Here is a 112,582-nt window from a genome sequence, read left to right on the forward strand (position 1 = left end):
TATTTATATTTTTTATATATATTTTTATATATTTTATTTTTTTACATAGGTATATTTTATATATGTTATATAGTTTTATATTTTTTACTGTTATATTTTTATATATCTTACATATATTTAAATTTTTTTACATATTTATATTTTTATATATTTATTATATATTTTATTTTTTACACATTTATATTTTTTATATATTTATACATTTTAAATATTTTATATATAGTTTTTTTTAGTTATATTTTTATATATTTATATATTTTTATACATATTTTATTTTTTATATATTTTATTTTTTATATATATATATATATTTTATATTTATACAGTTATCATTTTTATATAGTTTTATATATTTTTATATTTTTTTACATAGTTTTATTTTTATACATATATATTTATATTATATTTTTTTACAAATTTTATTTTTATACAGAGAATATATTTTTTTACAAAAAATGTCTGCAGTGTATTTTTTTTTTAAACAAAATAATGCAAAACATGCTTCCTAGAAAAATACATGCACTATAGGCTATGTTCACACATTTATAATCACAGACCAAGAAATAGCCAAACTCGGCTTCAATACCCAAATAAGTCAATTGTTCACAGTATGGTATAGCAATAAAATATATACATCTTTTTACAGAAGGCCATAGGGTAACAATAACCAGACTTTCCTTACTATTGCACAAATCCCAGTGTAAACTGACAGATCAGCAATCTTAAAGTGACAATGTCGCCCTCTTTTTGCATTATGACTCCTCTACAGAGGTGTAAAGGGTAAATTTTGCAGTTTTCACTCCTTATTTTATATCATACGTCATGGTGCTTGTTTCAGTAAAAAGTGATTTTTTTTTTTTATCGCCGGTGGATTGTGCCACCTGGGCAGGGCTTCTCAGCTGAAGAGCCACTTAGTCCCGTCCAGAATGATGCCATAGACCCCGCCCCTAGGCCCTGCCCTCATTGTTGTCTAGGCCCTGTCCCCTCGAAGGCCATTGTAACAGGCCGGCCTAAAGGCCTAGGCTTCACCCCCTCTAGGCTGACCCATACCAATGGCCGGCAAGGGGGCAGGGCCTATGCTCAAATGATGATGTCACAGAGGGGTGGGGCCTCAGGGCTATGTGGGCGGGGCTACGTGACACTTCGGCTGTGAAGCCCCACCCAGGTAGCACAATCCGCCGATGATAAAAGATCACTTTTTACTGGAACAAGCACCATGACATATGATATAAAATAGTCATAAGAAGTCATAATGCAAAAAGGGGGGGACAGTGTCACTTTAACACCTCAGATGGCTTCAGGTGTGTAGATGTCTCATATAGTACCACAGGTCGACTAGAGTAGGTAGATCAAGCGTGCAATGGACAGGGAGCCAAAACCCTATTATTCCTTAGGGTAAGTGCACCAATCTACCACCACTCGCTCAGTTAACCACTGTGGTGAACGCCCTCAAAAGGGCGGACCCTGCCCCATACTATCCCTATTCCAGGACCCTAAACTAACCCTTAGATAGGCTTCCTACGCATTTCATCCGCTTGGAATCATCAGATGAGATAAAGTAACAAGGTGTACATTGCATACAAAGGAAGTGGTGCAGCGTATGGTGCCCATAGAGCGCGCAAGAGCAGTGTCCGAGAGCCACAATAGCCCTAGAGCTGGCAGCGTGTGGCTGTTCACATATATAGAAATACAAATAGACAGCGCTCCCTGGTGCAGAATCACTGGCCTCCCGTGAGTGCAATGACGGCTGTTGGTACATTATTCTAGTTCAGGTGGACTGATTGCCCTTTAGGGGTGTCTTTAATCTTAAAGTCCATTGACTTTAACAGAAAAACGGTGAAAGGACGGTAAAAAATAAAAAAAACTATGTGTGAACAACAATAAAATAACGTCTGCTGTGTGCAATAGATGTCTGAAAATAATTGACATGATCATTATTTTGACGTCCGCAAAGACAACGTCTGTTATTTTATACATGGTGTGCATTGGCCGTCCGTCATCCCATTGACTTTAATGCATTGCAATGAAGTCAATTAAATTGCAGCAATAATGGATGTCTTTTTGAATAGAAAAGGCGGACACCTTTTTTTTACCTTTTTTTGATGTTGTGTGAACATAGCCTTAAACTGCTAGAATCTCTGCTATGCTTCTGGGTGTAATGGCGGGATAGACTGTGTTTCATAAACAGGTTTTTAATGTTGGCCCTATGTTTATTCATACAGCAGCGTAGTGCCTGTACCGATTAGCCGTCATACTGTAGTCCGCAAGGGCGGCTCAGAAGATAAACTACAAAGTTAGATGAACGATTGCAAACATCGCAAATTTTCAAACGCTCACCCGTAACATGAGATTGAAATTCTGCGATGGGGGTAGCGGAGATCCAGAAACAGCATAAACATCTTGGTAGCTGGCACCATTAAGTGTGACCTACAGAGTTGGCCTGACTAATAACGTCATCTTCAGATCGCAGGCGGCTAAAAAGCTATGTAGACTTCTTGTCTTACGGTCAGGGCCGGCTCCAGGTTTTTGTGGGCCTTCGGGCGACAGAGCCTCGGCGGGCCCCTTTGAGGAGCAAATCATGGCGATACAGGCGAGGAAAGATTTGCAGCAAAAGAAACATGCGGCTGCTGCATATCTTTCTCCTCCTGTATCTACTGATCTCTGCAGTAGTCAGGACTCTGGAGAAGTCAGACACAGTGAAAGGATCATATATATTTATATATATATATATATATATATATATATATACACAGAGCAGGAGCTGTATACAGAACTAGCAGCTCCAGCATTTTATATATATATATATATATATATATATAAAACATGCTGGAGCTGCTAGTTCTGTATACAGCTCCTGCTCTGTGTGTATATATATATATATATATATATATATAAGGGATGGGTCCGTACGAACCCGAACTCTCGCCATCGATGTCTTCCACCTTCGTGGAGAGGGTGGATACAGTGGGAGGACCGCCTGGAAAACTGGGATACAACCATAGCCATAGGCTGTATCCCAGTTTTCCGGGCGGTACTCCCGGTACTCCGGTGCTGTATCCACCCGCTGCACAGAGTGGGCACACAGCGGGAATCATTTATTTATTTATATACAGAGCAGTAGCTGTATACAGAACTAGCAGCACCAGAATGTAAGATATATATATATATATATATATATATCTTACATGCTGCTGCTAGTTCTGTATACAGCTCCTGCTCTCTGTATGTATGTATATATGTGTATATATATATATATATATATATATATATATATATCATGCTGCATGATATATATATATACACAGAGAGCAGGAGCTGTATACAGAACCAGCAGCACCACTCCTGTATACAGCTCCTGCTCTGTGGATGGATAGATAGATAGAAAGTAGATAGATAGATAGATAGATAGATAGATAGATAGATAGGTAGAAGATAATCCACAGCACTCAGCAGATACGGTGAAAAAATGTGGGTTTATTCCATGTACAAAAGGTGATCCACGTCAATCAATTTCAAAAGCAAAGTGCAGCATACAAAAAAGACCGGAGCAACGTTTCAGCGAACCAACATCGCCATTTTCAAGCACGGTGAGTGAACAAATAAGCAATCTATATATACAGGTGTGATACAAAATACATTGTTTCCATTGGTTAATCAAAGTGTCAATCAAGTGTCCATGTGACTATGGGTATTAACTCCATCGTGACCCATTCAGTGTCCTGTACGGAGTAGATACTTAATGATCTCTACTCTTAAAACCTCTAGTGCATATAGTGAATAATAGGAGGCTTGTAAATGATGAAGTCCGTTCATTTCTAAAGAAGTCCATGCACAATAACACCTGTGACAAGTTCCACGGTTTAGGAAGGTCCTCGCTGAATGCAAGACATGACTGCAAACTCCATGTTCCAATAGGTGAACAGGAAGCAGTGTAATGGAATTCTCCGTGCTTGACCTCGGTCCGGGCAACCGCATCATGTGAATCGATCTTGATCTGTGGCTTTACAGCTGTACCTCATCGGGCATCAAGGGAAAGGCTCCATCGCTAAAGTCGATCCCCTGATGGGGATTGCGCTAGCTCAAACCGCAGGGGAAAACCACCTGCAGTGTGCACAGCGTCAACCCTCAACCCCCAGTAATATAGCCCCTCCGGGCGTAATCGCAGCTTACCTTGCCACTAATCTGAAAGCCGGTCAAAGCACAAAATAGGATAATAAAGAAATTGTAAATGCATGTCCGTCTTGCACCACGAGAATCCTCCCTTCGTGGTCCGGTTCATTACTATAATTAAAAGATATACAAAATAATTATTAGACATAATTACAGTCATTTATGATAGGCAGTATTTTAAAGAAAAAAATTTTTTTAAAAAAGAAAAATTTTTTTACAAAATAACTAAAAATTGTTCACTCAGTTTCACTATCCTACTGATACACGGTTATGGGCAAACCGTGGGCAAACCACCATTTCATTTACTAAACATGTCAGCATGCACTTTATATTCAATATTTAGTCCAGCAGGACCCAATGCTCCCAGCTCATATATCCAATATAGCTCCCTTTTTTTTAGAATCAGTTGTCTATTACCCCCTCTTTTAGGTTGGTTAATGTGGTCTATGACCATGCATTTTAAGTCATTCTCACTGTGTCCGGCTTGGACAAAGTGACACGACACTGGAAGGTCCAAGCGTTTTTTCCGTATTGAGTACCTATGTTGATTCATACGTGTCTTGAACTCTAGTGTGGTTTCACCCACATAGAGTTTCATACACGGACAAAGTAAAACATAGATAACCCAGTCTGAGATACAAGATAAGTATTGTTTAATTGGATATTTTTTAAGTGTTACAGGATGGACAAAACAATCTGTCTTAATCATATATCTGCATGTAATGCAATTTAAACAAGGAAAGCACCCCGTTTTTTTTACACCCAGATATCTTTGTGTGTCGGTTTTCCTCGTCGACACATCAGTCCTTACCAGGCGATCCTTAAGATTATTACTCCTTCTATAGGATGGTAATGGAGGATCTTGGAATGCCTCAATGTTAGTGTAACTGTCTCTAACCACATGCCAGTGTTTTTTAATGATACGATAAATCATGGGGGAGAAATGGTTGTAAGTACTAACGAAGGGTATTCTATTAAGTGGTTTTCTCTCCTTTTTCTTCAGTAAGTCAGTTCTACATAGCGATTTAACCTTGTTTGTGCATTTCACCAGTACAGTGTTAGGGTACCCCCTATCCTGAAACTCAGATGTCATCCTCCCCAGGGCATTCTCAAGCTGCACTTCATCCTCGATGATCCTCCTGGCTCTAATCATCTGTGAAAAAGGTAAGGATTCTATCATTCTTGTGGGATGGCAACTCTGATAATGCAGCATATTATTACAGTCAGTTGGTTTCCTGTACAGTCCTGCCCTTAACCTGTTACCCTCCTTGTGTACCTCCACATCAAGATAATTCATTTTACATTGGTCAGAGGATACTGTAAACTTAATTGTCTCATCCATAGAATTCAAGTCCATCACAAAGTCATTTAGGGTTTGGGGGTCACCCCCCCAAACCAGAAAAATGTCATCTATGTAACGCCACCAGGCAAGCACATGGCTAAACCTGGGGGTCACATAGATGCATTCTTCCTCCAATCTCGCCATCACCAAATTTGCATAAGTCGGTGCGACATTAGCACCCATCGCAACTCCGCGTAACTGTAAATACATTTGATCATTAAAGGCAAAGTAATTATTAGTAAGAACTAGTTCCAAAAGTCTCAGCAGAAAATCATTCACCAATGCTGTGTACCCCAATTCACACATCGACATCCCTATTGCTCTCATGCCCCTTTCATGTTCTATGGAAGTATATAAGCTCGTAACATCAAGAGTTACCAGTAGGGCGTTATCAGGTACAGTAAGTTCTTGTATTTTATTCAAAAAATCAGTAGAGTCATGTAGGTAAGATTTAGCCTTTACTACCAGAGGTCTCAGTATGTGATCCAAAAATATAGAAATACGACTAAGTATGGAGTCTCTACCCGACACTATCGGTCTTCCGGGCGGGTTATCCAGACTCTTGTGGATTTTGGGTAAAAAATATATCAATGGAAGTCTAGGATGTGCTACCGTCAAGTATTCAGTCAAATCCTCATCAATAATGTTATGAGTCATGCCCTCCTGTAGTAGATGTTTGATTTTCTTAGCAATAGTGAATTTGGGATCCTGTGTCAGTGATCTGTAAACGGCTATGTCAGATAGTTGTCTTTCAGCTTCTGCCATATACGCTCCCCTGTCCATGACCACAATGGCCCCTCCCTTGTCAGCAGGTTTAATGACAAGATTGAGGTCATGGACAAGGGAATCAAGAGCCTGGATGTCATTGTGTGTTAAATTAGGATATCTAACGTCACCTTCCTTTATACTCTGTCTGAGTTGCGTTAAGTCATGTCTTACAAGATGTTGAAATGTCTCTATGGCAGGTGTGAGTGGTGGTGTAAATCCGCTTTCTGGTCTAAGACCCAATTTTCTAGAAGAAAAAATTACATTAGTATCTAAAACATTAGTCTTTAGAATCGGATTAAACTTAAACCACACTTTTAGACTTAATTTTCTAACAAATGACACCAAATCTAAGTCAGTCTCAAACCAGTTAATTTTGGGGCTAGGACAGTAGTTAAGACCCTTATTCAACAAACATATTTGCATCTCACTGAGATTATGTGAGGAGATATTTACCACTATATGTTTGTTGTTGTCGTGCCCTTCTTCTTGGTTTGGCCCCTCTGTGATACAGTCCGATTGGAGCCTGTACGTTTGTTTCTTCCTGAGGCGGTGTCTCTTTCTCCCTCCTCTCCTTGTCTGTCTTGTCCTGTCGTAGGTTCGTCTAAAAAAACTTCAGTGTCGTCAGAGCCAGCTGTTGTGGATTGTTGTGTTGACTCTCTCTTTTTGTTCTTTTTAAAGGTACCAGCAGATTCTCCTCTCGTAGTCCAAAGGTACGTACGTCCTGTGAGATAGTCCTGTGTGTCCCGATGCCACTTCTTCTTTTTCTCCTCCTGTATATCCTTACGAAATTTATCCAAAAATTTGTTCTGTTTAAGCATAAATTTATTATAATCATCATCCGATAGTGTCTCTTTTAGTGTGTCATCCGCAGCCTGTAATTGTACAGCTACTGTGTCAAGCTGTTTCTGCATACAGTCTATATGTAATAGAATTAAATCCAGTGCATATTTATTAGAAAGAAGTTCAAATGTCCGTTTAAATTCAGGGTCTTCTAGCAACATATTGGGTTTCAATCTCGATCGCATGCCTCGCGGTATGCGATGGGCTTGATGGTATCGGCCCAATGTTGAAATATGTAGTTGTAGGGAAACATTCTTCTTAGATAGATACTCAAAGTCTCTCTGTATATTAACAATAGATGGAGAATCCAGAAATGTGGTATCTCCCGCAATTCTGCCCAAAATCCGATCAGTATCAGATGTGGAATATGAAAACATATATGCTGCAGATGATTCCATAATATTATATTACAAAAAAATAGTCCAATTCCAACTTTAGAAGAATCCTCTTCAGGAATAGAAATAATTCAATCTCCAAACGGAGAGGGTGCCAGCTTACCAGGTCCGTAATTATGTAGAGTATAATTCAGCAGCACTCCAGGTCACAATGGTGCCAGCGGATCTTGCCTTGACCAAAGGCTAAACTGTGTAGGTAGAAGATAATCCACAGCACTCAGCAGATACGGTGAAAAAATGTGGGTTTATTCCATGTACAAAAGGTGATCCACGTCAATCAATTTCAAAAGCAAAGTGCAGCATACAAAAAAGACCGGAGCAACGTTTCAGCGAACCAACATCGCCATTTTCAAGCACGGTGAGTGAACAAATAAGCAATTGACACTTTGATTAACCAATGGAAACAATGTATTTTGTATCACACCTGTATATATAGATTGCTTATTTGTTCACTCACCGTGCTTGAAAATGGCGATGTTGGTTCGCTGAAACGTTGCTCCGGTCTTTTTTGTATGCTGCACTTTGCTTTTGAAATTGATTGACGTGGATCACCTTTTGTACATGGAATAAACCCACATTTTTTCACCGTATCTGCTGAGTGCTGTGGATTATCTTCTACCTACACAGTTTAGCCTTTGGTCAAGGCAAGATCCGCTGGCACCATTGTGACCTGGAGTGCTGCTGAATTATACTCTACATAGATAGATAGATAGATAGAAAGTAGATAGATAGATAGATAGATAGATAGATAGATAGATAGAAAGTAGATAGGAGGTCCTGCTGTATACATATATATTACAGCAGGACCTGTATACACAAAACAAAACAACTAGAAACGCCAGCACATACAGTTGACTATTAGTTTACAGAGCCTACCTTCTGCCCTCTATCAGGTCAGGTGTCCGATCACATGACCCATGACATCACCACAGGTCCTTCATACTCAAAGGTCCTTTTCCTACCTACTCAGCTGTAGGGAAGACTTGCAGGAAGACGTGTGCCCGGGGACCCCAGTATGTATCGGCGGGCCCCTAACTGTCACATGCGGCCTCTAGGGGCCCAGTCCCCTCTGTTACTACACTTTTTTTTTTTTTTTTTTACTAACAAAAAAAAAAAATGTAGTAACAGACGGGAGTGGGCCCCTAGAGGAGCTGTGGGCCCCGGCACTTGCCCTAGTCATCCGGGTGCTGACGCCGGCCCTGCTTACGGTAATATTTAGCTTTTTTAGTACTGCTGTTTTTAAAATGGGATCATTAAGAATAATGGACCAGTGTCTGTCCAGTATAGTTTGTATATCTCTGACACCACAGTTGTACTCGGTAATAAAATTAAAACCTTATTGTACCTGTATACTCTCAGAAGTTTCTATACCGTTTTGTTTATTATGCATACTGGTGAGAATTTCAGCTTGCGTTTTATTTTTTGTTCTGTTAAAAGCCTGGTTAGGGTGTGTTCACACCTACAGGATCTGCAGCAGATTTGATGCTGTGATCAGTTATTTAAATGAAATCTGCTGCAAAAAATCAGCTGCAGATCCTGTAGGTGTAAACGCACCATTAAGCAATTTTTCAGGATATCCCTTACTACGAAAACTTTTATGTAAAATCCCGGCTTGTGTATTAACCCTTTCCCGCACGAGGACGTAACTGTACGTCCTCGTGCGGGTGCGGGCATTCAGAGCGGGGCCGCGCGGCGACCCCGCTCTGAACAGCCGTGATCCCGGGTGCCTCATTTAGCCCGGGATCGCGGCTATTAGCGGGGACGGTGCCCACTAATTAGATAATCGGAGGCAGCTGTCAAAGATGACAGCTGCCTCCGATTACAGGATTCAGCCGTTCCCTGGTGTCTAGTGGGGGAGATCGCTCCTCCGGGACGTTGTCCCGGAGGAGCGATCTCCGTTACTGAAGCCGGCCGGGGACCACTCCAAAATCCCCGCGGTCCCCGGCTCGGCAGCCGTTTGTTTTCGGCTGCAGCAGCCGAAAGCAAACGAGTGCCGATCTCATTGATCTTTGCTGTATAACTATACAGCAAAGATCTCAATGAGAGATTAAAGTGTATATACTAAAAGTCCCCCAGGGGGAATAACCCTAACCCCAGGGGGAATAACCCTAACCCCAGGGGGGGGCTTCTAGTATATGTGTAAAAAAATAAAATAAAGTGTTGTTGTCAATAAAAAGCCCCCTCCCCTAATAAAAGTCTGAATCACCCCCCTTTTCCCAGGTTATAAATAAAAGTAAATAAATAAACATGTTTGCTATCGCCACGTGCGTAATCGCCCGAACTATTAATTTATCACATTCCTGATCTCGCACGGTAAACGGCGTAAGCGCAAAAAAATCCCAAAGTGCAAAATTGCGCATTTTTGGTCGCATCAAATCCAGAAAAAATTTAATAAAAAGCGATCAAAAAGTCGCATATGCGCAATCAAGGTACCAATAGAAAGAACACATCATAGCGCAAAAAATGACACCTCACACAGACCCATAGACCAAAGGATAAAAGCGTTATAAGCCTGGGAATGGAGCGATTTTAAGGAACATATATTTGTTAACAATGGTTTGAATTTTTTTACAGGCCATCAGATACAATAAAAGTTATACATGTTACATATCGTTTTAATCGTAATGACTTGAGGAACATATAAAACATGTCAGTTTTCTCATAGGACACACGGCGTAAAAACATAATCCCCCAAAGAAAAAGAATTGTGGTTTTTTTTCAATTTCACTGCGCATATAATTTTTTTCTGGTTTCGCAGCATATTTTATGCAAAAGTTCAGCCTGTTGCAAAGTACAATTAGTGACGCAAATAATAAGGGCTCATGTGGGTCTGTAGGTGTAAAAATGCAAGTGCTATGGCCTTTTAAACACAAGGAGGAAAAAACTAAAACGCAAAAACGAAAATTAGCCTGGTCCCGAAGGGGTTAAAATCATTTAGTAAAGTGCAATTTTTTCTTTCTTATTCTGGGGTACTGTCCAAAAAGAACATTTTTAAGCCATTTTGGCAGGTGACAATGCCATGTTAAAAAAAAAACTATTCTTGGAAGGAGTAGGATTTAATTCTAAGTCAAGAAACTCCATGACAGTGTCGTTATAGTTTATAACGAAAACTAGGCCCCATTTGTTCTGATTAAGAAACTGAACAAAATTAAAAGCTTCCTCCTGGGTCCCAAACCATAGCAAAAAAAGACAAATCATCTATATAGCGGTGATATAGGAGCAGGTGCTCAGAGTACATCAGGGACTGTGCGATATATTGGGTCTGGAATCTGCCCATAAACAAGTTAGCGAAACTTGGGGTGAAACGACAACCCCTCACGCAGCCCCTGATCTGTCTGGGCACGTGCTCCTCAGAAGAAAAAAACTGTGTTCCAGGATAAACTGCATCCCATCCATAAGAAACTCATCCTGATCACCCTGTAATAATGGATAACTTTCTAAATAATATTGCCCAGATTTTAGACCCAGTTCTATATAAACTTTTGAATAAAGTGCATTGACATCTAACTTTAGACCTTTAAATGAGACCAGTGACAGCATTAAAGGCAATCTGTCAGCTCCCAGACCCTACATTAGGTGCTGACACTGTGCTGTAGCTGGCAGTCCCCTGGTGACCATGGTGCTTTTTGGTAATTTATCCGTGCAGCGGACTATGCACAATCTTATGTCTCCTACTGTACTGAAGTGTCAAAGAGGAGCTGTTTGTACTGCACTCTGGCACACCTCTCCACTCCTTCCTCTTCATGAATAATCAATGGTGCCTGTCCTCCTGCTCGCTCAGCTGTCAGCCAGTGTCTCTGATTGCAGGTCAGTCCTCTGTAGGCAGTTTATGTCTGAAAGAAAAACTTAGATATAGTTGAATCTCTGAGCTTAAGTGTGTTGGAGCTGTGGTCTAGGGGTAAGACATTTGGGCTAGGAGATTCAACTATATCTGAGTGTTTCTTTCAGACTTATACTGCCTACAGAGGACTGTTCTGCAATCAGAGGCACTGGCTGACAGCTGAGCGAGCAGGAGGCCCGGCAGCATTGATTATTCATGAAGGAGTGGGAGGAGGAAGTAGTGGTGAGGTGTTTCAGTGTGGCACAAACAACTCCTCTTTGACTCTTCATTACAGTAGGAGACCTGAGATTGTGCATAATCCACTGCACGGAAAATTGCCAAAAGGCAGACACCATGCTTACTAGGGAACTGACAGCTACAGCACACTGTCAGCACCTTAGGTAGGGCCCGGTAGTTGACAAATTGCCTTTAAATAACTTTACTGTTTTTGTAAGATGCCTTTTCTGCTACTTACTTGTGCTGCTAATATTGTTTGCTTGTTATTCATTTTCTGGTGCTGTCTCTTTAAATTGTTTCAAAATTTGATGCTATTTGTGTTGTCTAATGTGTTTTATGGTACTGTCTCTTTAAATTGTCCGCCATTTTATGCTATGTGTGCTATTTAGCTTGTTTCATGGTACTGTCTCTATTGTCTGCAATTTTTGTTTTGTTTGTTTCTTCTGTGATTTCTGCTTAGTAAGAGTATATAAGGTCGATATACCTATTCCTGTTTGTTCTTATGCACCTGAGGAAGAGGCCGGTTTGGCTTTGAAACCCGTAGTGCTTTATGTGTTTTAAAATAAATTTTATTAGTTTCATGCTATACTGTGCTCCTGTGTGTAACCTTCGCCTGATTTACCTGTGCTTCTTGGAGTGGAGGATTACGTTATAGTCACAAATATTATTGTTGCAGATACATTTAGTCTTTTCCTCCTTGTGTTAAAAAGGCCATAGCACTTGCATTTTTTCACCTAGAAACCCACATGAGCCCTTATTTTTTGCGCCACTAATTGTACTTTGCAATGACAGGCTGAATTTTTGCATGTGTGGTGAATTTGAGAAAAAAAAAACATTTTTTTTTTTTAATTTGGGGAGGTTTTGTGATTACGTCGTTCGCCCTGGGGTACAACTGACTTGTTACATATGTTTCTCAAGATGTTACGATTACAACGATATGTAACATGTATAACTTTTATTTTTTTTTTATGGCTTTTAAAAAATTTAAATTAAATAAATGTTTCTTAAAGTTGCTGTATTCCTATGCTTATAACGCTTTTATCCTTTGGTCTATAGGGCGCCATGATCTGTACTTTTTATCGGTACCTTGATTGCGCATATGCGACTTTTTGATCACTTTTTATTACATTTTTTCTGGATTTGATGCAATTTTGCACTTTGGAATTTTTTTGCACTTCCTGCATTTCCTGTGAGAGATCAGGAATGAAATAAATATTTTGGACGATTACGCACGCGGCGATATCAAACATGTTTATTTATTTTTATTTATAAAATGAGGAAAGGGGGGTGATACAAACTTTTATTAGGGGAGGGGATTATTTTTATTAATAAAAAAACTTTTTTTTTTTCTACACACATACTAGAAGTCCCCCTGGGGTTAGGGTTATTCCCCCTGGGGGACTTCTAGTATCACTGCTCTGATCTCTCATTGAGATCTATGCAGTATAGATATACTGCATAGATCAATGAGATCAGTGTTCTATTGCTCTCGGCTGCTGCAGCCGAGAGCAATAAAATGTAGAGCCGGGATCATTGCCTTTACGGCGCAGACCCCAGCCCGGTAAAGATGCGGGGATCGATGATCCAATCAGAGCTAACAGTAGGGATCCACCCTCAATTGTTCTTTCAATCCTACATTTGTAATAAAAGTAACAGAGGAAATGCTTTTCCCCAAAATTCACACCCCTTAAAAGTGTACTCCAGTGATTTCAAATCAACTGCTTTCAAAAAGTTATACAGATTTGTAACTTACTTTTATTTAAAAATCTCAATTCTTTCACTACTTATCAGCTGCTGTATGTCCTGTAGGAAGTAGTGTATTCTTTCCAGTCTGACACAGCGCTCTCTGCTGCCACCTCTGTCACTGTTAGGAACTGTCCGAAGAAAACATCTGCTCTGGACAGTTCCTGACAAGGACAGAGGTGGCGTCAGAGAGCACTGTGTCAGACTGGAAAGAATATGCCACTTCCTGTAGGACATACAGCAGCTGATAAGTACTGGAAGACTTGAGATTTTTTAAATAGAAGTAATTTACAAATCTGTATAACTTTTTGACACCAGTTTATTTGGAATAAAATATATATGCTTGAGTTCCCCTTTAATTAAGTTATCAAGTCTTGCTTGGGGTTCTCTTTGCATTTGGACATTGCTGTCTGCTAAGGATGAGCCAGAGCTGCTAACAATACAATCAAACAGGACTCTTGGCAACTACAGAGGCTGGATATAACCTTGTTATACACTAGTCACTATGTATGGAGCTCAGGTACTGCAGCCTTGGCACTGGTGCCCATATGACAGATCAGAGTACACCTCCACCAGCTCAGATTAGGAAGTGAATGCTACACCACGGCATAACAGAACACTGGCATTGTTGTTAGATGAATGATCTGTACGGGTTGATAGGGAAAAAATGATTACCATAATGTATGCTAAGTTTGTCCTCTTTCAAAATAATACAGTGAAAAGATTCCCGGAGACCAACGCTCATTCTGTTTAACGGCTATAGCCACAAAAAAATGGCTCCTGCACTGGAGACACACAGGAAGCTTTTGTATCCGCTCTCTACATTTTTGAATACCGTTCTTCTGTCATCTCACGAGGGTGACGTCATTGCAGCTGCGCGGTTGGTGTTTTGGCCTGCCTCGGTCTCCGTAGAGCATCAGTCATTCGCAGTGTATGTGGCCGGCTTCGGGCGGGGTGCTCAGGGAGACAGGGCGGTGACACCTTTGGAACCACTTGGGGAGAAGTGTGGTTGGCGACTTGGTGGGTATGGCTTGTGGTGTGGGTAAGGGGCAGACATGAGGGCTTCTGGCTGGGGCCTAGTGATTGTTATTGTTGCATGTTTTGCACAGCCAATGGGCGGGGAGCCGGGGGTATGAGCAGTGGATGGGGCATCAGTGCTGTATTGTGGGGTATTCTGTGTATACTGTGGGCCTGGGACTACAAGTACCAGCATGGACTGATAGCTGTTGTCTATGCAGATGTGCTACATTGTCTAAGCTGTGTTTTCTAGCCTGTAATTCTCCACCTGCTGCAAAACTACAACTCCCAGCATGCCTGGACAGCCATTGGCTGTCCAGGCATGCTGGGAGTTGTAGTTTCTTTAACAGCTTGAAAACCCCTGCCCCAAGCAGTATTCTGCAATCTATGGCTCCCTGACTGTTCCACAACTACAACCCCCACCATTTCCAGAAGCCTCAAGCTCTCAGCATGATGGGGGTTGTGGTTTTGTCACAACTCTGAAACCATCACATGCGCCTAAGCCTTTCTCTCCTCTCCATGCTGCCATGTTATAGCTGCACCTGCTTCTAGGAAAGCTGGGTGACAACCGATATGCCTGAGGTCATTGCCCCCATAGAGGTTGTCACCCAGCTTTCCCCATTACAATGTAGCTGTATGTTTTCATAGGTGTAATATACAGGATTATGGGAAAGCTGTGTCATATCCAATATGGCAGCTATTACACATCTCATAGAGATCATTTACTAGTTGTATGGTGATGTGTCTCATAGCAGGGTCAAGTCAAGTTGGATTTTTGGGAATATGGGAAAGCTGGGTACCAAGAGCTATAGGACATCTATAGTAATTGGCTGTATTTTTTGTTTTCCTTTCTCCCCAGAAACCAATATAACTAAGAAACAATTGTGAATCCTTATTAATCTGGAGGCAGATGACACTATAAGGGCCCTTGCACACTACAGAAATCACGTGGATAACTTGCCATGGATTTCGTCTCTCACAATTCCCCTACGTGCTCTCCTGCTTGAAGTCCCGCCGGCCCCATAGGCTCTCTTCTGTGGACACGCGGATTCCGCCATCCGCCTATAGAATTGACATGTCAATTCTCCGGGCAGATGGCGGAATCTGCCTGAGCTGAGAATGAAGCCTATGGGGCAGCCAGATGTTCAAGTGGAAGCACGCACAGAATCCGCTGGAGGTTATCCGCATGATTTCTGTAGTGTGCAAGGGCCCTAAGGCAGTGTTTCCCAGCCTCTGGTTCTCCAGCCGTTGCTTAAAGGGGTTGTCCAGCGCTACAAAAACATGGCCACTTTTCCCCCTACTGTTGTCTCCAGTTCAGGTGCGGTTTGCAATTAAGCTCCATTTACTTCAATGGAATTGAGTTTCAAAACCTGCACTGGAGACAAGAGTGGTGCAAAAGTGGCCATGTTTTTGTAGCACTGAATAACCCCTTTAAAAAAAAATCTCATTCTCAGCATGCTGTCTGGGCTTACAGAAGTTGTAGTTCTGCAATAGCTGGACAGCCACGGGTTGGGGAGCCCTACTGTAAGGCTGGGGTTACTCTAGTTCCTGGTCATGTTACCAGGAACCATGGTGCCGCACTGCTTGGTTGCTTCATTCCATCACTCATACAAGTCAAAGGGGTCATGTTGGATGGATTATTGGCGACTGTAGCGTTGTAGTCATGGCCACTTATAGGTTGTAACACATGCATGTGATGAGTGATGTCGCCCAACATGGTGGTTAGTGGTCACAGGGAAGTGTGTCCCTAAGGGTAATGGAACTGCTGTGAATTGACTATGCAGACTTTAGCTGTTACACTTGTGCTTTTCTATGTGTGCACTCACCATTAGGGCCGTTTTACATTCTTTAAAGCCATTGTTTTACGGACAGTATACAAAAGAATTCCGTCCATATACTGACGTGCCTTTCAGGCTGGACCTGGTAGCACCCAGCATCATGATTAATTATAATGTCGGGAGCTTCTTAGCAGATTAAAAGTTTGTGCTAGTGTACTGACACAGCCGTGCAGCTTTGTCAGTACTATTGCAAACTTTTAAACTGTGTAGGAGCTCCCGACATCCTAATTAATTATGATGCTGGGAGCTCCCAGGTCCAGTCTGCAAGGCACATCCATGCCTTAGGATTTACTCAGACATGGTTGAGTAGTGTTGCAGAAGTTTCTGCTGCTGAGGTACATGCATATTTGTGAATGGGTCTTAGAAAATAAAAAAATAAAAATCTAATGCATTTCCTTCTGAAATGTGAAATTCAGATGTGCGGGTTTCTCCTGCAAGTAAGGTTTTTTCATATGCATATACCCTATAGGGCCATTCTCAGCTCGCATTATTTTGTAGACCAGACCTCAGAGCTCTGGGCATCATGGTTCATTATGATGACAGGAGCCCTGAAATTTTTTGTGCTACTGTACTGAAACAGTGCACATAGTTAAACAGTCTCTCAGCTCTTGGCATCATAATGAATGCTTATGCCGGGAGCTCCAAGGTCCAGTCCACAGAATAATATCCATAGACAGTATTTTGCAGGCATGTGAATGGCCTCTTAGGTTGCATTACTTGCAATATAAAAGGGGCAGGTGTAATGGCCTGAGCTGAGGGCATGTTGGGGTGCCTTTACACAGATTTATGTGACAAATGTTTGAAGCCAAAGCCAGGAATGGATTTGAAAAGAGGAGAGATCTCAGTCATTCCTTTATGATCTATTCTCTGCTTATAGTCTGTTCCCGGCTTTGGTTTCAAGAATCTGTCTGTGTAAATGCACCCTTTAATTGCTGGTATAAATTACTGTGATGCTGTCAGTTTGTGGCAGTAGACCTGCTGTTAAGGCAGGACCGGTGTCAATAATGTAGATGCCTAAATGAATCCGTACCTGTGAGTATGACCTAAGGTTGATGTCACACTTAGGCTGCATTCACACGGCCTGTGGTTTTCCTGATCCGCATAATGGTCCACTGTTTTTACTCTGTGATCCGTGCAATTTATTCCATAATTCCATGCTGGTGCATCCGTATAGAATCTTGAACTTGGGAAAAAAATTGACTAGTTTGCTTTGACTGTGAAAAACAGGGATCCCATGTCCAATTTTTTTCCCCGGCATGGATTGTCTGAATAGACTCCTAGGAATCAGTGGCCCTTAAATTGTCCGTGATCGCTGATCCACAATTGCGGACAATTTCACAGAAAATGTGAATGTAGTCTTAGGCTATGTTCAGACCTCGCAAAAGACCGGCCGTTCCGTGACCCAGCCGGGTCATGGAACGGCCGGTCTCATTAAAGATTATCCCGGCCGGTACTGCAGTACTGGCCGGATGATCTTTAGGGCCGCAGAGTTCTGATGCTGGCGCATCCGTATCACCCGCATCAAAACCCTCCACTGCACACTATGGAGCGAGCGGCCGGAGCCATAGTGTGCACTGACAGGGTTTTCTGCAGCCGCTCTTCACTGAACAGCGGCCACAGAAAACTGACATGTCAGTTGTTTGCGGCGCCGCTAGGGATCCCGGCTGGAGCGTGTACCATGTGTATACACTCCAGCCAGGATTCCATAGACTGCAAGGTAACGTATATTTTTTCGTAATAATTACGGCCGTTGTTGCAATCGGCAACTATGGCCGTACTTTTACAAAAATATACGTTGTGTGAACATGGCCTTAGTGGGTGATATGCAGTTATACTTGTGGCTTAAAATGCAGTGTTTTTGACTGTGGGGGTTTTACTGATAAAAACTTTTAAAAAAATCCAGTTAAATTTGTGCTGCTAAACCGTTAGACCAATGTTGGCTGGGTTACATGATATGAAGATTGCAGTAGTGCACTGTGACTTTGTACTCAATGATCGTCATTGCCATCTTCATGTCATCTAAATATGTGTGTGGCCCCCGCCTGTGACTATGTATTACATTACCGTACCCAACACATGAGCTGCAGTAAGGGTTGTCCCATTCCTGCACATCCTTCCTAAAAGGAGGACCGACTGGCAATCAGATTACACGGCATGTGCCGCAAGATTTCTTTTGCAGTGACCTCTGCAGGAGAAAAGTGGTATTACATGGCGCCCAATAAAATGGGTCCATGCAGTTCTGTGCTCTGGTTAGTAGGATTGGTTTCGGTGTAAAAGGCTCATGGACAGAGACTGTGATCACACATGGCATTTTAGTTGCGTTTTTTGCTGTGTGAACAAGCTCATTGTGAATTTCAGTAGTAATACATTAAATTAGGTGTTACAGACAGGGTGTGGTCCACATGTCGCCGCCGTCTCCTGCTAAATATAAAGTGATGTGCTGTTAGCCATTGTAGCTTCTTTGTTCTTTGACAGTATATGGTTTAGGTTTTGTTGGTGTATACTGGTGCACACTTGGGCAGATTTTTCACCACTCGCACATGGTACAGGTAATAATTTCTTTCCGTGTAGAACCCAGCACTATTTACTGACAATTTTGTAAGTGAAAACCCAGTCAAACATGTGACTATTGCCCACCCATAAAATGCATAGGAAATCATTGATAACCATGTATTACGCTCAGGTGGTACAGCATGGCACAGATGCCCATATCGTAGGTCATAGTACACCTCCATTAGTTCCGGTTAGGAGATGACGGCTGTGCTCTCCTTATAGAACATCAGTGATATTGCTGACCACGGTCATGAGTGATGTGTGCAGGTTAGTAAACATTCCAGTGCCTGCCAGGGGGAGATGTTGGGCACTGTAGCCATCTGTATACTCTGGGTACTGTCTATACATGTCATCTGCAGTGACGGTATGAGGACATGAAGACTGTAGTGTACACAGAGGGTGTGTAAGCCAGCTGTATACTTTCATACCCTTACCATTATTATTGAGGATCCTGTGGATAGGTGATAAGTTAAAGTGTCACTGATGTTATAACTTTCAAAGTCTAAATCAATAGTGATGTGATATAAAGCAAGTTTGCAATATACATCCATTATTTTTTGTTGTTATCCTGCTGTAAAACAAAGCTGTACTTACCAGAAATCCAGGTCCAGTCTCCTGAAGGCAGATTTTCTGACTTGTGCTGGTTGAAAAAAAAACAAAAAAAAAAACAGACTAATCAAAGGAATTCCGGCCAGTACAGAGAGTCACAGCTCAACGTGTCCGTCAGTCACATGACTACCTTCTCTCTGAGTGCTCAGATGGCCTGGGATACACAGAACTTCCTGTTTTTTTGAGGGGAAAAAAACTGTCAGGAAACAGGAAGTGCTGTGTTTTCCATGATAATTTAAAAAAATAATGAATGTAAATTGCAAACTTGCTTTATATCACATCTACAGTTGCTTTAGATTTTGATAGTTATAATGACAGTGACACAAAAAAACAAACAACTGGTCCTTGAAAACCCCTTGAAGTTTTCCATGCACAGCTCCGAGCTGCAATTTGCCCTATTTACATGGATGGAGTTGTGTTGTGGGGAAGACAGCACTAAATCGTGGCTGTGGTCCTGCTTAGAATCATACCTCTTTAAGTGCACTTGTAATACATCCATATTGTGTCTAATCACATACAACGTTTATATATGTATACTATATACTTTAGGCGCATTATGACTTTGTTTTATCTTCTCAGGCAGGTTAAAGCTTGAAGTCCTTCATTTGCTTACTGGAGGATTGCAAGGTGAGTGTTTATGTGTGATTGTATAAGGGAGTCCATGCTTTCTTGCTTTTGGCATAAAATGGTGATTTTACAGTTTTATGTAAGATCCCAGTTTGTAGTTGGTTCACCGGGATCCACCAGTCACCATTCACCAGTCGTCAGAAGTTATTGATCACTGCTCAGGCCCGCTCTGATCAGGAGATATAGACGAGGAGAGGGGGCAGCAGTGCCATCCACTCCACGGCCGCATCTCTGTAATGGCTTATCCTGACCATGTCTATGAGACTCCGTGGCTAGAATTAGTGGCTTGGGTTAGAAAAACATCTTTGTATATGTGAGCACCACTCTTGTCCTCAGGTTGAATGTGGCATCACAACTGAGCTGAAATCCCACACACAAACTGAGGACAGGGGTGGCGCTGACTTTTATTTTCTAATCCTGAAATATGCTTGTGTTTTTCTTTTGTCCGTCCAGATCTGTTGAAGCAGTAAGGATTGTCCTGACTGGTGCATTGGTTGAGCTAACTGTATAGTTGACACTGCTGTCACCATTTACCAGACATTTGTGATATAGCAGTTTTAAAGCGACTCTGTACCCACAATCTGACCCTCCCAAACCACTTGTACCTTTGGATAGCTGCTTTTAATCCAAGATCTGTCCTGTGGTCTGTTCAGCAGGTGATGCAGTTATTGTCCTAAAAAACAACTTTTAAACTTAACAGGAGTATCTGTGCACTAACTTTGCACCGTCCCTCCTCCCCACCCTCTTCATCATTAGGAATTCCACTGGAACATTTTCTCCATGCTGAAAATTTTCTCCATGCTGAACATGTGCTTAACGATCCAGCCCATGTGCCGGGCTGACACAGCTGATGAATAGGAGACAATCTGCCTGGGGCATTCCTAATGATAAGGAGGGTGGGGAGGAGGGACAGAGAGGTTGTGCCAGCCTAATGCATACGCAATGTAAGCCCCGACCGTTGAGCGAAGGGCTGCCAGTTTAAAAGTTGTTTTTTAGGACAATAACTGCATCACCTGCTGAACGGACCCCAGGACAGATCTTGTATTAAAAGCAGCTATCCGAAGGTACAAGTGGTTTGGGGAGGTCAGATTGTGGGTACAGAGTAGGGATGCACGATGCACCGAAATATCGATACTACTATCGATATTTCGGGCAAAAAAACGGTTCGATACCAGGATTTCCTGGTATCGAAACTTTAAGTTAAGCAGAGAACACGGTGGGCGGCTAGCTGAGCGCCGGCCGTGTTCTCTATGTGCCTCCCCCTGCCCCCTGCAGTCTCCTCCTCTGCTCTCCCTCCCTCCGCTCCCATTGGCGCCAATTTCAAATAGCCGGCACTTAGCTATTGCTAGTGCCGGCTATTTAAGTATATAGATGCCGCTGTCACACTGACAGCGGCATCTGACCCCTCCTGAGCCCGCTCCATATACAGCGGGGGTCGGCTACTGTGTGTAACAGACCCCCGCTGCTGGTGTCTCTCTGATAACAGAGTCCGGCTCCGCCAGACTCTGTTATCAGAGAGATGATTTATGCCGAGGAGTCGGAGCTGCACGGAGAGCGGCTGGAGAGGGAGAGCGGGAGAGGAGGACGGAGGAGAAGGCTGGAGGGAGAGCGGGAGGTCCGGGAGAGAGGACGGAGGAGAGGGAGAGCGGGAGGTCCGGGAGAGGAGCCGGAGCTGCACAGAAGAGAGCGGCTGGAGAGGGAGAGCGGGAGGTCACGGAGAGAGGAGGACGGAGAAGGCTGGAGGTGGGGAGGATGAAGAGGGAGAGCGGGAGGTCACGGAGAGAGGAGGACGGAGAAGGCTGGAGGTGGGGAGGATGAAGAGGGAGAGCGGGGGTCTGTGAGACACGGGAGAGGAGGCCGGGGGATGTGCAGCACATGTGAGGATCCAGCCGGCTGGCAGGTGGGGGAGGTGGCCGGGGCTGAGAGGAGCAGATAAGATCGGCTGTAGTGTGTGGGATCCTGTGTAACCTCCTCTTCTCTTCCTCCGCAATCTTGGTAACTGGTGCAGCAGAGCTGTCTTAGTGGGGGGTGGTGCAGGAGAGCTGTCTTAGTGATAGCTGATGTAGCAGAGTTGTCTTAGTGATAGCTGATGTAGCAGAGCTGTCTTAGTGATAGCTGATGTAGCAGAGCTGTCTTAGTGATAGCTGATGTAGCAGAGCTGTCTTCGTGGTGGGTGGTGCAGGAGAGCTCTTAGTGATGGGTGGTGCAGCAGAGCTGTCTTAGTGATGGGTGGTGCAGCAGAGCTGTCTTAGTGATAGCTGATGTAGCAGAGCTGTCTTAGTGATAGCTGATGTAGCAGAGCTGTCTTAGTGTTATCTGATGTAGCAGAGCTGTCTTAGTGATATCTGATGTAGCAGAGCTGTCTTAGTGATATCTGATGTAGCAGAGCTGTCTTAGTGTTATCTGATGCAGCAGAGCTGTCTTAGTGATATCTGATGTAGCAGAGCTGTCTTAGTGTTATCTGATGCAGCAGAGCTGTCTTAGTGTTATCTGATGCAGCAGAGCTGTCTTAGTGATATCTGATGTAGCAGAGCTGTCTTAGTGTTATCTGATGCAGCAGAGCTGTCTTAGTGTTATCTGATGCAGCAGAGCTGTCTTAGTGTTATCTGATGCAGCAGAGCTGTCTTAGTGTTATCTGATGCAGCAGAGCTGTCTTAGTGTTATCTGATGCAGCAGAGCTGTCTTAGTGTTATCTGATGCAGCAGAGCTGTCTTAGTGTTATCTGATGTAGCAGAGCTGTCTTAGTGATAGCTGATGTAGCAGAGCTGTCTTAGTGATAGCTGATGTAGCAGAGCTGTCTTAGTGATAGCTGATGTAGCAGAGCTGTCTTAGTGATAGCTGATGTAGCAGAGCTGTCTTAGTGATATCGGATGTAGCAGAGCTGTCTTAGTGATAGCTGATGTAGCAGAGCTGTCTTAGTGATAGCTGATGTAGCAGAGCTGTCTTAGTGATAGCTGATGTAGCAGAGCTGTCTTAGTGATAGCTGATGTAGCAGAGCTGTCTTAGTGATAGCTGATGTAGCAGAGCTGTCTTAGTGATAGCTGATGTAGCAGAGCTGTCTTAGTGATAGCTGATGTAGCAGAGCTGTCTTAGTGATAGCTGATGCAGCAGAGCTGTCTTAGTGATAGCTGATGCAGCAGAGCTGTCTTAGTGATAGCTGATGCAGCAGAGCTGTCTTAGTGATAGCTGATGTAGCAGAGCTGTCTTAGTGATAGCTGATGCAGCAGAGCTGTCTTAGTGATATCGGATGTAGCAGAGTTGTCTTAGTGATATCGGATGTAGCAGAGCTGTCTTAGTGATAGCTGATGCAGCAGAGCTGTCTTCGTGATATCTGATGCAGCAGAGCTGTCTTAGTGATAGCTGATGCAGCAGAGCTGTCTTAGTGATAGCTGATGCAGCAGAGCTGTCTTCGTGATAGCTGATGCAGCAGAGCTGTCTTCGTGATAGCTGATGCAGCAGAGCTGTCTTCGTGATAGCTGATGCAGCAGAGCTGTCTTAGTGATAGCTGATGCAGCAGAGCTGTCTTAGTGATATCGGATGTAGCAGAGCTGTCTTAGTGACGCTGATGCAGCAGAGCTGTCTTCGTGATAGCTGATGCAGCAGAGCTGTCTTAGTGATAGCTGATGTAGCAGAGCTGTCTTAGTGATAGCTGATGTAGCAGAGCTGTCTTAGTGATAGCTGATGCAGCAGAGCTGTCTTAGTGATAGCTGATGCAGCAGAGCTGTCTTAGACAGATATCACTAACTTTATTTTTAACACAATAAAATAAAAATAGTCCAAAAATTGGTATCACTGTAATAGTGCAGGGGTATTATATTTCTACCACTGTATTTTTTTTTTTTTTTTATACTTTACTAAGTATCGAACTGGTATTGAGTATCGAAATAAAAAAGTTAGTATCGGTATCGAACTCAAAATTCTGGTATCGTGACATCACTAGTACAGAGTCACTTTGAGGGTATAAACCCACACACCGTATACGCAGCAAATACGCAGCAGGTGTCATGGTGAGGATTTGATTCTGTGTTCAGTTATTTAGATCTAATCTGCTGCGTATTTGCTGCGTATCGCAGTAGTAAATACGCTGCATATACGGTGTGTGGGTTTATACCCTAAAGGAGTTATTCGGAATTTGAAAAACACATCTGCTTTCTTCCAGAAACAGCGCCACCGTTTTCCTGTGTTTGTGTGTGGTATTACATCTTAATTCCAGTGAAGTGAATAGAGCTAAGTTGTAATATCCCTCTTAACCTGAGGACAGGTGTGGTGCTGCTTTTGAAACATCAGTTTTTTTTTTTTCTTTAAATCCAGGATAACCCCTTTAACACACTCGGGGCTAGTACCATCATTGAGGTTAACCGTTGTGCCTTGTATCAGGAAGGATAAGGTCAGGCCTGGATATAGGGTTTCTTAGTACATACGCTGTTATGCTTTTCTCCTGTCCTCATCATCTCCTTGTTTTTCGCTGTAATTATTGTCCAGCTATGGGAATTGTTTCCTTTTGAAGCTTCACCTTCCGTCCTGTCTTCAGGATGATGTGTCCCTGCCACGTAGTAATGGTTTCCCAGTATACTGTTCTTTGATGTCTGTAGAGTAAATCTGTTCTGCGTCCGCAGGCTATTCTTTACCAGAACAGTTCTTCATCATGCAGTTTTAATGCATGTTACCAGAGATTTCAGCAAACTCTGATCAGTGTCTGTGTCTACACTTGTGAGGACCCCTGCGCGTGCTGCTCATAGACCGTTATGGGACTGTATCATCCTTATAAATAGATATGGAGCCACGCGGATGTACTGACTCACTACTTCATATAACTATAAAAAGTGACATGTTCCATCACATATAGTCTATGGAGAGGAGGATATGATGCTCATTGTTTCACCTTGTGGCTTTATTGATTTCCAGTGACAAGAGAATCTAGTTCTTCGCTCCCTTCCTCCCGTCACCAGTAAACTGCATTTCCCAGCATTGCTTTTTATTAGTATACATGGTATGACTTTATAGTGAAAGCATTGGTCTTATATATTTCATCTTTAAAGAGGTACTCCGGCAAAACATTTTTGTCTTTCAAATCAGCTGGTTTCAGAAGGGTATATAGAATTGGAATTTTCTTGTATTTAAAAATCTGAAGTCTTTCAGTACTTATCAGATGCTGTATGTCCTGCAGGAAGTGATTTATTCTTTCCAGTCTGACACAGTGCTCTCTGCTGCCACCTCTGTCTGTGACAGGAACTGTCCGGAATAGTAGTAAATCCCCATAGAAAACCTCTCCTGCTCTGGACAGTTCCTGTCACAGACAGAGGTGGCAGCAGAGAGCACTGTGTTAGACTGCAAAAAATACATCACTTCCTGCAGGACATACAGCAGCTGATAAGTTCTTGAAAACTTGAGATTTTTTAATACAAGTAAATTACAAATCTATATAACTTTCGGAAACCAGTTAATTTTTTCGCCAAAGTACCCCTTTGGGTGCCTTCACACAGGACGACTCGCAGCGGAAATCTTGCTTCGACTTTTGCAGCGAGATTCGGTACGAGGTAAGGTCCTGGCAGGTCCGTGTGACTACATACTCGCAGTAGTCTGAAAGATGTAATTCAGCCGGCCACTTAACCCCTTAATTGGCTCCCTCTGTGTGTATACATTACCTGAATCCTTACTGCACGGGGTCCCGGCTTCTTGCTCTGCCGCCCATCCAATCAGTGTCTTGCCCAGGCGCAGCCACTGATTGGCTGGGCGGGAGAGCAGGAAGCTGGGACCCCGTGCAGTAAGGAGACAGGTAATGTATACAGACAGCAGGAGCTGATTAAGGGGTTAAGGGGGCGGGTGAATTACATACTCTCTACGGTCTTGCACTAATAACAGTGATGCAGGTACGAGCGCTGATTGGTAGTAAAGTCCACAGTCAGACCCTCGCAGATCTAATACACATGGCCTATATGGAGAATAGGTTGTCTGTTTTATACAGCTGGATCGCGCCTTTAAGTTTTATACGGAAGGAAGGGTTCTTTCAGTGTGATAGAGAGCCAGCGGGATCTGAAAGAGAGGGAAAGGGGAAGACCATCTTCATCAAATGACAGAAAACACGAACACCAAGACGTCTATGGTCCCATTCACATCAGACTTTTAGGGTGTTTCAGGATCCTACCAATAATGTATGGGGTCTTCTACTACAGTGTACCCATAGGACAGTGATTGACTTCATTTCACCAAATGTAGTGTGCTAGTGACTGTTACATCAGGTGTATAACACGTTGGCCCAGGCTTATGTGCGGCCAGGTTCACGCTTCATAGATATAGAAATCTTTTTATCATCATCGTGAGAGTTGATGAGAAGTTTTCCTGGGTCGCCAACTGTGCTGTCTGCTTCTCCCCCCTATGAAGTCAGGTCTTGTGTATCTTTTAGCTCGTCATGGGTTATCATACGATTTTATGACAAGTCTACCATAGAGCAAAAAGACGGCTTTGTTAGGCTCTCAATGGCCTCCTTTGTGTTTGGGGTATACAGCTGTAAGTGTGCACAGGGGCCACGAGAGTACATTCGGGATATGAAATCAGTAAGTTCTTATAATGGACAGATTAAGTGACGCTTTTCTTCCTACATCTTGTGGACAGCACAGATTGTGTTTATGTAGTGGTCCTACACAGACCTCACATCATGTGCTGCACCTTTTACTATGGTCCTGCCAGATCATGCAGTGCCCTGTCATATCCTTCCTATGGAGATCATAGCCGGTCACCCAGGGATTCAGCTGCCAGACCCTCAGTGATCAACTCTCTGCTCTTCATCATTGGAAAAAAAAAAGGTCTGTCCTGCTTGTCTCCCTTTAAGGGGTTATCCAGTGTAGAAAACCAATTATTTATAGATTATTGATCTCTTGATCAATAAGGTAAGTAAGAAGATCTCAGAAAATGACCTGTTATTTAAATGAAGTTTTTATGCTACCCATGGTTTTTTTTTTTTTTTAAGAATTTTTTTGGTAGTTCCCCCCCCTAATTTTGTTTTATTATTTATATTATAAATGAATCCTTATGTTTTGCAGTTTTAATTCTAAGCACTGTTTTTTATTAAATGGGTATGCCAGTGATTTTTTTTAAATCAACTAGTGCCAGGGATTTGTAATTTACTTCTATTTTAAAATCTCTAGTCTTTCAGTACTTGTCGACTGCTGTATGTCGTGCAGGAAGTGTTGTTTTCTTTCTAGTCTGACACAGTGCTCTCTGCTGCCACCTCTGTCCGTGTCAGGAACTGTCCAGAGCAGGAGAGGTTTTCTATGGGGATTTGCTACTGATCTTGACAGTTCCTGACAGATATAGGTGGCTCTATTCTCAGGGGAAAACTTGTCCATACAATTACCTTAAAGGGGTTATCCAGTGCTACAGAAACATGGCCACTTTCTTTCAGAGACAGCCCCACTCTTGTCTCCAGTTCAGGTGCGGTTTGTAATTAAGCTCCATTCACTTCAATGGAACTGAGCAGCAAAACCCCTCCCAAGCTGGAGACAAGAGTGGGGCTGTCTCTGGTAGTAAGTGGCCATGTTTTTTAAGGACCTGTCTTGATCTGCATTACCCAAATCACCCATTGATTTGAATGGGAAGGGTGCGTGCGCGCGTCTCCGCCCGTGTCATAGACTCCATTCTATGCACAGGCAGATTCCGTCGTCCGTCCAAAGAATGAACAACTGTTACATAATGACTACTGTGCATTTGCTCCAATATCTATGGCAGAAAACCTGTTGGGAGAGATCCAAATGGTAACACCCATGTATATATGTGTTGCGTCATTGTTTTCCCAGTGATGGCGCTGTGGGTACTTTCTACAAGATTACCCTAAAAAATAGTTGACTTCTGGGGGTCCTCATTTTGTGATTAGCTTATTGTCTATGGGTCTTTATAACAAGTATTGATGGACCAAAACAGAAGACCACTTTAGAGCATGCTGGAGTCGGATCGTTCTGCATTTTATTACCGATGGCTGAAGAAGTTGGACAAGGATACAGTCACAGGCCATAGGCTGCATCCATGTTTTCTCGGACTCCCTAGGGCTGCATCCAACGTCTTTAACCTCCGGTATTCAACTGCTGCACGATCGGAGTCACGCATGTTTGCGTTGTGCTCATCTGTACACGTTTTCCTGTGTAAGTGCTGCTTTCGCCAGGACGTGTATTTTATTGCACTTTATTGCGTTCTTGTACTGGGGACAGAACTATGGAGGAGATTTCTCACACATCGTGTAAAGTGAAACTGGCTTAGTTGCCCCGAGCAACCAATCAGATTCCACCTTTCATTTTCCAAAGAGTCTGTGAGGAATGAAAAGTGGAATCTGATTGGTTGCTAGGGGCAACTGAGCCAGTTTCACTTTACACCATGCTGGATAAATCTCCCCCTGTAACCCTGGCTTCTTCGGCAGCATTAGCTGTTCTCCCCTGTCTATCACATGGTCTACATGGTGTCTGCATAGAGTAGCTGATGAGTCCTGACACGTTGCTGTAGACGACTCTTGGTACTTTATAGGCTTGTGTGACCTCCATAGCCGGATAACCTGGCAGCCGGTTTCCAGGTCGCGTGTAGGGACATTTTCAACCTCATACACAAGTGTCCATTCCTCTAGAGCTAAGATGGTTCTCATCAGTAGAGGTGACCTATGCTCATCTCATTTGGGCCCCCTTGTTAACTATAATGGGTAGCAGAAAGCCCAAATTTAGAGGGGTACTCCAGAAGAAAAAATGGTTTTTAAATCAATGCTATACAGAGTTGTAAATTACTTTAAAAATCTTTAGGTTTAGGTTTTCTATGGGGATTTGCTACTGCTCTGGAAGTCCCCACTGTCATCAGGTGTGGAGAGACACTGTGGCACACTGAGCTGTACAGCTGCCATAGCCATGTACTACAAGGCCGTATTCCAGGCGGTAACTTTAATGGCTCTGGCCAATACTTAACATCCTCACTCCTTCACTGCCCAGTCTTCCCTTCCCGGTATCACAGTCCTCATTCAGTCAGTGGCCGTGGTGGGATGGTATACTCTATTTAAGTGGTATGCCTACAACCTCATTTTTTACTAATTTTTTCTATAGCAGTTTTTCAATTCTAAATGTCTATATTAACCATACGTCTTGGCCATTGCCGCTTGCTGTTGCACTTTTTAGTGGCTGTGGTGGGACACTGCTGCAGCCACCAATTCTACAGAATTAGACATCTGTGTGCACAAGGGCTTGCTTTGGGTTTTGTCTGACACCTGCATGTTCTAATTCATGTTGCCATCTATCCAGGTTCCTCAACATGTCTGACAAAAGTGAACTAAAAGCAGAGTTGGAGAGAAAGAAGCAGCGTTTGGCTCAGATAAGAGAAGAGAAAAAAAGGAAAGAAGAAGAAAAGAAAAAGAAGGAGGTAAGTTTCTTGTCATTGCTGTCCTACCAGGAAATGTAATAAATTACAGCTGGGCCTTGCTATTCATCTTGCCCATGAGGACTGGTACAGCACAGCTCAAAGATGCTCCAGAGTTGTAATTTCATGGGCACTTCATGGGTATTATGGTCCATTAATTGTCTATGAAGCAGCCAGAGATGCCCAAGTAGAGCACTTTGCGTTCTTAAAGGGGTAGTGCAGCGTTTTTCTGCTTAATTAACACACATTACAAATTTATATAACTTTGTAATGTGTGTTAATAAGCTGTCTGCCCCCCTCCTCACGGAAGTTAAATAAAGTGTACATACCAAAACACTGTCAACCCCATCCTCCTTTCCCGGGGGCCATCTTGGGTTGATGTCGTCACAGCAGGGGGCGGTCCTGGTTTTCTTCCTCTTCGCTGTCTTCCATAGCAGTGAATGAAAGAGGAAAAGGCTATTGGTGCACATGTGCTCCAGCCAATGAAAAGGTTGCTGGTGCACATCACATGGTTTCCAGCTTGCTCATCCCTGATTGGCTGAGCTTGCTGGAAGCCATGTGATGCGCTCCAGCCAATAAAAAGGCTGATGTTGCGCATGCACACCAGCAGCCTTTTCTCTCCCACTCACTGCACCCGGACCCGCAAGTGAGGATGGGGGCCAAAGATGGCGGGGATGCGGCCGGCGGGAGATTAGAATGGCGATCGTCACTGGTGGGATGGTAAGTATATTTTCTGTGCATGTCTGTTTTTTTTTTTTTGGGGGGGGGAAGTAACTTGCTCCCACCTCCCCCGCTCCATTGCTGGTGCTGGTATCCTACAGCTCTGCTCCCGGCTGCTTCTGGGTCTGAGCGGGGACCTGGGACATGACGTGTTAGGCCCGCTCTGCCAGTAAGGCTGCATTCACACGTTCAGTGATTTTCCCAGTCCGTGATTGTGGTCTGGCAGCAACCTCCGTGATCTGTGCAAAACAGTCCGTTTTGCATCCGTTTTGTATCCGTGTCCGTTTTTTTCACAGAACTGTCTTAGAGCATTTTAAATGACATTGATTACATCACATCCGTGTTTTTCATGGATGAACATGGATGTCACATCCGTGAAAAACACGGATCTTATTGATTTCTATGGGGAATCCTTTCCGTGCATCCGTTCCGAGTAATGACATGTCCTATTTTTTAACGGCACGGATCCGTAAAATCACGGAACATCTGAATAGCCCCATAGAAAGCAATGGGCTGTAAAATTGTCCGTGCGCACGGATCTGTGAGCACGGACAACTTCCCGGAACGTGTGAATGCAGCCTAAGGGTTCCAGGTGGGACACCAGCACTGGAGTGGGGGAGGGGGGGAGCATGTTACTTCTTTCATCCTCCCCCACCCCAGCCCGGAGTTCTCCTTTAAATGTAAGATCTATAACATGTTGTCCTTGCATGGTATGCATTATTTATGGGTGACTATATACATTAGACATGAAAGCCGCCCACTCCTAAGTGATGTCACTTATTCTGGCACTCTCAAAAATATATGTAACACAATGCACACTGTGCCATGTATTCCTGTTGAAAACAACTGGTACGTATTGGGCTTCACCAAAGTAATTTTTTTACAGCATGTCCCCAAGTAATATAGTGCCTGAAAAGTTGTAGGTGGGTGGTGTAAGCAGCAGTATTATGCACATAGTTACAGCTGTTAGGGTTTCCAATTGTACAGTGTATTACCTATGAGGTTTTTGTAATACATTCCCTTTAAAATAGTAAGACCCCTTAATAAAGGATAATTCTGGTTTGTGGATCTTAGTCCCTTTGGTCCGCTCCTAGTCTGGTACCTTTGTTTCCTGTATAGGCCACTTACTCTGTATTATATAAAGTGTACACACCCACCAGTCCTTCTCTCACTACTGGAGTAACATACAACCCTCGCTGATATGTATAAAACTACTTTACTAATAACATAAAGATGACAAGGACACTATACATTATATACAGATACAATACATTACATAGAGATCACAACCACACACAGCTGCCTTCTTTCCTACCCCCCTGGATACCAATCACCATGTGACCAATACTGTGTATGTATATACAGTATAACATATATCCAGATCCTACACCGTATCCTAGATCTATACTTACTATCAAAGCCACATCCAGCAGCTGACCACTAGTACATGTACATATAGAAATTCTTACACCTAGAATATCTATATGTACACATATACAGTCTACTGTAATGCTATTATACTTATATTACTATATACACACACAGAAGGCCCACATATATTATACCTGTTCCTAAGTGCTTGTTGGTCCAGGGCCGCAGGAAAGAGAGAGAGCCCAGAGTATTACATAGGTTATATCCCCTAGGAATTGTCCCAACGCATCTATGGACTCCACCCTAAGGGTGGTATTACACGGGCTGATGGGGGCCCGATAATACCTGTAAAAGAGCGCCGATCTGCTAGATTGTCGCTCGTTTACTGGACCTATTACACAGCCCGATAATCGTTAAATAAGGGCTGCAGGGACATTGTTACCGATGTCTTTGCAGTCCTTGCTTAACTATATACAATACCTATCCACGTTCCAGGGCTGCTGCTGCGGTCTTCTTCTCGCCGGGTCCTGCGCGCTCTAACTTCAGAGTGGCCTGTCAGCTGACAGGCCGCTCAGCCAATCACAGGCCGGGACCACAGCGGCCTGTGATTGGCCGGGCGGCCTATCAGCTGACAGGCCGCTCTGAAGCTAGAGCGCGCAGGACCCGGGGAGAAGAAGACCGCAGCAGCAGCCCTGGAACGTGGATATGTAATGTATATCGTCAGTCGCCGGCCACGCACCGCTATTACACGAAGCGGGCCGCGGTCGGCGCCCGACGTAAATAGGTCCAAACCTATATCAACGATCAGCCGATGATCGTTGTATTTATTACATGGAGCAATAATCGTTCCGTGTAATAGTACCCTAAGACCACTCATATACCTTACAGTGGGGGAATGGAGAATGTTGACCAACTGGTTAAATTAGCTTCTTGCTGGACTCGGGGCCTTTGAAATGCTAATGTCCAAATGGTCTTTAGACACAGTGAAAGCTCAGTGAATGCCTGATATCAGTATATACTATATACCTGGCATAGGTATATAATATATGTGGTCACAGATCCTGTAACACCCCTTTAAAAAACAAACAATAAGCAGGTTCATGTGTACAAACCACCTTTTAAAGTGTTGGTGTATTATTAGGATAGGCTGTCACTGTTAGACTGGTGTAGGTGTGACCTCAGTGATCCCGCCTAGTTCTGATAATAAAGGAAACCACTAACTAAGAGTCCATTTACACAGAAAGATTATTTGACAGATTATCTGCCAAAGATTTGAAGCCAAAGCCAGGAATGGACTATAAACAGAGATCAGGTCATAAAGGAAAGCCTGAGATTTCTCCTCTTCAAATCCATTCCTGGTTTTGGCTTCAAATCTTTGTCAGATAATCTTTCTGTGTAAACGGACCCTAAAAGCGTTGTCATTACTGCACATCATTTCTGCCTGCCACCCACCATATAAGTGAATGGAGCCGGCCTCACAGCCTTGACTCCAAACATCAGTGAACTTTTAAGTACTGTATATGGTTGGTCCAGGGTAATATCTACTTTAGGATTGGCAATAAATAGGTGACATGTACCGATAGAAGAGCATCCACAAAAAGTCCAGATTGCTAGGAAAAGTTTTTTTTATTTTTTTATTGTAAGATATGTGAATATGCTACAAAATAATTCTGTAGGCTACCAATTATTAATTCCATTATTGCTGCTTCACTGTAATTATTGATGCCTCCAGCAGGGGGCGCCAGACACTTAGGTTTGTTCTGTTTTTTAACAACACAAGCTATGGTGATCAGCCATAGTAAACATATGTCATTAAATTATTTATACTATTCACTAGTGTGTGTGTGTGTGTGTGTATGTATATATATATATATATATATATATATATATATATATATATATATATATATATATATATATATATATATAATAATCAAGTGTGTAAAAAAAATAGTCCTTGTCAATTTTGTATTTCTAGGAACGGTATTAATATTAATTAATTAATTAATTAATAATAATTAATACTATAGGAATTGTTATTACCCCAAATCCCCAACCAGTGATTTCTTCATGTCCTCGCTTTAAAACGACACAACAAACATGCTGGGAGTCATAGTTTCACTAGAGCCAAAGGTTGAGATCCCTGCTGTAGATGTTCTAGTTTCATTGAACTAAGTCCGCTCCTAGGAGATGAATTCAGTGCTACATTCTATGAACATTTCCTTTTTATTCCTGCTAGTCTGATCAGAAGAAGGATGCCCCCCCTCCACAGGAAGAGTCTGATTTGGAGAAAAAGAGGAGAGAAGCTGAAGCCTTACTCCAGAGCATGGGAATCACCCCTGAGCCCCCGCTGGGTAAGGACCCTGAACCTTCCATTTAACTGCATGCTACTTGCTTGCTTGCTTGCTTCATGGTAATGCTGCCTGCACAATCCTCATACAGCAACTTTCTCGACTTTAAAATGCAAAATAAAAAGGTCAATGAATTGTAATCACTGATATAGTCAGGGTAAAATATAGAGCCTATAATAATATGGAGCTAGGATTTAAAGGGGTTATCCAGCGCTACAAAAACATGGCCACTTTCCCCCTTCTGTTGTCTCCAGTTTGGGTGGGGTTTTTAAACTCAGTTCCATTGAAGTAAATGAAGCTTAATTGCAACCGCAATGGCCATGTTTTTGTAGCGCTGGATAACCCCTTTAAAGGTGTTATCCCCTATCCATAGAGTGGGTTATACCAATCAAATCAGTGGGGGTCTGACCACTGGGGCTCCCGCCAAACCTAAAAACTCTATAGGCCCATAGAAAATAAGTGGGGCAGTGGCCATGTAGCTGCCATGAACGCCATTCATCCTGGGGACAGTTTTAACTGGAGAGCAGGAACAGGAGAGGCTTTCTGTGGGGATTTACTACTGCTTTTGAACAGTTCCTGACATGGACAGACGTGGCAGCATAGAGCTCTGTATCAGACTGGAGAGAATACACCACTTCCTGAAGGACATACAGCAGCTGATAAGTACAGGAAGACTTAAGATTTTTTTATAGAAATAAATTACAAATCTCTTTGTAATTTACTTTCTGGCACCAGCTGATTAGAAATACATTTTTTGGGGGGAACTACCCCTTTAAACATGGCACATAAACGCATTATCAGCAGGGCCCTAAAAAAAGTATTGCGTTGTGTCTTGTTGTAAGTACATGTAAATAAAATGACACGTGAGCTGTGCAGTGTTTTCCCATCTAATTAAATGTAATTCAATGGGACACACATTGCATATGTATATCTGGAAAGTTTTATGCTTCACAATGCACTTACAGGTACACTGTGTGAACACGCCCTTACTTTAAAAAAAGCACTGGTGTTTTTTCTTGCACTTCAGAGCAAAACACAAGGCATTACATGGACCACTGCCTCCCTTAAACCTTGTTTTCTTCTTTGTATTGAGCCGTCGGTGGAGGGATAGTCACTTTTGGCCAGGTGTCTGCCTCCCCACCAGCAATAATTGGTTTGTTAGTGCCGTCCTGGTAGTGAATGGGCTGAGGCTGAAGGCAGCTCTGCAGGTGGCCCACTGGGGATTAGAAGGCAAGTCACTGGGAACAGGGCCGCTCTTGTGAACCAGCCGCACTTCATTTCCCCACACTGCTTATCTGTCCCCTCTTCAGATGACCTAAATACACAGCCAGTGCGGCGGGGCCCGCTCCCAACAATGGAACAGTTGGGAAGTGCAGCGATGTATAGTGCTCGCTCCCATGTTTGCAGAGCTCACTACATTTGGCAGCCAGGATTTACACATGGAGATCATTTCAGACAGGATTAGTTCTCTGCAGTAATTTAATATGTACCTACCGAAATAAAACTTCATTTTCCCCATGCAGTCTCAGGCACATAATGATTATCCTCAGGAACTGTACAGAAATAGTTTATATTTAGCAACATATAATTCGAATGACATCCAAGCGATACCTATTCTGCACCCAGGAAGCAAGATACAGAACCGCTCAGCATATATCTTCTACACCATACAGTATATACAACAATATTTAAAGGGGTACATTCATAAGCTTTACCCTCTCCAATTCCATTTCCAACCATAACACTAATCCATATAGTGGCTGACAGATTCAGGAACTTGGCTCCCAATGTCTTACATAGACAACTAAGTCACACTACACTACCATTCCTCTACAGTGGCCGCTACGGTTTATGAGTGGACAGTGCCCCCCCCATGGCCATAGCAGCAATTAGCATATTTCCAGCCAATCTCGATATTGCATATCTGCTTGGATTGGTTGCACTTGCAATGGGCAATTAAAGTCAACGAGGACTTTTTTTTGTTTGTTTTTTTTAGTTTAAATCATATAATCTGAAATGGGGGATTTAAACAAAAAAAAAGAAAAAAGAAATTAAACACACCTAAATTCACACCCTGCTCCAGTGTATTCAGTCAGAACTGCTGCCATGGCATATCTGAAAGTTGTGCCCATGATACCGCAGTCAATCACTGGCCTGGATGCCCTCCTGCCATGTTGTTCATGTTTTACACATGATCAGTGATTGACTTCATCTCTATGTTACCGCTGTACATGACCTCACATCACTGGAGCACTCTATAGATCTTCACATGTTCAGTATTCTGGGCGGCCACAGCAACCCGTTTCCTCCTAAGTCTAGTGGTATACGTAAGCAGAGGTAGTGCTGTGTATAAGCCATAGTCAGTCTTATGGGCCCTTTTATATCTAACATTTGACACAAGGCACATGAGTAATGTAAGACGTCACATTGGAGGACGTTTTGCATCCCGTTTATGCACAATATATTTTCTATACATTTCATCCTTGTGATGCACAGGGAGGTGTAGCTGGAGGTCAGAGTCCCGTCATGTCTCCAGAAACACTTTCTTGTATTATCATGTCCGCCTGCGGTGAGGAGCTAATCTTCTCATGCCTCATTATGCTTGCACTAGGCGTTCTGTCTCTTTCAGGGAGGAGGAAAAAGGGATTTAAATGGAAATGATTTAGTAAATCCTATGTAACCTGTCAGCACTTCTGAAAGACTATACAGAGTCTTATTGATGCAGTCAGTGCCTCCTTTCCTTCAATGGGGGATTCTCCAGCTTAAAAGTGATTCTGCTTCTTTGTATCCCTCTGTATAAACAATGGACACACGCCTGCCGGGCCCGGTATGGCTGGATAAGACTAGATCGTATTAAGACTTATATCTAGTGATGAGCAAACTAGCCGAACGTTCGGGTTCCGCATTGGTATTTGAATACTGGTGGCTAAAGAAGTTGGATGCAGCCCTAGGGAGTCCTGGAAAACCTGGATACAACCTATGGCCATATGTTTTCCAGGACTTTCTAGGGCTGCATCCAACATACCAACTCAGAACCCGAACGTTCCGCAAGTTTGCTCATCACTAGTTATACCTTAACTAGAGATGAGCGAATCGGGTTCGGTTCGAGTCCATCCGAACCCGAACGATCGGCATTTGATAAAGCTGTAAGGTTGTCTGGAAAACATGGATACAGCCAATGACTATATCTATGTTTTCCACATAGCCTTAGGGCTTTATCCAAGTTCAGCAGCCACCGCTAATCAAATGCCGAACGTTCAGGTTCGGATGGACTCGAGCATGCTCCAGGTTCGCTCATCTCTAATCTTAACACATTACGCTGCATCCTCATCTTGCAGCTCAACAAGCTGTTGCAAAACTACAGCTCTCAATATGCAAGGAGAGTTGAAAGCTATCAGGGCATCATGGGATTTGTAGTTTTGCAACAGGTGAAGAGCCGCAGGTTATAAAGCACTGGCACACAGTGTTTCTGAATTGGACCAGTTCCACACAGACATAATAGGACCTCATGCCATGACTTGTTCCAGGACCAGATCACCATTACACTCGATATACCTCTCCTAGTCCTCATACTTTGCAGCCACATAAAAGCTTAGGTTGCTTAATTGCATTAATGGCAGCAGATTTTTCACTACTGCTATGACCACACTTTCATTTTGCAAGCAACTATTATTATTTCCTATCGGGGAAAAAGTTGCAGAGCTGTAAGAATTCGTCACATGTTATTTCCAGGTCATTCTATAGCCATAGTCATAGACTGTAGTTACAGGGTGACCTAAAACAGCTGGCATCAGCCTGACAGCTAGAGAGCGGCAACCTCTCCTATAATAACGTAATGTATTGGAGCAGCGCTCTCCAACCCTGGTTCTTTAGCTGTTAAAGGGGTAGTGCGGCGCTCAGCAATTATTCACAGAATAACACATATTACAAAGTTATACAACTTTGTAATGTATGTTATGTCTGTGAATCGCCCCCTTCCAGTGTCCCCCCACCCCCGCACATGTACCCGGAAGTGTGGTGCGCTATACATACCTGAGGGGGCCGGCATGCGGGACTGCTGCAGCGAGTCGCCCGACCTCCCGAAGATTGCATCGACAGAAGACGGGGGTCGACACGCGTCAGGTATGTATATCGCACCACACTTCCGGGTACACGTGCGGCGGTGCGGGGGACACGGGAAGGGGCCGATTTGCAGACATAACATACATTACAAAGTTGTATAATTTTCCACCTTTCATTCCTCACAGACTCTTTGGAAAATAGAAAGTGGAATCTGATTGGTTGCTAGGGGCAACTGAGCCAGTTTCACTTTACACCATGTTTGATAAATCTCCCCCATAATGTACATTTATAAAGGGTTATATGTGTAATAAGGCTGGGTTCACATATGTGCTACAATCTATATAGCTGAATAACCTAGTTCCCATAAGCCACAGATGTCAAACTCAGGCCCTCCAGCTGTTGCAAAACTACAATTGCCATCATGCCCGGACAGCCAAAGCTTTAGCTATGTGTACATAGCCTTTGCATCGAGAATACAGTTTTGTATACAGCTAGCGCATCCTGTCAGCCAAGTGATCTGGATTTGGGCCGCTAGTATTATGGATGCCCTGATGCTAATAGGTCTGTTTTTTATCAGATCCTCTTTTCGTGCGAGAAGCTGACGTTACCACTAGATGGCAGTACTGACCTAGAGCCATGAAAAATCTGTTCGGCCACAAGTCACATTAAAAAAAAGAAAAAGCTAAATAAAATAATCCTTAGAGTATTATTAAAAGTCTAAAATCATTAGTCTGCAAACATTCACATTAAGCGTACACTTTTATTTAGTAGCAGCTAAAACCATCATTATCCTTTAATAGCAATATCTGATTTCAGAGGGAGCTAGATGTATGTATTATTCTAGTATGTTAAATGACTTTCTATGAAATTAGCCCTAGTTTGTGGCTGATATAGGGAAAATTTATTGGAGACCCTACATGGAATGACGTAAGGGATGACAATTGATAGAGGGGTCATAGGTATTAAGATATATATATATATATATATATATATATATATATATATATATATATATATATATATATATATATATATATATATTAATGTACAGATACACTAACACACTTACACATGTGTGCACACAAAAACAAGCATTCATTCAATAGCCATAACATTAAAACCAACCACAGGTGAAGTGAATAACTGAGTATCTTAGAAATAATGACAAGGGTCCTTTTACATGACACGAAATACAGCCGTGTGGCTTGCAGTGCCTTTACACGGCACAGTCAGTCAAGGGTAGGTACGCACGAGCGATAGCTGTATCATTCGTGTGACCCTTTAAATGCACTGTTATCGGCCGTACATGTATTTAGAGTGATAAATGTGCGGCCAATGACGATGGTTTTACCAGCCGCACAAAAAGGTCAAGTCAGCCAATGAGCGGATGTTTTCTTGCTCATTGCCTCATAGCTGCCGCTTTTACACGGGGCGATTATTGCTTAAATGAGCGTTCCTAGGAATTTTCATGAAGGATAACCAGCCTGTGTAAAAGGGCCTAAAGTCAGAATGCCATAGTGGCGCTGTTCATCTGATGACGAAAGAACAGTGGGTGTCTATTATGGGACCCTCCAGCTGTTATAAAACTACTATTTCCATCTTACCCGGACAATCCAATTTTCTTATCTGGGTTATTTTGTGTTGCATATCAGCGTTTCATATCCTGGGAGTACACCAGGCAGCAGCTCCAATATACATAGCCATCATGGGTGGGGTTTCCTTAGCATAACACCGCCAATGTACCATAATGTTAATCATTATAGTTGAGTGTATCTCCAGCATGCACGAGTCTGACCATTCGGCATTTAAATACTGGTGGCTGAAGAAGTTGGATGCAGCCCTAGGGAGTCCGGGAAAACATGCATATAGCCTATGCGGAACAATTGGACTTCAGCACACTCATCTCTGTTACTGATGCTTTCAATATTCCAGTTTTGTTTAGGTGGTGCCCAGTGTGTGCCATCTGTCTAAAATTTTAGGTGGGATTCTATATAGGCGGTGGGCTCTTTCAGCAGAATAAGGTGCTTGACTACAATTTGAGGAACATGACTACAATTTGAGGAACAGTTCCCAATTCTGTTTTATTCTGCATCTTTCAAATATAAAAAAAAAAACAATTCAGATCCATGGAGGCCAAACCTCACTACATACAGCCCATAAAGGATCTGCTGCTAATGTCCTAGTGCCAGATACCACAGAACACCTACAGAGACCTAAGAGGGACATACACATTATTAGGCAGGAGGTTTTAATGTTATGGCTGGTGGATGTAAACACATCTATATGTTGTAATAAAGTGATGAGCGTGCAGCGTAATTCTGGATGAGATCCTCTGCCGTAATTAACCATAATTTATTCCCAGGGCTGACTCTTCAGTAAGTTAGAGGGGAGGGTAAAGTGCGGTATAGATTTCCTCTGAGCTCTGTCAGCGTGCGAGACAACTGAGCAAGTGTAACACTCCACACCATTAGCATACAGATGGTATTACTATCCTCCCGCCACCCTGACTTATGTCATATGAAATCAATCCTGGAAAGACAATGAAAATATTTGAAAACCTATAAAATATCCTAATACTCAGGCATCACAAATCTCCCTATTGTCCAAGTGCAGATTGTTGGAGTAAAGTGGAGACTATACAGAATGAAGTATAGATCCAGTGGTGTTCCTCCATTCTACATACACATAAAACTACTCAGGGTATATAAGGAAGATTTTGCACATCTTTCCTTCGTTTCCAGCACTTCTTTCCTCAACTGATAGTTTTTGTTGGAAATTGCCAAATGTGATATCCCAGTATGTGTGTATGAATATAGGGCTAGTGCCTTTTTGTAGTCATAACCAAGAAGGATTTTAGGCTATCATGGATTTTTTTTTTTTTTTAATTGCCACAAAAAATTCCATCAGTTTTTACAGCATTTTTTTTTAGTTTTTTTTTTTGTTTAGTGTACATTAGTATAGTTTTTTTGTCATGTTTTTCTATTAAGATCATGTGATTCTTTACTCATGATTTGTATTAAAGAATTGGGGTGGGGAGGGGAAATACCAGAAAAAAAAGCCAATATCTATATATGGACATAGCATTTTTTTTCCTGGTTGTTTATACCTATAGAAGTCTGTGGGAGGAAAAACACCAAAAAACTCCTAACACTCATCCTGTGATTTTGCAAAACTGCCAAGAAGCTGAAAAATTCCCTAATGCCCTGAAAAAGAATGGCAAATACTAAAATATTTCCCTATTGACCCTGGTTGCAGGATTTAAAAAATAAAAAAAATACCACAATGCACCAATTTTGATGTTTTCTTATTTTATTTTTATAAAATTTAAGTTTTTTATTGCATTGAAAACTTAGCTGTCAGTATGATCACTTAGTTGTATTGCTGTGTTCGCCCATCAGTAAGTACTATAGATGTGGGTTAGTGCGCAGATATATATATATATATATATATATATATATATATATATATATATATATATATAATTATGCTATATGCTTCAGGTGCATACAAACATCATTCTGGGAATGCAATGTCCTATATCTTCCATATCACTTTTCATTCTTTTCTCCCCCTTCTCTATGTCACCAACATTTTATATGCGATGCATGAATAAGCCAGCATGTGATTGGTAACTCTCTCTCTTCCCTTCTTTTTCCCCATTCTTCATCCCCATCCACGTACGTTTTGGTTTGCCATCATTCTGGTTTTGTTACCCGTTTCTGTTTCTTTATCAACACTTCATGTAAACTTGCTTTGGAAACATCTTAAGCGGTCCAACCCCTGCGAATAGTAACAGAGGATACGTGTCTGTTTCACTATTTAGTCCCTCCGCCAACGTCTCCTTCCTCTAAGTCTGTGAGCACCCCCAGTGAAGCTGGAAGCCAGGACTCGGGTGATGGGACGACTGGAGCCAGGTAAGTTAGCATGCTTTTACTTTTTGCGTTTAGCAGTACTTCTATAATTTTTCTTCCAGCTTGCTTACTAAAAACCTGATTTTTCCTTAAATTTACTTGAACATTGGTGAGGTATTTCCAAGAATGCATTTCCACAGAATCTATATCGACACCAACATTGTAATTACCTCTTGCTCTCTTACTTAAAGAGATTATCCTAACGGCAGATCAGTGGGGGTCTGACCATTGGGACCTCCACAGATGACAAGAATGAAGGTCAGTTGTCCTCCCAGTGAATGGCGCTGCAGTGCACATACTTGCCCTCTACTCCATTCTCTATCAATTGGATATCCAGTCATTGCCAAGCACTGTACTTTAATATGCAAAAAAAAGTCCAAGGAACCACAGTTAAGTGTCGCAAAACACGAGACTAGCCATATATTCTCCAGATGACTTCTGTACAAAGACCACCAAAACCCCCCATTTTAAAGAAAAAGTCCGGGTCAGACTTTTTATTCCGAAAGAGCCGAGGAGGAGGTGGCTGAAAATAACACCAAGCAATTACCTCTCCGGCTCCAGTGCTGGAGTTCGCTGTCCTCTGCTCCGGTTTCTGGTCGCTGGGCCGCTTCCTGGTCTGAACGTGGACCTGAGTTGTAACTTGTCAGGCCTGCTCACCCAGTCAGCAACCGATGCAGGACACAAGGGCTGGAGCCGGGGAGGTAGGTGCACATTATGTTCAGCCACCTCCTCCCCGGCTTTTTTTTTAAATAAAAAAAGTCAGACCCTGGACTTATCCTTTAGGTGACCCCTTTAGTCAATATCCAACTTACGAGCCTGATGATCATACGTTTATCACCAATATTGTGAAAAATTTGGCTGATGTCCCTTTAAGTGTCAGCATAGCCTTAGCAGTTGACCAGTGTCAAAACAAAACATAAGATATTGGTAATGTAAAAGCTCTGGAGGTTAGAATGACTCTGAACTGGGTAAGAAGACAAAATCTACTGTGGGAACTTTAAAAAAGGGTATTCTGACTTAAATCAGCCATCCCCTCTCTACAAGAGATAAGTATAAGATTATGAGGGGTCTGACCACTGGGACCCCCCAGTAATCACAAGAACAGGGCCCTGACTTTGGTTCGGAATAGAGTGGTGCTTTGGCATGTCTGCTGCCCCTCCAGTCATTCTCTATGAGAGCTAGCTTTAAGTTTGAATACCCCTTTAAAATATGCATCCTTAGGAAAATCCTTTTATAGCTATCTAGGCTTTATGCTTATTTCTCTTCCTGTTTTTATTATAATGGCAGCAGAAGATATCTACCATTGCTGTCCTGTTAAGACTAGTTAGTAGTCTGGTGGGTCCCATTTATCTATGTCCTATGTAGATTCTGCGTTCCTCCAAGACTTAGATACAATATTCTTGCTGGATGTATCGGTGGAAGATACACTTAGACGCCTACTAACCTCCTGCATGTGCTTCTTTTACAGTGCCAGACCTGCAGTTACCAAGAAGTAAAGCCTATTCCTTTTCCTTGTTGTTACAATATATGTATATATGTGCCTTTACATATATACATATATACATATGTGTATATATGTGCCTTTACATTCACAGTGAATGATACTCATTAGAGTTGATCAAATCTACAGTAACTTTTGCCCAATTCTAATCTAATGATTCAGCCTCCGATTCATTTTGTCTTGTAGAAGTTGGTCTGTCTTCCAAGGGTTGTGATTCCCTGGAGAAGTCTGGTATGAGACAGCCCAGAGTCTGAATGACTTAGACTGGGTTCACACTGCATTTTTGCAGTCCGTTTATCGTATACATTTTTAAATGGTTTCTTTTAACGTACACAAAAACGTGGTCAACCACATGTTTGCGTACGCTAACAAAAAGAAAAAAAAATATCTGCTTTAAATTATTATTTTTTTTATAATGGAAGTCAATGGAAAAATGGATCCAGACAGATTTATTCATAAGACATATACATTAAATGGACCGCAAATACGCAATGTGAACCCAGCCTTATACAAGTTTAAATCAATTGATGGCCAATACATGTGACTTCCTTTCCGACCCTTTTTTAGGTGTTCTATTGAAGTTAATAGGAGCAGGGTATTTTAAGGTGAATCCACATGGTTTTTGAGCATGTGAGCATACATTCATAAATTTTATCAACTTCAATACTCATTGATTCAAAAAAAGTGAGTTCCTAGTTCCTGTTTATAAAGAGGCCTTTAAAGGGGTATTCCGGGAGGGAGGCGTTTGTTTGAGTATCGCCACAGAGGGAGTGGATAAGGACAATGACATCCACTTACCACCCCAGCACTAGCATGGGGCCTGTTTTACGCTGCTCTGGTCCCCTAGTTTTAAGTGCTAACGTCTCAAACGGAACTTGGCATACCCGTTCAGCCATTCAATGGGGTCCAGCCTTTGCTGCTAAATGACTGAATGAACCTGCCAGCGTGACCGGGTGACCAGAGCAGCGTGATGCGGGCCCCAGTGCTGGCAATGCTCAAACAAAGCCTCCCGACTGGAGTACCCCTTTAACAAGATCAATGTTACCATTCTCCCACCAGTTTGACCATTTTTTTCTGTTGCCTAATATGGATCCTGTAGGTATGGGAATATTAGCATTACTTAAAGGTGTGTCCTGGTAGTTTAAAAGCAAAAAATCTCTACAAGGATAAAAAAAAAACAATAGTATGAATGTGTGTGTATATACATATGTGTGTGTGTGTGTGTGTGTGTATATGTATATGTATATGTGTGTGTGTGTGTGTGTGTGTATATATGTACATATATATATATATATATATATATGTATATGTATGTGTGTGTATATATCTATCGATCTATATATGTATAGCTCAAATTATCAGTTAAAGATGCACAACGGCGGGGCTGCTACAACCAATCGTCTTTCATTGAAAAGTGAATGGTTGTCACCATAGTTCAATAGAAAAAGCGAGTAGTTGTCACCGTAGAGTCCCTATGATTGATGTGTGAACATGATGGCGCTCAGGACATGACTAATCCACGTGTAAAGTGCATTGCATTTTTGTTGGACGGTATTATGTAACCACTGCTACAAGTGAACAAGTATGTGGTATACACTACCCAGTTAATACTTGAAATTCTTTATTTAAAAAAAAAACACAGGTATGATGGGGAAATATAGCTATATCTGACTGGCTGGTGGTAGAGTATTGCCCAATTTCTATACCCAATGCTGCAGAGTGATCAGTATTGCAATGCATATTGGGTATTGCTTCGGTTCAAGGGGCTTGTGTTTAATGTCAACCCTCAGCCCATAGAGAACTTAAAAGGAAGCAACCAACGGCCTCCACCACAGGACATGAGGGTTAAGCAGGTTTGCCCAGTCCTGAATTTTTATTAGACTGATGTTGGGCTTCACATGGATTGACACATCTGAGCCTAAGGCTGTGGTTAACCTATAATTACAGCCATGTCACATCTTGGAAACACTATCAGTACCACATCCCAGTGGAAATGAAGATTGTTTCCTTACCAAAGAGCTGACGTGTTAGCTGTCTTCCTGTAGCAATAGCACCATTTCCTGCACATGTTTTCTGCTGTGGGCAATGTTACAAGATACCGATCCTTCACACCCAACATGTACAAGTTCTGCTCAGGATCATGTGCCGGAGAGGGATCACATCTCAAAGTGGATGAGAAACAGATTAGCAGATTCTGCGTGTTTCTCTGAAACAGACGTGACTACATCAGAGGAGGGGTGCTACACCACAGGGAAAGTTCCTAACCGGGATCTATAGATTAGGAATCTATAGATGGAGGTTTTACAGTTTGTTATAATTTATTCCAATTATATGTATACATGACATAACGTAGTAATCATTAGTTAAGTATTTAAAGAATAAACTTGGCTGCATTCACAAGTACTCAGGCTTCACAAATGAAATCTCCCAGCCATCTAATCTGGTAAATTTGCTAACTAAGGGGCCTATTCCATGGAGCGATAATCGGCCCGATTCGGCCAATTATCACTCCGTGGAATAGAGAGAACGATCAGCCGATGATCTTGTCATCGGCTGATCGTTCATTTAGGTTGAAACCTAAAATCATCGGTCGTCAGTCGCCCTCCGCGCACCGCTTTTCCACATAGCAATGCGCGGCAGGCGACTGACAATTTAAAAATATCATATATAACCTAACCAGGCTGTAGGGCTTCTCCTGCACTCCAGTGATTGGCTAAGCGGTCTGTCAGCTCAGCCAGGCCGCTCCGAAGTTGCTGCTGCGAGCGGGAACGGTAGAAGGAGCGCAGGAGAAGACCTGCAGCCCTCGCTAAACGATTATCGGGCCGTGGAATAGGCCCAGTAAACAAGCGCCAATCTAGCAGATCGGCACTCATTTACATTGTTGATTGGGCCCTGGTCAGCCCATGGAGTAAGACCCTTAAAGGGACTCTGTACCCACAATCTGACCCCCCCAAACCACTTGTACCTTCGGATAGCTGCTTTTAATCTAAGATCTGCCCTGCGGTCTGTTCGTCAGGTAATGCAGTAATTGTCCTAAAAAAATACTTTTAAACTTGAAGCCCCGTGCCAAACGGGAGTATCTGTGCCCTAACTTTGCACAACCTCTCTGTCCCTCCTCCCCACCCTCCTCATCATCATTAGGAATGCTTCAGGCAGATTGCCTCCTATTCCCCACCTGTGGCAGCCCGGCACATAGGCTGGATCGTTAAGGACCTGTGCAATGTTCAGCATGGAGAAAATGTTTCAGTGGAACTTCTAATGATGAAGAGGGTGGGGAGGAGGGGCAGAGAGGGTGTGCAAAGTTAAGGCACAGATACTCCTGTTTGGCACGGGTTTCAAGTTTAAAAGTATTTTTTTAGGACAATAACTGCATCACCTGCCAAACGGACCGCAGGACAGAGCTTGGATTTAAAGCAGCTATCCAAAGGTACAAGTGGTTTGGGGGAAGGGGGGCTCAGATTTTGGGTACAGAGCCACTTTAAAGGCCCCATTCCACGGAACGATTATCGGCTGTATTTGGCAGATATCTGCCGTTACGGCCGATAATGTTCCCGTGGAATTGAAGGCAACGATCAACCAACATCATTCATGTCGGCTTATCGTTGCGTCGTTTGTCTTTCAAACATGTTGAAAAACAAACTACTCATAAAGCATCGATCTACTGCCGTCGCTCCGTGGAATAGGAGCGGCGGCAGCAGACGCTGCTATATGCTATGGGCTGCCTGGACGATCTAGCAATCATGCGGGCAGCCTCCCCGCAGCCCCTCCCGCACTCACCCGCTCTCTGCCGAAGCATGGAATAGCGGTGGAATAGGGCCTTTAGTAGGTGATTTTTTTTACAACGTCAGAACAACTAAAGCCAGAATGGAGACCCTGCATCCCTCTAGCTGTTGCAAAATTACAATTTCAATTATACCAGGTCAGTTTGCAGTCATGATGAGAATTGTAGTTTTGCTACAGCTGGAGGGATGCAAGGTTCCCATCCCGGAACGAACGTTCCCCCCCCAGCTGTTGCAAAACTACGATTACTACAAGCTTTGGCTGTCCAAGCATGATGCGAATTGTAGTTTTGCAACATCTGGAGGGCCTGAGGTTCCCCATTGACAGCTCTTCTTTCTGCCTCTTCTTATTGGGTGTGCATGTGTTCTCAGTGAGCAGGTATCTGACAACCGCTTATCTTTGGTAGACTGAACACTGGAGTAAACAGTGTAAATTAGATGTTAGTTAGGTGAAAATGTGTTCTATATATACAGTGAAACAATAGGCAAATAGCATCCATAAATTAGACTGAGAGCAAGGGTAATTTGAAGGTGGGTGTTCTTCCATGTTTAAGGCCCTTTTCTACGGCTATCAGCGCTCGTTTGCTTCTCGTTCCCTGCTTGCATCCACCACTATTCCACGTGGCAGCAGGGAGCGGGAGGGGCCACAGGGAGGTGCGAGGGGGGCGGGGGCTGGGTGATCGTTTGATCGTCCGGGCAGCCCATAGCATACAGCAGCGGTCTGCTGCCACCGCTTCTACTCCGCAGAGCGGTGGCAGCAGATCGTTGCCGCATGAGTCGTTTGTCTTTCAACATGTTTCACAACTTCACTGCATTGAGCGCTTTCACTAGCAGCCAGCAGTGTTGTCGTTTTGCTGGTCTCCCTGAGTTCATCTGTTTCTCTTATGGCTCTACTAGGCATTGCTCCCACCTAGCCAGAATCCTGCTCCACACTGATGAAGGGCAACACCCCGAAACAGCTGTATGTGGATGGTTACCTAGCCTTGGTTTATCCTTTGTCATTACATTGACTTATAGGGCCACTTAATATGGTGGTTTTGGTGGTTTCCTAACAGGAGCTGCCCCTTGGCTGGGTCCTTCCTGGAGGGATATCTGGCTAGTCCTGTGTTTTGAGACTCTTCAATGAGGCTCCACAGGCTCTTCTTTTGCATAGTCATGTTTCCCAGGGGGCAATGCACCTAGGACTTCACTGCATTGAGCGCAGCCGGCAGTGTTGTCGTTTTGCTGGTCTTCCTGAGTTCAGCAATCTGTTTCTCTTATGTTTCAACATGTTTGAAAGACAAACGATGCAACGATCAGCCGACATGAACGATGTCGGGTGATCATTGCCTTCTATTTCACGGGACGATTATCGGCCAAATACGGCCAATAATCGTTCCGTGGAATAGGGCCTTAAGAGTAGCGATTACACCCTGCCTTAAGGAGCCGTTTGGATAGAGGGTCCCCTGTGTGCATAGCACACCCACCGTCTGGACTACCTCACAGGTACTTCTCCCTGCATCTAAATGGGGAAGCGTTCTGGCCCTAATACACATCCTTACCATACAGGACCATTAGATGTCCACATTCCAGGCTAGGATTACATCACTATTGGGCACGTTCCTGTAGACATCATCCTAGGAACTAAAGGAACTTGAGCTCAATTAACATTTCTGACTGACATCTACTTATATACTAAGAAACTCTGTGCAATACCTATACCTGGTTGACATTTGGCACGGCTGAATGAATACCCACGTACATTCCTGATGAACCCAGACATCCTTACCAGGAAAAGCGGGAAACTTGTTGGATGACTTGTGGAGAAGCTAAATCTCTGTTCTTAATACCAGCCTGTATATCAGCTACTCTTACATTGGACGAACACCCACCTTCAAATTACCCTTGCTCTCTGTCTAATTTACTTTTTGCAGTAGCAACCAGCAGAATTGTAAATGCAGCTCTGCTCTGATATAAAGGCTTAGGATCAGTTTAGGATATGTAATGATATTATTTTTTTTCCTATCAACTTTAAAACTTTAAAAAGTTTTGATCTCGGTGCTGAGACCCCCACTGATCTCTACATATAGCTGTGTGCTTCTCTCCCCAGCTTGCCACCTTTTGTGAGGAGACTGGCTCTATTGTAAAAGCCCTATTACATTGTGCAATAATCGGCCTGATTTGGCCGATTATCGTTCAGTGTAATAGAGACAACGATCAGCAGTCAAGGGGGCACTCTCCATTGTAACGTCTCCAGCTCTGAAACAGAGATTGCAATGAGGCGGGGAGTGAAGTGCGCAGTTGTGCTTCTCTTGGCTCGGTGAGCATCTGAACATAGAGATTCTGACAGATCAAATCTTTTGTGTTTATATAAAAAAAAAGTGCCTCAAAAGCTGAATATATGCTTCCTGTCTAACACTGTACCATCCAGAATTTTTTAAAGGGTTTTCCAGGCACCACTCTTTGCCTCTGTTTGGGTGTGGGGTTTTTCAGCTTGATCTGATTTGAAGAGAATGGAGCTGAATTGTAATACCACACACAATCTGAGGACAAGAGTGGCGTTATTTTATGAGAAAGTAGCTTTGCATTTCTAATCCTGGATAACCCCTTTTAATGCGACTCTGTATCCACAATCTGACCCCCCCCCCCCCCCCCCCAAACCGCGTGTACCTTTCGGATAGCTGCTTTTAGTTCAAGATCTGTCCTGGGGTCCGTTCGGCAGGTGATGGTTATTGTCCTAAAAAACAACTTTTAAACTTGCAGCCCTGTGTCAAATTGGCGTGGCCTAGAGTACCCATGCCCTAGGCTTACACCACCTCTCCGTCCCTCCGCCCCACACTCTTCATCATTAGCAACGCCCCCTAGAACAATTTCTGCTATTCATCACCTATGTGAATACTGTACACGGGTTGGATCGTTAAAGCACCTGTGCAGTGTTCAGACAAGTGAAGAATAGGAGAATAGAAGAAAATCCTACCCAGGGGCGTTCATAATTGTGAAGAGATCGGGGAGGAAGCACGGAGGGGTGATGCAAGGTTAGGGCACAGATACTCTAGGCCACGCTAATTTGGCATAGGGCTGCAAGTTTAAAAGTTGTTTTTTAGAACAATAACTGCATCACCTGCAGAACAGACCCCAGGACAGATCTTGGATTGAAAGCAGCTATCTAAGGCTATGTTCACACTGCATACGAATCCGTACGCAGGTCTTACGCTGCCGTACATGTGCGGCTGAAACTATGGGTGTGGGAAAAGTAGACATGTGGCCGGATGCGTACGCACTGCGAACATACGCCCGTAGTACAGTTATGCTTCCCTAGCTTGTTTCGAAGCGGTCTCAGGCAGGTCATTTACTTGGAAATCTTTGCCCAGCCCCGTAAACCACACAGAACCTTTTGGATCGAAAAATCAAGTTCAATTTGGCTGAAATAAGTACTTCGTACGGGACCGCATGGAAATCCACGGCCGTGAGTTTCAAGATTTCCGTCCTCAAACAATGGTCTTGTTCATTTTTCACGGCGCCGTATACGATCCGGCCGTAAGCTCATACGTAGTGTGCACTGTGCGGGCGTATATCGTATACTTTCAAGCGAACGCATCAACCTCAAAACTACGTGCGTATATTCGCGGTTCGCACTATTGACGCATTCATACTCAGTGTGAACATAGCCTAAAGGTACAAGCTGTTTGGGGGGGGGGGGGGGGCAGATTGTGGGTACAGAGTCACTTTAAATTATTTTTTATATCCTTATTGGATTGTAATTTTGGGACCTCTATGGGAAGATCTAGTGCATTTGCTACACACGTTCTACACAACTTAGCAGGAAAGCCATTGCTTAAATTGTGTACATACATACTTGGTATTTTGTATATTGTAAGTTTCATATATTACTTGCGTATTATAGAATCAGTTTAGGAAGAAATGCATTTTTATAAGAATGTATTGTTACCATCACTAACTGCATGGTTAAAAACCGTCCTCTTATCTGCACTAACTGCTATATAATATTTTAGTATCTGTTTTTATCCAGTAGTTTTAACCACTTTGTTGTATTTGCTTAACTAACTTCTGACCTCTTCTGCTAACGCTGCATGGTTGTGTACCAACCAACCAGGACTCTGCATTGGGACACTGACCCGTCAGTTCTTCAGCTCCACTCTGACTCCGATCTGGGGTACTACAGCAATTTATTATTTGTTACAGTCTGCTGTTTTGTGTACTTTATACTAGGTTCACATCTGTGCTAATGTTTTCTGTAGCGTCATAGGAACAGGATACCAAATATAACGTTGGGACCCAATGGACCAAATATAACAAAGTCACCCAATGGACCCCATTGACCTTTTTAGAGCTTATCGGGTTTTAATGCAGATGTGAACCTAAACTTCTGTCGTAGTCATATAAGTAATGTCTATTTAGGCCATGGAAATTATTTTGTGTTTGTTTCCATGCACGGTGATGGGCACATTGATGTGTATATTTGTGTGGGTGTTAGTGATAAAAAAAATATATATGTATGTGTGTATATATTTGTGTATATGTATGTGTGTGTGTGTATGTAAAATATATATACATATATATATAAATAATTTATTATTCTGCAATTAATAAACATTTTCCATAGACGTGGCCCCTTGAAGTTGGGCATGGCCAAAATTACCCAAGTGGATTTTCCCCCTCGAGAGACCGTCACATATACAAAGGAGACACAGACCCCAACCGTCACCCAGGAAAATGAAGGTACATATCTTCCTATGTTATATGTTAAATATTCGCTGTGATTTGTAAAAACTTTTTTTTAAATGTTGTGCTGACATGTCAAACATTTTGATCAAATCTGTGCTGAGGCCCTCTCCAGTGGTTAGTTATAGCTGAGTGAAGCACACAGCAAATCGCTTTATTCTTAACATTATATCATCTTTTTGAGACAGACTCTAAGCCCCGTCTCCACTTCCTGTGTTCGATCCTGGTCTAGCTATTACCAAAGACAGATTTGAGACACCTAGTGGCCAAGATTTTAGACCTTTTTAGCGTATTTGTAAATCACTTAATTAAAAAAAAAGTTATGATATATCAGGCAGAGGGAAGTTGTTTGAAACATCAGTCACCATAACATTTTATATACGTCTTAAAATCTATACATTGCTATGCTGTTGGTCTTGGGTTTCTGGTACATAGAAACATGACCATGGCAGCTATCCATGTGACAAAGACCAAAAAGCGGTCAGTATAGCACATGTACATACACATATATGTATGTAAGTGCTGTGCAGTAACATTTATGTGTCGGCTTCATCCTTAGAAACACTTCTGGAGACAGAATAATACTTAGGTTTAGTTGGTGGGAAGGGGAATAAATCCTTATGGCATAATCTCTGTACTAAAAGACACTATATAGCACTCTGCAGGGTATAGGAAAACAGGCTGTGAAATAAAATTTAATGTCACATGTGACAGGATCCATGCATTATATATGTATGTATTCATTTGCTTTTAAAAGCTGTTAAGTTGTGAAGAGATAAAATGATCGGATGCCAGGGTTCAGAGACAGCTCTTAAGAAACCGAACTGAAAGGAAGGGGTGAAATAAATGAACGTACCTTTTTTTTCTCTCTTCTTTTCCTTTTATTCTTAGATGATTCTGTAAATAACAGATTGACAGGCACCTGAAATCGTCCTCATTGTAATGGGCTCCAATGTTGAGATTAGTCCAAGCGCCGTAAAATGTGTACACTTCATAGTACATGCGTAAGCCTGCCGCGGGGTTACCGCGTAGCTGTGAGCTATGGTATAGAGATGGTCACAAAATCCCTTATTTATTCAGTGTCTGAGCGTAATAATAATAATGTTTATTTGTATAATGCTCATCTCCCAGCGGGAATCCGAAATGATTCACAGTTACAAGTAAAATCCTGATACTGTACAAAGAACACACACCATATCGAGGAGATAAAAGCTCGCCACATGGCGCCCGTGAGAGATGCATATCGCCAAGCGATTTCTTACATCTTTAGAAGACTATTAGGGCTCATAAAGAAGAACAATACCCTGTGCTCGAAATTTTATTTCAATGGTCTCTGACAATCATTCATAGAGTTAAATGGATTCTAAACCTAAAGTCTACTTTATCTACCGTATTTTCCAGGGAATAAGGTGAGTGGGTGGATAAGACGACCCCTGACTTTTAAGAAGATTGTCGGGTTCGCCTTATAGGCCGGAAAATGTTAACCCCTGCCTGACTGTTAACCCCTGCTCCGGTCAGGCAGGGGTTAACTGCCTGTACACTGCCTGTGCTGGGGATCCCCGAAGCGTCGGGAGAATGCCAGAGGCTTCGGGTAATTCCGGAGGATCTTTCATTCTCCCGAAGCTCTCCCGGCAGCCGAGTGTCTCCGATGAGACGCTCAGCTGCTCGGGAGAGCTTCAGGGGATCCCTGGCGCAGGCAGTGTACGTCACACTGCCTGCGCTAGAATGGGCCAGGAGACGCGCGGATGCTGGGGACGGGCCCCAGGTGAGTTAACTGTTTGTTTTTTTTATAACGGTCGCTCCATATGGTGGGGATGGGGTCATTTTTTAGCCCCACCCACCATATGGGGCGACCATACCCGGCGTATAAGACGACCCCTGACTTCTAAAAAGGTTTTTCGGGGTTAAAAAGTTGTCTTAAAAGCCATAAAATATGGTAGGTTAACTACAGTCTGTTACTTCCTGTTATCAGGTCAAGCAAACTAGTGGTCTTCATTGGGATTACCAATAGTAGTTTTCCATTTTTCCGTTTTTTTCTCCATTAGAATCATTGGAACCGCATCATAGAGGTGCAGGGGTTTCCTTCCACTGGGGCCATGCCGGCCCGCCTCCAGTGCTTCAGCCCTGGCCCATGCGTGGTAATAGACCGGAGCCATGCGCGGGAATCGGTCCGCGGTTCAAAAAAAGGACCACGGCACCGGCTTTCCCATGCCGGTGCCGTTCTATTCATGTGCAACACTTAAAAAGAATGTACCAGATGGTACATTGGCTTTAACCAACCCACCCCACCAAACCACTAGTGCTGTCTGTTGGAGTAAATACGTTAATTGCCTTGGTTACAGGAAAAAAGAATGATCTGGCATACTGGCATGGCCTAAAGTGTCTGTGCCCCAGGTCTACGATTCCTCTCCCTTCTTCCTCCCCATCCTCCTCCTCATTAGGAACACCCCCAGGCAGGATTTCTATTAATCTCTCGCTATAGCCTGGGATTGTTCCTAATGATAAGAAGGGAGAAATTGTGATTTCATGGGGCATACAAACTTTTACTGAGCCACACATGTTGGGGATGTGGTGACCATAAAATACAGACATGCCACAAAAGGAATGGAATGGTAGAGTATTTTGTGAGAGTGTCTGCTCACCTGGGGCAGTCATGCTCTGGGCACGGCACTGCCATTAGTTTAGTAGAGTCACGTAGTCCACTTCCACCTTTCTGGGTCCCTGGTTTCGCATAGAAACTGTCAGGACGCCATTCTTCGAAGATCATTCATGGAGAAAAGAAGGTAGAATGCATCGGCACTATCAGCGTGATTATTTTAGTGTACATTTTAAGGTGACTTGTGTGAAAATAATAAAAAATTGTTTAGTCAAATACAAGGACACTGTATTTTGAGTTATGGACATCTTAGAATGCATTGTTCTTGTATTTGAATAAATACAAAAGTGGGAATGAATTTTCAGCTGCTTCTGTATGGGAGATTGTAGTATGGTAACAAAATCAGATTTTTATGTATCGCTCTTATTCACCGCTTTCTATTGAAGGCCTCGGAAAAGAAGGCCTCATCCACATTAGATGGTCCGTGTTCTATTGTTGTATTGTGTCCCAGAAAAAAAATGTGGTTCTTTGATGTGACTTGTAAGTAAATTTAAGGTAAATCAAGGCTTCCCTATCATTTCTGATCACCCATAAGCAAATATCAGCATATGTACTGCTGTATATCCAGTGCTGCAGTGTAATCTCTGCCCTTTCTTTAGCTGCTTAGCTCACTGCCTAGTGCATAGCAGTGAGGAGTATGTGCTTGGCTTTGATTGACCAGAGAAGTAAGGGAGTAAGTTTCTGTGTGCAGTATTGGCACACAGCCCAGTGCTGGTCTTTTCCCCAGAAATGGAGAGAAAAAGAAATAACTGTATACCATGAAGGTGGCATAGAAAGAGCAGTGAGAGTCTAGAAATCACCTTGTTACCATTCATAGGGATTACTCTAACAATGCCAACCAGGAATACAAGAAAATCTTTATTTTAAGTAATAGAGTAAGAATTGGCTTCATCATTTCAAAGCCTTATGCGAAGAACTAGAGTAAATGGTGACAGTATAGATTCTGACTGAGAGCCCAGAGGAGGCACAACATGAGGCCTATGACTACAGTATCATGCAGAGATGGTGATTTACTCTGTTGCTCACCTAAATAGATCACTGCCTTAGCTGTTAATGCCGACACATCTATTACAGCTTGTGCAATGTAAGAGAAATCCAGCATTTATACTGCCTGCACCACATGAAAGCACCATGTTCCTGCCCATTCAATAAAACCATGTTGTGTTACCACCTCGACTGTTTATATAACTTTAACTGCTAGTGGTAAAGATATTCTTAGCAATGAATTATTGGTCATGTCCAATTAGGGCTGGGCGGTATACCGCAAAAATACCGATACCGTCACTGGCGTCGGTTAACCGACCTCAACTTAGCCAGGACGGTATCTGCGGTATTTTTGTGTTTCCCAGAGAGCTTCTGCACGCAGTCGCGGCCCGGCGTGAGCGCTGCACGTTATGTGCAGGGACGCCGGAATCAGAGCGGGAGGTGGAGGAGTAGCAGGGCCCAGGTGAGAATGCCCAAGTGCACAGCCCTCCCGCCGCACCCATCCAGTCTGAGCGCCCGCCCTCCCCCTGTCCCATCCGGCGTCCCTGCACACACAGGACATTAACGTGCAGCGCTCGCTGGGAGGGGGAGTTGGGGGAACGGCACCAGTCCTGTCCGAGCGCCCTTCTCCTCCGGCCGGCGAGCGCTGCACGTTAATGTCCTGTGTGTGCAGGGACGCCGATGTGCGCGCGGGAAGTGGAGGAGCAGCAGGGTCCAGGGGAGAATGTTCCTGAGTGCACAGCCCTCCCCCCGTCCCGCCGATCCTGTCCCGTCCGGCGTCCCTGCACACACAGGACATTAACATGTGCAGCGCTCACCGGCTGGAGGAGAAGGGCGCTTGGACAGGACTGGTGCCGGTCCCCCCCCTCCTCCCGGCGAGCGCTGCACATTAATGTCGTGTGTGCAGGGACGCCGGTCAGATCTCAAGGTGGAGGAGCATATGCATGCAGCTCCCTGTGTACCCATCCACCCCTGCCCGCCCCCCTGTGTACCCATCCACCCCTGCCCGCCCCCCTGTGTACCCAGCCACCCCTGCCCACCCCCCTGTGTACCCAGCCACCCCTGCCCGCCCCCCTGTGTACCCATACACCCCTGCCGACCCCCTGTGTACCCATACACCCCTGCCGGCCCCCCTGTGTACCCATACACCCCTGCCGGCCCCCCTGTGTACCCATCCACCCCTGCCGGCCCCCCTGTGTACCCATCCACCACTGCCCGCCCCCCTGTGTACCCATCCACCCCTGCCGGCCCCCCTTTGTACCCATCCACCCCTGCGGGCCCACCTGTGTACCCATCCACCCCTACCCGCCCACCTGTGTACCCATACACCCCTGCCCGCTCCCCTGTGTACCCATCCACCCTTGCCGGCCCCCCTGTGTACCCATCCACCCCTGCCGGCCCCCCTGTGTACCCATCCACCTCTGCCCGCTCCCCTGTGTACCCATACACCCCTGCCCGCCCCCCCCGTACACCCCTGCCCACCTCCCCGTAGAGGAGATAGATAGATAGGGAATAGATAGATAGGAGATAGATAGGAGATAGATAGATAGATAGATAGATAGATAGATAGATAGATAGATAGGAGATAGATAGATAGATAGATAGATAGATAGATAGATTAGGAGATAGATAGGTAGATAGGAGATAGATAGATAGAAGATAGATAGATAGATAGATAGATAGAAGATAGATAGATAGGAGATAGATGGAATAGATAGATATAGATAAAGCAGCAAGAGTCCGCAGCACACCAGCATGTAGTGAAGAGTGGTTCATTCCATCAAATAAGGTGCAGGATACGACGTTTCAATTCACTCCAGAATCATTTTCAAGCATGCTTATCTCTTCACTATATGCTGGTGTGCTGCGGACTCTTGCTGCTTTGTATTTTGGGACCCCCTGCCAAAGGCTTTTCTGTGTTCAGCACCCTCTACTTCAGCCTTGGATTTGCGTCTGTCACGAACGATAGATCGATATCTTTACAGCGTGTCAGTGCAGTGCCATCTACAGCCCCCTATAATGTACGTCCCTGTACTGTCACCTGTATATACTATATATATACCCATCATACATACTGTATATACCCATCATATATACTCTGGGTACCTATAGTACATAGCTATATACCTGTATATACACGTCCTGTAGTGTGCACATAGCTGTATACCTGTATATACACGTCCTGTAGTGTGCACATAGCTGTATACCTGTATATACATGTCCTGTAGTGTGTACCTAGCTTGGGTTGCTGCTCATTGAGTTACTGTACTTTTTTTAACTTTATTGAAACAAACTATCCCCAGTTTGGCATGGCGAGTGGTTGTGGCCTGTAAAAGGGGTGTGGCTTACAAAGGGGGCGTGTCATAGTTATCGTCCAATTATCGTTACCGCAGCTACATATGCGATAAACCGCGATATTGATTTAGGCCAATATCGCCCAGCCCTATGTCCAATACACTTATAGGCTATGTTCCCATTTCAGGAACATGTCGGGAAAATGTGGCCACCTTGCTAAAGAGGAACAATCAGCAAGTTAGAGGAATCTAACCTGCTCATAGCTTCCTATTGTGCATGGGGCGCTGAGGATGAAGGGATGTCTCTTACCTTTATTCTCAGCACCAATCATGTGCAGTTGTTAATGTATCTCAAGTAAGGCCATTGGGAGCAGGGCTATTGCCTCCAGAGTATTGGACTGGCCCGTCCCCAACCAGACCACTCCACTGATAATCATAAGAAGGGGTGGATCGACGCTCTGGGGACGGGGCAGTGCTCCAAATGGCCTTACCGGAGACACAATTACATTAACAACTGCATGAGAACGGTGCCAAGGATGGAGGTAAGAGACACACCTTCATCCTCTGAGCCCAGTAAGCTATAGTTCCTCTTTAAATCGATTGCCACTAATAATAATAATCATGATCATTTTTAGCAGCCGTCTATGCTACAAGACGGATGCCTTCCCTGTTTTTTTCCTGAAGTGGAAACATAGCCATACAGTAACAACATCTTACCGAGAACCCCCAATGTGTTGGCATCCCATTTATTTAATTGTATAGAAACACAGTTCAGGACCCTATACTGTATATTTTTCTTTCAGTGGAAATCAATGGACAGCATATACCTCTGTATGGTATACTGTGACATACGTTGGGACATATTCCTAGCATATACCTCCACGTGTGAACCTTAAAAGGGTTGTCTGATGTATTTTTTCTTTATTAAAGGAAGACTATTAGCTGCAATTCATGTTACAACCCACTGACACTAGATAGCTATTAGGACAAAGAGACACAGAATACCTTTAATATATCGGTTTGTTCTTCCACAACATAGAAAAAATGTTGTTGTTTTTTTTGTTTTTTTTAATAGTGCAAAGAGTCAAACAGGTTTTCTTGAACTCCTAAGTGTAGGAAGCTGTACCACCTTCTTACGCCCCCTCCTGTACGTGAGTCTACTTCCAGGTGTCAATCAGGCAGTAAGGGGGGGGGGGGCGCAGTGAGAGCAAATTACAGCTGACTGATTCCCTTTTAATCTTTTAATAGGTGGGGAACAAAACTTCAAATGTACTCACCTGCCGTCTATTCCCTACTCCTGCCATTCTGACAGGGCTCCTCCCTGCTGCTGAGTACTTCCTGTTCTGACACATAGGAAGTGCCTGCTCATCCAATCACTGGGTTCTCGTGGCAGCCACTTATTGGCTGAGTAGACACTTCCTTCGTGTCGGGATGGAGAACAGGAAGTGCTCTGCAATCGGGAGCAGTGGAAGGTGTGAGTACATACATATATATATATATGTGTGTGTGTGTATATATATAAATATATATATAATTATTTTTTTTTTGTTTGTTTTAATATGACCTTATTCTCCCTTAAGAACCACTATAGATAGAACAAATTCTCCAGACATCCCCATTAATGTATACATTTATTAACAAGCAAACGTTGCATATAGCGGTTGATGATACACCTCGTACTCTTCTATCACCTCCTTACTGAGATAATAACTTAAGTAACCGTGTCACAGGCGTTGCGGCGATAACCCATTAGCTCCCCTGAATGACATTATCTTTGTATTCCCCCACTTCCTGTCACTTATTCTTTATTTTAATAGAAGGCTCTCGTTAATTGAGCTTAATTTTCCCATTAAGCTTTTGTTTTACAGAATTAATCTAAATTCCGACTCGGAAAGTGTAAAGCGGCTGTGCTTGACATGCATAAAGAGTAGGTTATCGCTGGGAATGCCTGCATGCAGATTTATTTTTTTTTGACATGCAAGACATGAAGTAAATATACATATTTTAATGCCTTCGCCAACGCACGCCGCTGTCTCCTCCGATTCCTCCCTTTTTTTATGGGGCATGCCCAAAATCTTAAATGAAATCCTGCTCGAAAATCTTTGATATGAAGACACCTTGAGCTTAACAAAAGGCACCCATTTCACAGATGATTTAACTTTGATTAACCTGCTCCGCGGCAAAAGATTATTCAGACAACTGGAATTTTACTCTATAGTGTTATTGCCGGCTGCAGCCTAATTTCCCGAGCTGTTTTTCTTTCCATCTCACCAAAATACATCACAATTTTGATGTTATCTCCAAGTAAAAATTCACCGGTTCATTAAACCAGGCTTTAGCATCTATTGACAAGAGGTTTGTCATCGCTTAAGGCAACCGCTACTTTTCTGCCATTTTTACTATACCGCGTGTAACCTTAGCTCTCCTGTCAGGAAAAGCATGGAGTTAACCACTTAGGAGACGGCAATGAATATTCATTGATCCATCGACGTGACATCCAGGGTCTTAACAGCTTGGGAAGTTCATGCAAAGTTTTTTTTTTTTTTTTTTTCTCCTCCCTTTTTGTTTTATGTTTTCTATTATGCATTGCACTTTAACAGCTGTAAAATGAATGAAAAATAACTAGAGGGGGAATACATCATTTTAAAAGGTAGGACAGGATGGTCATGCATAAATGCATGACGAATCCGTGACACATTCTTGTACTATCAGATCACAGAGACAGATCATGGAATAATTACTCAGGTCGTCAGTGTGAGATGGGTTTGCTGCACTTTGGCTATGGAAGGTTTTCAGTAAACAGTAATGCATTTAAAGCGTTATTATTTTTGTGTTCTTAACAGACTTTTATCTGTCGGTAAAAGTATGGCTGATCTAGCGAGATCACCGCTGAACAGTCTACATGGTAAAGCCTATCATTCTTTGAGTGGAACAAGTAGTCGATTCTTTTGTGTGAACCTTATTTCCTTTACGATCCCCTACTTAAATTAACAAAAAACTGCTAAAAGAAAACACTAACAAAATGGCCCGTGTAAAACTGCTACGTATCGGGTCACACCCATGGTCGGGCCAGGATTAAGGGTCATAATACTTAGGCAAAAAATACATTCATCATTTTCTAAGTTTTTTCTTCTGAATTTGAGAGCAGAAAAATAGCAAATCTGCACAATTTTTTTTTAAATTTTCATCTATTCTGCAAAATCTGGACAGAAAATCTGCATTGTAATCACCCCTCATGTTAAATCTGTCAGAAAGTTAGACCATCCGATCCTGCTGATAGAATCTAACAGAGCAGGGGTTAGTGGGGCATTATGGGGGAACATGTAAATGAGGGGTTTAGGAGCCAGCTGGATAAAAGATTCCCCCCAGTGCAGCTGAACATTTCACCTACAAAAAGTTAGCATAATCCTCACTGTTCCCTGCCCTATTAGAAATCAGCAGGCTATGATGGTCTAACCTGCTCATATGTTCATTGTAGTTGTAACTTATTCTTTTTTGCAAACCACTCCAAGTCCCCTGCATTATTGGTTTGTCTAAATGTCTGGGTGGTGATGTAAAAACAAAAATCCCTTAGTTGCCTACCTTAATCCTCTACAGCTTCCGCAGATGCTCTCAGTCCTTTCAGCTACTTCCTGGTTCCTGATGATGCTCCAAGCGACTCTGTACCCACAATCTGCCCCCCCCCCCATAAACCACTTGTACCTTCTTATAGCTGCTTTTAATTCAAGATCTGTCCTGGGGTCCGTTCGGCAGGTGATGCAGTTATTGTCCTAAAAACACCTTTTTAAACTTGCAGCCCTGTGTCAAATTGGCGTGGCCTAGAGTGTCTGTGCATTAGACTTGCACCACCCCTCGGTCCCTCCTCCCCACACTCTTCATCATTAGGAATGCCCCCAGGCAGGTATTCTCCTATTCATCACCTGTAAGAACACTGCACATGTGCTGGATAGTTAAGGCACCTGTGCAGTTTTTAGACAAGTAATGAATAGAAAAAAACAGACACTCTAGGTCGCACCAATTTGATACAGGGCTGCAAGTTTAAGGGTATAAACCCACCCACACCGTATATGCAGCGTATTTACTGCTGCGATACGCAGCAAACTCGCAGCAGATTAGATCTAAATAACTAAACACAGCATCAAAATGCGTATTTGTTGCATATCTGCTGCGTATACGGTGTGTGGGTTTATACCCTAAGGGTGCGTTCACACCTACCGCATCCGCAGCTTATTTTTCCGCGGAAATCCGCAGATCTGGTAGTGCAGATTTCAACCTGCGAGAAATCCGCATATGTGTGCATTTTGCGTTTTTTCTGCAGCAAGTTTATCGCGACTGAAATGTCCGTTTAGAATAAGAGACATTTTAAACTGACATTTCAGTTGCGATAAACTTGCTGCAGAAAAAACGCAAAACGCACACATATGCGGATTTCTCGCAGGTTGAAATCTGCACTACCAGACCTGCAGAAAAATAAGCTGCGGATGCGGTAGGTGTGAACGCACCCTAAAAGTATTTTTTAGAACAATAACTGCATCACCTGCCGAACGGACCCCAGGACAGATCTTGGATTAAAAGCAGCTATTGGAAGGTATAAGCGGTTAGGAGGGGGCAGATTGTGGGTACAGAGTTGGTCGGGGCAATGTCGGTGTGGCAGCTGGGGGGGAGGATCAGGGTAGGTGAGTATAGGTTGTTTATTTTTACACCATTTTATTTTAATTTTTTTTTTTGTTTGATTTATTCTCTTACCCCCTGGACAACGACTAATATAACATTCTTTCTCACTGCCATTGCCACAAAGGATAGCCTATTGCATGTCATTTTATCCAATATGTAAACAGCATGCAGTAAGTTCCTGCAATCCCTCTAGGGGTAGCAGACATACTGATACCTCTTCCATCTATATCTGGCATAAGGACCTTTTTTTATCAGAAATACAAAGCTCCAGCCACTATAAATATAGACTAAGAATAAATAAGTCTCCACCTGTTTAATTTAAAAGAACACATTGATGAACATTCCCTTTAAGGTACATGTACTCCTAATTGTTAGCCAGAAAAGAGTTTCATTATCAATCATTGTTATGTGCATATTACTAAATTGATTGGTGCCGACTGATGGAAATTTGTACCATCAGACTTAACAGATCTGTGACTCATTGTAAAGTCATTACTGAGTAATCTGCTATTGTGCACATAAATGATTTTCGCATGAGTGACCCATTTTTTCACTTGGAAAGTCATTCCCATCATTGCAGATTTAGTGAAAGGTATTGCAGTAACAGTCCTATCAGGGCCATTTGTCCCATGTATGGCCCGCATTAAAGGAGTAGTTATGTGTTAAAATAAACAAAAGACGTGTTTTACTGTTTGTGCTGCATTAGTTAACTTTCACTTGGCCTTGTAGATATAGTATGATCTCTTGAATACATTAGCTCCCTAACATACGCAGTATGGAGAACAGTATTGGGCACCTACAGGAGCTTTTAAGAGCTTTCAGGTGTAACAGACTTTCCACAAGATTTTGCAATGTGTCTGAGGATTTTGTGCTCATTCGACCAGAAGAGGATTGTAAGGTAACTGGAGGTTAGTTAGGTGGGCCTGGCTCACAATCTTCATTCTGGCTTGTCACCAAGGTATTGGATAGGGTTATGGTCTGGGCTCTCTTTGGCCAGTTACTCAGAAATCTCCAATTCAAGTATCAGTGTGCTGGACTTAAAGTGACACTGTCGCCCCCTTTTTTTGCATTATGACTTCTCTACACAGGTGTAAAGGGTAAATTTTGTAGTTTTCATACCTTATTTTATATCATATGTGATAGTGCTTGATCCAGTAAAAAGTTATATTTTATCATCTGCGGATTGTGCCCTGCCCAGTGATGTCGTCGACGCATAGGCCCCACCCATCGGTGGCCATTGGAACAGGTCAGCCTAAAGGTCTAGGCCCCACCAGCTCTAGGTAGGCCCATACCAATGGCTGCTGAGGGAGCGTGGTCAATGAGCCAATGACGTCATGGGGTGGGACCAACTGTGTCATTGTGGCACTTCGGCTGTGAAGCCCCACCCAGACAGCGCAATCTGCAGATGATAAAAGATCACTTTTTACTGGAACAAGCACCATGATCACTTTAAGTCAATAATGTAGTGGGAACCCCTAATGCTATCTTTCCTAGAGTCCCTCTTTCGACCCAATATATCACCTATACAGTTTTTATAATTTTGTATCCCACTTCTCGCTACCTTTTTATTTAGTTTTTGTGTATTTTGATAATTCAGTAGATTCCCCTACAATTCCATATGAATTATCTATAACCACCCTATGATTTTCTCCATATATATTCATTTTTTTAGGAAGGCAACAAGTTTTTCCATCTCAGTAAGTTATCCTCTACCCACAGGATAAGGGATAACAAACAGACTGGTGGGAGTCCGCCTACTGGCACAGCAGCTAATCCCAGAAGTGAAAACATAACCATCGTCATCACTACTCCGTTCTTTGTCTATGGGGCAGCTGAACTCCTGTGGATAGAGAATAACTTATTGAGATGGAAAGACCCCCTTTAAAGGGATACTCCAGCGAATTTTCTTTCTTTCAAATCATCTGGTGTCAGGATGATTACAAAATCTGCTGCTATCAGCTGCTGTATGTCCTGCAGGAAGTGGTGTATTCCAGTCAGGCACAGTACTCTCTGCTGCCACCGCTGTCCAGAGCAGTAGTAAATTCCTATAGAAAACTCTCCTGCTCTCCAAATTTTTTTCCCCTGGAGTACCCCTTTAACAAATTTATAAGCAAAATATATGCAGTAGTAATTAGGTTGGAATACTTTGTTTTATTCAATATTCACAGTATAAACCCTTATCTTTCATTGTTAATCTTGGCAAAAATCCAACAATTTAGAAAAGAAATACATATGCTGTTCTTGCCTTATGGGTGGGTGAAGGGAAGGCCGCCTTTCATCAAGTATCTGGTCAGTTCATTTCTCTTTTTAAGTGGACTCGCTCTCCAGATCTGTGATGAATGGAAGTCTGATTTTCTTCTCGTGGTTTCTTTTATTCGTATAAGATGGACTACACGTCATAGTTGTATTATGGTTTTTATGATGACAAGTGGATTTAATATGCCTCTTTGTTCAGCCTAATTCTGCTTAAAGCGACAATTATCCCCATCCTTCTCCTCCCCCACCACATCACATTTACAATAGCCTAGTGCGCTGAGATAGGGATAGTTGTTTGGGAAGGTCCTAATGGATGGCTGGTGGTCAGCACTGTGTAATAGCTGATCATTCTGGTTTCACCAAGCTTACTTCGACTAATAAAACATCCTTAATTTTTCAAGATCAAGTAGAATAATAGATGTTTGTGAATAAAGAAAAAAAAGTCAGGCAAAAGTTCCACCATTATCTCATTGGCCAGTGCAGATTAATCACTGTATATCACATTCATCCGATCCTCCACACTCCACTATCACTTTATCACTTGTCGCTTTATCTTTTCTACTGTATTTGTAAATTCCATTTCATTCATCAGACATAATCTGATGGAGAGCTCTGTTTTCAGCCATTTGCCTTCATTTTCTATCCTGATACTGTATCAATTGTGGTCTACCCTTATGTGTTTTTTGTATAAAGGATGGGGAACCTTCAGCCCTCCAGCTGTTGCACAACTATATAATTCCCATCATGTCTGGACAGCTAAAGTTAAAGCTGGAGAGTCAAAGGTTCCCCATCCTTGCTTTACATGATATCCCAATTTTAAATAGCCGCTCTAATATTGATACACAGCTGAATGAAAACAACCAACATCTTTTGCTACACTCCAGACAAGATTTACCAAAACTATCCATGTGCTAACTTCAGATTTAGTCTTCAAATTCGTCAGATTTATCTATGGGACGCTGGCTGTTAAATTGTTGTGTTTGAAGACTATCTACTCTACTCTAAGTTTACACCTATTAGTTAACTTAAAGGACAACTCCCACAAAAATTTTTTTTTGCTCATTTAACACACATTACAAAGTTATATAACTTTGTAATGTGGTTAAATACCCGGCCTGGCCCCCTTCCCCCACTTTCGGACCCCCGACCCCCCACCCCGGAAGTTAAAGAATGTATACATTACCTATTACGATCGTCACGGTCCTCTTCTCCGGGGCGGCATCTGGTGACGACGACGTCAGAGCCGAGGGGCGGTCCGGGTCTTCTTCCTCCTCGGCGTCTTCATGCAAAGTGAATGGGGATGAAAAGGCTGCTGGTGCACATGCGCACCAGCAGCCTTTTCATTGGCTGGAGCGCATCACATGGCTTCCAGCTTGCTCAGCCCTGATTGGCTGAGCTTGCTGGAAGCCATGTGATGCGCTCCAGCCAATGAAAAGGCTGCCGGTGCGCAAGCGCACTGGCAGCCTTTTCCATCCCCTGGACCCGGAAGTCGGAGACATCGCTGGATGGCGGACGGCGGCGACGGAGAGGCGGACGGCGGGCGAATCGAGTGGCGATCGTCACCGGAGAGATGGTGAGTATGGTGTCTGTGTGTGTCTGTGTTTTTTTTTTTTGGGGGGTCCCGCGGGAGTTGTCCTTTAATGGTGTTATCCAGGCTTAGAAGAACATGGCCCCTTTCTTCCAGAAACAGCACCACTTTTGCCCTCAGTTTGGATGAGGGTCTTGCAGCTCAGTTCAATTGAAGTGAATTAGGCTGAATTGAGCCACATACACAACCTGAGGAGAAGGGTTGTGCTGTTTTTGCAAGAAAGTATCTGTGCTTTTTATAATCCAGGATGAATGATTGCAGGTGTGCTAGAATTTTGAGCCAGATATTGGCGCAAAGTGTCACACCTTAGACCTTTGGCCTAGTGAAACTGTTAAAAAAAACAAAAAACAAACAAACAAATAAAATAAATGTGATGGCAGCAGCCAAAAGCAATAGAACACTGATCTCATCGATCTATGCTGTATATCTGTACAGCATAGATCTCTATGAGAGATCAGTGTACTTATACTAAAAGTCCCCCAGGGGGGGCTTCTAGTATATGTGTAGAAAAAAAAAAAAATGTTATTAATAAAAAGCCTCCTCCCCTACTAAAAGATTGAATCATCCCCCCACCCCCGTTTCCCATTTTATAAATAAAAATAAAAATAAACTTGTATGTTATCGCTGCGTGTGTAATTGCCCAAACTATTAATTTATCACATTCCTAATCTCGCACGGTAAACGGCGATAAAAAAGTCGCATATGTGCAATCAAGGTATCGATAGAAAGAACGCATCATGGCGCAAAAAATGACACCCCACACAGCCTCATAGACCAAAGGATAAAAGTGCTGTAAGCCTGGGAATAGAGCGATTTTAAGGAACATATACAGTCATACCTTGGTTTAAGAGTAACTTGGTTTAAGAGCTCACAGTTTTTCAAAATTGTGACTTGGTTTAAGAGCATTGCTTTGGTTTAAGAGCTCCCAGTACGTGGTTGGAGGTGGAGTGGGGGAGGGACAGGGTCTGCATAGTGTGGTCTACAGCCCTGTACTCTGACCCAGGAAGTCTCCCTCAGCTTTCAAATCATGGTAGATCCACTTCAGGCTGGGGCTTGCATCAGGGGACAGGACTGTATTAGTGTACAGTAACTTATAATATCACATATTCTGCTGTTTCAGATGTTTGTTTCTTTTGTCTTACATGTTATTCAGAATAATAAATCATTATTTTTGGGGTGTGGAACCAATTGTCTGCATTTCTATGATTTCCTATGGGAAAATTAGCTTTGGTTAAAGAGTGGATTTGGATTACAAGCATGGTCCCGGAACGAATTATGCTCGTAATTCAAGGCACCACTGTATTTGTTAACAATGGTTTGAATTTTTTCCAAGCCATCAAACAAAATAAAAGTTATACATGTTTTATCGTTTTAATTGTACCGACTTAAGGAGCAAATATAACATGTCAGTTTTTTCATAGGACACACGGCGTAAAAACGAATCCCCCCCAAAAAAAATAATTGTTTTTTTTTTTTTCAATTTCACTGCGCATATAATTTTTTTTTCTGGTTTCACAGCATATTTTATGCAAAAATTCAGCCTGTCATTGCAAAGTGCAATCAAGCATGGTGTAAAGTGAAACTTGCTCAGTTGCCCCAAGCAACCAATCAGATTCCACCTTTCATTCCTCACAGACTCTTTGGAAAATGAAAGATGGAATCTGATTGGTTGCTAGGGGCAACTGAGCCAGTTTCACTTTACACCATGTTTAAAGACTTAAATGGGTTACAAATTGTAAAAATAATATATATATATATATATATATATATATATATATATATATATATATATATATATATATATATATGTGTATGTGTGTGTGTGTGTGTATGTGTATTTATTAATGTGTGTGTGTGTGTGTATGTATATATATATATATATATATATATATATATATATATATATATATATATATATATTATAATGTCTGTGTATTTATTAATGTATGTGCTTGTGTGATATAATATATAGATAGATAGATAGACAGACCGATGTATATATCTACATATCTATCTATCTCTATCTCTCTATCTCTATCTATATATATCCCCTGTATGTATGTTAGCTATTAGATGTTGTTATAGATTTCTGTACCTAATAAATTTATTGCTGTAATATGTTATGACTTATTTTTTTTCTTCTTCTGCCTTTTACATAAAAAAGAATCGGTTTAGCTTAGAGACATATGCATCTATTAACTACATCTCCGGCTCCAGCCCAAGGTTATTGCAGACCTTGTCCTTGTCCTCCTCATTCACCTCCTCATGAGCAGCTTATTTCAGCCACCTCCTCCCCACAGCCGCCACCTCCTTTCCATTTTGTGATTATTTTGCCCCCAAAAAGCTTTCTCCCTCCTTTCCAAGAAGCACAAAAGCCCTAACTGGCATGCTTTGTAAAAAAGTGTCAGTGTGTTAGTGAGTGCAGATCAGTAAGATTTCTTTGAAGCGCTCTTTCCCCTTTGCACCACCGCCTCCTCAGCGGGGTCACTGAGATCACTAGCTTTTCTTGAAATGGCCATTTTCACTGGCAGGTGCATTATACCCTGTATTTTCAGATTGTTTTTCCATTCTGAATGCTTGGCAGGTTGATTGCTCGGGCTGCATTGACGGAGAAAGGGCTGACAAATGCGGTTGGGCCGGCTGAAAAGACAGTGATTACTGTTTTCCTTTGTGGCTGATTGAGGCCCTTGAAAGGAAAGATTTTAACCTTCACCATTTGGTTCAAAAGTATGAGCATATATTGAAATCATTCATGCCATTTATCCGAGTTCTGTAAACTTGTCAGAACGTGCAAATCACTCAATTTCAAGTAATGTCGGACCGGCGTGTGTCATTACTATTTGGATTAAAGCACCCATCCTTCTATAAAAAAAAAAAAAAAATCTTTTTAAACCTAAAACATGGCTACAAGCTCCTATTCGAATGGTGCCCTTGTACGCGTACTGACGTGTTCTATGCATAAAAATTTTAACTTGACCTTCGTGTTTCTGGATCTGTCAGCAGACATTAGTCAGCATTGTAATTTTTATGACGGAGCCCGCCCACACCTTGCCGCCCAGCCGTGAATAATCCACCTTGTCTTCTTGATGCATTATATATCTATGGAGTCATCCTACCTAGCGTCAGTGATTCAGCTGGTCTAGGTGTAATGGTATAAAGAATATTTCTTCATTCTTTTTTTTTTATTGGGTAAATTTTTCAGCCTTCAGATTTTCTTTCGAGACAAGAAGATAAGTAGAAAAAAAAAACGTTTAATATTCTGACCAATTGAACTGGTTTATTGCTGGTCCAGGTCCCTATCAAGCCCTCATTGTGTTGAATCCATAGGGGCAGGCAGTATATTATAATTTTGGCAGGGGTTGACAATTTCTATAGATTCCAAGATTCCTTCAAAGTCAGAAAATTATATTTATTGCAAATTTGAAGTTTGCTTCCTTTAAAAGCTCTCATATGAGCCTAATATTATTGGAATTAAGTTGTTAGGTAGGTAAAAACAAAAAATATAGGAAAGGACAGCACAATACTTATTCTCATTGAGGAGAGACAGGTGCGTATGGAGACTTATTTTAAGGCAATGTTCTCTTATAACATTAGAATAGGGTGAAAGAATTAAAGGAGATATTATAGTAAACGGGGCTTAGGGTGGTACTGATTCTCATTACAGTAATGTATGAAAACTTATTTTCAGGCAATGCCCTATGGGAAATAGTATACAAATTGGGCTGGGTTCACGCTACGTTTTTGCAATCAATTTTTTTCATTTTTTTTTTTTTTTTTTTGTGCAAAATGGGTGCATTTGTGTGCATCCATTTTGATCCGTTTTTCCATTGACTTCCATTAAAAAAAAAAATCAAAATGGATGTTTTTTTAACAGACACAAAAATGAGGTTGGCTATGTTTTTGTGTACGTTAAAAAAAAAAAAAAAGGATCCATTTTGATCCGTTTTTTTAATAATGGAAATCAATGGAAAAACAGATCAAAGCGGATGCATCTGTTTTTTTCATCCGTTTTTTTGCAAAAAAAAAAGGATTGCAAAAACGTAGTGTGAACCCAGCCTTAGCTCTCCTCCCAAAAGTGGACAAATAAACAGAGATGACCTGTTAGAAATAATTAGTTATGAATGAATGGATAGGTAGATAGATTGGATGTATGGGCAGTTTTATAGGTGGCTTTAGACTGGCAATAGTGTATGTATACTTATTTTTTTACTCTGTTTTATTTAGTTATTTTCTTTTTTTATGCCGTCATTTATCTAATGATGGCACCTATAGAATAAACAATTGTATAACATTGGTATTTACACACCTGAACGGAGTAAATATACGTTTCCAAATAACCCACGGAAAGTTAATGACCTTTGCGCTCTGTCCAAGCTCTCGTCTATGTGTGTGGCTTGGCAGCTGGTCATAGAACCCTAGTAGATGTATTATTTTTGCATTGCACGGGTGCATTCTCTTCTGTGGGACCGCCTGCAGTGCTGGTAATTGCACATTCTTGCCATTGGGGAAAGCCATGATTGGAAGCAGCCAAGCAGAAAAATGCTGTGCCATCCCATCGCCACCTCCGTAGCTGAGAGAGACAATCCCCAGCAGTACCATCTGGTTGTTGCTATCTTGTCAGCTGGCTAAGCTGGCTGAGACTTGGGCTTTGCAGCTGTTCAGTGTCCCTTTACCATTTTTTTTTCTATGCAATGCTTTGGATAACTTTGAACATGGGTCAGAGGCATTATATAGACACACAAGTTGAACTCCTGTTGAATGGCTGCTCATTACCAGAGATAAAGCAGTTTCCAGTCCCCTGCTGCCATTTCTCCATAGACAGATGACATAGCTGTTTGACCAGTAGTGTTTACCGTGGGAGGCAGCAGGGAAAAAAGAGGAGAGAAAAAAAAAGAGAGCCCAGATAGGAAATGCTTGCCTCGTCTGCTTTTAACCAAGCCGTAAAGGTTATTTTCTGATCCCCATTTTCAGTGGTAGGATATACAGTGATTATGCAAAGCAGTTGTCACACACCATTCTGCCAGGCAGTGCCTCTCCGCATGCCGTACAAGGCTCCTACATTATTCATGGAAATTAGGAAAATACATTTTGGTTTCAAATTCTCATTGTCAAACATGATACTGTGTGGCAAATGAGTCTTGCATCCGGGATGACAGGAGAATCAGATGCAGTGGAGACTATTATGTTTTGTAAGAATTTGTCTACGGCAGCAATCTGAAAGCTAATGAAAGACATCTTTATGCCAGCAGGCCTGGGGCCCATTAAGCCGATGATCACAAGCCCCACTTTGGAGAAGATAGTCTTTATTCACCAGTATTAATATGTCACAGTGTTGCATACAGCTATACAGCAAGCATTGTTTTGTTTGACTTTGCATCTGGAATACATGGATTTGCTAGTGATTTCCATTGAGGTTTCCAATAAATTTCATTGCAGCTCCCTGACACTGTTTATCGAGAAATCTTTTCTGGTATATTTGTTCTGATGAAATGCATCAGTATTTTCTTTCTTGTATATATTGTATACATTCATTTATATTATTTATACAAATTAAGTCTTTCCAAAAGTCCATCCCTCCTTGAAGACCATCCATAGTGACAGATCTTCAGCTTCATCATATACAATGCTTTCTGACTATGATCCTCACCCTTCTAGAAGACCATTTTTAGTACAATTTTTGAAATTCCATTATATTTGTGTGCGAATTATGCTTGGGCAGTGTATTTATACATCTTTAGTTTTATGCAGGAATTTAACTTTTTTTGTTTAGAAGTAGAAATTGGCAAACTTGCCAAAAGTTCTGGATTACACAAACCAGAACAATTAGCATTTGAATCCCGCTACCAGGAAAACACGGATATGGTGTATATATATCCATGTTTTCCATACAGTCTTCGGGATGCATCCTTTTCCAGGCAGTAGGATTCAAATACCGACTGTTGGGGTTCCTGCACACCCCATCTTTCGGCAAGTTTGCTTGTTTCAGGAATGAGTTGAGCAACAAATTTGTTGCTGAAATTTATTGATCTATTGATTACTTGTAAGTCTAAGGGCTATGGATTACACCTACATACATTATATATATATATATATATATATATGTGTTGGTGCAAGGCCCTCTTGGGAGATGTGTGTTCCAAGCTGGAACGCACATCACCCACTGAGATCCGCTGAAGTCTTTGAAGGGAGGAAAGGTATGCAGTACGGTGCGCTTCACTTAATGGAACGCACACGAACATATACTACACAGGCACCCTAGTGACGTCGGCACTATGCCCACGTCTATGTTTTTCCAACTCTAGTGATCCCGGGAACTGACGCCGTGCACGTCACTTCTGGTCGGGGAGCCGGCGTCCACACACCGGGAGTGATACACACATGTAAGTTATGTCCTGTATTTTTGTATATATATAGGTTATGATTCAGTGTATACCAGGCTTGGAAAAGATCACAGTTGACGTGTTGGCGCCTTGCAAGATTGTTTCTATGTACTGTCTGATATATAGAATAAACCCTGTGTCTTTCAGACCGTGGTTTTCTTAAATGTTATGCACGCTGGCTTGGAGGGGGATGTAGATAAGTAAGTTGTACGCCCCCCCCCCCCCCCCATGAAGTGAATACGATTCATATTGACCATATACTAATTTTATATATTTTTCACTGGCCATGAGCGCTGTCCTTGTTTTTTATTGCTTTTCATTTGCTGAGATTTATGCAACTCTTAAGTCGGGTCCATTTGTCTGAATGGGGATACGTATTGGACTGTTGCAGTGATAGAAAGAGAACCTGTTACAAGTTTTACACACCTAGACCATCACCAATTAAATCCATGTACACGGCCTTCCCAGCTTGATTGACATCACATAGTTTGTACCTAAACTGAGATGTGATAACGCATTTCTGTGATCATGATGGGTTTCCTTTAAAAGGGTGTCAGTATAGACAGCCATCTTTTTATCTAGAGGTTTTTCAGGATTCTTTCACTGTAGATGAGATGTTACTGTGGTGTTTAGACCATTCATACACATTAGCAAAAAGTTGCCCTGTGCTGCCAGTTTTACCGGAACTGACCAACCTTTTAATGTATATATGGGGGATGAGAAGGGTCAGGCACATTGGAGGTCTCTGGCAGCTGCTTATTACCCCTTTCCCCATTCGCAACAGATGAACATATACTGTAGCTGAGCCTCATGTTCATGGGGCGGGGTGGGGGGGGGGGACGAGAGCGATTCAGAGGTGTATAGGCGCTTTTCCTGAGAGAGATTTTGTTCTGGGCTCATGTTCTATGCCACAAATTACTTCAAGGGCCACAACCTGCTGAAATTGAGACCTATCCATATGAACAAGAATAATAATAATAATAATAATAAAGTGATCATTACAGCTTTCTCCTCCGTATCAAACCATCTTGACTAGTTTGCCAGATTTTTTAGACGTTTGATTGAAAACTTTCTTATAGTAAAAATTCCTCTCTTAGATCAGTCACCATGAACTACAGTTATGATGATAATGGTTGTCATTGTAATTTTGTAAAATTTTGAGCATGGACAGATACATTTTCTGGTAGATTAGACAGGGTTCAGATCAATTTGCACACACCAATTTAGGTTAATATTATTCTGATTAGAGACCAAAAACTGGTGTGGGATAATCCTGTATGGGAATAATGGTTTCATATACAACCTGTAAAAATAACACTAGTGGGTACATTAGTCTGAAAGATGACCACTTAATGATTGCATTTCCAGCTTGGGAAGAAAGAATATGTGAAATAGCTTTTACACCACCTAGGCAAAGAGATGTCCCTTCAAGTCAGTGTTTCACCCCATCTAGAAGTCTTAGAACATCGACTGGGAAAATATGCCAAGCCAAAAAAATCTCTCGAAAAGGAAAGACATCTGCAGACAGCTGTTTTAGGGTTATTGCCCCTTCGTCAGTGCAGAGCTGGGTGATGGCTGGCTAGTGAGGGGCCTATCAACATAGGATCAATGGATACCGCATGCAAACAAGTGGAAGGATCGTCACCAACCCTGACACAGTGTACAGCTCTGTATAGGGAGAAGGACGGGGTGCTTGCCACAATAGTAGAAAGTCTTTGTAAATTCAATGTAGGGCTGGGCAGTATACCGCAAAAATACCGATACCGTCACTGGCGTCGGTTAACCAACCTCAACTCTGCCAGGACGGTATCTGCGGTATTCCCCCCGCCCACCCGGCGGCCGCATGCTCTGGTGCAGGGAGAGAGAGGGGTCCCGGGTGGAGAGGTGGAGGCGAGACAGCTGATGCTCCGGTTTACCTCCCGAGCCAGGACCCACATACACTGCTGCAGGGCAGGGGATGGAAGATCCTGCTGTGTGGGCTGGAGAGGAAGGCTGGAGATGTGACAGGCTGCGCACAGGCGGTAGCGTCCCCTCCAGTGTGAGCTCAGCGCTGCTGCTGCCGGGCGGCTCACTTCTCCTAGCTTCTCTGGAAGCTGCACGGTGAGCCCTGCCCCCCTCTCCCGCATATATAGTTTGGGTCAGGTATGGGTCGGCACCTCCATGCTTCACTGGCCACCGCACTCTGTCCCCGCACTGGAATCCTCGGAACCCCGTTATGTTTTGTCAGTGCTGGAAGCAGCCATGTGTGATGCTCAGTCCAGGACACAGATATATGTGCTACAGCACCGAGTGACAGAATCCGAGGATTCCTGTGCGGGAGAGAGAGACGTGCCTGGGGGAGGAAGGAGGTGTCCACCCCATACCTGACCCCTGCAGCCACTGAGTGACGGGGTAGATAGGAGATAGATAGATAGAGAGAGATAGAAGATAGAAGATCTCCTACCTATCTATTTATCTATCTATCTATCTATCTATCTATCTATATCTCTTTCTATCTATCTCCTATCTATCTATCTCTCTCTTATCTATCTATTTATCTATCTATCTCCTATCTATCTGTCTATCTATCTATCTATCTATCTATCTATCTATCTATGTATCTATCTATCTCCTATCTATCTATCTATCTCCTATCTATCTATCTATCTATCTAAATCACAGGAAAATAGCAGCACTTCAAGAGAGGTAGAAGTCAAGACCTGGGACCGTATTTAAATAGTATAGGAAAATCCACAGCACTCCTAATGCAATTCAAGGTGCGATTTATTGAAAAAGCAAGTGCAGCATACAGACGCAACGTTTAAGCAGCTATTCGCCACCATTTTCAAGCTTGAAAATGGCGGCGAATAGCTGCTTAAACGTTGCGTCTGTATGCTGCACTTGCTTTTTCAATAAATCGCACCTTGAATTGCATTAGGAGTGCTGTGGATTTTCCTATACTATCTATCTGCCTCCTATCTGTCTATACATACACACACACACTAATATATATATATATATATATATATATATATATATATACACACATATACACTGTATATATAGATAGATACATAGATAGATAAAGCAAACAATATAGGCAGCACACTAAACAAACTGTGGAGGCCAGCAGTCGAATACCAAGTCAGCTAGTAAAAAATACTCTGCAGCACTTGATGGTAATACAAACGTGAATTTATTCCATATAACAACATGCAGCAAACTTCACAAGTAATATACAATGTTTCGTCGTCTCCTACACCATTTTCAAGTGGCATTTGAAAATGGTGTAGGAGACGCCAAAACGTTGTATATTCACGTTTGTATTACCATCGGAAAATGGGGTTTTCAAAACGGGTATGGCTTTTAAAAGGGGCGTGTCATAATTATTGTTTAATTTATCGTTACCGCGGCTACATGTACGATAAACCGCGATATTGATTTAGGCCATTATCGCCCAGCCCTAGTACAATGAAAAGGTAGCACTCACCATCTGATAAAATCTTGTAGCTTTATTTCATACAAAAGCAAAGGACTAACAGAGTGCGGACATATTTAAGGCAGACGCCAAACAGGTAAGTGGTGACAGTCTGTTTCGCGGAATACCGATTCTACGGACCTCCGGTCCGTAGAAGCTGTATTCCGCGATGCAGACTGTCACCACCTACCTGTCCGCACCCTGTTTGTTTTTTGTTTTTGGATGAAATAAAGCTACAAGATTTTTTCGGATGATGAGTGCTACCTTTTCATTGTACCCTCGTTCACATTGTAGGACCAAGGGACACTACGTCTCCTTAAATAAAGATGTGTGGAAACTTCATGGTCGTTCCTGCTCCACTGCGAATTATGGAAGAAAAGGATATGCAAAATAACTCTCTCACTAGTTAGGGCCCTATTCCACCGGACGATTATCATTCAGATTATCGTTAAATCGTTCGAATCTAAACGATAATTGTTCGGGTGAAATGCAGTTAACGATTAACGACCGAACGAGAAATCGTTGATCGCTTTATAAGACCTGGACCTATTTTTATCGTTGCTCGTTTGCAAAACGTTCGCAAATCGTTCGCATTGAATAAGACATTGTTCGGTCGTTCGCAATAGATACGAACGCAATAGCGAAGAAAAAACGATCGCAATTACAATCATAAGTAACGATTAACGTTCCATGGAAATGAGTGAACGTTTTCAGGTCTTTTGCAATAGCGGTCGTTTGAGATCGTTAATCATTAACGATTATGCAAACGATTATCGTCCCGTGGAATAGGGCCCTTAGGCAAAGTGATGAACTCTCAAAGTAGAACTAGCATCCCTTTGACCTAGCTTGAGACTGGATAGAGAAGGCTGAGGGTCTGGTCCTGATGGGTGACATAATCCATAATCCACCATAATCCCATGGCCTGTTGGGTCCAATGATCTTCTCTACATGACATATGTAATTTAGTGTGCATGAGGTTATGAATAACCCCCAAACAGCTTGGATTTTGGTGGTGCCCATCCCTTAGATGTTGTATGGCTTGTGGCTAAACAGATCTACTAGTTATGGAACGTGCGTGTCGGGAGTGACTCATGGAGAAGTAAATTTAATAATAATGTACATTATACACAAGTTGAAGGGGTAGAAAACAAACAAAGAATTGGTTATTCTTTCAATTATCATGCCTTCCTCCTTAAAGGCTCCTCCGAGAACAGTAGAGCACAGTCATTTATTGTAAATAGATATTTGACAAAACCTGAAACTTAATAGGTCGCTGATTGTCATTCTGCTAAATGGGACTGAATAGAATTTGTAAGATAATCATTATAATAGAGAAGAATCTTCCCTGGGCCTCTCGGAGCAGATGAAAGCTCTGGAATTCGGGATGAACATCAGGATAGAATAAAAGTTTGAGGTTTTCCTTCTGGACCTGCACCCCCACTCCTACCCCCTCCCAAAACTAACCAAGAGACATATTATAACCATTATTGAAAACTGTTATATAATGTCCTGGACTGTGCAAAGCACACATACCATGAAGATCGGTTTGTTTAATGCAAATGGAATGTATGTTTTACATGAACGTGACCGGATTATGGCTGAGAGTTGTACAGAGCCATAATGCTGCATTTACAGAAGTCTTTCGTTTCCAACGTGTTTCTCCTTTTGTGTCGGTGGTCGGGTGAGGTTTACTTTGCATAGATGTTAGAGCCAGTGGATCACTTCTGTACATTCTCACCATCCAGATGTCTATAAATGTTCCAGCTTAATAAAGATAAAGGGGAGAAGGATATGTAAAACATCTTTTGGAGATAACCCCAAAACAGTTGTCTCCAAATAGGTAACCTCTTAATCTGGTGAGTTTTCTGGCCTGGCTCACATTCCCAGTCATGTCTACCTGTCCGAGTTAGACACTAACTTGAAGGAAAGCTGTCACCATTGTCTTCCATTGCTTGGATTATAATTTAAAGTGTCTCTGTCGCCCTCTTTTTGCATTCTGACTTTTCTACACAGATGTAATGGGTAAATTTATCAGTTTTCATACCTTATTTTATATCATACATCATGGTGCTTGTTCAAGTAAAAAGTGCTAAGTGGATGGGGCTTCAGCGAGGGGACGGGACCGATGTGCCTATGACGTCATGGAGGGGCGGGACAAACGGTGGTGTTGTGGGCGGGGCTAAGTGGCACTGTTGCCGTGAAGCCACGCCCACTTAGCTCATAAAAGATCACTTTTTACTGGAACAAGCACCATGACGTATTTTGTAAAATAAGCTATGAAAACTGCAAAACTTACCTTTTAGACCTGTGTAGAGAAGTCAGAATGCAAAAAGTGGGCGACAGTGTCAGTTTAATGAATATAGATGTCCACGAAGCTGTACCTTACCTCTGTTGTTCATATGAAGTCATTCTCAAAGAAAAAACATAGTGGCATGTTCTATTGGTTTGTATGGAGAGGTGCAGAGAGCGGAGACGCGTTAGCCCTCCCATTCAAATTGATAGAAGGCAGGATTCGTCGCTGAGTCTACGCATGGGGGAAGGGAGATGGGGGTTGGCCAGGCACCACACGTAATCTCAGTGCAGATTCCGTAGTCTGAATGGCCCTAAGGGTATATGCAGACTAAGGAAATCATGCAGATAACTTCCAGCAGATTCCGTGCATGCTCCTGCTTGAAGTTCCACCGGTGCCATAGGCTCTATTCTATGCTCAGGAAGATTCTGCTGTCCATCCAAAGAATTGACATGGCAGACGGCATAGAACGGAGCCTATGGGACCGGCGGAACTTGAAGGGGGGGGGGGGGGGGGTATGGGCAAGCCACAGAATCCGCTAGAGGTTACCCGCATGATTTCCCTAGTGTGCATATACCCTAAAATGGTACCATAGAATGTCACACAAAGTACTGTGTGTTGATATGGGCTCCACACAGGCTATGGAGGCCTTACTGCCATAGAGAAGTGAGAAAATGTAAATTTTGGGGGGTAGAAAGATACGTAGCCCTAGAATACTAGTAGAGTTGGCCATTTTCGGCATTGGTGGAGAGGCAAAAATACATGTGCAGGGAAGGCTGCTGTATTTCTAGTGTTCTGAACCAATAAGCTAAATGGTCCGTATCCAGCCATCAAACTGCCACCATTGTGTGCGACTGTAATGTCTACGTATCTAACAGTAATATTTATGCTGACAAATAATAGAGGGATTATCTTGCTTGTATTCTTTTTAGCCTTTGCATATTTTTACAAACCTTTGCTTATTAAAACAAGAATTGAAAAGTCAGACGTGGAAAACATAGTGCAGATGATTGGAGCCAAAGCGACAATTGAGCTTTTATTTGTGGATATTTATGAGATGCTCGGCCCCGCTCCTCGGTCATGAATATTTCAGTGTGTTTACGAATCGTCGTAACCTGAATGTTTCATATTCATGCCATATGTGCAAAATCGCTGAGATCATTTCTTTGATCAAGTATTCGCTACACTTATTAGGAGGCCCTCCCATGACTGCTCGTTTCCTTACCGAGCCCTTCATTCTTATTTAAAACTTCTTGAGTAGCTCCATTGTCTTTTGATTGCCGCAACATTTGTGCAGCTGTTTTCACTGATTAGAACTGGCAGGAAAACATCTTTTTTTTTTTTCCTTATAATATTTCAATCTGCTGAATATATTTACATTGTAGTTACAAGGATGCTTGGCAGCGATCATGTGTATTTACAGATTCCGCCATGCTGCACTGGTTGGGGCTCTATATTTGTCACCTTTAAATCAAGTGTTTTTGCTATATATTCTTTGGCATTCTAGTATGTTTTTGTCTGCATGGGTGGAAAACGAGTCGCTGTTTGTATGCGGTTTGTTTAGTTCTATGCTCACTTTATTATATTTCAGACAGAGTAGTATCCTGGCCTTAGTCAGCATTAGTGAATGCCTTCTGCAGAACTAAGACACGTTTGTTTATCTAGTGCAGGGATGGAGAACCTTGGTTCTCCAGCTGTTGCAAAACTATAATTCCCATCATACCTGGACAGCCAAAGTTAAAGCTTCGGCTGTCCAGGCGTGATGGGAATTGTAGTTTTGCAACAGCTGGAGAGCCGAAGGTTCCCCATCCCTGATGTAGAGGATATGTTTTTGTTGTTGTTGTTTGTTGGTTGTTGTTGTTGTTGTTTTAAAGCAGGTCCCCCCCCCCCAAAAAAATAAATAAATTTATGTTCTGTATTTTATTAGGGTATATGCACACTGTGGAAATCATGCAGATAAAACCTGGAAGTCTCTGCATTTGATTACCAATTCAGCCCATGTTTTCCTGGTTTCCTTAGGGCTGCATCCAACTTCTTCAGCCACTAGTATTCAAATGCAGAAACTTCTGAATTTGCACAGACTCAAACTTGCTCAAGTTGCACTTTACTCTATAGGTCACCAATATCAAATCAGTGGTGGTTGGACTGCCATTACTGATTTTTTATTTTATTTTTTTCTTTGTAATTGTCATTAGATTTTTATTTATGTATTTATTTTAATCATATTTATTGTTTGTTTTAGATATTATTTTAATCTTATTCTTTTATTCATCTATTCTTTGTTTTTTGCATTTTAACCCCTAGGCGACCCTGGGTGTACCTGTACGTCCTGGGCCGCCTAGGGATGTTCAAAGCGGAGCCGCGCGGCGGCCCTGCTCTGAACCACTGCGGTCCAGGGTGCTGCTCGTAGCTCGGGACCGCGGCTATTAGCGGGCACGGTCCGATAGCCGTTCCCGATTATTAAGTAATCGGAAGCAGCTGTCAAAGTTGCCAGCTACATCCGATTACTTACTGCAGCTGATCCCTGGTATCTAGTGGGGTGGATCGTTGTCCCGGAGGAGCGATCCACACATCGGGCCGGGGGCTGCGCCGTAATGGTGCTGATCCCGTCTCGGCACTCGATTGCTTCCGGCTTCTGCCGGAAGCAATCCAGTGCCTATCTCATGGATCTATGCTGTGTAACTCTACAGCATTGATCTCTATGAGAGATCAGTGTACTTATACTAGAAGTCCCCCAGGGGGAATAACCCTAACCCCAGGGGGGCTTCTAGTATAAGTGTAAAAGTAAAAAAAAAAAAAAGTATCATTATTAATAATTAAAAAAAAAAAACCCCCCTTTTCCCATGTTATAAATAAAAATAAAAAAATAAACATGTTTATCGCCGCGTGCGTAATCGCCCGAACTATTAATTTATCACATTCCATATCTCACAGGGAAAACGGCGCAAGCGCAAAAAATCCCAGAGTGACAAACTGTGCATTTTTGGTCGCATCAAATCCATAAAAATTGTAATAAAAAGCGATCAAAAAGTCGCATAAGCGCAATCAAAGTACCGATAGAAAGTAAAGATTATGGCGCAAAAAATGACACCTGACACAGCCCCATAGACCAAAGAATAAAAGCGCTATAAGCCTGGAAATGGAGCGATTTTAAGGAACATATATTTGTTAATAATGGTTTGAATTTTTTACAGGCCATCACATAATATAAGAGTTATAAATGTTACATATCGTTGTAATCGTAACAACTTGAGGAACATACATAAGGCTACGTTCACACAGAGCAAAAGGGGCGGATTACGCGAGGAAATATTTCCGCCTGAAATCAACTGACACTGAATTCCGAGCAGAATGTAAGCGGAATCCCTGCGTATTTCAGCGTGGAATACTCAAGAAATCCGCGCTGATTCCGCATGCATTCAGCGCTGAAATTCAGCAAGTATTCGGTGAGTAATAGAGGGAGGTGCCAACAACAATTTTGCAGACTTTTGAGACTAGACTATATGGTACCTGAATTTTCTAGAACAGATCACCTCAGAGCTGGCAGAGGAAAAGAAGCAGAGCTGAGCAGAGAGAAGCTGACCAGAAATGGCAAAACATTACCGCTTTGCAATTGATGGAGATGCACTAATTTCAGAGGTATGTATGTATGTATGTATGTATGTTTTTTTTGGGAAACTTTTGCTGTGGTCATATGCTGTGTGCATGCTGACATTGTCATTTCTTTCTTGTGGGCCCCTGGTATCACCTCCTTTGGGTTGTCTTGGGATTTCCCCACCCTTTTTCCCCCCATTTCCGCGCTGATTCAGCGCGTAATTTCCGCTTGTATTACGCACTGAATACGCGCGTATTCCACACTGAAACAGAAAATCAGAGCCCCATTGATTTGTATAGGCTTCCGCTAGCGGAAGAATGAACATGTTCATTCTTCTGGCGGAGAGCGGATTAGCCACGGAACGTTCAGCGAGGAAATTCCTCCGTGTGAACTACAGAGCAGGATTTCCATTCAACACAATGGAAATTAGCTCTGCAACTATTTGCTCTGTGTGAACGAGCCCTAACAAGTCAGTTTAACCCCAGGGCGAGCGGCGTAAAAACAAAAACCCTCCAAATAAAAGAAATGCGTTTTGTTTTGTTTTTCAACACCCATTGAATTTTTTCCTGGTTTTGCAGTGTACTTTATGAAAAAAATTCAGTCTGTCATTGCAAAGTACAATTAGTGGCGCAAAAAATAGGGGCTCATGTGGGTCTCTAGGTGGAAAAATGCAAGTGCTATGGCCTTTTAAGCACAAGGAGGAAAAAACGAAAATGCAAAAATTAAAAATTGGCTGGGTCCTCTAAGGGTTAATAACCCAGAATCTGTGACATGTCATATAATGTACATATATTTGAGTCAATGGGGTCCACTAGTCCACCCGTTTTAAACATGAACAGGAAGAGTGTAAAAAATGGAAAGATTTCCCCCTCCTACTCCTGTCCTCTAGACGTTAGCTAGTCACCTGAGAAAGAAAGCTAGATAGGGTCAGTGCTGCACACCTCTGCCTTAGAATGTGGAAGCCGGTGCTCAGTGGTAACTGGGTTCTTCAGCCATAAATCATGTATAGGAGAAAACCACGGCACTCGATATTGCAAGAATAAGTGAAAAGTTTATTTTTTAGCAAAATGATATACGGTATTTAAATACCGTATATCATTTTGCTAAAAAAATAAACTTTTCACTTATTCTTGCAATATCGAGTGCCGTGGTTTTCTCCTATACCTGAGAAAGAAAGACATAAAAAGTAAAAAAAACACAGAAATGCCTCATACGTATGTTAGTGTAAAAGGGGCTTTGGATCCTTATGGATTGGGTTCAGATAGATGCCCCAATAATGGTAAAATTGCTGGTGGAATATTTGTGCATCTAAAAAAAAAAAGTAACACTAAATTCATATACCAATGAAGAAATGACATTATATACCATTAACGATATGACAATGACTGAACTAAATCAAATCTTGAAACTTTATTTTTTCAGTCTTTAAAGAATCTTTGTGTTTTTAGAAAGCTCAATCCTTTGTATTATTTTCTTATTTGCAACATTCATGAGACCCATTGGCATCAATGGCCATCTGTCGATTTTAGAGCATGACGGCGCTCCTTGAGATTCATACAGGATGTGGCACAGAAGTCAGATCAGTGCAAAGGCTTCGTATACAGCGCCACTATTAACCATGGAATTGGCTTGGGGTGAGGCATAGACATATAATGTATATACCCCATCTCTTTTCCAGGAATAGGCAGAGATCACAGCACTTGAGGGGGGTATTTTGTAGCAGATGTAGTGTTACATGCTGCCTTATGTCAGATCCTGACCTTCTGCTCATGTAATCAAAGTGCAACCTTTATAGACCAAATCAGCAATTAACCTGAAAAAAAAAAAAAAAAAAAAACTATGGCAGAATCCATAGGAACCCCAACCATTACAGAATTCCTTGTTTTATTCACTTAAAGCGGTCTGCAGAAGAACTTTAAAGGAATTATTACAACCAACATTTATAATTCTCTATGTAAAATATCAGTTTACGCTGCTGACTTATTAAAGGGTTTCTTAATGTAAAAGAAGTTAAAAAAGATAAAAGAAGTTTAAATTAGGTTTATGGACATGTAGAGATCCATATGTTTGTGTGGTTGGAAAACGCAAAACAAATGGCAGCTCTACCCTGGCTGTTATGTGTATTGTTATAAAGCTGGTGTTATGGTAATTCTATAAAAGGTCTATCTACTGTATGCGGTCTTCTGATTGTTAGTGAGTCATGCTTTATTGAGTTATGTTGCCGCCTTTGCAACTACGCATCTTTCTTACTTAAAAATTGTTCTGTTTAACATGGAATACAATGCTAGAAAATCCTTTAAAAGTGGTTCACGAGAAGTATTTTTCTATATAAATATTCTCAGGGTGGGATGGAAATAATAAGTACTAACCTCGAGCACACTCTGATTCATCCAAACCCAAAAACTCAACATCCAAAGCTTACAGCCTGACACTTTCAAAAACTTGACGTGTTTTAGAGACATTTTGTAAAGAAGGTCCAGCAGCACCCAAGTTAGTGCAGTTGTCTTCAGATCTTTGTTCCATGTACAGGTATATCACAAATTTTGATTTGTGGAGCTCAGAGTGTTCAGACTGACTAATATCTGTGATTGAACAGGTATAAGTGTTCAGCTGAGCGCTGCTTCACCCCACCTCTGCATCGTAAGAGACAATACCTATTTTAATGATGAAGTTTAAGGCTATGTTCACACACAGTATTTTTGCTCAGTATTTTTATCATTGTTTTTTAACCAAAAGCAGGAGTGGATTGAAAACACAGAAAGGCTATGTTCACACACTTAAAATTTAGTGGATGGGCATCATTTGCCATTGTTTTAATACTGTGGCCGTTGTTTTGACATAACATCCTTTATTTGCCATTAAATAACGGCCATCCACAAAATTTTGACAGTGTGTGAACATAGCCTTTCTGTGTTTTCAATCCACTCCTGGTTTTGGTTGGAAAATACTGACCAAATAAACTGTGTGAACATAGCCTAATAATGCATTCTAAACCATTGTGTGGAATCTCCTTTTATTGGTGTCTTTCTTTAGAGGACTAGGTTTGTCCATGTATTAACCACATACAACTCTTCAATTTAAATAAACATGAATTGTTGAAAGTGAATTGACCACTTCGCTAATCAAAAACTTTTCTTTTATACTACCTGGTCAGCGCTGGCGTGTAGATCCCGATGGCGCAGTCTGTCATTCAAACCGCTGCCTGGTTTCCATCATCTTTGGTTTCTCAATCTGCAATTCGCCCTTTCTATGCACTGGAAGTGGGCCCAGCCCCCCCCCCCCCCCCCCCAGTGTACCGATATCCCCTCCGCTCAGTGATGCACCTCCATCAGAATCAAGTCTGATGGAGGTGGGGATAGGAGAGGAGAAATGATATCCGTTAAAAGTGTGTGTGGGGGGGGGCTTTGGTTGCACCTTCAGGACGCACAGCAGGTCGAATTGCCGATTGAGAAAGTGGTGAAGATGGCGGGCGGTGGTTTAAAAAAAATAAACCGTGCAGCTGGCATCTATGCACCGGCACCGACCAGGTAGTACGAATTCGCTTTAATTTCTCCAGTGGTGGCGCTGCAAATCACAACTGCTCACTGGAGGGGTTGTGTTTTTTACATTTTTATTAAACATGTTTCGTTATAATAATAATTAAAAAAAAAATTAAGAGTAAACTAAAAACAATCTCCATTTCCAGTTGCTTGTGTGTATCACTCCTGATAGTAGAAACAGTCACTGAGTTTCTAAGAAAAGAGCATTATAATGTGATCGATACCATCCCTGTGAAGGTGTCTTGTTCAGGAGGAAGAAGTGAAGATATGCACCATAGGCAATTATGGAGAAACGCTAACTAGATAGAGTGCCGAAAAAACTGTATATTCTCAGGATAAAAAGACAAACTTCTAAAAAAAGTGATTAAAAACAAACAAAAAAAACACAGCAACCCCCTTTTTTTCAACATGTGGGTTAAAATTGATATGTATGGATCCACATCTTTTGGCAACCTGCTTAAATTTCAGGATCTGTATGTGCTTTCTTTATTATTATTAGGAATATGTGTTGTGATCAATGGGAAAATCTTTAATGTCTATGGCTTTCTTTGTGGTGTGTAGGAGATGAGGAAGAGGAGGAAACTGTTACTGCAAAACCATCAGCCGCTCCTGATGAAGAAAAAGCTACAAAGAAAGAGGAAAAGGTTGAAGGTAATTTCTCTGATTGTTGTCATACATGTTTGGTCTTACAAGGCAGTTTTTGGATACCCTTAAAGGGGTTGTGCCATCTGCTGAGAATTCAGCTCGGCACCACTGCATCTACTCTTCCTGGTTTAGCGAGGACAGGACACAGCAGTGCTGAGCTGAATCAGCTCGTGATCACTGTCTCACACAGAACTTACACATTTCCCCAGGAATAATCCAAGCCCTAGACATATGTGTTCGCTCAATGAGAGAGGGAGTAAATCTGTACTTACCACTCCCTGAGGTCCCGACCACCCAAATGTCACAGCCCGGCCACTGCTTTGCTAAAAGCTGTGGTCGGAAACCTAGACAACCTCTGTAAACACTACAGCGAGAGATAAGGGACTAACTGAAGAAGAAAGCAATTTTCTAATTCGATGCATTTGCAAAATTACTTTCTTTTGCATTCCCTGTCAACTAACAAAAATAAAGATCATGGATATACCCCTTTAAATATCTGTTAAGAGAACTGTTCATTTTTTACATTTGCTCAATTAATATTGCTCCTTCCAACTACACAGAGCTATATAAGTATTTTACCCACTTCCGTGGGTAAGAATATTGTTTACTTTCTTATCCATCAACAAATCATAAGCTGATTCTAGATATCTGCAGTCAGACCTGGACATCCTGGTTTCATTTAAAGGGGTTATCCAGCTTTAGAAAAACATGGCCACTTTCTTCCAGAGACAGCACCACCCTTGTCTTGTTTGGGTGCAGATTTTGCAACTCTGTTCCATTGAAGTGAATGGAGCTTAATCGCAATGCATACCTGAACTGGAGACAAGAGTCGTGCTGTCTCTGGAAGAAAGTGGCCTTGTTTTTCTAATGTTGGATAACCCCTTTAAGGGCTTTTCCATGCAAAATGTATTGATTGATTTTAACCTAAACAAGGGTAAACAATATCAGATTGGTGGGGTGCTGACACCCAGGTCTCTGCTGGTCAGCTGTTCGCCACAGCCTTGGCACTAGCACACACAGTAAAACAGAGCAAACAGCTCCCTACATTGTGTAGTGGCTATTCTGTGCTATTGCAGCTTACCTGCCATTGAAGCAAATTAGAGCTGCAGTACCCCCAAAATAGTCACTGCACAATATATGTCTGCTTCTTGCACTGTTTCACTGTAAATGGTGGCTGAAGGACACCCCACCGATCTGAAACTGATGGCCTATCCCGTTTTGCCCTGTAAACTCCTTGAAGTCTATATGCAATAGACTCATTCAATATTAATCTGAATGGCACCAGCTTCTCCTGATTACTTTCATTGCCATTGATCATTATACCAAACACTGGTCAGCATGTATAAATCACAAGTGGTATTTCTATTATTGCACCTTGCAATTACTGTGATTCTTAAATTCAGATTTATAATCATATCCAATGATTCAACAGCCCCACCGCATGAGCTAACAGAAGAGGAGAAGCAGCAGATCGTTCACAGCGAAGAATTCATAAGTTTCTTTGACCACAGCACCAGGATTGTTGAGCGTGCCCTGTCTGAGCACGTCAACATTTTCTTTGATTACAGTGGCCGAGACTTGGAAGAGAAAGAAGGGTAATTATGGAAAACAGATTATATTTTCTCATCTCCTCGTGTACGATTTGTATAATGCAATTTTTCAATTTGAGCTAATCATTGTTGATGCTTTTACCATTTAACAGGGAAATACAAGCAGGCGCAAAGATATCTCTGAACAGACAGTTTTTCGATGAACGCTGGTCAAAGCATCGTGTGGTCAGCTGCTTGGACTGGTCTTCTCAGGTACCTAGAAGATGCCAATGCATTTATGTTCACGAAGAGGCTATCTGTGACTTTATACTGCTATAACAACACCATGGCATGTGCCATTTAGGGGCTATACCATGCTCCGAATCTGAGCTTGCTCCAAACACAGTGGTCTTTGGCCATTGAACCTGCCATTACTTTCATGCCCTCTGAACCACAAGTAGTTGGTTTGGTCTTCAGTGGGTTTTCCTGCTCCATCTGCCTTGATTGATAGAGCTCTCTCTGTTCAGCTATATAGAGAGACATCAGTCAAGGCCGTTGTGGTGGGGAGAAGCCAAAGGAGGCCCCAATGGCTTAGCTCAGGAAGCATGTCAATGTCAGTGGCCGGGATCAGAGAGAACACTTATCCCAGCTGTTTAACTGTTTAGATGCTACAGTCAGTGGTTTTGGCTTCTGGTGATCTTTGTTTCCTGTTTACTGTTACCAGGTACATTGCTATACATGTTATAGGGATGTGCTTGGTACTGTAGGTCAGTCTCATTTATCTAAATGGAGGGAAGCTGCAGTACCAGGCACAGCCACTATAAAACTGTGCCTGGGAAACAATAAAGGCAGCCACATCACTTGCTAAAATACTGTGGCGCTATGCGTAGAGGTGCTGGGAGTTGTACCGCTACCATCATAAAGTTAGTCCTCCATATCAAAGTCCCAGAAACCCTCTCTAATTTAGATGAGGCAGTAACGTTTTGCGCTTTTTCAATTATGGGAGTCCATCTTTGTATTGCAAAGTTATATTTATATTGCAAAGTTATATTTGTTTTATATTATTCAAAACAACCATGTGATCACACAATAAATGTCATGGCACAAGGGTTACTCAAAAATAGATACAATAATGAGGGCTACTGACATGTTAGAATATTGATATGTGCCACTAGCTTATAAAACCATGCAGTCACTGGTAATATTCTTGCACTATCCTATTCAGGAATTTGCTTTAGCAAAGGAAGCAAAATCACACCACAAACTTCAATGGCCACACATCAAGGTTTAGGTTTAAAGTGTAACTCTCCTTTTAAATGTCATTTTTCAGAAATCAATAAGTATCAGTAGTACAAGCGATTATGAGAAACTCTGTAATTGGTTTTATTAAGCAAAAGCTTTTCCTTCTGTACTTAAAAGGCTATTTTGCAGCCTCCCCCCTCCCCCCTCACTTCAGAAGGAGCAGCTTTTCTGTGTCCATTATGGTCTGTGGAGGGGGAGAGGGATGAGTAATCACAGAGAGGAGAAAAGGCAGCCCTGCACAGCACATCATCCTGCAATCTTATCTCACCAAGTTCACAGACGAGCACTGAGCTTTCTGACCTGTGAATCCAGCATTTTATGTGCCCAGTCAGTCTCCAAACTGTACAGCTGTTTGTCTCCTCTTCCTGCTCACTCATTCCCCTCGCCCCTCCCCTTGCTATGGGTTATAATGAACACGGCAAACTCATCTTTACTTTGCTCTTCTGTAATGTACATGACTTTGCCTAATAATGAACAGAAAAAAAGTAAGGGAGGGGGGGAGACTGCAAAACAGCCTTTTGAATACAGAAAGAGACTTTTTAGCCTAATAAGGCTGCATTCCCACGTTCCGTGATCCTGACTGATCACGGACGTGGAATGCATGTACCGGAGTCCCCCCTCGCCCAGACAGCATCTGTAATTAGATGCTGGGAGCGGGGGAGACTGTATTCATAGGCGCCGCGCTGTAGTAACAGCATCGCGCGGCTGATTCATTACAGCGCGGCGCTTATGAATACAGTCTCCCCCGCTCCCAGCATCTAATTACAGATGCTGTCCGGGCGAGGGGGGGCTCCGGTACATGCATTCCACGTCCGTGATCCGTCAGGATCACGGAATGTGGGAATGCAGCCTAACACCTATTAGAGAGTTTCTTAAAATTGCTTGGACTAATAATTTCTGACAAAGAATGTAGGGAAAAAGAGATCATACAAGAAGATGCAGTACAATGTCACTGATCCCATAGGTTTAAATATTTGTAGGATCTTTGAATAATAAATTTACAACCAATCTGCAGTTCCCACGTTTTTGCCACATAATGGTTTATCAGAAATTCCCCTTTCCCAGTTGCCCAATGGAGTTTTGCTATGCTGCATTAGATATAGTATAATGACATCATTGTAATTATAAGCCTGTGCACATAGAAACACTTTGTACTCTCCGTGCACTGCTGTCACCTATTAGGTAACGTCAAGTGAATGTGAAGCTTGTAGAACCGTTTTAAGGGTCAGTTATTGGGTCACGTATTCAATTTCATTCATATCAGATCATTGCTGTTATCTTTAGTCATGCTGATTGCTAAATGTTGTTACATCACAGTGCAGAGACTTCACATTTCTTGAATAATAATTTATGTGAGATTTTGTCATTTTTATAGACTGAGAACACAAGCTCTTAGGTCAGTGAAGATCCTAACTAAGTGGCCTCTTTAATTGACTGGATGCTTCTGCATCTTGTGCTGGTACCAAAGTTATAGTTGACTTTGCCGCTTGACACAATTTTTCCTTAAAGTCAATTTTTCAGTTGTATTTTACATTACAAACCTCTGACACTGTTAGATAGCTGTTAGGTTAAGGAGACAGATGGTACTCTTCATCTGTCTGTGCTTCCAGAACATAGAAAATTATTTTAATATCCCATGCAAAGAGGCTTTCCCAAACTCTCTGGTTTTCTTAAAGTTGTAACACCTATTTACCCCTCCTTCCATACTTGACTCTGCTTGGGATTCAGCTTTCAGCTGAAGCCGACTGTCAATCAAGCTGGGACAGGGATAAGAGGGAGAGCAAGGAGGGCATTACAGCCTTGTTGACACTTTGCACTGGAGAATGAAACCATTTTTTTTTTTTGGTATGGAAGCACAGATAGATATATATGAAAGGTACCATGTGTCTCCATGTAACAGTGTCAGCAGATTTAAACTTGAATTGTAACTGACAGATTTCCTTTAAGACGGGAGCAGACTATAGTGCAATGTAGTTAATAGCCACCCAAAAATCGCCGCACAAAAGTGGCTTTTTCATAATGTTTTTATCTGCTCCTCAAACCTGCTTTTACATTGTGCACCTCCAGTAATTTTTGACTGTGCATGGGCGTGCATGCCAGCGTGACGTTACTTGGAATAGTTTTATATGACATAGGATTCCCTGCAAGATGTGCAACTGAGATATTTCCCACCTCGGCCATTTATAGTATATACCCAAGATATGCTTTTAATGTCTGATAGGTGCAGGTAAGATGGGGAAAAGTGTGTTTGGAGAATGGCAGGCTGAGGGAGATAAGAGGAAAGGAAGAAACTGCCTTAATCAGACCCTTATGCTAGGGCTCAGGATTGCTATGTCATACTTCAAGGATTGTCTGCATCACAGTCAGTGAACCCATTAGTGACCACAACCTTACAATTGCAACAAATCCATCTCAGATCAGATTTCTTGCAACTGTTGGGTTGCGATCACAGGCATTTCTGGGTTGCAGCCCGACCCCATTCACTTACATTACCTGTAACGTACTACAACATGCTGGTCTTTGGCCATGTAATCTGTGCTGTGGCCAAAGTCACTGTGAATTCCTAGCCTTGTGTATATCCTGTCCATTTGGGATAAATACCCTTTACAAACACTTACCTGCAGCAGAAATTAATATTTTTGGTCATTTACATGCAGAGAAGTATTAATATCACTTTATGTAATGTTTTCTCTGACAGTACCCAGAGTTGCTCGTTGCATCATACAACAACAATGAGGACGCTCCACATGAACCAGATGGTGTGGCTCTTGTTTGGAACATGAAATATAAGAAGACAACCCCGGAGTATGTGTTTCACTGCCAGGTATGGAAGCAGACATTTTATGCTAATCATTTGGACTCGTGCTCCCCTGTGCCCCAGATACTGGTTAACATAATGATTTCATTGCCCCTATGTAAACCACATGTATTTGCAAACATATGTTGATTGAGCTCTTCATCAGTTCAGAGGGGGGGGGGGGGAATTTCTCCTGGACCTGCTGACATCATTCACGTGGTTTAGGGATGCCAAAAACCTGCATGCTACATCCCCTCTGATTTATATTAATTCAAGCTTTCCCGACCCCAAAGAAAAAAAAAACTAGCTGCTTTCTCATGCCAGACAATACGTTTTGGGCTATTAAATTAGAAGAACGTGGCCCGAGGAGATGGAAACAGACTTGTTTAAGTGGAAACACATGCTCCGAATGTGATCGAAATTTTAAGTCAAGAGAATAGCTTAAATGTGTTTGCCAACAAGTGATCGGCTTCTATTTTCTGGATGTCAAAATTTGCTGAGTTTATTGTGATGGATTAAATGTAGCGTGTAATCCGGAGCTGTCAGATTACTGTCAGAGCACAGTGGAGATGACTGACAAATGTTAATTTTGCTGAAACCGATATGAGACAACCCTTATCCGTGTTTTGTGACAGTTTTTTTTGTTTCTTTGTACCTCTTTGAAAACTTTCAATAGGATTACTCAATAAGAGACATGTAAAGTATACACCTCCAGTTATAAAAAAAACTTTCCGTAAATCACTAGTCCAAGTCTAGAGAAGAAACTTTGTAATATAGTTTACAGAAAAATGCTTTTTTTCTCCTCTTATCAGACTCCTCTCCTCCTCCTGCACTTATAAAAATCCATATAAAGGAGAGGGAAGAAACTGAATTTTAGCTTCACTGAGAGATCAGGTTATGGCTGATTATAGCATGTGTACTTATCATACCAAAGGAACAGTGTAGGTCATATAATGCTAGACACCCCACAAATAGAGAAATGGTGAATCCTTTATTGTACACAAATATACATAGAACAAATAAGTAAGACCCTAACCTAGTTAAAAACATTTAAAATAACCCCACACTTGAGGAACCCATACAATACAAGGGTCCCTGCAGCCTGCTAGAGCCTAATCAATATAAGGTAAAACACCCCAGAGAGTGCATGCATCTCAACATAAACCCATAAAAGTGCATGATAGAAAAAAACTTGTGAAAACAACTTGTGAAAACAATACACCAAAAGAAAGAATAATGATAACAAATACTGATCAGAAGCTGGCTAGGTATAAGTGGAGTGTCCCCAGGCTGTGAGCAACTTTGAGCTAATTTGGGTTTATCATAGTTAGGCATCCTTTGAAAAAGGTCACTTTAAATTGGTGCACCAAGGGCGAGGGAGGGAGTGGGTAGAGGAAGAATGGGTTACAGATTAAGTAGTGAGCTTCTTCTGTTGCTTGAAGCCTTGATTTACCTTTGAGAAACAGTGAGGATCATCTTTAGTAGGCAGACTGGCTTACAGAGTGCAGGTAAACAGCTCAGGCTTTCTTTGTTCACAGCACTAGCTAAGCCCCACCCCATTTCCTCTGTTCTCTCCTGATCTAGCTCTTACCAGAGAACAGCAAATTGCAGGGAAGGCAGACACCTAGGGGGATTTCCGAAGACCGGCGTACAAGTACACCAGTCTTATATTAGGCCCCGCCTATTTTCCCAGCAGGATACACTAACAGGCGCACGGCTCTTAGTGAATCCGGTTGGCCGGGCGCCCGAAAGTGCGCTTGGCATACGAAATCTACACCTGCTTTCAGCAGGTGTAGATTTTTGTCATGATTTACACCTGCGAGCAGGAGTAAATCAGGATAAATGAGGTGCGGGAGGAGGCCACGCCTCCTCTCCGCCTTATCACGCCCCCGCAAGCTCCGCCAGCCCGCCCATCGGGCAAGCAGGGCATACAGGAGGCGTACGCCAGGGAGAAGGGGCGAATCTGCACCTTCTCCCTGGGGTACGCTTTGTACATCCCCCCCTAGTGTCCAAGATTTTAGATCAGTTATTTTGGAAAGGGAGTCATTTTTGCTAAGTAAAGTGATGTACAAAGATGTCAGAAATCATCAGATGGAGGGAAGTTGTTTGAAAATATAATGCCCATTTAATAGCCCAAAAGTAGTCAACTAGTGGCCAATAGTTTATCTCCTGTTCATAAAAAATGTTTTTAGCTGCTTTTCCGAAACCTAACGGCTCCATTGATAACACAGAGACTATGCTTTAGGATCATTGTACTGCATATAAATGAATATTGTTGATATCTGTATGTTTTTTGTTCCAGTCTGCGGTTATGTCAGCTGCTTTTGCAAAGTTTCACCCGAACCTGGTAGTTGGTGGGACGTATTCAGGCCAAATTGTCTTATGGGACAATCGGAGTAACAAGAGGACCCCAGTCCAGAGGACTCCGCTATCGGCTGCTGCTCACACGGTAAGGGGTGCACCCATCCTCCAGAAGACTACTTTTATTTGAGAAAGATTTAACTTCACATTAATTCTAAAAATAAAAATACGTTCATGGTAAATGTGACCTTACTGGCAGAACAGTATGCTGACGTACACCATGGTTTACGCACATCACACCATTGAGTTTATTTGATTTTCAGTCTACACAAACGAATACTATATCCTTAAAGGGACCACCAGGTTTGAGTATGTTAAACTTCTAATATTGCCTAGTAGTGCATGTTACCGGTGCTGAGTGTTACTTTTAGTATGTTCATATGCTACGTTGTTGCTTGGGAAATTTATTCAATATGCAATTTAGCTGTTTGGTGTATTGGGGCATTACTTTATCCCCAGGTGCAACGCTGTACACACACCTGACCATTAATGCTGAGCTGCTCCTCAGCTGTAACATTAAGGTTGATGTGAAATCCTGTATTTAGTGACACTTTCGGCACCATGGACCTACCATGTGTCTGTGTCGCTTCCCTTTGACTTCTAGGTTACATCAGAGCTGAGGAGCGGCTAAGTATTGGAAGGGAGGTGTCCGGTGCGGACAAAGCAGTGTAACTAGGGATAACAGAAATGCTAATTTACATCTTATTAAATAAAAAATAATTTTCCTGGAGAATGGAGCAGAAGATGAACATACTAAAGGTATATGTTCACTACACAGTAACATGCTTTATTTAGCAATACCTGAGGCTTAACACGCTCAAACTTGGTGCTAGACGCCTTTTAAGGATATACTTTTTTTGTGGGACAGCCCAACTCAGGCAGTCATGCTTTTAAAGGGGTATTCTGGGCAACGGTTGTTTTTTACAATATGGCCAGGTATGGGCTGTTCTAACATAATAAAGTACACTTAACTCCCTGGCTCCTTCATCGCTGCCACAATCTTGCCGTTATTCAGCCACTACGCCACGGCATGTTGCAGACCCCCACTCATTTAGTGGCTGCAGTGGGAGTCCTGCCTTAGTCATTCATTGGCTGGCTGGGCAGCCTGCAATGTCACAGCTGAACAGACAATGGAGCATCAGGATTGCGGTGCCAGGTACCTGGGGCCAGGTTTACTTTATTATGTTAAAACGACCCATGCCTGGCCATATTGTAAGAAACACACCTTGCCTGGAATACCTTGCTTTGGTCGTCCGGGCAGCCCATAGGATATAGCAGCAGTCTGCTGCCGCTGCTCCTATTCTGCGGAGCGACGGCAACAGATCGTTCCTGTATGAGTCGTTTGTCTTTCAACAATGTTGAAAGACAAACGACTGCAACAATCAGCCGACATCGCTCATGTCGGCGGATCGTTGCCTTCTATTACACGGAACGATTATGGGCCGTAACGGCCGATAATCGTTCCGTGTAATAGGGCCTTTAGGGTACGTTTAAATGTGAAGATAACCTAACCCGGGGATGGGACTTAATATGACAACCCAATTTGACTCCCATATGGGTTATTGTTCTGCTACTATAGATAGGAGTAATTATGAAACGTGCAAAGGACACAATGACGTTTCACCTAAGTCAAGTTGGTTGAGGGTAAACCCAGATATACAGTATATAAATGTACAATAAGTTGGTAACTCGTTGAATGTATAATATGTTAAACTTATTATTTGTCTTTCAGCACCCTGTGTACTGTGTTAATGTGGTTGGCACACAGAATGCCCATAACTTGATCAGTATATCAACAGATGGCAAGATCTGTTCATGGAGCCTTGATATGCTTTCTCAGCCACAAGTAAGTCAACCTTTAAAACTTGTATATTTGATAAGAATAGTAAATTTTTTCCATCTTTACTTCTATGGGACGTTCTCATTATTCACCTTAGATCCAGCAGGGGATCCTATGAAGTCCCTATGCCTCAATAGGCCAAATGGGCAGGGGTCATCTTTAGAAGACAACCCCTTTAGGCAGCTTCCTTATGGCTCCAACACATTCTCCTGCTAAACCATGTTTTGTGGTGTTATTTTGCATGTAACATCTGCAACCAATGCTGAACGTTCCTCTACTAGATAATGGTCAGGCCTCAAGGGATCAGCTTAAAAGAAAAATATTTATATCCCAAAGCTGATTGAGCGGCCCCATGTTGTTGCTGTCTTCTATGAGCTCATCGTGATCTCACTGGGATGACTACAATGCTAGTTGTGGGGGTTGTGACATGGAAACTGATTACAATAAATGGGGAGGGGGGAGGTTACATAGTTTAGAGCAGGAATATGGCCCAGTTTACCACTGGATGTATTTATATTCCTTTAGTGGTAAACTGGTTGATTAACTACGGGGAAATAACCCAGGCATTGCCATAACTACTTCATCCTAGAATGATCTATCAGGAGCCACAGAGTATACAGAATATTAGTATACCCTCTTGTATAGAGAACGATCAGGCTGTTTCTGGAAATACTAGGAAATAACTAGTATTGTATCTCCCAGCATTCCCATTTTTTGGTGAATTGTCACATGAACAAGACCATGAAAGAATGAGGCCAGTGTGGCTATGCATAAAAATATGGCAGGGGAGCAGAGCTTTAGGGGTACTATAGAGATAAATAAAATTATCTGGTGGCAGAGAGTGTAGAGATAATTTAAACATTATAAATGAACTGTTGAAAATCTCAAGCAGGAAGCGGTAGATTCTTTCCAGTTTTATACAGCGCTCCCTGCTGCCATCTTTGTTCATATTAGGAACTGTCCCAAGTAGGCACAGTCTCCCCCCCCAAATTAAAACCTCTCCTCCTCTGGACAGTTCATGACACAGGCAGAGGTGACATCTGGTATCCCTCTATTTCTGATTTGGTGTTTTTACTTTGGGATGTCCCCTATAATAAATTAAAAGTTTAAAGTCCCTCAATTTTCCCTGACCTCTGAATAGAAAAGTAACTTCCAGCAGTACTACAGTAGGAAATTCATTACTAAATAATAGGAGGGTTTTTCATTCAGGAAACCACTTTATGGAAGCTATACTGGTATATTATGCTGCCTACCATTCCCAGGACTTGATATAACTAACCATATCTACCAAGTAGAGAATAGAGCAATGATTCCTCCAACCACAAACACACGGGTGTAAGGGCGCAGGTCCGACAAAAAAATATATAATAAAACTAAAAAATATTTATGAAATATATATATAAAATGTATTAAAAGACTCGTTTCGGAACCACTCCGGTTCCTTTCTCAAAAGTCATGTAGAGAATAGGCCATAGATAAGCTCTACCATCACTTCACTTCATTAGAGATAGTCATGTTCGAACATTGGGTGGGAGGGGGGGTCTCGCTAATTGTAAGCTCACTTCTGATGTGGATTTGTTGCTAGGGACTTTCCTCCAGAATTACCAAGAAAGAAAGAAAAAAAAAAACATTTACCGCAGTTTCGAATTTTCCTGTGAATGCAATAAAGATTTAACCTACACGTGCAAAACCCACAGCAAATCTGCTATGTTCCAATAATGTTTAAGTTGGTGCCTACTGCAAGGTTCTGGATACTGAACGCACGGCTGAAAATGCTATACCCCCAGAACTACTACTGTACAATGTGCAATAAGTATCGTCTCTCAAAGTATCCAGAGAGAAATATATATATATATATACACATTATATTGCCACACCTTACATTAAATGTATTAACTTAGGGTAGTATTACACGGGCCGATGGTGGCCCGATAATAATTGTAAAGGAGCATCGATCTGGATGCTACCTATCCAGGCTGCAGGGCTCTTCTTGCGCTCTGCTTCTACCCGGGTCCTGCGCTCCAGCTCCAATCACTGGTTTATTAAACAGAATGATAATCGGCCGGATAGGCCGATTATCATTCCATGTAATAGGGCACTTACCCTAAATCTCCTGCCCTTACTGCAACACCTGACATGCCCCATATATATACCATCACTTGGCCCTATTTTAGGCTACTATGTATGTATTGTTTTTAGGTTCTCCTGGGTGCTAGGAAGTCTCAGTCTTCAGTCTTACATTTCTGTGATATTTGCCTCTCTTTATGCTTAAGGATATCTCTTAGTAACATTTGTGTAGCTGAAGTGTAAGTCATTGAGCCGGCTGCTCAATACATTTTGCCCCCTACTTCTTTCCAGGACAGCATGGAGTTAGTTCACAAGCAATCGAAGGCCGTAGCTGTCACCTGTATGTCCTTCCCTGTGGGAGATGTCAACAACTTTGTGGTGGGAAGTGAAGAAGGTTCTGTCTACACAGCATGCCGCCATGGAAGGTAGAATAAAAACTTCAATCCCTTTTTCCTGCAATTCATACAGCTGACAAGGAAGAAGCCTCCCTAATGTCTCTCTTAGTGAGACGTATCTGCAAGAAATTTCTGGTTAAATGTTTAATGGAAATTGCCCCTTTTAGGTAGGACAAAAAAAGGCAGCACGTGAAGAGCTCCGCATCTGCCTTTCTGTTTCTTATCTTGTTTTCTAAGCTTTTTCTTTTTCCAACAAGTGTTCCTAATGGAACATAAGAAGTATTGGAGATTCGAATATTTCCGCAAAGAAAAAAAAGTAACATTACATGCATGACCTGTCAGACAAGAGCTAATGGCACACCCTTCATTTCATTTTCAGTTTTTTTTACAGCTCATACATTTATTTAAATACCTTTTTTTTATTTATTATATATACAGTGCTCAATTATAACTGCAGCAGTATTGTAAGTAGCCATATAGAGGCTGAAAAGGAGGCTGAGGCTGAGAAGATGACAACCAGCGACAATATCATCAGTAGGGAAGGAAAAATTGAGTGTGCCTGTCATTTTGAAAAACTTTTGACATGTCCTAGAGACATGTCAAAAGTTTTGATCGGTCTGGGTCTGAGCGTTCAGACCTCTACCGACCAGGAGAACAAACAGGGAGAAGATGCGCTGCAGGGCCTCCACTCTCCGCTCTGAATTTAAAAAAAAAAGTCAGACTTATCATGGAGCTCTGTGGACCCCAACTTTTTTTGTTTTTCTTTTTTTTTTTTTTTTTTTTTTAGCTCAGAGAGCGGAGAGGACGCTCCTCTCTATCGCCTGATCCGTACGCGTCTGAGCACTCAGACATGGACCGATCAAAACTTTTGACCTGTCTCTATGACATGTCAATATTTTTTTTTATAACGACAGGTACACTTTAAGTCAGTATTAGGCTGGGTTCACACTACGTTTTTGCAATGCATTTTTGCAAAAAATGGATGCATTTGTGTGCATCCATTTTGATCCCTTTTTCCATTGACTTCCATTATAAAAAAAAAGAATCAAAACGCGTCAGGTTTTTGGACAAAAATGTAGCTGACCTTTTTTTTGTGTATGTTTTTTAAAAGAACTGATGCATTTTGATCCCTGTTTTGTTTTTTTTTTTTTTTTTTTTTTTTATAATGGAAGTCAATGGAAAAACGGATCAAAATGGATTTGCACAAATGCATCCATTTTTCCATTTGTTTTTGTTTTTTTGCAAAAAAAGTAGTGTGAACCCAGCATTGATGTCCACTAATCGGGCGCCGGGGTTTCACCAGCAGTCACTAGATTGGTATTGCTGGGGCCCACACATCTTGTACTACACGAGGAGATGTGCAGTCCCAACAGCTGGTTGCTGGTTTTAGCACAGAAGGTACTATCTACCCGATTGGGCAGATGATCAGGCTGGGTACTAGGGCCTTTACACTATGAAATTTTTTAATAAACAGATACAAGCATAGGTCATTCTAATTAGATCTGGTTGTGTGATCCTAATATATACCAGTAAAAAGAAGAAAGATTAAAGGGGTTATCCAGTCCTAGAAAAACATGACCAGTTTCTTCCAGAAACAGCGCCTCTTCTCTCCTTAGGACAATACTGATGCACAATAATTCTCTTTAGTAACAGAATTTTAGTTTTAATTTTGGAGAACATAACAGGGACTGCTTTCTGAAGTCTGAAAACATGTTCTCTACTTATTAAAGGGAATCTGTCTGCTCATGTTCAGAGCTGCAAAATTGTGCACATAGCTAATGGGAGGATTAAAACAAGTCATTCCTGTCTCTTAGCTGTTGTAAAAGCAAAATTTCCTTACAAGCTCACTTGCCAGGCTGAGCTGCAGCATGCTTGCCTCCTTCCTCCCCCATCCTTCTTGATTGAGATAAAAGCTCAGTGCTGAAAGCCAAACCCTGCACACCAGCCATACAGGACTGGTAGGGGGTGGGGAGGGAGGAGGCATGCATGTTTCAGCTTGGGATCTTAAGCTTAGAAGCAAAACATGATTTTACAACTGCCATCGGCTAAGAGACAGGTGTCATTTGTTTTATCTTCCTTTCAGCTATCGGTCTATGTCTGCAGCTCTGAGCATGATAAAGACCTTACAGATTCTTTGGTCTTATAGACTAAATATGATGGTCCATTCCTGTAAGATAATGACCGTAGACTGGTGCTATGAAGTCCATTGTATCTTTAAATTTAATTTAAAAAATATGTTTACAGAAAAATGTATTTTTATATGAGATCTAAAGAAAATTGTTAGGAAAAAAATATATTTTCAAAGGTTGACAGGTGACATATTTTATATGCACGTCAACAGTACAAGGAAATTGCACCTACACAGTAAACAAAATAACCACTAGTGTGCAACTTTGAAAATTATAGTCACTATAATGAAAGCTCAAGCAAATGTGTTTTTTGAGAGTTTCCGCCTGTAAAATAGAAGGGGGTCAGATAATATACTGGCTGGAGATGATGAATAGCTACATTCACCACTGGTAGTGTTCCAAAGTTGCATGACTCCAGTCTCATTCTGCGGCGTGAGATTTGTCATTGGTTGGTGAATTTCAACTATTTTTCCCCGTCACACACACTACCTTCAAATATATTTTGTTAAAGCTTATAGTTGTGTTTTGATGTTTTGTATTGTAGTAAAGCCGGTATAAGTGAAATGTTTGAAGGACATCAAGGACCAATAACCGGGATCCACTGCCATTCTGCCGTGGGAGCTGTGGACTTCTCTCATCTCTTTGTCACTTCCTCCTTCGATTGGACGGTAAAACTGTGGACAACAAAGGTAAAGAGCTCTCTAAACTGAAAGAATAAACAGAACATTTAGATCGTAATTTATTATTCCACTTTTAGTGTGCACAGAAGTCACAAATGTTTGTGCAAGCCTCAGTTAACACACAAACTTTCAAATTTTCACCTTTTTTATGCCACTTTTGGAAAAATAAGGGCAGAGCTTAGAAGAAGCCTCTATCCAACTATTGGTCACCTATAGAGATGTTTTTCTAATTTACATACTGAATATGGGGGAGATTTTCCAAGATCTTGCCCAAATCCTCACCCCCATGTCCCACGCCGGATTACCAAAGAGACACATCTGTGGTTGCCGTGCACAAGTCTCAGAAATCTACCCCAGTTCTGGAACTAGTGTAGATTTTCGCCTTGATTTACATCTTCTTTGGGTACTATTACACAGGCTGATGGGGGCCTGATAATAACTGTAAACGAGCGCAGATCTGCTAGATCGGTGCTCGTTTACTGGGCCTATTACACGGCCCGATAATCGTTTAACAAGGGCTGCATGGACATAGTTACCGATGCCCTTACAGCCCTTGCTTAAACTGCATACATTACCTATCCATGGTCCAGGGCTCCTCTTGTGGTCCACTTCTACTCGGGTCCCACATGCTGCAGCTTCACAGCGGCCTGTCTTAGCTGACAGGCTGCTCAGCCAATCGCTGGCCGCGGCTGTCCCGGTCAGTGATTAGCTGAGCGGCCTGTCAGCTAAGACAGGCCACTCTGCAAATCTCTCTGTACTTTGTAAATCGTCAGCCGCCGGCCACGCATCACTATTACACGTAGCAATGTGCAGTCGGTGCCCGACAATTATAGGTCCAAACCTATATCAACGATCAGCTGATGATTGTTGTCATAGGCTGATCTTTATGTTTATTACACAGAATGTTAATCGGCCGGATAGGGCCAATTATCGTTCTGTGTAATAGTACCCTTACTGTTGTAAATCAGGTGCGGTGGAGTACCTTTCGTACACTGCAGATAGTCATAACCTTGATGTCGGCAATTTTCTCTCTCATTTAAAGTTCTTTTGAACGCCATGAAGTCGCCCCTTTTTTATTAGAAGATTTAATTTTTTTTCCCCTCCTGGAATCGAGTTATTCAACACAAACAAACTAGTTCTTGCCTAATGCAGGATTGTTGGTAACACTAGGGGTTGCTGTTCCCATTTATTCATTAATTAGGAATCCTGTAGGTGGTTATAAATGAAATAATTCAATTTATTGAGGAAGGAAAAAAAAAAGTGTGTGTGTTGGGGAGAGAAAGAAAACAGAATTCAGGTTAAGTCAGACGTGTAAATAAAATGTATGAGGTGCGAGCTAATACAAACGATTTTAATTATAGTTTAGTAAAGGTAAGACTTGTTAATTGTAAATTGCTTGTTGTATTCGCAGACGTCGGAGTCTCTCTGAATATTCACTCGCTGGGGTACTCATTGTAAAAAATCCCCCTATATTGTACTTCTCGCTTTCCTGACAAGCATTTGAGAAAATAATTTTACCCGAGGATGACATTCAAAAATGTTTAGTGTGTGCATAAAAGATATTTATCTATAGTCATTATGAGGGAAAAAGTGCGTTTTAGACAGAATAATACCGCTCGCTGCTTCCATGATGCTCACCTGTCACTCATGGCGGCAATTCCCTCAATAAACTGTTTGTAAGTGTAGCAATATCGGTGCTTTAGTGAGGGAGGTAATTAGGCAGAAAAACAGAGGAAGGTAGCAATCGTCAAATGTAAGTATTAGCGCTGCTTTAGATAGTAAAATAAGCCCACATGCTACATACACATTGCACTCAAACCACTATCCCCGCACCAGACGGATAAGAAACCAATAATCATCCTTCTAGAAAATATTGCCTGTGCAGCAAAATAAGGTTTTACTACACCACCAAAATAAAACGCCTCTCTGAAATGTGTCTGTGCTTTTACCACATGGGGATTATCTCTCCATATCGTAACGGTATCACATTGTTACAACGCCGCGTTTACCGTTCCGTCTGATATTATTATTTATATTATTATGTCTGATGACCCGTCGAAATAGCACTGGTTGCCTGGCCCCCCTCCCCCCCCCCCCCCCCCTTCGTCTGTGATTGAGATAAAATAGAACACTACCACCTAAAATTGAGAGACATGACTGGTGAGCATAAAAGAGTTGTAGTCCTCCATTGTCGATGGTCTGTTGTATCTGTTCTGGGTTAAATGTCCTCTAGAGATGAGCGCTCAAGTCCAATGGTACGGCATTTAAATACCGTTGTGAGCCTATGGCTGTACCCATGTTTTTCCAGACTCTTCAGGGTTGCATCCAACTTCTTCAGCCCACCGATATTCAAACGCCAAACAGTCAGATTCGAGCATGCTCCAGTTGCCTCCATCCTGGCTGCCAGAAGGGCTCGGATAGGGGCTTCTATCTACTTGCCCCCGATTCTGCTTAGTTATGCATGGAAAAACTTTTAATTCTGGGGTCCAGGACCAGTTGGATATTGCCAAAGGTTACTTGTAAAAGTTCTTGATATTGCGCACAGAAATTCCTCCGAAATGTTTCCTTTTTCTTATACGGACTGTTTATAAGACCTCTGACCATTCATATTGCCAGATTAGGGTTGCTGTGTACAAAAAAAGAAAAACTAATTTTATGTTTTTACTGCAGTATAGTCATTTTATATAATCATTTGACGTGTTTAGATTGTCATGGGTCAAGAAACCTGTTGTGATCATGAGTTACAGCTGGTGGAAGCGAGCGTCCATGCACTTCAGGCCACATGCGGTAGCCCCATCCAACTGGTGTACTCCATTATAGTCTATGGGGCACATCATTTGGATTGGGCAGCCTGCCATGGAGTGGAGCATGCTGCCAATCGCTATCTTGAGGAGATTCCAGTTTAAGACCCAATGCGGTGCAAACTTGCATTGTAAAGTGTCTGGACAACATGTCAAAGGTTTATATGAATGACAATAACTTTTTAATCCTCACATTACTGACTATTCCCACTTCATGACCACCACAGTTAAAGGGGTTATCCAGCGCTACAAAAACATGGCCACTTTCTTTCAGAGACAACACGGCTCTTGTCTCCAGTTCAGGTGCGGTTTGCAATTAAGCTCCATTCACTTCAATGGAACTGAGAAGCGAAACCCCGCACAAGCTTGGAGACAAGAGTGGGGCTGTCTCTGGAAGAAAGTGGTCATGTCTTTCTAGTGCTGGATAACCCCTTTAAAAGAAACCTGTCTCTAGCTCCGTGCTGCTCAAATCACTTATTGTATGAAAATACACAGTAATTTTATTATGTATTCTGAACAACTGCTGTTTCCTAATAATCTCAGGTAGAACATGAAACGGGGGTCCAGATCACTGGAGCGGTCCCTGGCCCTGATTTAAAAGATCTACCCCTATACGTACTTACATAGTTACAAGTTTAACCCGTAACTCCACTGTGCTGATCCATGGTTTGAGCGCTATAAAATTAGTGACTCCTCTTAGGGGAAAAATATAAAAGAAAGACAATAAAGCAGAGTATCAGCAGCCATCTTCTCTAAAACGTTGGAGATAGAATTGATGGCGAGCCACTATGGGTATAGACCGTAAAGCACAGCTGCCATGAGAATTTTTGAATGCCGCCATTTGATCGATTATCCTCTTGGTTCACACTATATTCTGATCTTCTCTCCTAGAATAACAAACCTTTGTATTCATTTGAGGACAACTCTGACTACGTTTATGATGTCATGTGGTCCCCCACTCATCCAGCTCTTTTTGCTTGTGTGGATGGAGTAGGACGGCTGGATTTGTGGAACCTCAACAATGATACAGAGGTAAGCGTGTGGCTACATAGTAGACTTTTTCATGTTAAAAAATAGTTATTCTTTAAATAAGATGGATAAGCAGTTTTGTGTGTACCTGAGGAGTGGCACCATTATGTAACTTGTATACAACATTTATCAATTTTCACTCGTCTCTAAGCTGATGGGTAGAAACTAGCTGATATATTGGCTTCTGTAGACTGCACACACAATGAAGAGGAGATCCTGTCCAGTTCATGTCTATAGCACACCCTGAGATCCAGCAGCAGCATGAAGGACATTATAGAGCAGTACTAAGCAGTGTAACAAGCACTAAGTGATAAATAACCCTTACTAGAATACGTCTACAGCTCCCTCCTCCTCTCCTCTTCCATTTTCTTTGGGCAGCTTTAACCTGATTCCTCAGTGAGCCAATTCTTCTCAAAATATTATTTTTTTCACAGTTATAGAGATTGTCCAGGTTTGGGTTTAGGAGGAAGGGTGCAGGAAAGGCGCTTTATAAATAGAGGGGGAAAAAAAGCATTTTTCTCTAATAAGATATATTACAAAGGTTATTACCTTTCATTGTACTGTTCATTCTGCATTTATTGTGATAGGAAATAAAATGTGCTGTGATCACTTGTACATGTAACCTTAAGTTGTGAAATGGTGGTCACCCCAACAGGAAGACAAGTTGTTACTAGACAACCTGATATACTCCACAGTGCAGTAAAGAAAGGAGCTGCAAAAAGAGAAGCGATCATACGATCTGTACTTGTGTTTACTACTGATGAAACCGCATGCTATCACTGCAGTTGCAATATGCTGTAATAAGTAATTGTAGCCAAACCTTATTTTGACGTAATTGAGTGTCATCGATATCCTGATTAAATTACATGTCCTGGAAAGTATATTGTTCCCTTTATTTGCCTAAATAAGGTTTTTATATTGGAGAAATTAGTATAATAAAACACACTTTTGTATGCTGGGAAATGAAATAATTACCCCATTCACATCTGCTTATGAAGATCGGTCTGATCATGCTTTTATTTTTGAGCCTCAAGTGGTTAACAAGCCGTTCGCTAAGAGACGCTTGAAGACTCATTAACACTTATTATTTTGTAATTGTGTTTGACTGATATAATACGCAGATCTGAACTGATTGGGAGATAATTATAGTTATGTAATTAATATCCCAGTAAAATATAGTATTTGCCATGGCGCAGACACTTGTCCATTCTTAGACAGGTTGTGAAAACAGTAATAGCGTAATTGAATGAGAATCTCTTACAGAATATACTGTATGTCCTATACCGATGCCTGGGGTGGTGACTGAGGATAAAGGCCCATATCTCTTCTCATAAGGGGTCAGCAGGAGGAGGATTTGTTTTATGTATGTTAAAGTGCACCTGTCATTTCGGGTGACTTTTCAGGATAAGCTGCAATATGTGTACATGAGGATTAGCACTATATCTGTCCACCATGTATCTTATATATAGAATTTTTTTTTTTTTTTTCATATTTCTACTCTGCAAGCTAAAAATGTAATTTCCAGTTCTCCCAGAGCTGGTGGGCATAGAAATCTATGGTGTCTGCAAGAATCATAAGATGAGAGGAGGAGATCCTGTCTCTGTACACAGCCTGAAAAGCAGCATGGAAGCGATTCTAAAGCTGTGTGCAATCTAAAGTGTGTATAAAGCCCTGGATGAGATCTGTGACCTATGAAGCTGTCTCTCTCTTTCTCTATAATATAGGTGTTTATGTACCCATCCATCTATCCCCAACAACCACCACCAAATCCGTAGACTTGCTGGTAACCTTATCCCAGATTTAGCTACAAGAAAATGTGGATATGCTTTTTTAGCATTGGGAGGGAATGATGGATAACAGGAATTTTTTGTCTGATAAGATATATTACAAAGTTTCTTATATTGGCTTGTGCTATTGATTGATGCAAAGTTTGTTGAAACAATAGTGCTTATTTAATACATATGGCAAGCAATCTATAAGAAGTTGTAAAAACCAGTCATATTCCTCAGTGGTTGTCATTTGATGTGTCTATATAACCAGGGTGGTATCATCCGATATTTAAACAACAAAAATAGTTCATATTTTTTATCATATAAATAAATATTTATTATTGTTATGACCAAAAATTTTGAAAGTGAATGTTTTTTTTTGTATTTGTTTTTTGTTTTTGTTTTTTACTTCCAATTTAGGCTCATTTTATGCAGAGATGTGACAAATTTTTTTAAGGACATAGCCTGGATCAAAAAATATTAGTGTGGGCATCTGATTTTCCTGATTGTATGCTATACTGGCGGAAATAGTAAAGTTTTTGATTTATGGATAGTACAACTGTTGTTTACTAGACTATACACAGATGCCAGAAATCAGGGATTGGGAACCTATGGCCCCCCAGCATTGCAAAATTACAATTTCCATTATACTTGGAGAGCCAAACCCATATAATTGATTGTTAAGGCATGAAGAGCAAACCTCTAGTATTTGAGTAGTACTCTCATCATTTGATTAGTGGTGGCTGGAGAAGTTTGATGTAGTCCTAAGGCTGCCTGGAAAACTTGCATACAGCCTATGGCCTATACCTGTATCCTTGTTTTCCAGAACTACCTAGGGATGTGTCCAACTTCTGCAGCCACCGCTACTCAAATGAGAGTTTGGGTACTTTAAGTTCTCTCAACTCTAAAAAATTACCCATTTTCTTAAGTGTGTGTTTTTTTTTACACGTTTACACTTTTTTTTTTTTTTGTGCCTTTTTGTAATCTTCAAATTTGTGGAATTAGTTTGGTGTTCTTTCCTTTACGTTTTTTTACAGTTTTGTTCCATTTGCCGTGCAGTTTAAAAAAAAAATTAACAATTTTGCAAATGCAGATGAGTGTTTCTAAATTTACACCATCTATGCACTGTACTCTATTGTGCCATTTGTGTGGTACCAGTACATTGTTATATCAGGGGGGCTATTCTCATGCAATTGTATATCCTGTCTTATAAACAGGTACCTACAGCCAGCATTACAGTTGAGGGGAACCCAGCTCTCAATCGGGTCAGATGGACTCATTCTGGTAGAGAGATCGCTGTGGGAGACTCTGAAGGACAAATCTTTATCTATGATGTGGGAGAGGTATGTTATGTTCTGCCATCTTCTAAATTGGTGTGACTACAGTAAGTGATGGAACCGTGACTACAAACTCACAGTTCTTATATCTGCCACCATATAAAACTATATCTATAATTATTTACAATGTAATTTAAAACCTTATAGCTACAATATTGCTTTCTTCTCATACAATCCCAATACCCTGTATAAGTGTTCAGTAATCAAGTAAGCTCCCCCTAGTGGTGACATATTACAGATAAAACGTAATTATTTAAAATTATTAATACATTTGAAAAGAGAGTCGAGATTAATTGTAGTTTAAAGTTAAAAAGTTAAGACTCCTCAGATGGTACAGCAAGTAATCTAGTTTCTTGCTGTGATGTATCACGTAATCTCCTTTCCGTCTCCTCTTCATCCAGATTGTCAGCTTGTCATTGATCACATGACCACTAAGGGCTCAATCAGACCAAGATTGTCAGCCCTTTGTGATCATATGATTTTGAAGGGGTAAAAAAATAGAACTAAGGCCCAGTCATACAAATAATAAAAAAAACAAATAATAATAATAAAAAAACACAGGAAACAAGGGGGGCATTACAGGAGGTAATTGTGGCCATGATATCAATGATGGGTATATATAAAAAAAATGCATTTTTCTATATTAGAGGATTAAAAGATGTTTTGATGTTTTTTGGCGTTTTTTCTGCTACCTTTTGACCTTTATAAATTAGATTTTTTAAATTCTGTATAAGAAAAATTAAGTTCCAGCCACTATGACCATATATTAGAAATTATTAGACCTGATTTAAGAGGATGGACATCTAATAATTGAAAAAAAAAATGTGTGGAAGTTTCTCATAGATCCTTTGTGCATTACATGGTTCATACTTAAAGAGACTCTGTCAGCAGGTTCAGTCTGTCCTATCTCAGGGTAGCAAATAATAGTGACAGAGAAGCTGACTAGAATGTTGTATCACGTACATTGTTCTGTGCAGCTGATCTAGAGAGGTCCTTCTGAATAACATGGACAATAAGTAGTCCTCTCCATTATGTGCATGCGCCCAGTAGTCCTGGATATTCATGAGAAGCAGAAAACTCCACCCACCAGCTGCTGATTGGAAGTCATCTATCCATGCTGTGTATAGGCAGTCAACTGTCAATCAGCAGCTGGAGGGGTGTGGCAAGAATCCCATTCTCCTGCATATTAGGAGAACGGTTGAACAAAATGATGTAACTAATACACAGACCTGTTCAGTATTTCTTTGACTAGCTTATGCTGCCTTCATTTAAGGCATAATAAACCTAGTTACAGATTCCCTTTTAAGTGTTTAAGGTGGTTTTCTTTAGTGTGTGATATGTATTGCATGTTAGCCATAGTAGAGAATCAGGTAGCGGCTGTTTTATATGTCACCCACAGTAAAGATTGTACATTGAATGATCTTGATTTATTCTACCTTCCACTTTACAGCAAATTGCCGTGCCACGGAACGATGAATGGACCCGCTTTGCCAGAACGCTCGCAGAAATTAACGCCAACAGGGCTGACGCAGAGGAGGAAGCGGCAAACCGCATTCCTGGCTAAACCTATGTTATAATGTGTGATGTCCGGGACAGCCGCACTGACCTAATATACCCTCCAGAGCTCTAGCATGTATCTGTTCAAAAGATAATTTAAGAAGCCGTATGTGGATAGGATCTGTGGACTACAATGTTTTATAAACTTCATTGCAACCAAATGCAGTGTCCCTTTTTATTTGTACCTCCACGTCTGTCCTCCTGTCGTCCGTCCTCCTGTCGTCCCTTCTCTATGTGTAATAGTCCGCCTCTAGCTGACTGGTGTACACTTATTCCCAGATGAGCTGGTCTGTGTATTTCCAGTTTTTAAAGAAATTCCACTTACCTTACTAATGTAAATCTTATTTTTAAACTGAAAGCCTAACCCCTCAGGATAGCACTATTATTAGGGCTTTGTATGTGCGCGATGGTTCACCATGGATCCAGCAGTCACAACAAACTACCGCATGCAGTGGACACCTTTATGTTAATACCGTTACCTAGTCTGCCATTTTATTAAATTAAAATGTTTCTAACTTGAGATTTCCAATGACTGTCTCGTGTTTTGTCTGGTACATTTAGTAAAGACTAATAGATTTCTGTACAATTATGTGATTGGTATCTTCATTCTAGCGATCCCTTGGTTGTAATAATGATTCTTCAACACATGGTATAAAGCAACAACATAACTCATGTGGTGGCCTGTATACATATGGAGAGTGTATCGGAAATACGCCAGCCAAAACATGGACAAAGTGTTCTGCTCCTCACCTTCTAAGGGGCCATAATTTTTTATTTTGCCATCTATAGAGATATATAAAGGCTTGTTTTTTGCGGGATAAGTTATATTTTTAAGTGGTACCATTTAGTTTACCGTATAGATTGCAATGCAGAGAGATATTTGGACCATGGAAGTAACAGTCAAGCGGCTTTTAATTGCCTAGATGTTGCGGTGCCATTGGTCATTGCATCTAGGTCATTAATTGATCAAAATCAAAGCTTTCTTCAATGTTGGCAATGTTGGATGTGAGCTGCCAATAGCAGCTGGCAGCCATTGTGTATGCATTAGGGTTGGGCGATAAAGCAAAAAAAAAAAGTATTTTTTTTTTTTTTTTTTTAATTCTTGACTCTTAATTTAAATCTTGATTTTTTTTCAAGGGGGGGATGTAGTAGAGGTATAGTGGATGAGGTGTGTAGTAGTACAGGTATAGTGGTTGAGGGGAAAAGTAAGAGTACAGGTATAGATGAGTGGTGAAGTAGTAGTAGCGGGAGTAGTTGTAGAAGTAGTGGGAAGAGGAGTAGCAACAGTAGTGGGAATAGTAGTTGTGGGAGTAGTAGCCTCTGACCTCGGGGGCTGTTCAGGGCCCTGCTGCTCCTCCTAGAGGATCTCTTGTGTGCAGACTGGTATCTTCTGTGTGGACGTGGCAGCACTGGATTCAGCAGGGGGCGCTCTGACCTGCAGGAGGAGCAGCTACAGCCCCGGGCCCAGTCAGACTCTGTGTTCAAGCTTGAAGCAGCAGACCCTGAGCTCCACTGCTGGTAAGAGCGCACATTTCTTTATTTTTGAAAATCAAATTTTACGATTTATTTATTTATTTTTATTTTTTAAATAAAATTCTAAACAATTTTTAAATTAAATTAATCGCCCAGTTTTAGTATGCATACATCCTTAAAGCTGCCATGGACAGTATGGGGGAGATTTATCAACAGGGGATTTTTCTAGATGTGGTCTATTTCTGCTTTGGCATGAATAGACTGGTCTATTTAAAGTGCAATTTACTATCAGGGATAAGCCTGGTCTATTTTCTGTGGTGCTGATTTGTTTGGCTCAGAATTGTCTCTAAATAGTCTCAGAATTGTCTCTAAATAGTCTCATTGGCCCTGTTTTGCCTCCTTTTCCAGATACCGGCATGCAGAGGATTACGTCGGATTCGTTTGGACTACGTCGATGACCGACGGACTTTACTGTTCAATAAAATGGTCATCGAGGGGTGTGGGGGTGTTTTTATTTGAATAAAAAATTGTCTAGGTGTATTTGTGTTTTCTTTCATTACTTTATAGACTTAGTAGTGGAAGCTGTCTGATAGATGGAATCTATTACTAAGTCAGGGCTTAGTGTTAGCCGGTATAAAATGGCTAACACTAACCCCCCATTATTACCCCAGTACCCAATGCCACCAGGGGTACTGGGAAGAGCCGGGTGCCAGTGGTCCCGGAGCGTCAAAATTGGCGCTCCTGGACTGGGCGGCAGCAGGCTGGTAATATTAAGGCTGGGGAGGGCCTAAACCAATGGCTCTTCCCACCCTGGTGTTACCAGGCTGGTTATGGAAAATGGGTGGGACCCTATGCCTTTTTTTTTTTTTTTTTTTTTTTTATTTATTTATAGAAAAAAAACGCATAGGGTCCCCCCTATTTTCATAATCAGCCGGGTTAAAAACCAAGCGACAGCAGCCTGGTAACACCAGGGTGGGAAGAGCCATTGGTTTAGGCCCTCCCCAGCCTTAATATAACCAGCCTGCTGCCGCCCCAGTCCGGGAGCGCCAATTTTGACGCTCCGGGACCACTGGCACCTGGCTCTTCCCAGTACCCCTGGTGGCATTGGGTACTGGGGTAATAATGGGGGGGGGGGGTTGGTTAGTGTTAGCCATTTTATACCGGCTAACACTAAGCCCTGACTTAGTAATGTATTCCGTCTATTAGACGGCTTCCACTACTAAGTCTATAAAGTAATGAGAGAAAATACAACACACCTAGAAAAAATTTTGTTATTCAAATAAAAACTCCCCCAAACCCCTTGTTGACCATTTTGTTGAACATTAAACTCCGCCGGTCATCGACGTAGTCCAAACGAATCCACCGTAATCCTCTGCATGCCGGTATCTGGGAAAGAAGAAG

The 112,582-nt window shown here is 42.0% G+C and overlaps 1 protein-coding gene across 8 annotated transcripts; it reads left to right on the forward strand.

The window, feature by feature from the left end:
* Positions 1-14,191: 14,191 nt before the first annotated feature.
* Positions 14,192-110,294, forward strand: DYNC1I2 (dynein cytoplasmic 1 intermediate chain 2). Of its 8 annotated transcripts, none has more exons than XM_069982903.1 (19): positions 14,192-14,335; positions 19,912-19,959; positions 29,226-29,343; positions 33,671-33,785; positions 41,614-41,758; positions 43,224-43,247; positions 51,129-51,188; positions 51,639-51,754; positions 86,032-86,121; positions 87,548-87,710; positions 87,818-87,917; positions 91,645-91,770; positions 94,046-94,192; positions 95,837-95,950; positions 98,303-98,436; positions 101,080-101,224; positions 104,908-105,048; positions 108,032-108,157; positions 109,602-110,294. In XM_069982903.1, exons 3-19 carry the CDS (start codon positions 29,236-29,238, stop codon positions 109,713-109,715), a joined length of 1,968 nt encoding a protein of 655 aa, XP_069839004.1. In that variant the 5' UTR covers positions 14,192-14,335; positions 19,912-19,959; positions 29,226-29,235; the 3' UTR covers positions 109,716-110,294. The 8 variants fall into 8 exon arrangements, with proteins under 8 accessions (XP_069839004.1, XP_069839005.1, XP_069839007.1 ...); XM_069982904.1 differs by having other exon boundaries at positions 19,916-19,959; XM_069982910.1 differs by having other exon boundaries at positions 14,194-14,335; positions 41,668-41,758.
* The last annotated feature ends 2,288 nt before the right edge of the window (positions 110,295-112,582 follow it).

This window comes from Dendropsophus ebraccatus, chromosome 9 (assembly GCF_027789765.1).
Source record: "Dendropsophus ebraccatus isolate aDenEbr1 chromosome 9, aDenEbr1.pat, whole genome shotgun sequence".
Lineage (NCBI taxonomy): Eukaryota > Metazoa > Chordata > Amphibia > Anura > Hylidae > Dendropsophus > Dendropsophus ebraccatus.

Excerpts from the sequence above, each read along its gene's own strand:
- DYNC1I2 (XM_069982903.1), top strand. The coding sequence starts at position 29,236 with ATGTCTGACAAAAGTGAACTAAAAGCAGAGTTGGAGAGAAAGAAGCAG. Across the intron at positions 87,711-87,817 it reads GACTTGGAAGAGAAAGAAGG|GGAAATACAAGCAGGCGCAA; the intron begins GTAATTATGGAA and ends ACCATTTAACAG. Across the intron at positions 95,951-98,302 it reads ATATGCTTTCTCAGCCACAA|GACAGCATGGAGTTAGTTCA; the intron begins GTAAGTCAACCT and ends ACTTCTTTCCAG.